The following is a 144,179-nucleotide window of genomic DNA, read 5'->3' as shown; positions in this document are numbered from 1 at the left end:
CCGTTATGCATTAACATATGAAACTTCAAATTTAAGTTGATAACCAATTGAATAGAAGCGATAGAATACTAATCAGAAAAAAATATTATTATTAAATAAAAATTAAAAATTTCTTTATATATTTATTTATGCATGCAAACAAAACAATAATATAAATATAAGTACACCAACATACAATATATATACAATTATAAAAATAAAAATAATATTTACGTAAAATAAAGACAAACATTTCTAACATTAATATGACTTGTCTTTTTCAATAAAATGGACACCAAAATTGACAAATATTTACGATTCTTTGTTAAATTCATATATTTTTCATCAAATAGCCATCTATTAATATTTTTGAATGTAATCTTGTATATAGGCTATATCAAGCAATTCGCTTCGAACACTATCTTTAATCATAATATTCCGTGTATTTGTTTCCAACATGTCATTATTAACATAAAGACTGCTATGATGCATCTGCTGTGCACAAACCAAAACACAACCCTCACATAATAAAACATAAATAGGCTTTCATTTTAAAATGCATTCTTTTATATAATTTTCACTGATAAATAATGATGAGCAAGTACAGTTACACTTACAATTTCTTTCTTTAAGTTGAACTGATACGTCATGAGGAAATTTTTGCGGGAGAAATATAAAATCCATGGGAACCACATTTGGTGATGATGTATTTGGTTCGTAATCGTCTATTTCTTCAAATAATTGAAGAATTTCTTCTTCTTCCTCTTCTTTGAATAAATTTTCAAATGGAGATGTTGCTTCTTCTTCTATTTCATCAGGGAATATTGGTAGTGGAGGAGTTAGTTCTGCTGCATCCTCAATAAATAAATCTGGAGATGATGCTATTGCTGATGGAGGTGTTATGTCTGATGCTTCATCAATGAATAACTCTGGAGATATTGATGGTGATGGTGATGGTGATGGTGGTGATGGTGGTTTTTCTGCTTCTGGTAATCTACACTTCATTGCAGGTATTTTTATTTAATTTGCTGTTATTACTTCTGAAACATTGGATGTTCCAATATGTGGTGCTGCTAATATTGATGGAGATCCCACTGGTCATTATGGAATTAAAACTGGTGATGATGAAACTGGTTCATTCCTTAGATCAATAATTTCGTGAGTTATAATGACATCTGGTGACTGAGAAGAATCGCGTGAAGACTTAAACTTCTTTTTCGGAGGTTCAATACTGTCAATTTTTTGTTGAACTTTAGTATGAAACGAAGCCATGATGGTTCTATGCACATTTTCTCTTCAAATTCCATATATATAAAGAAAATTTTACTGCATACGTCATACCACGTGAAACTTAAAATGGAATCATTTTAAATATGTTTTCGAAACAGCAACGTTTCACCGTCCTAAATTTCATAAATACATGTTGTAAGGTAGTCATGTAATCATATATTAATCACGTGATCACTTATTCTCTTAAAAGAACAACCATTTAACGTTATGTTGGTAAAATATGTTTCATCAATAATGTTGTTTACATCATCTTTCAGATGATCACATTGAAATGGATGAAATCTTAATTTTGCTAAACATATTCACATATGAAGTAAAAAGAACAATTAGTTTAACACTAGTATTCTATAATTTGTGCAACTTAACAGTTCGAGAAATGTCTCGAATCTCAGCTCAAATCGCGTTAGGATTCAGACATTGTTAGAAGCCAATAATAATAATGATTGTTTTGACTCCATTTTTTTGCAAAATAAAAAAGTTTTATTACTACCATTATATGAACTTTTTAATATATACATACAATATATATAAAATTAAATTGCAATACCTATATGCAGATCTAAGCGAATATTTCAACATGTTTCAAATGTATATACAGGTTTACGCTAAACTCTCATAAATAAACTTTACTAGTATTGAGAAAACCTTTATTTGATTTAATTTTGTGTAGAAAATAATGTGCTTCATATTATTCATCACAAAAAATATCCATAGTGCTAATAAATGTTAGTCGTACCACTTGTCGCTAATAATAATAATAATAATAATAATAATAATAATAATAATAATAATAAATGTATTTAATAAAATTTTTGAATAACTGCATAGAAATACAAAATGTCATCAATCAATTCATGAATAAACATTTAATGTATTTGTCTTTGGTGTAAAAGATCCGAATTTAATTCGTGATGGGAATTCATGTAAATTGTATTATTTCTAACAAATAACGTTATTTTTACAATTTAAAATATCTTTGCTGTTAAAAGAAAGGCTAAAATCAGCAATAGTTCAAGTTAATTTTAGTTAATTTTTTACCTATGTATAAAAGCTAGATTTAAATCCTAATTGCTTCATAGGATAGCATCCATGCATTTAACGTGAAAAACCAAATTTGATTCCCGGCAAAAGTTCATACTTCAAATTCCTTGTTAAACAATAGAACGAATATAAACAATGTATAATGTAAAATTCAATCCCTACCAAAAATGCATTAATATGTATGATATTTATATCTAATTCACAACAATAATAATTTAATTAGATTGCAATATATCCGTACAAAAATCATAAAATTTACATGCAATGTTAAACATTACGATAAAACTTAAAAATCCTACGAAAACTCCAATAAGATATTTTCAAACTGTGATTAAATAATAACTAAAGATTGAGTGAATTAATTACTTTCAAGCTATTAATATATATTAATAAAACAAATGCCAAGAAAATACAGGAAACACGCTACTAGTTGTTCCAGAAACTAAGTGCAGTAAAAAAAAACTTACTCAATCTTCAATAACACTTAATAAAACTGAATGTAACAAGAATATTGGTAGAATATTTTCACAGATCACTTAAATATTGTGTAAAGAATGTGTCAATGAATTACTTTCAGGTCTTACTTAAATAATAATAAAAAAATACTAAAAAAGGCATCAGACACACTAGTTGTTGTTCCATAAACTGAGTGCAGTTAAAAAGAAATCTTTCTCTGTCTTCAAAAACCCTTAATAAACTGAATGTAACAAGAAAATTGACAGAATATTTTCAAAGATCAGTTAAATATTGTGTAAAGAATGAGTCAATGAATTTGTTTCAGGTCTTACATAAAAAATAATCAAACAATTACCAGAAAAGACAGGAAACTCAGTAGTTAATGCTCAAGCATAACTCTAGTTCAGTTTTCAATAAAATCTATTCACTTAACATTAATACTGAATAAAACGGTACATGAAAAAGAGTAAAAACGAATGAGTTTCTTTTCTTCAAAAATCAATAATTATAAACTATATAATACCCACCTTTTTAATCCTTAGTTATTCAGTGATTAATGTTTAAAACAAGCAAATGCCGTGTCCACGTCAGTAGTTTTACACTTCAACAAATGGTTGTTTCTCCTGAAAAACAACCTTCCTTTTTTTGCTACTTCAAGCTTTTTTTAGTAAACTCCACCCGGGATTGATTCACTGTAATATAATAATAATAGATTTCAATAAAAACTCTTAAGTCTTTAGAAATCTATACTGGTAATTTTTATTTTATTTTAAAATAATTGATTAAATTAGATGTTTAAAGCTAAACGAAATTCCTATTCGATGTTTTATATGTAAAATAAAATGTTTTTAAAACATATAAATAACTAATATATATCATATATTAAAGCATCAAGTTTTTGCATATCTTTTGGTAGCTAGTGACATCTAGCGGGAAAATCTGGAACTAATTATTTCAGTATCAAGTATGAACTGCGTGGTTTTAGCGCAATCTGGTAGCAAAATTTCAAACTGTTCAGTTTTATCTGACATGTGGTATAAAGTAGCGGTATACCAATATTTCTTCCTGCTTTCTACACGTAAGTAACCTAATATATATCAGTAGTCTTCTAATAAGTTAATTCAAGTGGAAATTTGGGTTAATTAAGGTGGAGTTACTCCATAATCATAATATATATAATTAACCATACTTCCAAATAAGTTTCTTTGTTCAAAGTTTGCTTTCACAAGGAAATCTTATTTCCTTTCCTTTCAAAAATTCATAAATATACTGCAAATATGTAGAGCTTCCTATTTAAATGCAGACACGCACACAAAGTGTTTAATGCAAATGTTTTTTTTCTACAGACTATGTTCTCAATTCAAATCCTGGGGGACATCAGTTCATGCCTTAAAAATACAATATTTCGTTTGATATAACAAAATGCGTTTAATTCAAAAAATTCTAACTTCAAAAATTTGTATTATATACTAACATAGTATCACAAAATACATCTTGAATAAATTCCTTTCGTGTAAGCCGGTCCGGGTTCAAATCTTAATACTCCGTCCCACAAGTATGTATGTAGGGCTTACACTATTGTTAAAACCAATACAAATTTCACTATTACAAAAAAGTGTGAAACTATGTCTCATACAGTCATGGTGTTGAACAATAAATGAAATCTTATAAATCTTATAAGTTTTCTAACAGATACTTTCATTCTAGTATTTTTTTTAAATTGTGCTTTATTAGTGCCTACATTCGTCTTAAATGCATTTTCAAAAAATAGCCTTATGTAGTACAGTAACAACTGCCCGTAATTTTTTCCTAAAGCTTTCCCGTTTCCTTTTACATTCTCATTCCACTATTTGTTCAAGAACGTAAATTATTTTGAAATAAAAAGTTTTACAACTCAATAAATATAAAGATTTTCTATTCAACTTTATATTATAGATTATGTTTGTCATTATGTTTCTCCTCGCTTTTACCCACATTATCATTCTACTATTTCAATATTCTAAAAATCGTATTACTTTTCCTCGTAGAAAAATACAGTAAAATAATAAAATTAATTAATCAAGCAAAAGTTACTTACGTTTAATTTCTGATAAGTCGAACTTGAAAAATAATTTTGAAAATCTTCAAAAACCAAATCCAATCTCCAATATACACAGTAATATAAGGATTAGTTTTATGATACAATCTTATTTTATATACTTTATTTATTTAGGTTTAGTGGGTGGGCAAACATTCATAGGTCATTCTCTGCATATAGGTGAAAATACAATTTTATTTCATATATGAAAAAAGGGAACATCATACTTTTAACAACAAATCGGAAACTTCCATACATTTGTGTGTGTGTTAACGGCTTCTCATCTGATAATCATTAAAGTGTTTCTCTGCGTGCATAATTTTAGTAATTCCAACTGAAATCTACGTTTATGTATATGGGTTAAACTACGTGCTCAATACGCTTTTATCTATATTTCAACTATTCAATTAACTCTTTGTAGCAATACAAAGTTAGTCAGTTTCTTATAAATCCTTCCAGTATATACATAAAAGAAAACAAGTTGTCTTCTTTTACTAATTTACACAGCCAAATAAATGTATGTCGACACACATACTCAACCCTCAATTCCCACGAAATCTCCGTAAACAGCAAGGAGAGAAAGAGTAAAAAAATATAGGTTAAGAAACTCTAATGCTGATGGGTAGTTCTGACGTCACAAGCATCAGCTGGAAGGCCTGTCTCAAGTTAGACAGTTTTGCTGCTGAGTGTGAAGAGCACGCATGTATGTGTACTATGTTCCTGCAGTCTTCACGACATGCCTTCACGAATTTATTTTAATCAATCTCACAAGATTCAACAATTAAAAATGAAATGAAATCTTTGAGTTTTACGTCCCACGGTTATGCCGGTTAGGCTGAAGGAAACGGTGACGATGAGTAATGAATGAAATGGTGGAATGAAGAAAGTGGGAGGAAACGGAAGTATCCCGAGAAAACCCATGCACACGGTGTTTGTCCACCACAAAGTTCACTTGGCGGGGGCTGGGATCGAACCCGGGACCCCAAGCACCAGAGGTGAGCGCTCTACCACTGAGCCACCGCGGCCCGATTCAACAATTAAAAAAATGAAATAAATGAATTGAATGTTCTACCACTTTTCCCGACTATTTTTCCTGCAGTCCAACTCCCGTATTCGATTCCTGTTTCATTCTCTTTTCCTAATTTATAAAGTAAATAAACCAATAAAATATCCAATCCATATCTTAAATTTAATTCCTATATTCAAATCTCTTGTTCTACAATGCAGTTTCCCACCCCTCCTACTTCTTAGTACCCGGGAATAGTTCCCAGCACAGACATTCATATTTCATAGTTCACACATTTTTCAAGTAAATTGTTAGTGATCCAGGGTTCAGTTCCGGTGTAATTTTATTAAAATATTTTCAGAATATAATTCCTCTATATAAAAGGTCCATGAAACCATAAAATATAGGAATATCATAATCATAGATTGTTCAATATGTAATCACAGGCAATATTCTTAATAGTATTGCCATATAATTCATCTGTATAGAAGGGGCCGTGGGAGTGGTGATGAGAACCTGGTTGTAAACGTCAACACTGCGGTAACTATGGCTATGTGTACGTAAGGGGTCGTTCCACATTTTCATGAGACCTAGTTTTCACAAAAATATTGAGGCCTAGTTTCCACAAGAATACTTAGACCTACTTCCTACATCTGACATGTAGGACAACATCACACGTTTTCTCTCACTTTCTCCAGCTTCTAATATTAGAAAACTAATTAGAAAGTCATGTAATCAAAGCTTTTGACGATCTCCCGGCAACATTACTACTTAGGAAAAATTGTAATATGTGTATTATCCAGCAGAACTATGCAAATTTTAGCAAAACTATATATATTAATTGTATAAAATTATATAACAAATTACCAACAAAGTATAAGGACATTAACGAAAAACGGATATTCAGAAATACTCTGTCAGAATTATTGTTAGAAAAAAGCTATTACTCTGTGGAAACTTATCTTACTGATCCAGAGTATCACTATATCCCAAGCTGTAAAAATCGCCAACACCTAGTGGACCACTTGCCGGCAAATGTCGATTGTCGATATAGCGACACGTCGAAGGATTGCCTCTAGTGTACAACTGGCGGCAGAATTTCGTCGAGTCGATACAAATATCTATAGTCGGATTGTTGAAGTTACCACCCAGTAGCAACGAGGACTTCATTTTAAACCGCGCTCGTTCGATTCGTCGAGGAGAATCGCGAAGGTGTCAACACGAACTATCGCCAGACATATGCATGCTGTTATTGTTATATATTATTTTCTCCTGACGAATTTTTCTTAAAGTGACCTCCAGGGGTTAAGAGTAACCCTTACCTCTACATCATGAAGTGAAAAATCTTGAGATGAATTCGTATAATTCTATGAATTTACGGTAGATGACAACTGTCGCCGATCATTAGAAAGTGAATATATAGGAGAATCATGAAATAAAGTAAATAGACGCGCGTCATTTTGTTATAAAATTATGTGTAACGAAAGAAACACTGACGAAAGCTTTAACACACACTGTATTTTAAACTATTATGTGTGTATAACGGTTTCGGATATAAGGATGGTACCGAGACCGAGACGGACTTTTACATACGGAGACTAGACCGAGACGGATTTTATATAACCGAGACGAGACCGAGATCGAGTCAGACATCTATAAATCGAGACGAGACTTGATTCAGTCTCGGTCTGGTCTCGAATACTGATAGCTATTAAAATTGCCTTTACACAAAATTTGTTTCGTTAGTGTGTTAGATAAAGGTGAGAATGATTGACTGCTGTACAGTCACGTATTTAAGGGGTCTAAATAATTTAACAGGACAAGTAAAAGTAGTAGAAAATGACTGTTATTAGTGTCGAATTCATAGTTTTCGTAGTCGCTGAGATAAATGATGGAACTCTAATCACATTAACTTGCAAATTCACCACATTCGGCTGCGGGCCGGCAGACCCCAGGGAGGGGATACCGAAACATGTAAAAATAATTTAAAATGATCGATATTAGAATCAAATCCATAGTGTTCGCGGTCGCTGAGATAAATCGTGGCACTTCTATTAGCGATGACTTTCCAATTCAGCTACCATTGTAAGCGGGCCGGGGGTCACCTGCAGCGGGAGGGTTACAGAGACATGTAAAAGTAGTAGAAAATGACCGACATTAGTGTCGAATTAATAGTTTTTGCGGTATCTGAGATCAGTCGCATTAACTTCCAAGTTCACCCCATTCGACTATGGGCCGGCGTTAACATGCGACCAAGAGATACCGAGACATGTAAAAATAATCCAAAATGACCAATATTACTGTCAAATATATAGTTTTTGCGGTCGCTGAGATGAATGGTGATACTTCCACTAGGGATGATATCGAGACGAGACTTATAGTCTCGGTCTCGTCTCGGTTGATAAATATCGGTCTGAGTCTCGAGTCAAAAATCGCCGTCTTGGTCTTGGTCTTGTCTCGAAAGTCTCGAAAGAAATTGTGGAAAATTAAAATTGTAAAAGTATTATTATCGTATAGTATGTCGTTTCCGCTTCTTATTTCTTGCCTTCATTTTTGACTTTGAATTATGGTACGATGTGCCTCTTCGTAGCTAATTTGGTAGCGCTAATGCTTTCCATGCGTGTGTTCCAGGTTCAACATACCTAGTGGGTATAACATACCTAGGATAAAACCCTAATAGTAACCCATATTTCACTATCAGCAATAGACTTTTTCTCAAATAGCCTCAATACTGCCTATACAATTAAAGTCTATTAAATTAATTCCAGAGTAGTTAATTTCCTTCCTTTGGATTAGAATTGTTCAGTACCTCCTAACGGATAACGCAACACAGAATCACGAATATATTTAATCGCGCCGAAATTGAAATTTTACAATTTCTCAGTTATTATCCAATACATTCTGCTTTGACTGTCATTTTAAAAACAGAATATAATGTTTATTATCTTAACAAATAGGGAAAATTATTACTACAATATATTTTGTTTCTAATTGACCAAATGCTTTATTACCGTTTCACATATCAGTGTTTAATTGAGACTTTAAAACAGGGACTTTTTTATCCTTGTGGTTTGAGCTACGGCACTCATCATTGCTATCTGTGGTATAGGATTGGGCGATCAAACAACTTAAATTCAAAGTCCGATGTTTCGAATAGTTCGCGTCTCACTTTGAGTGCATTCTGTTTCTTATACAAGTTCATAAGGTCGTAATGTACTACATAAGCATATATCCAGTGCTGTAACATAGATTAAGCTTATTACTGAGCTTTCAGCGGTGCATGTGATCTTAATTCGAGAAACCTAATCGGGCATTCATTACGTTGAAATTTTATATTGATTGAAAATTACTTGCGAAACATTGATATATATTATATAAGTGTAAAGGTAATTCGAGCTAGCTGTATCTATTTTCTCTGTCCCGGCAAAGTGATTCTTAACCTTCTAGTTTTTATTTGTATTAATTTTCGTAGTTTTGCTGCAATATGAAGGATCAAAAATACGAGGGTCGGCTGATAAGTTCTCGGCCCGACCCCTTCCGAATGTACCACCCTCATGTAATTGATGTCATGTGAAATGTTGATCTTTTATATGTTTAAGTACCAAATTTCACGATTCTACCATGATGGTATTTATTTTACAGGTAATTGAATGAACCATGGTGGAGCCAGATGTCAAGTTCACCAAAGAGGAGTTGTGAGGTGTAATGAAGTTCTTCGTCCTGCAATAGAAGTCGCCCAAGAAAATCCATGGTTGCATGCTAGACACATTGGGTCGACAGTGCCCTTCATACTCCACTGTGAAGAAATGGTGTGCGAACTTTAAGCGTAGTGAATTTTCAACAGAAGATGGTGACAGGTGTGGCAGGCCAGTGTCAGTGTCAACTCCGGAAAAAGTGGACCAGATTCATGACCTGATTTTGAGCAACAGACGGATTTCGCTTCAGGAGATAGCTGACAAAGTGCACATATCCAAAAAACGTGTTGGGTCAATAATCCATGATCAGCTGGACATGCGCAAGCTTTCTGCGAAATGGATTCCGAAATGTTTGAACGCGAACGTGAGAGATCATCGCAGGTGATTTTACTGCATTTTGCGAACTTCAAGGACGATTTTTTTTAATCGGCTTGTTACCAAAGCTGAAACGTGGTTGCATTACTTTGATCCGGAAACCAAACAGCAGTCATGCGAGTGGCGCCACTCAGGGTCTCCAAAACCCAAAAAATTCAAACCACAAAAGTCCGCAGGCGAGGTGCTTGCCTCAATATTCTGGGATAAGGATGGTGTTTTGCTCTCAGACTACCTTCCAAAGGGCCAAACCATAAGTGCAGAGTATTAGTGCAGTCTGCTGGCTAAAGTAAAGGACGCTATTAAAGTAAAGCGCCCGGGAAAGTTGACGCGAGGTGTCTTGTTCTTGCAGGATAATGCTCCCTTCCACAAGGCTGGTAGAACAATGGATTTTCCGAGGGACCTAGGATTTCAGTGCATTTAGCACCCACCTTACTCGCCAGATCTTGATCCTTTTGATTATTATCTGTTTCCAAAACTCAAAACTGCACTGAAAGGACAGAAATTTCGCAGTGATGAAGAGGTGATAACAGCTGCGGAACAGTTTTTTGCATACTTTGAAAAATCTTTTTCTTTTGAAGAAGTTGCAATATCGAAGTGTCAAGTGTATTGACCTTCGAGGGGACTATGTTGAGAAGCCTCACACTTTCATGCCTCCAGCTCAAGTCCTTCTGAGTCGGGCCGAGAACTTATCAGCAAACCATGGCATTTTTTTTTTCGTTGTACGAATTTCGTTAAATTTTGGATCCGTTTTTACCCTACCTTACCTAGTAAAACTTATACATATATATGAACTTTAGAGTTAGACTATGCTAAGTCGTTTTTTGGTCAAAGTATTGAGTTAACAATATTTTTTAAGAGACTATGTTCTTTCTAGTGGTATAATAGTGTAAGTCTAAAAGCATCCTATTATTTTGTAACTACTTAGTATAATTTGAGAAACAGTACTATAGGTCTTAATTAAGGAAACGGTTTTACGCTTTTCCTGTAAAATTACGAAATTATGACTTTGTTTAGTTTACCTCTGAGGTCCAGATATAATAAAATCATAACCAAAATCATAATCAACCATTAGCAATCCACTGTTGGATCAAGGTCTTTCCAAGTTTTCTTCACAACTGTCTATCTTGAGGAATTCTTTTTTTAGGTTACTACCCAGTTGTTCTTGATTTCGTCAAACCTTCTTGTATTAGGACCTTTCCTAGGCTGTTTTTATCTCCTGGTATCCTGTATAGAATTGTTTTTGTTCATCGACCATAATTACTTGCAATATGTCCAGCTCATTCCGCAGCCCATATTTAAAAAAATCATTACTACCAGTCATTAGTTGCCAAATAATTCATTTCTACTGTATATATTTGGTTTACAAATAGTTCAAATCCGCTAGTTTTGGAGCATTGACACGCTAGTTTTTGATTTTCGAATCTGGCAACATTGATTCAATGATTTAAATTAACACAATGCGAAGACCTCCATTTGGTCTAGCTTCTAGCACGCTTGACTTCGGTTCACGTGGTCCCAAATTCGATTTCCGGTCGGTACAGTTGAACGACCGAAGTGGTTCGGATTCCATTATAATCATTAGCTCCACGTCTCCTTTAGGCGCCCTAGCATAATCGTGAGACGTTAAACTAAAACAAACCAAACCAAAAATGATCACAATGTCTATTACTAACTGTAAGTCCTTGAATAATTGCATATAGCTGTATGGTATGGAACGAGTTTGAGGTGGTCAGTGGTCAAAGTAAAACAAGTGAAATGTAATTAGAGTGTAATTAGAACTTTTAAATAAGCATGGATTTGTGTACATCAAGCCTAAGGATCAAGGGAACTAATAGTGTTACTGAAAAGTTATCAGTTACGTTTAATTTCACGTACAATTTGCATTTACATGTATTGCTGGAACCAAAACTTTGACATTAACATTAACATTATAAAGACTATGAAAAACATCGCCTTTTGAAAATATTCTTGCACCATAAAACAAATTACGAGCAATTTTAAAATATTTTGCAGTTTAGCTACGTTATTTGCAGTATATTTAGAATGATATTTAGAAATTTTTTTAAGTTGGCAACACTGTTTAAAATAATGGAACTGCGACTTGTAATTAAAAGCACCAAAAACTATTGTAATGTTATAAAAGCAAACGAAAGCAACAAGCATTACAAAAAATTAACACAAATGCGTTATTTTAAGCAGTATAACAATCACTATCCATGTGTTTGGTATGTCTGAAATGGTTTGAAATAACAATTGTTGTAAATGACATTATGATCACTTAAGTCTTTTGGAAGCATCTACATTTTGAGACGTTATATGTCAGCAGGTTTTCGAAATAAAGTCTTTAGAAAGAGTTAAATTTTCCATTTTTGGTAACTTTCTTCCTTCATTGGAAATACATTTTATCATAGTATTTGACGCTAAGATAGAAATGATGCGCGCTGCACCGTCTATGCCATTTGAGTTATGAGATCTCCAAAATGCTGATGTTACTGATACTGTATTGTCCTTTGTTACACTGAATAATGTATGTGGTATTATGGTTTTATTTAATATCTAAATTAGAAATAGGTAATACCTTACATAGTGCAATATGAGAAAATACAACTTTATTTTGCGTTGTCAACACTGCATGTTTATGTGCTGGTATTGCAAAGTATCTAGAAGAATTTTCCCTTCAATATTTCACACAACAAGGTACAAAATTTTAGCATTTTGAATTTATATATATATAGGCGTGGAACCAAGGGAAGCGCTATAGGGGCTGTATTTCCCTTAACGCTCAGGTATAGCTACACTGAATGAAATGAACTTCAACCCTACTTTACACTGGATAAAGAGGCAAAGTATGGTTTAGCTCTTCCCTTGATCATATTCTGGATCCGAGCCTGTATATATATATGTAGAGACAGAGAGAGAGAGAGAGAGAGAAGTTTATACGAAACAGCAATGGATTTAGTTTCCGGAGAGGCTTGAGGAACGAGTACAAAACATTTATGTTGTACGTGCAATGCAAAAATATTATCACAAATTTATTTTGGGAGAGCTTAAACCCGACACCTACCCCCTAAATACGCCTCTGTACATCATAAACCGTTCCCATATTATGTCACACACAAACGAAACAAATTTTGAGTAAAGACATAATAGCTATTAATATTCGAGACGAGATGGAGGTTTTCGAGACTGATCAAGGTCTCGTCTCGATTTATAGAGGTCTGTCTCGGTCTCGTCACGGTATATAAAAGTTCGTCTCGGTCTCGTCTCAATAATTCGAGACGAGACGATACAGAGACTAGTCTCGGCCTCGGTACCATCCCTAACTCCCACAGGCGTTGACTTCCAAAACAGCCCCCATCGGCTGGGAACTATGGGGGTCTCATGGGGCGTTTACCGGAACATGTAAAAGTAGTAGAAAATGACCGAAGTTTGTGTCGAATTCATAGCCTTGGCGGTCGCTCAGATGAATGGTGATACTCCGATCACATTAATTTCTGAATTCACCCCATATGACTATGGGCTGAGGGTCACCGGCGGGCATACCGAGACATTTGAAAATAATCCAAAATGACCAATGCTTGTGTCAAATGCATAGTTATCGCGGTCGCTGAGATCAATCGCATTAATTTCTAAATTCACCCTATTCGGTTGCGGGCTGCGGGTCACCGGGAGAGAGATACCGAAACATGTAAAAGTAATCAAAAATGACCGATATTAGTGTTAAATACATAGTTTTGTAGGGATGTGCACGAGTCGAGCTAAAACTCGATTCAACTCGAAACTCTACTCGAATTCGAGCCGAGTTTCGAGTCTAGTCAAAGGTAATTTTCTTGAGTCGATTTCCGAGCCGACTCACTGTGGTCATCATCATCATCATAGGTATTCTGCCTTTATTGGCAGGTCACTTGGCGCAGGTGTGGGGCTTCCATGCTCCACGGTCCTCCGTTAACTTCTTCGTCTTCGCGTTTTTATATCATCCATTAATTGTAGTCTCCTTCACCCCTCCCTCTCTTTCCCGCCACCATATCCTCTAGGACGTCCCTCATGATACAATCTCTTCTCAGGCAATGTCCCAAACAGTTTCTCTTCCTCTTCCTAATAATATCTGAAAGTATTCTCTTCTCACCCACCACTTCTAACACACACTCATTCGTTTTCCGCTCGACCCAACTAATTCTTTCCATTCTTCTCCACAACCACGTTTCGAAGGCTTCCAGTCGATTTTCATCACTTTTACGTAATGTCCACGCTTTTTGCCCCATACAGTACAACACTCCACACGAAGCATTTTATGAGTCTTTTTCTCAACTCTTTATTCAAGGTCCCACAAAACAGACTTTTGTTCCTCCTCAAGGCTTCGTTCGCCATTCCTATCCTTGCTTTTATTTCACGTTCGCACTTCATGTTATTACTAAGAATACTACCCAGATATCGAAAACTATTCACTTGTTCTATTTTCTCCCCTCCTACTTTTACATTTGACACAGCCCCCTTCGTTCCAATCACCATGGTGTTGTCTTTCTAACATTTATTTTCATCCCATATTCTTCAAAGCTTTTTCTCATGTTATCTAACATTTTATTGGTTTTCTTTTCAGATTCTGCAACAAGCGCCATATCGTCTGCAAATCTTATGCATCTAATCATTCTATCTCCTACCGAAATACCATCATTATCATATAGGATCTTTTTCACTATCTCGTCTAGATACACAATAAATAGGTTTGGCGAGAGGCAACATCCTTGTCGAACTCCCCTTCCAATTGCATTCTCTTCCGTCAGTTCTTCCCCTATCCTAACACTTACTTGTTGGTTCATGTATAAGTTCCTTATGAGTCTTCTATCTTTCCATTCCAACCCTATCTTCGTTAGAACTCCCAACAACAATTCCCAATTCACGCGGTCAAAAGCCTTTTCTAGATCAATAAATATAGCATACACATCTTTCCCTTTTTCTATAAATCTTTCACCGATCGCCCTTAATAATCCAATTGCACATCTTGTGCCCTTGCCTCTTCTGAACCCGAACTGCTCCTCCTCAACTTCTTTATTTGTTCTTTCATATAACCTTCTGTTCAGTATTCGGAGCAGAATTTTAGCTGCATGAGATATGAAACTAATATTGCTATAATCCTCACATCTCTTTGCGTTCGATTTCTTAGCCATCGGTACCATGTTCGTTTTCAGAAAGTCTTTTGGCCATTCTCCTGTTTCATATATTTCATTGCATAGTCGGAACAATTGTTTCTTTCCCTTGTCTCCTATATTTTTAATGAATTCGATTGGTATGTTATCTATTCCGGTTGCCTTTCCATTCCTAATCTCGGTTATAGCCTTTTCAAACTCATCCCTAAGAATACTAAATCCTTTATCATCCTCATCTACTTCATTTTCTACTTCCACATTTAGGCTACACGGTCTATCCCTACTCTCATGTAAGTTCTCGACGTATTCTTTCCACCTTCCTATGACCTCATTTCTCTCGCTAACTACCTTCCCATTCTTATTTTCTACTGCCATCATAATACCCCCTTGTTTCCTCCGAAATTCCATAGATTTCATCTCCTTGTACATTTATTTTGTACAACTCTTCCATCGCTCTGTCTGTTTCTCTTCGTAATTCATTATTTAACTTTCCGTACATCTTTCTGCCCTCTTCTGTATCAACCTGTTTACACATCTTCCTCTCTCTCATTTTCTGCAACATCTGCTCTGTAACCCATGGTTTCTTAGCAGTTTTGTGTTCACGGTAACCTACTGCTTCTTCTGCAGCTTGCTGTAAGCAACGTTTAATATGTTCCCACCGTGCGTTACAACCTGCGCCTATTTTTCCCTCGTTTGAACATTTTTCTTCGAATTTCAACGAAAAGATTTCTTATTTCCTCGGTTTTCAACTTTTCAGTATTCAACACTTTGTTACCTACTTTTCTTCTGCCTACATTTTTCAGTTGAGTATCTACTTCGGCCAGCACAAGATTATGATCGGAGAAAATATCAGCCCCGGGAAGGGTCTTCGCGTTCTTTAAGCTATTCCGATACCTCTCCTGAATCATAACATAGTCTATCTGACATCTTCCGCTGTCTATTGGTGATTTCCATGTATATCTTCTTCTCTTGTGCTGATTGAACCAAGTGTTCCCAATTACTAGTGAATTCTGTCTACAGAAATTCACCAGTCCCTCTCCCCTTTCATTTCTTTCGCCTTAACCATATTTGCCTGCGATACTACCTTCCTGTTTTTCTCCCACAACTGCATTGAAATCTCCCATTAGAATTATGCATGCACCCTTCTTTTCCCTATCTATAATTTCTTCTATTTTCTCATAATTTTCCTCTACTTCTTCAGTTGTATGCGAAGTCGTCGGTGCATATGTCTGTATCACCACTAGATTCTTCGTTTTCCCTTTAAGTCTTAACATCATAACTCTATCATCAATAAATTCTACTTTCACTACCTTCTCCTTTAAGCGCTTTCCAAGAATTATTCCTACGTCACTTTAACCGCCCTTTTCATTATCTGAGTAAAACCTGTTCCCTGTTCCTTCGCTGTTCAATAACCCATTACCTTCCCATTTAACTTCACAAACGCCTACTAAATCTAAATTATTTTGTTTCATTTCTTCTTTAAGATTTTCTAATTTTTCTCTCTGTAACATAGTACGTACGTTCCATCCTACCCTAAACCTTTTGCTCTTCCCTGTCTTTCTTTCTCTGTCTGTCTTCCCCCCATTATTACTTTCTCGTCCAATAGTCCTTCCCAAGCCATCCCCCTCTCGGAGATCCGAATGTGGGAATATTTTACCTCCGGAACTACATTTTGACCTGCGAAAGATCATTGCTCATATGTTCTCTTTTTTGCTGCCAGCAAACTAGGGAAAATAGGGTGGTTGTTTCCCGTTGCCTTCCACCCCGCAGTATCCTAGCCGTTAAAGTCACTCTGACCAAGTCTGGGACTAATGGCCAAGTTGCCGTACCAATCACTATGATTTCCGCCAACTTGGCTACTGGAGAGCTGCTACCTTCTCCCAGAACACTCTTCGTCTGGCTACTCCATTTAGACCAATTCGGTAGGGGTGGCCCTTCTGGTAGTGAACTACCACCGACACAGCTCTAAATTTCACTGTAGCACGCAATCCTCCTTACCCGACGCATAAGTGTCTTCATACAGATGGTGTTTATCGTGAAGGCTTTTTGAGGTTGAGTATGATAAATAGCTCGCTTGTTCAGCTCGTTTTAACTAGTTTTGGAAGCATGGCTTGATTACACTGGAAAACTTAAGCCATGAGAAATATAAGCAGTAATGTGGAGTACTTTAGTGTTGCTCACGAGAGGGGATACTGCTCGCATCTCGTCTTGTCTCGATAACAAGGCGACAATAGATTTTTATAACGAGACAGCCTCAAATGTCGTGAGCAAGAATATAAGTATATACTGCAGTTCTTACCATCAAGGAAGAAACTTGCACGGTCGAATTTTTGCACCAAGCAGCTCAACCTGGATAGTGATGTCAACCAACTCGGCTAGGATCAATTCAGTCAATGGCTCGAGCCGAATGTGTTGATTTACATCATTGAGTCAATGTTGCCAGATGAGAAGATCAAAAAGTAGCGTGTCTGTGGTCTAAAAGTTATGGATTTGAACTGCAGTAAAAACTCATCAATCCAAACGGCCTTTATTCCTCATCGGTACTTAGGTACTGTATTTTAGATCAAAAAGCAGGTCACAGAACGATTATAGACTTTTTCAAATTACTTTTTCTCACTTAAAGCTACTGTACTGTAGTATTTAAAGAACTGTAACATACAAAGCTCCATTTTGTAGTAGGTCTCTATTGTGTAATTTTTCAATTTATTGTACGTACGTACATATTGTCAATAAATTTATGTACGTATTTTAGGCTTGTTTCGGGCATATATTTAACATTCCTTAGTAGTACGAACTGCGAATTCTTTGATAATCCGAATAGCTCGAGCAAAAAAATATTTGGATTAACGAGGTTAAAATATATTTGTAGCTCAAATACAATATAAATAAAAAGATATATATATCAGGAACGCGCAGGTGGTGGATCCTGCGGGTCCAAACTTCCCTTCCCTTTAAATCCCAACCTTTCTGTAAATTTTACCTGATTTTGCGGGCGATTTTATACATTTTAATACAGTCTTCATGTTGAACATGGACTACCCCGAAATGTTTTGGACCCCCTCCCACTTAATAAATTTCTACTTCGTCTTTGGCTAACATCACTGAAAAAAGTGTCCCTTATTTTAGGTAATTTCGTGTTGCAATACGCACTTCCCCAGATGTATTCCATGTGACCGCAAAGACGCATTAGTGAAATAGCAGCTCTCTACGAGAACGTTAACCCTTGCTGACTTGACAACAAAATCATGAAATGACGTTTCCACATAATATAATTTAGAATTTCCAATCGTGATAATAAAGAAACTAAAAGAGACAGAGAAACGAAACTTCGCACAAAGCAACTAGAGAGATCGATGACATCTGCCCGTATATTGACGAACATCAACGAATGACAGTGTTGCCAACCCAGGAGAAAGTTATGTTTTTGTAAATAAAATGACCTAAACAGGATATCATCATTGGAGGCAATAATGAAAATAAGACAAGAGATGGTAAACGCAGATCAGTGTTGCAAACCTTTTCAAGAAATAACATGAAACGTGTTAAATGCAAACACTGTTGGCGCACTCACGGGGTGAGGTTCTAACGTATTCTACAGTTTAAATCAGATATTGAGAAGAACTGTTTACCGTGACTCTAAGTCTAGAAGGATTCGCTGAACAATGTTGCAATCAATAGAAAGGAAAAGTTGAGTTTGGGTAAGGTACAATAACTTGGAAATTAACACTTTAATGCTGTATCGTTTAAAACCTGTAATGCAAGGCGGTAAAACATGAGGAATAGTTCCGTGACTATGTGAGATCGATAAGTCCCGTACTAACCGAGATACACGGTATCTCGTAAAAGTTGACAAGGAAGGTGTGTAAGAGGTGGCTACGCTGCACACCGGGTTGGAATCCCAATAACCGGATTAAAATATGAAAACATTGTGCAATTTGCATGGGTTTATGTACTCGTCACTTTTTGAGGTCGCTGATGAGGCCGAGTAAAAAACCACCGCTGCGCAGCGTTGTCATGTTTTGCAAACCTTACTTCTCTGCTTTAACAAGAATACCGAATATCTCGGTCAGTGCGTGGCTTATTGGTCTCACATAGCTACGGAACTACTCCTCATGCTCTACTCTCTTGCATTACATGTGTTAAAATATACAGCATTAGTGACCTTTTCCGAGTTATTGTACCTCTTCCAAACTCAGCACTTCTCTTATATAGATGGCAACACTGTTCAGCGGGCTCTTCTAGACTTAGATTCTGTGTAAATAGTTCTTGTCACTATCTAATTTAAGATGTACATAACGTTGGTACCTCATTTTCTGTGTCCGCCAACGGTGTTTGCATTTAAACATGTTTCAAGTTATTTCTCGAAAAGTTTGCAACACTGATCTCCATTTACCACCTCTCTTGTCTTTACTTTCATTGTTGCTTCCAATGAAAGTGAAGACAAGAGTTCTTGTTCAGGTCATTCGATTTACAAAAACTACTTTCTCCTGGGTCGGCAACACTCTTAATCCGGTGGTGTTCAATATACGGACAAATGTCGTCCATTCTCTAGTTGCTTCGTGCAAAGTTTCGTTTTTCTATCTTTTTTAGTTTCTTTATTATCACGATTGGAAATTCTAAATTATATTTAATGTGGAAACGTCATATTATAACTGTCGTCAAGTCGACACGGGTTAATGTTCTCGTAGAAAGCTGCTATTTCACTAATGCGTCTTTGCGGTCACATAGAATACATTTGGGAGTGTGCGTATCGCAACACGAAATTACCCAATATAAGGGACACCCTTAAATATATACATACACTGTATCTATATAGTGTAGATATAGATATAGATAGATAGATAGATATACAGATGTTGTACAGTCTAAATTTGTCGAATTCTGATTTACCTAAAAATTTAGAATAATCCATGGCGCCAGGTCCGTAAGTGCTCGATGTGTTTCCCTTGGTTCCTAACAATAGCCCGACAGGTAATTTCCACTGTAATTGGCTTCTATGAAGAACTGGGAGGGGAATCTTGTCCCATTCCCTTTGCACAGCTTTCCAAAGTACATCCACATTTGCACACGCCGTTTTCTTAAAGCCCGCTTTAGCAATCCAAATCCACAATAGTGCATAAGACTTGCATCTGAAGATTTAACAGGTATCTCATTGAAATATATCACCTTTATACTACTTGCCTTCTCCATCTCCCTGTAGAATGCGAGGGATGATCGTGAGGCCCTGTCCATGTGAATGCGCACCAAATTGGCGTCTTTTCCAAACACTGTTGGAATCTCATGTTCGTAGATCGGCCGCATGATCTGCTCCTGAAAATACTGCGAATTTATTTTGCAGTTCTTCGCCACCCTACGAATCTTCAGCTTATCTCGGTAACAGTAGACAGTAACGACCATGAACCCTTTTGGGAAGGATTCTTCACAGACACGGACCCACCTTCTGAAGTTCTTGCCGCCTATCTCTCGGTACATGATGGCTAACGGTTTGCCGCAGTCGGAAAGGTAAATCCATGCTTCATCGAGCGTTAAGACATACATCGACCTTTGTTTTGCCACTTGCCGTTCGTACAATTTCCGGGCATTACACTTTCGTTCCTTTTGGTGGGCATCCGTGAGAAGATGACCGCGAACTTTCATGACTTTTTCCAGCTTCAGTTGATGGTGTAACCTCCGGCTCACAGTCCCCAAAGACACGTCAAGACGATTAGCCATACACCTTTGTGTTGCCGGATTTTTTGCATTGCGATTTTCGAAGTTTCCTCTGCATGGTTGAGGTGGCCTTGGTGCATTCCTGTTTCCTAGACAACTTCGTTGGTGATCCAAATGATGGAGTTTCGTTGCCCTTGTACTTTTTAATAACATTTTTTATTCCACTTAAACTGATGTTGCAACCATTCTTCTTCCAATCTTTTCTAATGACAGAAACACTAAAGTGGGCGTCATAAAGAGACGCAACATAGCCTTCCCAAAACCAGCTTAGTTTGGGCGGCCTTTTAGTCACAGAGCGGAAACCCAAACACTTGGAAGCATATTTTACACAACACTGACAACAATGGTCCTGTTTTATGCGTTATTGTCGTCCGCGTGGAAAAACAACTCCGTTCCCAGGAAGCCACGAACCAGGTCGGGTGAGTCAATTCTGCCCGGGAGGGGAAAGGAACGACATCGATCAAACCTAGGCTGAATAACCTCTATATATTTCAATTAACAAAAAGCATATTTCCTACCTAAATGCTTTGATAAATCACACTTGAAATTGATTATCTTGCCTCATTCATTTCACCACATACTGAAATCGTGGTCCAGTTAAAAAATTATTTCGCTGAGAAAGACTGTATTTCCAAATATGAAAATAAATATTAAACTTATCTGTTCCATATAATTTGCACAGAGATGTTTATAATTAAATAAATAAAACTTTCTGCATTACATAAGGTTAAAAATGAATATGGAATAATAACAACAATAATAATGAAGAAAATGTTTAATATAAATTTGAGTTCTATTAAATTTGTAAAAATATTTGAGTTTTATAACTTGAATAAGAAAACGATTAACCGTAGAAAAAGCGAAATTATACAGAAAAGATTATACCAACAGCTTCGTATATTAATGCATCACTAACAAGAAAGGTTCTGAAACATCACTTCGAATAAACAGGGATGGATCATTCAAAAATTATTTACTCAAATATTAATCCACTTTGAGAAAATTTTATCTTCTCCCATGCTTTGATATTATTTTTGATAATGTATAAAACGTATTGCTATCTTTTCAAAAGAAAACCTAAGTCCCAAAGTCTTTTCGGAAGACGACTTCATATCTCAAAAAATTAATAGGTGATGTCTTACTGTTACGAACTAGAATATTAAATTTGTGTCAAACTGCTAATAGTCAGAAAAGAGTACTTAATGATTATGCATAACTTAAACACTTATCCCTATGACCTTTTTCTCTGTTGGGGCAAAGATGTCTTTTCAATGTCGATTTATATTTGTATGATCTGTGACATTCCTCACACATATATGGCCTTGCTTCTGAATGGCTCACTAAATGGACATTCAGAAGAGTCTTAACAGCGAATGATTTACCGCAAACCTTACAGGGATACGGTCTTACGTCTTTATGCAGTAGCATATGCCACTTCAAGGTAGTTTTGCTTGATAGGATCTTCCCGCATTCCTTACATGTAAAATGCACTTTTTCGCCTCTTTCACATGAGTGGGTTAGTAAATGTTCGCTCAGAATATATTTCCGACTAAAGAATTTACCACACTCGTGACAACAATATTTTTCCTTAACAAAATGAGATCGGGAATGCCTATTCAAATAGGATCGTCTTATAAACAGTTTGCCACATTTATCACACAATAGTTCTTTGTTACCACCATGTTTTGCACTACATTGTAAATGTTTTATCAAGCCCGATTTCTCAGTATATTTCGTCCCGCAATCATCACAAATAAACCCAGGAAGTTCCTTATCTGAAAACAACTCTCTGTGTGTTCGCGTATGCCTGCTCAAGTTACTTTTCTCTACAAACGACTTCCCACATTTTTTGCATGAATACGGTTTTACATTCATTTGAGCTCTCATATGTGTTCGTAAATATTTTTTCTGTTTGTAGGATGTTCCACATTCCTCACAAAAGTAGGACCTGTTAACTGAGTGTATTGCTAAATGTTGTTTGCATGTACTTTTTAGTGTAAATGATTTTCCACACTCTTCACAATGATACAATGTCTGCAGTGAACGTGTTGTCAACCGCTTTCGTGAGTAAGGGGAACTCGAACATTCAGTACAATAATAATATTTTATTTCTCTGGAAGTCGAGACACTACGTGTTGAATTTAATTCGCTATTAAGTGATGTATCTTCAAACAAAGACGGTAATACACTATGAGTTGAAGACTGTCTTTCCAATTTACCGCATCTCTGACACACATATGATTTAATATTTCCACGTGCCAACGACTGAGTTTCTTCAAGATCTCCACTTGATGAATTACTACAAAGCTGATTATAACCTTCTTCAAATGTACCACAAAGTGTATGTTTTTTGCCCTCAAAGTTAGTCCTAATGGAAATAAAGAAGACAAATTATTGTAGAAACTTTAATAATATTGAAGAAGAAAGATGCTCACTTTCCTCCTAGATTAATGAAATTACGAATATCTAACAAAAATGGAGTCAATTTTACTTCTGTTGCTAAATTGAGTGCATTCTCCTTCAATTAACTATAAGATAATTAAGATCAAGTCAATGTATTCTTGTTAAAACCATGAAGCGATAATTTACTAATTATGGTACTAGCGTCGTAGTTTAAGATTTCGAGCATAAATCTATGGCGTTATAAATATTCTTGATGGCCAAACTTTTCATCATGATAATCAAACTTTTGTTCTTACGACCAAAAATACCCTACATATTTAACGGTTTAGAAACTCACAATGTACTCCAGCCCAACACTGCATCTTCCGAATCATTATTATTATTATTATTATTATTATTATTATTATTATTATTATTATTATTATTATTATTATTATTATTATTATTATTATTATTATTTGTTAAATATGTTTCATATGACAACAAAGGCCATAAAATATGAAAGGTTATATCCATCCATATTCCAACCTTAACACAATACTACTTTTGAGAGCGCTGCAGTTCAATTGGTGTCCTGTTACAGTAATGGAACACAAGCATTTACATAGACATACAAGTAAAAATATATTGACTGGAATTGATTGTACAAAAGTACTTCATGAATAAAATAAATACAAGACAGAGAAAGAAGTTCGGTTTGATGAATTTCTTAATTGTACATTGCTGCGTAGCCTATATTACCCATTCAGAGTACAAAGAAACTGCAACGGATATAGCTTTATATGAACGAAGTACTTCTGTTACAGACATAGGAAACAAACATATACCTACTTAAGATATTTGTATCACTGCCTCTTGATACGTAACATTTAAAGTTGTTGAGTTGGTTTCGAGTTTAACGTCCCGTTCAGCGGCGAGGCTACATGAGACGTAGAACTACTGATTAACGTGGAATCCGAACCACATTAGCTCCCGCCGGGAATCCAACCCGGGCCTCCCACGCCAAAGGCGCGTATACTAACTTCTTAGCTACGGGAGGCTCCCATTTAAAATTTTATAGTACAGATTTTGTTTTTAATTACAAGGAATGATGATGCTTCTACGTAAGTTTATCACCTTTCAAAAAGAAAATAATCAAAGAAATTGGAGATTGGAGAGGAATGAGAAATAGTTAAGAATACAGAATGATTAGAAGAAATGAGTATTGCTGATATGTGGCCAAAACTCTCTGCACAAGTTCATATAAATAGAACGAAAAGAAAATCAAAATGTGTATTACCTAAAGAACGAACATACTTAACAATATCAAACTAAAATTAATAAACATTGCGACAATAAGGAAACGAAACTTCTTTATTTATTCATTGCTTGGAAATTTATTTTGGTACGAAATATTTTCGTAGTGTTGAATTTTTCTTGTTAGCTTTGAAACATGCACAGAAATTTACACCTTCGTGTTTTGCTAATGCGGTGCACATCGCGATCACGTAATGATACTCATTATGATACTCTGTCACCATTTCAACACTGTAACAGAAGAAACATTGCGTTTTGTGAGCTTTGCAAAACCTCCCCCAAAAATATTTGATATGAAATATATATCTATATCTATCTATCTATATCTATCTATATCTATATCTATCTATCTATCTATCTATATATATATATATATATATATATATATATATATATATATAGATAGATAGATAGATAGATAGATAGATAGATAGATATACGAGAACAATTGCCTTCTTGGTTGCCATGATTTTAATTTCATAAGAGGTTGATTTCTAGCAGGAAATTTTGAAACATGATCAGCGGCTCTTCCAGGCAGAGTTGTCAGACAACGAAATAATTACCATTGTTATGAGTATTTTGAATAACTGGCGTCAATTTCATAGGATAATATCGCAACTCCTGGAATAGAAATGGAGATTTTTTGGAAACTAATAATGCAAGATTTGAAGGAATAGAAGTTGTATGGACATTTTGGCCGAACTTCTTACTGAAGGAGCAGAAACGGAGGAGAATGCACCATTACCAGGAAACTGGAGATCGCTGCTGAAAAGAAGCCATATTTGCCGTAGAACCTCATGGTTTCTTCAACGAGTTTGGAACACCAACCGGCAAAAATGCTTTATGAAAGGATTCTGATAAGCTTCAAAGATCAAAATTTTCCAACCAATATAAAACAAATTAAGACATTTGCCGTTATGCTTAAGATACCGTAGGTCAAATTGTTACTAGTCCCTTCTTTTTCTATTTTCTGAAAAATCTGCTGGTGATAATTTTACGAACCAGAAATGTATCTCTGAGTATATACTGATGAAAGCAGTTGCATAGAATTGAACGCAATGATTTTTGTAAACTTCAGATCAAAACATTGTTTTATGGGCCTCACATAGTTGCCAGATGTTCCATAGGATTATTTTATTTTCAATATATTGAAAGCACGATTGAAAAGTTCCCTTTTTGAAAATGTAGCAGTGATGGAGATCTTAAACAACAATACAATGCAGGATTTCTATAGGTCATTTTATGGCTTACTAGATTGTGTGAAGCTGCGTACAAATAATGAAGTTCTTATTATACATAAACTGAAAACGTTTGGTCAAACTTCTTTACTTTTTACAAACCTAGAATCGTTTCCCAATTTCCGCCTTGTGTAATTCTTTCCTTTTTTCACATTCCGGTTCTATTCAAATAAATCAATTGCCATTGGTACAGAAAATGAATACTTACCTTCTTTCACATGATTTATTTCCTTCTCTAACATTTGAGAATAATCCACATGGTGAAGACGATTCATTTTCACTAATGTTTATATCCAAGTCGTTTTCAGACCCAGATATTGTATCTGTTTTGATGTCCAGTTCTGTGCTCGTATCACGTGACTGTGCTTTTAATAGAGTTGAAGAAGTTATGGTGTCATACTCTTTCACAAGTTCTGTGACTACAGATGATGATTCTTCATGTTCCTCTTTCAACACCTGAATTTCTATTTTCTTCAGATTCAATGGCTCTAGCTTAACGTAACAGTTTCTGCAACCAAATTTAGAGCATAGTACACTTTCTGTGAAGGAGGTTTCTCTTTCTATTAGATATTTATATTCCATTTTTAACTTGTATATCTCGGCAGGTACTGTCTTCAGAAACTTTTTAAATACGTTATTGCATTACTTGTAATATTGTAATCCACTTTATTGAAAGCGGTTATTTAACTTGTATTTTGATTCCCTTCTTAAACAAATGAATATTTTTCCCAAGTTCCTGCGAAAGTTAAGTTCTCGTTTAGTTAATTATCAAAAAAACTATTGTAAGTTAAGATTGAAAATTAGAAATTTATTGAAAACCGTAAAACTTTACAGTTAAAGGTCGCTGTACAAAGTTTTCTAGTGGAAAAAAAAACAGAAAAACTACGGCAGGTTCGTCGATGTAGCCGCTTTGAAGTGCCAAAACTTCGATGAAATTGAATTCCTCTACTTGCTTTGAAAGCAATTAAGAATGATAATTTTATGGTGAATAGTTAAGAAGTACAGTAAAATATAAATGTAAGCTTATACAGAAAATATCCAAATCTTAAATAATAGAATTTGATTTGTTCCGGCAAATTCAATAGCAAAATAAAGAATAGATTTAATATGAGAACCTTCAGGAAATTTGATCTTTTTACCATTAGAATAAAATATAAATTTACACAGATTAACTGTTCCTATGCCGTTAGAGAACTGCTTGTACACTAACTTCGGAATATTCATTGATAATACGTATTAACGAAAATATAGTGTTTTGATATTCAAAGGATGTGAGATGTTATCTCAATCCATCAACTAACAATTTCTCTATGCGAAAACGTAAAATAAACTGAAGAAACCTAAACAAAAAAAAATAATAACATATATCGAACAAAGGAAGAAAATGTGCCGCACGGAATACGTTAATTAAATTTCTTCTTTTAATAAGAATCTTGTTGAGCTCGACTATTTTTTTTAAAAACTAGCAATTGAAATAAAGTTTAAGATATTTTCACGTGTATTGCTCGTAAACATTACGTGAAGAAAATATACTTCTTATTTTTTAAGAAAGTAAAAGACATTTCGCTAAGTCAGTATTAAAGGAATAGGTACTTCGAAATGTTGCGTTTGGAAATCAGTTTTGTATTCACTATGAGTTCGATCTAATTGATTTTTAATGATGCAATCAAGATAATTTTGAAAAAAAGCATATTATCATAGCATCACGATATTAGTTGGTTATTATTTCTTTACGTTAGGCAATAATTTAATCAAGTATAACTAATGTTGAATCTCACAAAAGTGAAGGTTGCATCTACTTTGATTCGCTAAAGTTAACCTGCGTTTTCTGATAGAAACTTGAAAGGAAAAACCATGCACGAAAGTCAAAGTATAAAACATCTGCATGAAAAGTGTGCTTGCGAGTTTTCAAGTTAAATTACTGATTGATGACTCTCTATAGCTTTTCTTTCTATCTGCTTTCAGGAATACACAGTGGTTTTAATTTTCTGCAAATTAACTTTGACTGAAAGAGTGGACACATATTGCATAGAATTTCTTGTTTCAGATACTGTTTCTTTAGATGTCTTAAAATCACACTGTACAATAATTTATATTATTTTTATTAAACATTGAAGCTCTTTACTAATATATGATACTTTCAATTAAAAACGTGATTTAAAAGGGAGTGTAAATGATATTGAGAGATACACATATCTGTCACAAAAAACAAACGAGGCATTAAAATTTGACGAGAAAACAGATTAAGGTATATTCTCTGCTGAAGAAGGTAACCGAGAGAATATTCAATGAAAGCTATATACTAATTAAAAATCATTATAATAGGAAATAGGTATTCGCTTTATGTTGATCTTACTTTACCATACTGTGTCGGAAGATAATTCTGTGCATTATTAAACTTCAACCTATTGTAACAAACTTCACTTCTTTACCTCATTATATGATCTACTCGAAAGAGTTTATAAGATTTTGTATTTCACGCAGAAAGGAATAAAAATTCTTCGACAATAATGAAGCTAATGTCCAAATTGATATTCCATAACCACTATATACCAAAAATCACAAATTTAACCACAAAAATACCATGGCATTGCTATATATACTAAGTGGCTATATATAGGCGCAAGTTTCGGGAAGTGATTGTACAAGAAAAGACAAGACAATTAGTCCTTATCAACGGAGGTCCGGCAATGCGTGGTCCAGAAGTTTCAGAATTCCGATATGACGGGATAATGAACTTTCGAGCTGAGTACTGCCGAAACATGTACCTTAGAAACAGATAACAGCAATATCAACAAACATTTGAGAAATACGCAATGGTTGTGCCTCTGATTTCGTCATTGGCAGAAAAAATCGTCGTTATGGAATGGAAACACACATATAAATGATAATAATTTCCCGTTTTACACCCAGTTCGTAGAAGTTACAGCAAACAAAAAGAAAAGAAAAATAACCAGAATATTGCACTTCTTTTTACATTGAGAATCAGATTCTTTTTGAAACACGCTACGCTTAAACAGATCACTAGTTTACGTTTTTAAACAAAATTTATATTTTTTTTAAATGTTAGTTTAACTTATTTATTAACAGCAACTTACTTTCAAAATCAAGTTAATTTAATTTAAATTTTTAGTGGAATGAATAAAAGTGTAAGACGTCATATTGGTACTAATTTCCGTTAAAATAATAGCTATATTACCATGTTTGGTATGTTAAAAGAAATGACCATATTTATTTTTTTATGTTTTCTATGTTGTTTCAAGACAACAGATTAAATAGATTTCTTTGATCGTAAACGAAAATTTAAAATTTAAAACATTCATACATTATCTGAGCTTTTAAAATTTATACTAGCTTAAATTTTTAATTAATTATATGTACTGTCAGATAATAGTGATGGAATCTTGCCAAACATAGGCGCCGACACGAGGTAAACATTGGAGGGCCTCAACCACCGTAAACAGGAACAAGGAATTTGTTAGATGTAGGGTTAGTTGGTTCAAAACCAACTGATTTTAATCAGTGATGGATTTAGGCACCTTACAACCTGAGCCCCCCTCCCCCCAATTCTGGTAAACAGCTTTCATTCGTTTTCTCCCCAGCGGCGCAAATCGAGGGACGGACAAAACATTCTGCTGTAGTCTATTTTTTTTTTATAAGCGATGTTCAAAGTGTTTATGAAGTTGGAAAACAATGCTGTGGAGAATCAGGGGAGCAGAGTTTTCTTCAATATTGGAAGGTGGGTAGATATGAGGCTTATTCTGGGGGCTGGAGGAGATGAAACTCATATTATGGTAGATGAATCTGATTTCTTAGGTGAACCTGTAGTAGAGTAAATGAGTATTAGGCGATGCAGAAGAAGTAGTGGTTCATATCAGTATTACTAATCAGTGCCGTAAACACATTTGAAATCTGATACATGTATATTTTCAATTGGTAAGTTTCTACTTAAGCAAAAAACACGTTTCAAATCGGATTATTGGGGGGACAGTCCCCCCAGTTCCAAGATTGGAGGAAACATGTCGCCACGAGCATCCCTGGATTATCACCAGTGTTTCTTCCTATTTACGTTCCTCGTTTCTGTGCGCCAACAATGAACTACTGACAGCTCGTCACAATGCAGTTGCAGCCCTACTTGCTGGTCTAGTGGATATCGCGTGTGCCTTTGGTACACAGAGTCCCGAGATCGATTCCCGGTGGGACAGCATTGAACGACAGTGGGTCGGATTTTACCTTAAATTGTAGGTCCACGTCTCATATAGCCACGCTGCTGTAAAGATACGCTGAATGATAATTAACTCAATTCAATAATATCGTTGCAACAATTCAGAAACGACAATTGCTAACAATCCATTATAACCAATAAACTGAAGAGGACTGAGCCCCCAGGTTCCGGCGCCTATGTTGCCAAATATAAATAATGTGAACATTAGCTGAAATTTTGGAATGTAAAAGGACAAAGAAACGGTAATTGTCGCCACAAAAGAAAGAAAAAAGAAGCCCATTACAATTTTACATAATGAATAAATAAAGACACAAGCAAGTGAGGTCTTCCCTTATTATTCCCATATTTATTCTTCTGACGGAGCGGTACTCTTCCTAACCACTAAAGCCAAAGTAAGGACCGCTACGGAAGCACCATGCAATCACTCACCCACCAGCTTGTATTTAGATCTTGTAAGTAGCGAAATGTGTCAAACAAGGCAACGCAGGAGAATGATGTTCTCTCATTGGGACGAAAACAAATGACCGCTATAGTCTTCTAGTCAAGACTTTGAAAGCGTTCCTTCTTTCTTCCATTCTAGCTACATGACCTGCCCACCTAAGCTTCCTAGACTTGACGACCCTAACAATGTTGGGCAAACCGTATACATTATGTAGTTCCTCGTTATGAAGTTCCCGCCATTCCCCTTCCTCTTGGGTCCAAGTATTCGACTCAGGATCTTGTTCTAAAATACAATCAGTCTATGTTCTTCCCTCAGAGTGAGCGACCATGTTTCGCAACCATACAGAACAGGCATGATTATCGTTTTGTATATTTTATGCTTCAAATTCCTCGACAGAATTCGCGACGACAAGAGATTTTGAACCGAAAAGTAACACGAACTCCCTGCTTTTAGTCGGCATTTAATTTCTCCGTGAATATGAATAGTACGGATAGATGTTGTTTCTGATAAAACTTTCGGTTTGTTTTCTGAAAATGATATATCTTCATCAAATCACAACGAAACTTAACTTGGATCTTCTTACTCCGACAGCAACTGAACGGATCTCTCACGAACAAGAAAGTTGATACACGAGCAAAACACTCGTCATCAGAGAGCTTAGACGATTATTCTCTTCACGACAGTGACAAAGGTTTAAATTGTTGGAAAAGGAGAAAGACAACATTCCAGAAGACATTCCAGATGATGACGAACTAGATGATGTTTTTCTAAAAGCTGGCGATTTTGCTGTGGTAAAGATTTATGGGAAGCTAAAATACTCAGTAAGACTATTCACTACCCAAGCGCGAAAATGTGAACATGTGGGATATGTGAGACTATTTTACAGTGTTGGTAAGTATCCTGTAAAAATGTATTGCGTTACAAGTTGCTTTACTTTCTCATAAAATGTAACGCCTTACTTGCCCAAAAAAAAAGACACTGTCACTTCGAAACTAATGCGTTACTTTTAGGTCCGAAACTTAGAATATGTGAAAGAAAGAGTTATTACTTCAAGTTTTCGTACTACTATTACTACCTCTATTATTATTATTATTATTATTATTATTATTATTATTATTATTATTATTATTATTATTATTATTATTATTATCATCATCTTTGCACGTTCTGAGTCGCTTTATGTAAATGAAAGGACAAATTTTTACTTGACAGCTTTATGAACATTTTCAAATAATGTAACATTGACTAAAATGCCATTCTACGATACTCGTAGGAATGGGCACGAGCGAGTTTTCTTTGAAACTCGAAAGACATCTTTGAGCTCGACCCGATAACTCGGCTCGAAAAAAATTCATCCAACTCGACTCAAATTACGGTCGAGTTTCAAGTCGAGTCGAGCAAAATCCGGCGTGTATTTTCGAGTACTCTCTTCAAGTATCTTACATAGACAATATAATTATCAATGATACTACTACTATCACTACTTATATTATTATTATTTATTAATTATTTAATTATAACAACACTGTATAAACATGAAAGATAGGTGGTTTCTATTTCAATATTGAAAAACTTTGATTGCAAACCTCGGTAGTCGTGAAGTCTAGGAGTGAAGGACATTGTTCTGTAGCTTCTGAATTTGGGTTGAGGGTCTAGGTTGAGTATTCGGGCACGAGCCAAACATTGTTAAAAGTTATAGAGCACTGGCCAATTATCTCCAAAGCTGCTCGTCCCGGGTTAAGAATTGTCAACGACTCGAGCATCTCGGCTCACAGCTCATTCACTATCGACCCGAACTAAGAAGTGAGCCGAGCCAAGAGCTCATCCAACCGACTCTGCTAGAGCCCTCGGCTCAGTTGAACCGAACCGAGCAGATGGCTCACCCGAACCAAGCCAGCGCTAACCGATGGTTCACCCCAAGCGAGCCATCGGCTCAATTGTGCCGAGCCGAGCTGAGCATGTTACAAAATATCTCTTGTGGTCTCGCTATTGAGACGAGACGAGATGCAAGCAGTGTTCCCTCTCGTAAGCAACACTAAAAGTATCCCATATTACTGCTTAGCTGACATTTCTCATGCCTTTCGCTTTCCAAGGTAATCAGTCCATGATTTCAAAACGAGCGAGCCATTTATCAAAACGAGCGAGCCATTTGGAGCCATCGACTCGACTCCAAAAACAGTGAATCGGCTCGGAACTCGACTCGAGAATATTACCCTTGACTCTACTCAAAACTCGACTTGAATTCGAGTCGAGTTTTAGCTTGACTCGTGCCCAACCCTATGCGTTAGAAAAAATGATTGCTTATTATTATTCTGCTAAACTAATTATATAACAATAATAAAAGTTATGTAAAATTAAAAAAAAATAGAATATAGAGAAGTATTAAACTACAACTAATAAAATTAGAACAGATGAACTGGGGTGAATCAAAACTTGCCAGTAACCCTAAAATTGATGCATTCTTTTAAAGCTAGTTGTTCCAAACTCTATAATCAACGGGACTTTAGGATACGCAAACTGATCTAAAAGCACTCTAATACTACATACCATTAACATTACATCAATAAAGTAGGCCTGCTCATCAGAACACATTTTATCCGTATTAACCCGTTACTGAATATCATTAATTACGGGACCTTAGTTGTTGGTAAATATTTCCCGCCGGGACACCACTTTACTTTTAAATTATGCTACCATCATCTTCACAATTTAAGCAAAAGTATTATTTCGAATGTTCAAACGATAAAATATTTTAGTTCTCCATCTTTATAAAAACAACACCAATCAAAGTAAAATAGACTACCGGTACCATTGCACTCGTAGTTCACTCACTGAATGTATTGATTTGGAGCTGTCAAAATCTACGACAAAATCGTCCAGGTGCTTGCAATCAGTACACGTGATTTCCCTGAGGCTGTCCTTAACTTGCAAAAACAGCAAGTGGCACTATGATCGTATCTGTTTCTTAGTGTGTCGGTGACTGACTGTCGGTCACTGACATACGTAGTTCATTTCCCATTGTTCCATTCTGAGAAATTTATTTACAGGGAAGAAACGTTTGTTTCCGAAAAAAATATACATATATTGTAGTTACTCATCCGAAATGTAATGTGCAAAAAGTAACGCAAAGTAGGTACGTTACTTGAAACTTTGTAACGCGTTACCATGACAGTTACTTTGACGAAAATGTAACGCGTTACTAGGAAACGTTACTTAACCCTGGAATACACAGGGGGTGCTGGAGCACCCCAGACGTTATACTCATCGCCATTGTGGCTCTGTTCTCAGGCACATTGGTTGGTGCTTCCGTGTATTCTCATTTTGGAGCTTGGCATTCACGGTGGTGGGTGTGAAGCAAATTGTCTCGTTTTAGAAGAGAATATATTCAAGGGATGGGGTCCTCCAGCCTGTGTATTTACGTATGTGAAATTCTATTTTTGACGAAATTCGTTTTAGATACTTTGCGTGCATATTTGTTTATTTGCATGATGGCGAAAGTGTGTACAGGTTCAAGCACGTTTACAGACTTTGTACTGAACACATTATAAGAAGATTATAATTATGTAGGTAATTTCAGTGAGTCTGATGGCAATATTGAAGTATAATCGGAAGTCGATGATGAAATTAGTGGAAGGGACACGATTGACACTGAGAGTAACATCGAAAATGATCAAGCTAAAGGGGAGCCTCTATATTAGGAAAAAACGGTCATAAATGGAATTCTCAACCATTTGTTAGGAGTTTCTAAAAAAAAAAAACTTGGGGTGCAGTTAGCTAGACCGTACATGCTGGAGCGCCTCAAGAAGAATCTGTCGACTAACTTGTCTATTGGTATCAGAAATACCCTTGGAATTCATAAAGAACTGTCACCTATAATTCATTTAACATCTAGCCTTCCAGAGCAAGCACGATGTCAAACGTGCCCTAGGAATAAAGACAGAAGAATTAAATCTTTTTGTTTCAGATGCAAAGAGGCTGTTTGCGCTGAGCACAAAAAGGAAGTCCGCATTTCGTGTAGTAAGGAATAGCTGTGTTTTTTAAAAATTACATACAAACTCCTATTGTGTCTTCTTGTAACTGATAAAATAAAATAAACATATTTAAGTTCGTGTATTTTAAATTTAGTAGCGTTTAATTATATGGGGTGAGCTGGCACTCCACCTGTGTATTCACGTAAGCTTTTTTTGTCTGTGTATTCCAGGGTTAAATCGTAACGCGTTACTTGTGTTACGTTACTTCCTAAGACTGCTATTTTATAAGAGAGCATTAAAAACAATGACATTTTCAGAAACTTCTGAATAATCTTTCTTACTACATCAGGATATTGTGACGAAACTGTCGGCTCCTATTAAACGTTCGCTTTAGGTATATAATAAATTTCCCTGGTGATTTCAGTGTTTTTAAGTCTTTTTCAAATATCATCAAAACTGTATGGTCGTTTGTACCTACTTTGTATATACATTGTATTGATTTATAAGTTTGTAACTTACGTAATACTGGTCTTATTGAACTTATATCTTGCAGGTATCAAATGAGTAGTTTGTTTCAACAAAAGTGCTGTTTCTTTTTACCTTTCCGATAGTATAAACAAGGTGACCAGACGTTCCGTTTTAGCCGGGACAGTCCCTTATTTTGAACCGCTGTCCCGTTTTTTTCTGATTCTCAAACGGGACGACTAAATGTCCCGTTTTTAAGCAGAAAAGGCCCAGGTGTCCCGTAATAATTATTCAAAATATAAATGGTCAATGCTAATTCTACACTCTTCCGTACCAACACTCATTGGGAAGGTTCAGCCATGCCTAGAACTTCTGAATATTCAAATGAAAATTGAGTGTTCTGTGGTTCAAAAGGGGAATAGAGTGTTCAAGTAGTTAAAAGTATTGTTGGGTAGTACTTAAGTTAGAAACGCTGTGTTATCATTCTTATTTGTGTATTTTGTAAATTGAAAACACTGCCGAGTCTCAAAATGCAATGTGGAAGTCACACCTACCCCCCTCCCCCCCCCCCGTCGCCGATTCGTATGCGTCCCGTTTTTTAAAGTAAAAGTTCTGGTCACCTTGAGTATAAAAGAAACAACAATGAAAATAAAGTCACTGTTTCTATTCACCCTTGCCCATGGGTTGAACAGAAAAGTCAAGCTGAAGAAAAGTGGTGTTGATAAATTAATATGACGTTTACTGAATTTCATCAGCAAATTAAGATCGTTTTTTTGGAATAATCCAATACGCGAAATCTTAATTACGACTAGACTTATACACTCATATAGCCAAAATGTGTTTCTATTTACCCCATTTGACGGTACATACACCTACATGATCTTACCTTTTACTTTGATCACCTTTTACAAGTTCACGAACAACATTTGCGAATCACTTGTTATATAGTATATATATTCTTAAACTTCATCAAACATTATGCCACAAAATAACCTTTCTTGTCTTGTCTTAGACCATTATCGATCAAAAAGGTAGGTGCACCATCCAGAGATTCATATGTGCTACAATAGCTAAATTGTCTTATATGTACCTCACACGAAAAATTTGTAATTCAGAAACAAAATTGAATAAAATACAGGACACAGTTAGGAAGAAAGGACACAATCCGGAAAAAGTTTAACATCAGTAAAAGGCCAAGATCGGGAAAGAAGTTCAGATAGTGAAAGAGAGCTGAAAGCCAAGTTGAACAGGGCAAAAATTTAGAGAAAAGCGGGAAGTGTAAAATGAAAAAAGAAATCTTATAAAAAAGGGGGATATATGCATATATAAATATAAGAGAAAATGTAAGTATAGTGTAGGAGTATAGGAAATCCCACTCCACTCTCTTCACAGCGCACGAGTCACTCGCCGTAACGGTCACTGTCGAACCCAAAATAAGCTTTCGTAAAACTGAAGAGCGGATAGTGCTCGTAGGTTTTCTTTAAAAAGTTTCCCTTGACTGGCTCAAAATTTTTTCTTTTCTTATCAAATCTTCCCAAGTTTGTTGAGTGCCCAATGGCAAGGTTCTAGAACACAGGTCCCACTTCCCCAATTCCTATGACAGAAGTTATGTAATAATATTAAGAATTGCTATATTAAAACAAATGCGAACCACATTTGTTTCGATCATTTGCTTTTTCTTTCTATTTATTTTTTCTTCATTTTTTTTACAAAGTATACACTCAAGCAACAACTGGTAAAAATTATGCTATCTTGAACAGACATAGGTCTACAAACACACTATTATTACTCTGTTGGTTTCTTTCTGAAGATCAAAGAAAAGTTTAAGCATTTATGTTAGTCAATCAGTCAGTCCAAGAATTTTTCTGGATTTTATGTTTTATCGGATAAAATCCCTATTTCCTAAATTTACCTTCAAATTCCCTCATACTCCAAACACTACTAACGGTATACAAAAGTTTGTGGAGCATGAGCAAAACATTCTTCCCAATAACTGTTTTGCCTCGAAAAAATCTCTTATTTCTGCAGCTTTTCCAGATACTTCAATAAATGCTAATCAGCTACAATTCTTATAGTTCTTATTTTATATCAACTTACATGATATTCTTTTATTTATTTCTCATTTTTGTATTATTCATTTCCATATTTTTTTGTCACGAAACTTTCTTCATATGCAAGGGAGCTCCGAGGATACTATTAAATCGACTTAAAGCTTTTCAACTGTGATAAAATGCTGTAGGTCTTAAGCAGAGTCGTTCTGACTCTTGATTGGTGCCATACTAAGGAGCTCGACTAACATATGTTTCGTACAATAGTCAGGTCTTTAGTTTGACGCTAAGCATACGTCAAGATGACTTTGAATAAGGCGGCTATAGTCTAACTGGCAGCAGTCTGGAGCAGATCGCTCGAATGATTTTCGACCAATGAGGAAGAATGTGGCTGCATGTGACACTGAATGAGATTGAGAATCTATTGAAATAGGATTGTCTTTTAAACAGTTTGCCACATTTATCACACATTAGTTCTTTTTTTTTTCACCTACTAAAATGTAAATGTTTCTTCAAAGTCCACTTCTCACCACCAGTTCAAATCCCCGGCAAGAACATTTTTTAATTGTTTTGTTAGTAATACATACAGCTCATGAGAGATGGTAAAAGGGGTCGTATTTAGTCTTTCGTAGCAATTATTATTGGTAATGTTTATTACTGATAATACTTTTTGCTTTGCGTATTGCTTTTATTCTTGTCTTCATTTCGAAAGAGAAGAATATCCGAACAAATGCCACTAAAATTCCTCTTGAATGTAAACGCCATTTGCAATTAGTAAAGAATAAAAACTGAACGTTCCAACGTAGCTGCAAAAAGCAAAAAAAAATGGAAGTAGAGGGGTTCGAAACCCATACTCATGGTTATTAAAAATACAATCACTATATGCCTTAAACCTCTTGACCATGTTTCTACGTTAACTACTAAGAGGCTTGTGTTTAGGTTAGGCTGGTCAATACGTTTTGCAAAGAGGCCCGGTTTAGCTCTGACGCAGCACAGGTGCGAGAAGGGTGCAAGACACTTTCTCTCTCCCCCTCTGTGTGTCTATCTATCTATCTTTCTGTATATATATATATATATATATATATATATATATATATATATATATATATATATATATATATATATATATATATATATATCGCTATTTGTGAATGCCATAACCACCGTAATTTTCAGCGGATTGAGACGAAACTTGACACAAACATTAATTGTTGAAATACTCGTATCTTGACTGAGTTCGTTAACCAGAATAATCAGATGAAAATGTTCAAAATGGCGTCCCTTCAAACTCTTAAAAAGTTCCAGGGAACCAAAATTTGCCCATAAATGGGTATTGACAAAGTTTGAGTAATTTTTCCTCTTTGACTGAAATATTTGTGTGCAGGGACTTATCCTCTTTTATTGAAATATTGGACCCTATTAATCACCTAAAGAAGGCTCACGCCATTTCGCTACGGTCCGGCATTTTCTTTTGCAGGGGGGATATTTTCCTATCGGAACAAGATGATTGTTAGTTAGGATATGAAGTTACACATTGAAAGTGAAGCAGCTTGTGAAACGTGTTATTTGAAAGAATAATATAATAAATGTGCTTTTCCCTAACATAGAGAACTGTAAATCATGTATTTCGAGTTCGGGAGCGTGAATGGCGAGGAGTGTTATTTGATTTGCTTTTTAGTAACACATTACATTGCTAATAGTGGTAGGCAACATTAGTGCTAAGTAAATTAATAATAATAATAATAATAATAATAATAATAATAATAATAATAATAATAATAATAATAATAATAATAATAATAATAATAGGTGTTGCTTGTGGCAAGGCAATATCTTCCTCAATTCTTCCTCAAACGTAATGATTGTAAAGCCATATCTCCCTTACAAACAAAATATTAGCAATTTATATCGAGAGAACGATAAACGGTAGAGTGATGGGAGCAACGTTGAATACTATGCACTCATAGTACTCAGAAAAATAAGCGATTTCAATGCAAAAAGAACGATGAGTGATTGTCATGGGGAGTCATGGGTCCACGGCAGAGACCTCTTTAGGCAAAATGTTGATAACTTATATCAAGACAACAGGAGGTGATAGTGGGATGGGACCAACGTCGGACACTGTGGACCCATAAGGCGCATCAAAAAAATTTCGGGGGGGTGCCAGCCAGCCTTACTTCTTTCCACATGATAATATAAATTTATATTGTGCGAAATACACACACGAGTTAACAAGTAATATTTCATATTATTATTGCTATTATTACAATTACTATTATTATTACTATTATTATTATTATTATTATTATTATTATTATTATTATTATTATTATTATTATTATTATTATTATTATTATTATTATTATTATTATTATCAACAGCGTCTTTTCATTACATGTGCATGTTTGACAGGAAACCAAAGAGAAGATCCATCATTCGTAGAAAGAATAAGAATAGCCAGTTATTTTAACTGTGAAGGACGGCGAAAAATACGAAAAGAGTAACCACCTGTAGCGAAATGAAACAATACTTTCTCTAAAATGGATAAAAAGTCAAGCCAAGATAGATTCGAACTTGCATAAACGGCGCGAAAAGCCAGTGCTTTGTCGACTCTTTATTTCTTAACTGACTCACCGAACGTGTTTCAGTAACTTACTTATTGCTAATTTTACTTTCTTCACTCGTTTACCTTGCTTTTTCTAATAACTTATAACGGCAGGGACACGAATGCAGAAACATCGAGGACAGTTAAAAATCATAAAGGTTCTCCCGCCAGGAATCGAACCTGGGACACCGTACACCAAAGGCGACGTGCTAGCCACTAGACCAGCGGGGAGGGCACCACTCACTCTCTATCGTTAGGGAAACGACCACTGTATTACCAGCTATCACTTCTGTGGGTTATATACTATGATCACATGTTCGTTCTTTGCTGGAAGAGTTAAACCTACATTCTATGTAATACATGAGGTATTTAGACCTACATGCTCTTCATACAATGTAATAAAAGGGTCATGTTGTGAATAAGAAAAAGATCATTCCTTGGACAAAACGGAAACTATTGGCATCAGAAATATTTATGCGCAGTAATATAATTCAGAATAGTTACTGTTTTGTTCAGTAAACGAAGAAAGGAGTGTAAAACCAACCATCTTGCGTCAACGAGATCGACCAGAGTTGAGAGAGGCGGAAGCGGATGTGTAGTAATGCAACAACTTGATTAAATTGATAATTCGTTCTGTATCCTGTAGTAGATCGTATCACAACTTTACGGGAGAGCAGAGAAAATCTTACTAACCCTATCATAGAAAGTTTTACTAACCCGATCATATAGATACAAATGATGGAACTGTGAATACTACAAGTTGGATTTAACGAAAGCCGTTTAGACGTTCAGTGGTTTGCAGGGTTGTATAAGACACGAAAAGACACAATACAATTCTTCATACCTCAACTTCCAGTAGCTAGATATATTCAATTTCTGATTGGATACATGACGTATTGCAGGATACAAAATGCTTTGCATCACTTCTTTGTTTGTAGACAGCTATTAGTTTAGTGTTCTGAAAGGTTGTGTGTAAACTAGGGATGGCCAATTCTGGAATTTTTACTTTCCGGACTCCCGAAAGTAAAACCGGACAAATTCCAGAATTCGGAAAACCCCGATTCTGGAAAAATTACGAAATTTAGGAATTTCTGATTTCGTAAACCTTCCAAAATTCGAAAAAATCCGGAATTTTCCGAATTCCTGAATTTTTCTGAATTTCGGAATTTTCTAATTTTCGGATTATTTCCGAGTTCCGAAATTTTTCTGAGTTTCGGAATTTTACGGAATTCCATATTCCGAAATCCGGAAAATGAATTTCTGTTGGTTAGTCTGTAACGTGCGGAGATAAGTCTTTGACCAGGCAAAGGCTACTGCTTTGAAACAAATGCAAAGCATGAGATTTAAATCTGTGTATCTGTAGTTTCGTGTGGAGAAAAAACAATCTTATTCACAAAAGAAATACGAAAGACCTTTCGAATCGAAAAAAATATAACATACAACTTTGCAAGCGGAGACAAGGAAACTTAACGTAACCAGACTAAAGACGAATCGTTTACCGCGTAGCGATCGCGGTTCATTGGTTAAGGTGCTTGTTCGAATCCACGTCGCACATTTTTTTTTTTTTTTTTTGCTTTAGAATTTTTGATGGCGATTGATCGGCGATGACATACGTTTTATTATATTCAGATATTTGAATACTCGGATGTTTCTATACTTGAACTATCAAATCTTTAGGAATAATAATAGTAATAATAATAATTATTATTATTATCTCGTAAAAGATTAAAAGCTAGGAGCTAATTATCGCTCAGATTATACCATTACAAGCAGAAACGTGACATTTGGAAAGAATATTTCGGTTTGGTTTAATGTTGCCCACAAGAAGAGGAATTTCTCATCTCGTTTCTAAAACAAACAAAATAACATGAGAATTAACATTTTACGTTCGAGATGGGACAAGGCTAACTCAAAATTTTAGTCTCGCTTTGGAGATGAGAATCGAGACTTGACGAAAAGTATCGTAAACATTTCCTGTCTTGTCTCGATTCTCGAAATAGTGTATGTCCATTCTTTAAGTAACAATTGCTCTGTAGACTGAATCTCATAGGCTATTTCATTACATTCTGTTTAATAGGATATGTCGTTACATTGTATATCAGAGCTCATTGAATTTTGGTCTGTGTAGTGTATAGGTTTTTTTGTAGCAACGCTTTTATATTTACCTCTGCATATCCTCAAGATTAGTTTATTATGTGCCTTACTGTTGCGTGATATTCAGTTATTTTTTATTACAGTTATTTTCCTTAAAACATACAGTAGAATACTTTTTACATGAAACTTCAGTCGAACGCTCTAGTTTAAAATTTTGGTAATTGCAGAGGTGTGTCTTAAAGGTACGGAACCCTTTCCCCGAAATCTCTACTTTTAAGTAAGTTTTGCCAAATTTTAGGGCAAGTTTAAAACTTTTAATGCCGTTATTATTATTATTATTATTATTATTATTATTATTATTATTATTATTATTATTATTATTATTATTATTATATCAACACCATGTATAATCTTTAAAATATATGCGGTTTGTATCTGAATAGTAAAAGCTAATTGAGTGTCGATCTCGGTCATCGAGAAGTCTTCAGGAGGCAAGGGCATCGGTCACATTCTGGGTTTGAGTTCGGAAGGGGCCAGTATTCGAACTCAAGCCAAAAATTGTTGAAACTTATAGGCTTCAGCCAAACATGTTCAAAACAGCTGGGACCAGGTTTAGGCTTTCAACGGCTCGAGCGGCTCGGCTTACAGCTACATTCATTACCGAACCTAACCGAGAAGTGAGCCGAGACAACAGCTTATCCAACCGAGCCGATTTGAGCCATCGGCTTAGTTGAGCTGAGTCGAACCGTGCCGGTGGACTATTTTCAACTTAGCTGGCTTGAACCGGTTCACATGAGCCAAGTAGATGACCCATTCCAACCGAGAAAGCTCGAGCCATCGTCTCAATTGAGCCGAGTCGATGGCTCGTTCCAACTGAGCCGGCTCAGGTCATCGGCTCAATTGGGCCGAGCGACGGCTCATCCCAACTGAGCCGACTCGAGCTGTTCGCTCAGTTGATACGAGCCGAGCCGGTTGATATCACTACCCGGGTTGGTCTTCTGCTTGGGCTCAAGAATTCGACCGTGCAGGTCTCAGCCTTGATTTTAAGAACTAGAGCATATACTTTTATTGGTGATTACGACATTTGAGGCTGTCTCGTAATAATAGAAAAAACTCTTGTCCTGTCGTTCTCTAGACGTGACGAGATACACTAAAATTGCCCCACGGGATGCACTAAAATTACGAGACGAGATGCACCCCTGTCGTGAGCAACACTAAAAGTATTCCACATTGCTGCTTACATTTCTCATGGCTTTCGCTTTCCAATCTAATCAGACCACTATTTCAAAACAAGCTGAACGAGCGAGCGAGCCATTATCAAACTCGACTCAACTCGGAACTGGACCTCGAAAACAACGACTTGGCTCGAAACTCAACTCAAGAAAATTACCTTTGACTTGACTCGAATTGAACTCGAGAGTCGAGTCGAATTTTGGCTCGACTCGTGCTCATCCCTATTCGTATTTGTATTTTATGTTTCCACTTCAACAATTTCTACTCTTTTTTCTCCGTTTACCTGCTGTTTCTGGATTTCTCTTTCGTTGTCGTCCTTTATTTACATCCGCTTTAATGTCTTATTCTGTTTAAACTTTTCACCTTACCTTGACTACACATGTGGTTGACTTAATTCTCACTTTCCGCGCAGGACCGATGAAAAATGTTAATAATAATATTAATAATTATTATTATTATTAATTTTATTATTATTATTATTATTATTATTATGCTATTGAACTTGCACGGCGAAGTTACTGTATAATACGATATCATATCTGTAATTTCACCCCATTGTATGTTATTTAGTTTATTAATGGGCACTAAATTGTCTCCAGATCATCGAATAAATTATCTTTTCTGCATGCACTTTGGTGGAAATATCATTACAGGAACATTACCAGTTCGTTCCAAACATCAGGGTTGAACTTAGCAATATTTAGCTTATGATGTTGCATGAGAAGATAATGTAGGGGTGAAGTGCTGGACTTGCGAGTAGTACAGCTAATCAATATGGCTTCAAATCCTTTTCAAGTTATTTTATTTTCAAAGCAATCGTAAAGAATCCTTTCCCGTTTTCCTAGACGAGACATGACAGGTCCTTGTCTGGGCTCGTCGCGTTTTAAATGTCTTCAAAGCATTCCTTAGCCCTCTCTTGTCCGATTATCAATTCTAACATGTAAACTTCGTTACATTTCGAAGCCGCATGGCTTCCAGTTTTACTTATATAATTATGAGGTTTACGAAAGATGATTAGACGAAACGAGACTAGATAACAATTTGTCTCGTTTCCGAAACACGAGATGACATCGAAATAATCACGAAACCAGTGGCGTATCTAGAAGGTAAAAACTGGGGGCTGTCTGAATTTAGACTATGATACGTATATCATGAGCTTACTATAAATTTTCAAAACTATATAAATAATAGCTTAAATTATTTTCGTGAACCTGAAAGTGGGGGACCTAGGCCCCCCGTCCCCGAGCTAGATCCGCCACTGCACAACACGAAACACAGACTTTTTCTCGCCTCTCTAAAAAGAGACATTTTCACATGACAAGACGAAATAGGCAACCATTGTGTGTCTAGCGCATCATAACCATTCCTTTTATAAAATTCTGTTTTCATCTCATTATCAAGTTATTTCTCGAAATCCGACCTCGGATCATCTTCTTGTTATTGACCGTCATTGTTTCCTTCACTAACTTGTGTTCATAATTGCATTTTTTTAAATATTCTTTTTTCTACGGTTTTCACTCTTCGGTCAGTCTACGGTTTTCATTCTACCACTTGTGAAGTGGAATTAACATATGATAGGTTATAATGAAGTTGTATATGTTTGTTATGTGTCTAATTGTTTGAAACCAGTGTATATTTAGATAATCGATATTATGTGGGATTAATTGCATTCATCTATTACTACTTAACTGTCTATGTATGTTATATCTATAAGTGCAGTGTTCTACGTTTCCCTTTGTAGAACAAAGTTGTTTGAAGGCTCTGAATTAAGTGTAATGGAATTGTATAATAGTCTAGGCATGTAACTTTGATGGGAAAATGGAAGTTAGAACTACAGCATGAAGTGTGGAAAGAGGGATCTTTCTTTTTTTCTCTTGAAATGTCTGTAATGCATTGTTTGTTCCGTTTATTGTATCGCTATCTGTTCTCGCTGCTTCCTTCAGGCGTTATTCAGCGTGCCTTGGTGGCTAACCTCTTCATAGCAAAACTCACGAGTGTAATATGCATGATTCACTCTGTAACGCAGTGTTGCAATAACTTCGCTTTGTCGTTAACAAATATAGTGCTTTTGTTGTCTTGAATATCAATAAAACTTGTGGAAAAAAATAACTGAATACGAATCTGCTAAAAGTATACTTATATAGTTTAATATTGTAGTCTCAATATGGTCCCTCACCCCAAACTTGTGATTGTTTTCACAGGACACATTTGGGGAGAGGGAGAGTTGTGTAAGTCACAATATTTTGGCATTCGGGATATTAGTGATATGTTGTTCGGATCTTGGAACCTTAGGTGATAACGCTTGCAATTATTACTTTGCTGTTTTATGGCTGTTTGTATTTGGCATTCTTATTATGTAAGCTTCTATTTGTCATCTTGTTGATTTGAATGGAAGCACCACACTCTCAGTTCCGGTCACCAACCTCTGATACAACCCCTGATTAAATATACTTGCTTCCTCATTTTGTCTCACTTCTCTAATAAATTTCAACGAAATTTTTAACTCGTTTTCACTTAACATATTAAACGGGTAATACGCTCTCTTTTACCACCTTTCATGTGCTGTATGCATTACTTAAAAAAATAAAAATATATTACTTGGAGCAGATTAGAACCGCCGTTCTTTGGTTAAGCGCCTTAACCACTACACCAAGATCGTTGCTTGGTAAACGCTTAGTTGTTAGCATATTTGTTGTATTTGCATTTTATGTTCCCACTTCGACAATTTTTACTCTTTTTTCTCCGTTTAGCAGCTGTTTCGGGCTTTCTTTTTCGGTGTCGCTCTTTCTTACACTATGGACTATTTGTATTCACAGTTTGCGCCCCTCTGCAATATCTTATTCAGATTAGACTTTTCTTCTTGCTCCTGAGTAAACATTTGATTGATTTAATTCTCATACTATCCATGGATGAAGCGCAGGAATGTCAGACTCAAGAAACAGGTGTACATTTACTTTCTTGACAGATAATACATAGATATACTGTAATTTTGGGTTATGTCTTGATGCTTTTTCCTACCACCACAGCTCAGTAGAACAGAGTCTCCGTGACGCTCTGCGAAGTATCAGAACCCTGGCCGTTTGCTCTTATACGTCCCGTGATCCGCGGCAATGCAGAGACTAGTGATGGGTAAATTCCCGGGAAGATATTTTTCGGAATATTCCCGGGAAGATTCCCAAAAATGGGAATTTTCCGGGAATTTATGTAAAATCACAAAGAAAATTGCATTCTATTACTATGTTTGATTTAAAGTTAAATTCGTTTTTTAAATCACAGTATAGTATTACTGTTGTCTCCAGGGGAGTCTTTAGAATGTATATTCTGAACGATGTTATGTTATTTTATTATATCTAGAGAGTACGCAAAATGGATATTTATTTACAATATGTCCCCTAAAGGTAAATATGTTTCAAAAATGCTTTTAAAGTCCACATACTTTTAAACCGCTAAACAGTTTAAATTTTCATGTTAGTGGATTTTCTAAACTTCTACTACTGATAAGATAAACATATTAAATTTTTAAATGTTATAAACAAATTAGGTTGGGTAACTGCCAGAACACACGTCCCGCCATTTTGTCAACACTTGCGCAAAAATATGTATGTTCACAATTTTTCCAAGATACTTTGCTGTCTTTATAATTTTGCATATAACATTGCCACACACGACTTTACTTCCTGCCTATTTCTCGAAATTCCATGCATTAATTCACATGTAAAAGAAGTTTGAGTAGTTCTTCAGAAATTCAAGTCAGAGAGAGGAGACAGACTGACGTCTATTAATAACGGTGATTCAGGGTTTATTAATAGTACTTCATTTCAATTACTACATAATTCTACATTACTTTAAAAAATGTATTCTTTCCACCATTTATAAATTAGTACTTTGCTACTTTTGGCGATTGTATAGCTTTGGCGCGTCAGATTTTCCACCTACTTTGTTGCGACATTATATTCCGATGCGGTTGTTTTATGGTTTCATACGTTAAATTACGTTACCAACATTAAATCTAGACAGCATTCCCAAGCGAGCGTTAGCGAGTGAAGGCGGGTTAGAGTCCCGCGCGGCACATTGTTTTTTTCTTCGTTACCAACAATTCACTTTCTTTTCTCACATAAATCACTTCTACTTACCTTTATGGTTTGTACAAAAACCCCTACTGCCCTAAAAAAATGTGTTCAATACTTTCTTGACTACTTGAACACTACTATCAACTCATTTCTTCGGTAAATCATTCTACTTTTTGCTAGTTTTGGAAATAGATGCTAAAAGCCCACAAATCTAATTCCAAATCCTAGTGACGGGCTAACATGGCCATAGATGCTGAAAGTTCACAAATGTAATTCCTAATCCTAATTCTACTGAAGGGCTAACATGGAAATAGATGCTGAATACTCAGAAATATATTTCCTAATCCTAATTCTATTGATGGGCTAACATGGCCATAGGTGCTGAAAGCTCACAAATGTAATTCCTAATCCTAATTGTAGTGACGGGCTAACATGGCCATAGATGCTGAAAGCTCACAAATGTAATTCCTAATCCTAGTGGAGGGCTAACATGGAAATAGATGCTAAAAGCCCACATATCTAATTCCTAATCCTAGTGATGGGCTAACATGGCCATAGATGCTGAAAGCTCACAAATGTAATTCCTAATCCTAATCCTATTGAAGGGCTAACATGGAAATAGATGCTGAAAGCACACGAATCTATTTCGTAATCCTAATTCTAGTGACGGGCTAACATGACCATAGATGCTGAAACTCACAAATGTAATTCCTAATCCTAATCCTAGTAAAGGGCTAACATGGAAATAGATGCTGAATCCCCAGAAATCTAACTCTTAGTCCTAATATTAGTGAAGGCCTAACATGGATGTTGAATGCCCACAAACGTAATTCCTAATCCTGATTCTAGTGAAGGGCTAACATGGAAATAAATGCTGAATACCCAGAAATCTATTTCCTAATCCTAATCCTAGTATGGCCATAGATGCTGAAGGCCTAGAAATCTAAGGATGCTTACCCCATTTCACATTTAAAATTGCTGTTACTCGACAAATATTTTAATGACATAAGAAAATATAATTAATACAACTTAACTTTTACAAATGATGGGCTAACATGGCCATAGGTGCTGAAAGCTCACAAATGTAATTCCTAATCCTAATTGTAGTGACGGGCTAACATGGCCATAGATGCTGAAAGCTCACAAATGTAATTCCTAATCCTAGTGGAGGGCTAACATGGAAATACAGTGAAACCTCTCTAAAGCGGACAGCCGTGGGGAATCAAAAATTGTCCGCTATAGAGAGGTGTCCGCCTTAGAGAGGTTTCAATATTTTCTTACGTAAATTAATAAACAAGGTAATATGCAATTAGAAAAAATATTTTTGCATGAATCACGTATTTATGAATATTACCAAAATGTTACTGTACCTGCATTATCTTGCGCCATCCAATTCGAGACACAGCATGGGAATAAGATATTATAGTTCTCTGCGCTTTACACTTATCGCTACTTACTACGTTTTCGGTGTGTTGCTTTAATTTGTGAGTTAATTGCAGTCCAGTAATGACTTTTTTTTAAGACAATATGCGCACCCGTGGTCAAAAATACAAAACTTGTCTTCTGCTTCGTTAGAGATTCCAGCGGGACAGTAGAATGATGTGTCATCCCAAACAGTGGGCAACTGTCAATCACTTTTGTTTCTGAAACAGGTTGGGTGGGAGTGGAATGCAAGCAAAGGATATAAGGGTGTTGTGAAACAGGGTACCTTCCTCTGAGTTGCTGAAGAGACAGTTGAGGAGGCAAAATGTTGTCACACCTTCATATTCTTCCTTGGTGACATACGTATGAATTACTATAGGTGTATTTTTTACTATACTTTTCAACTTGTTTCTAGAGAAAGTGTCCGTAATACGGAGGTAAATAATACCTATAAAAGACAAGAAAGACTGTCCGTGTCCGTACTAGAGAGTGTCCGCTTTAGAGAGGTTTACCAATATGTTTTTTCCTATTACAGTGTTTGGGGATTACAAAATATGTCCATTATGGGAGGTGTCCGCTTTATGGAGGTGTCCGTTAGTAGAGGTTTCACTGTATATATATATATAATTCTAAGCTAGTGACAGTGAGTAGTCTAACCAATCTCTTTTAGTAACCTAACCAATTATTTCTCTCAATTTAGGAACACCAACAGATACTAGAAAGTATTTCAACATTAGAGCGGCCATCGGATGTTGAGGAAACGATGAACAGGGATGAATTGTTTCAACCGCTAGAAAGAGATCAAATTTCTGGAAAATCAAGTAAATATTTTGAAAGAAATTTTCAAAACAAAAGATGCTGAGCTAAAACGTATGCAAGAAACAATTGACGAAGAAGTGAAGCAACAGCTAAAGAATCACTTTTCAGAAAATCAAGTAAATATTTTGTTGAGAAAGAAGCTCGTCGTGAAATGGACTGCAGAGAGCATTCACTCTAAGATACTACAGTAAAAAAAATGTATCATGCGGAATCAAATGAATTATCCTCTTCCCGGTAAGTATTATACCAATTACTGTAAATAAAATTGAGTTTATAGTTGTTTCTTATTATATTTTAAAACATACAGTACATGCCAGCCTAAAAAATGTAGGGGAGGGGGTCATCCAACCATATTATTATTCATCAAACAATAATATATTTTTTGTAAGCCTATCGTGAAAATTTAATGGCAAGAAAAAGTTTAGGGGGGTTCGCCCCCGTGGATACGAGACTGGTATATGCTACAAGCTTCCGATTTCAATTAGAAATGTATATTAATTATGTAGATAACACATAGTTCATACATTTGAATTCTCTGAAGTTAAATAATGTCGAATCACAGAGTAAATAACCGTAAATTTGGCGATAGCAGCCTAATTATTACAAAAGTCATTTAGATAAGAACGTAATGATCATACTGAGTTTTGGTCATTGATCAAAATTCCTAGATCGCATAAAATATTTTAAAACATTACTGAAATGTTCTATAAGGTATTTCACACACAGAAAAATATCATGTTGATGTTCTTCGAAAAATGTTTTTTTTAATGCGTCTTTCTAGAAATGTTTTCCTAATATTCTAAGAATGATGTCTTACAGACGTTTGTCCTTGATGTGAAACTAATAATTTGTAGGAAACATTTAAGTCTTAAAAAAAATCATTTTCTATTTTATCTTGTTTCTCGACATGTAAACCTGAGGGCATTCTCAATGACGTCCTCTATCTTATGAAGGCTGTAGGTTTCTCCTTGGATACTTTCCAAAAAATAACAGTGGTCGCTTTTGATTAAATGAGCGTAAATGCTACTAGGGAATACAATGAATAAACTGATGAAGTTTTTGGTCCCCATAACCACGGCAATGAGCACTTTCGGGCTCATTGCTAGTTTTGTATATATCTTCATATATTTTAAAGTATTATAATATTCATATTATTTTCTTTGGTTTTAATAATACATACATTATTAGTAGTCAGTACCAGCGCTGGTAAAAACATGATAAAATATGGCAAATATTTATTAATCTTTTATATAGATAAATATGTTTCCTGTTTCAACATTTTCTGTATTGTTGAATATATATATATATATATATATATATATATATATATATATATATATATATATATATATATATATATATATATATATATGTCTCTGTGTCTGTGTGTGTGTTTATCTGAAAATTATCTTTTACAGCTTTAGAGGAAATATTTCCAAGTTAGGCTAAAGTTTTCTTCTGGTAGCAATCTAGTTTAGTTTGAAACACTGTTAAGCAGAACGAAAGCTTCTCTCGTGTTGCGGAGAGAGTGAGGTTGTAAAAATCATATATAAGAGAGAAGGGGAAATAGGGCAGATTCTTCATTCTTTTCAAGTAGATGAGACGGAATTATTTTTCGGGAGGAGCCTCCGTGCTCCAGAGGTCTCGCTTTTTCTTCGCGATTATTTTTGGAAGTCAGTAACGAGGGTGCAGCCGAGGAGATGGCTGTGGCTTAGGACCAAGTTTTAGATTTTGTATTAGAGGAATACGAATCGTAATATTTAAATTCTGCTTGTATATCCTTGGAGTTTAGACTAAGGATAGGTGCGATACCGTGAAATGTATTTTAGTAGGGATCATTCTACTAAAATACTTTCATTCTACTTTCTCAAATTACTTTCTCTCACATAAAGCTACTGTATTGTAGTATTTAAAGAACAGTAACATACAAAATACCATTTTGTAGTAGGTGTCCATTGTGTAATTTCTTAATTTATTGTAAGCACGTACATATTGTCAATAAATTTATGTACGTATTTTAAGCTTGTTTCGGGCATATATTTAGCATTCCTTAGTAATCCCAACTGCGAAATCCTTCATAATCCGAAATGCTCGAGCAAACAAATATTCGGATTAACGAGGTTAAACTGTATTTGTAGCTCAAATACAATAGAAATGAAAAGATATATGACACCAGGAACGTGCAAGGGTGATTCCTGTGGGTCCAAACAACCCCTCCCTTGAAATCACAACTTTTCTGTAATTTTCACCTAATTTTATACATTTTAATACAGTCTTCATGTTGAATATGAACTACTCCGAAACGTTTTGGACCCGCTCCTCTTTAATAAATGTCTACTTCGTCTCTGCCTAACATCATTGAAATTCTATGATTAATCAGAGCTATATATATATATATATATATATATATATATATATATATATATATATATATATATATATATATATATATATATTCAACCGAAGCGCATTTTTTCCAATTTAAAAGGACATTGGAATAGACAGACTTTATTTCGAACTTTATTAAGCAACCCTCGTATATAGAGGAACAATCTCGAAGCCCTCCTTATCAGTTTGGTATTTTGTACATTTATGTTGGTAGGCCTCATCTTGATTCTGTGGCCATATATGGTCGAGAAGGAGGACCTTTGTTCACGTGATAGTGACTTTCATGGGATCATTTGGCTAGCTAAGATTCTATAAGGTATATTCTGTGTTAAATCGGTAAATGATTTCATCACATCACGTGTGTTTAGAAACTAAAGACAAGTAGCCATGATGACGTTGTCATGAATACTAACTCGAAGGATGATGTAAAATTGATGACTTTGCATTACCATGTTCTGACGTGTACTATTGCATCATGGAAAAACATTGTTGCTAGAAATTTGTTGCCGGTTCTTTAGTAATGAGTGTTAATCTTAAAAATTTGAAACCAAAATTTTCCAGAATTAACTTCAAACAAAAAAATACCAACAAATTTCAAACGAAAAAATTTTAAAAATAATTTTGAAATAAATATTACATACAAAAATTTTGAAACAAAAAAATTCAAAACAAAATCAGAAAAATTTCAAACAAAATTTTGAAACAAAAAATTTACAAAAATTTTCGTTTCAAACTAAATTTTGAAACAAAAAATTCAAACAAAAATTTGAAACAAAAATTTTCAATCACAAAGCTTTAAACGAAAAGAATTTTCAAACCAAAAATTTCAACTAAAATAATTTCACGTCTCACGGTTAAACGTCAAACAATATCCGGGTTTAACTATTCGATTAACAAATAAACGGTTTTGATTATATTTATCAGACAGTACAAAATGTGTTCAAACCAAGATTTTTAAATGTTTAACAAAACTTAAAATGAATGCAGCAAAGATTTGAAAATCATCAGCCAATCAGATTGCACGAAAGATAGTGATCAACCAATCAGATTGCATGATAGATAGTGATCAGCTAGTCAAGTTGCATCAACAATAACCTTGCCAGTGTCAGATTACATCACCTTGTGATTAAATTTCAAAGTGTTATAGCATGTATTGCCTTTCAACTATAAGCCATAATATTCAATAAGATACCTATCAAATTTCTGAAAACTCAAGGTTAATTCAACCACCACCAATGATCTTAGACTATGAGCTTAACTAAAGTTCAAAATATTGTTTCAAATTTCGTACCTCATACTAAAATTTTGTTTATCGCAATTCCCAAATTTAAAGAATGGTCCTACGTACCTCTCTCGATATACCTAAGTCTTAGAATTAATCGTATAATTACATGTTGTAGTTAGGTCTCAATTAGGTCAATTGTTTATCTTAGCAGAACCAACTGTTGTCTAGAAACGTGTTATTTGATAACTTCCACGAATTTTGAAAAGGAAATGAATCCCTGTACACTATTCAATCTCATAGCACATCGTGTTGCTTACGTTTATATTTGGCCCATAGGCGGTAATAATCAAAACCTATGACGTAATTTCATTTTGACAATTCTCAAATTATCCTACAAAGTTTAAATGTACCAATGTTCTGGACACCTAATCCCATCATAGGTCAACAGATCACGTGACCATACTCATATTTGACAATGATTTACGCACAGAAAGAGATACCACCCAATTCTAAGAACAATTACCAATTATTAATTTAACAATAAGAAATATACCCCACCCAAATTTTAAGATTGGTACATAAATAAATATGTGTCTTATGAAAAAGTAATAAATCCTGTACTCATTCAATAATAAAGTCATATCAAAAAAGATAAAATAGGTCAATAACCTTTAAAAGTTGAATAGTTGGCCATAAGAGGGGCACCCACATTTACAATGAGTCCTAGAAAACGTTTACCGAATTTTGTTATTTGATAATTCCCAAATTTAAAAGGGAACATAAACATATAAAGGTAATAAACCTCTGTACACATTCATTATTATCAAAGGGTGTCAATAACCTCCGAAATTTGATTTTTGTAGTTTTTTACCCATGAAAGGGAACGATGTGGGCCATCCAAATTTATAGTGGTACATATTGAAGTTCTGTATTTTGAAACAAATGCTTATATTAAACAATTTCTAAAACTGAGTGGTTAAGCCAAGATACCCCTCCCAAATTTTTAAAGAGTGCATCAATGTACCCATGTCTTATGATAGAAAATGAACCCATATACATGACCATATAACCATATAAGGTAATAAGACCACATCAAAGGGGATAAATTGGGCCAAAAACCAAACACGTGGTACAACATATTTCTTATGTTTATATTTTCGCAATTTTTTACCCATGAAAGGGAACAAGGTGTACCACCCAAATTTATCACGATACATATTAAAGTCCTGTGCTATGATACCGAATGCTTAAATTGGAACATTTCCAAAATTTAAGGATTTGACCCCCACCCAAAAATTTAAAGGGGTGCATCAATGTACCTATGTTTTATGATAGGGAATGGGCCCCTATATATGATCATACAACCATATAAGGTAATAGGACCTCATCCAAACAGGATAAATTAGGTCAAAACCAAACATGTGGTACAACTTATTGCTTACGTTTACATTTTGGCAATTTTTAATCCTAAAAGAGAACGAGGTGGACCACCCAAATTTCAGTTATCTATATTAGGATTCTATACTATAATACCAAATGTTCAAATTGGACAATTTCCAAAATTAAAGAGGTGGGAAAAGGTACCCCTCCCAAAAAAGGATGCATTAATATACCCTTGTCTTATGATAGGGAATGGACCAATATGTATGACCATATAACCATATAAGGTAATACGACCTCATCAAAGGAGATAAATTGGGCCAAAAAAACGTAGTTCTACTAAAATTTGGCAATTTTGTACCCCTAAAAGGGAACGAGGTGGACCATCCAAATTTATAATGATCTATATTAGGGTTCTATACTATAATACCAAATATATAAAAAGGGCAATTTCAAAATGAAGGGGTGGGCCAAGGTACCCTTCTCAAAAATTTAAAGGGGTGCACAAATGTATCTATGTCTTATGATAAGAAATGGACACCTATACATAACCTTATAACCATGTAAGGTAATAGGACCTCATTCAAGGGGATAAATTGGGTCAAAAACCAAACACGTGGTACAACGTATTGCTTACGTTTATATTTTGGCAATTTTGTACCCCTAAAAGGGAACGAGGTGGACCACCCATATATCAGTTATCTATATTAGGGTCCTATACTATAATACCAAATGTTTAAATTGGGCAATTTCCAAAATTTAAGGAGTGGGCCAATGTACCCCTCCCAAATTTTTAAAGGGTTGCACCAATATACCCATATCGTATGAAAGAGAATGGACCCCTGTATACACCCATATAACTATATAAGGGAATAAAACAACATGAAAAGGAATAAATTAGGTCAAAAAACCCGAAATTTAACTTTTTGGCAATTTTTTACCCATGAAAGGAAACGAGGTGAACTCCCAATACTAATAGATGTACATACCCTGGTCCTAGGCTACCATACCCAATTTTTAGATTTGGCAATTTCCAAAATTAGTGTGTGGTCCTAGGTACCCCTGCCAGAATTTAGTGGGTGGGCCAAGGTACCCCTGCCAAAATCTAGAGTGGTGGTCCTATGTTCCCCAGGATTATTGACTCCGGGCTTTGGGGCCCCTCATTGAGGATAATCAAAAACGCGATAGGATGACACCCTTACTACTGTGTGAAATCCATAACCATCAGAGAGCCAATGAATGAAGAAGGTAATGAGACACCAATTAAACAACGTTCTATGCGATTGGAAAATATGCATAAGTTGAATTATTTTCTGTACAAGACACGTGATTTGTACGTCACTGATTATTGTATGCGCTCACCAAGTGGACTAGCGAATGTCTTAAGGTCATTATGCCTAACTATTCCAATGGAGTCCAACTATGGCATTGAAAAAAAGGTTTTGAGAGAGGAGAAGTTGAGATAAATAGTAAAATGAAGTCGTTATTTTGTTGTTAGGCGAATGGACGAAATAAATCAAGATCATTGCTTATTTATTTAATTATTCCCATCGAATTTTGAAAGTTAGGAATTTCTTTTCAGCTTTGAAAGTGCCCACCGCCACCATGTAAAGGGTGTGTGGGGGAGGAAAAATGAAAGGAAACTCAACCTACACACAAGCCGTCAGAAGAACTAAAGTGGGAAATTTAGCTCGCAATACAGGTACTGGATTCGGACGGCTGTCCTTTGATGAAAATGATCATTGGGGATATTAGAGTAATTTACGAAGAAATTCTATGAAAAGAAGAGAGACAGGGTTTGGGATAGGATTATCAGTTAGGAAAGGTGTACCTTCATTATGACGTCCGGGCGTGCGTTGGTTCCCCTCTGGTCTCTAGGTGTCTCGCTCACTCTGGGCTCCAAATCTGTATTGCCACCGCCCGTCCAAAGAAACAACCAATAGTGATCTGCGGTCGGATACTTTGTTTAAATGTCATGTTTTATGGTTTTTATCCAGTTTTTGGGAACATTGTTTGGATTTTCAAAGCACAGGGAGAGCAGCATTAGAAATTTTGAACAGGTAACCAAATTAGAACGCGAATTCGGACTTTTGAAACTTTAATAATGCCCCTCCACTTTTGAAAAGTGTGGTTATCTCGTTTTGGGATACGGAATTTCTGTATCGAATTCTTGTTAGGATAATCGTGTTTTGTATGTTTTATTCCTTTGTAGCTGTTTCCAGTTTTGGAACCGGACTTCATTAATAAAATTATATTATCCAATCTTGTTTTGAGTTTTTATTTGTTCTCCTTCATTTTTATATGAAAACTTAGCTGTCCCTATGCAAGTATGCATTTAAGGAAATATTAGGCAATTAGAGATATTTGAAAATCTAATTAGAGAATTACTAATAGTTATTACAATTAATTATGAAATTTGAATTTGGGGTATTTAAAAAAATGTGTACCTTTCAGTCAATGAATCTTTTCACTCGATTTTGTTCTTGAGTAAGGGTAAAGGTATATTAAGTTTGTAATGCAAAATCGATTTGGCGTTGAAACGTTCTAAATTAAGACATAATTTAGTATAATGTTGAAAATCATTGACAATAATATTGGATTTGATAAATCTGCTTGCGAACATGTTAACATATGGTGTTTGCTATGCAAAGTCAACTTGCATTCGTCACGATGTTAATGAGATTTGAAATTTAGTTGAGTTTAGAAACAACTATATTATGAGTTAAGAAGATCTAAAAGTTAAATATAATTCCTCCCCTAGGAACATCACTACTTTCGTTACAAAATTAAAATGATGAAACTAGGGTAGCGTCTGGTTGGGTTCCAGCTAATGTGTAGAATTTGGCTGTTGACTACACATTTCAAAACACTGTTTAGGTTTTTAATGTTTACCAGTATAATAGTAATAAAAATTAATGATTTGATTTTAGATTTTGATATAATACTTAGTTTTGACTTGAAGTTGAAGTAAGTAAACTAAATGTTATTCTTTTTGATTTTGAAAATAACTCTTCTTTCCTTGTGCCGGGAATTAGAAACTGGTATCGAGAAAAAGAAAAGGAGAGACACCAGTTTATAATACCACGGTACCCCATTACTGCGATAAACACCGGATACAACTTTGTATCGATAGTATTGGATGCCTATGTCAAATAGGCAGTACATTGTAAAATTAAAACTATGTTAGGAAAACATATGAAGATCGTTATGTATGAATAGCCCATGAACACTATTACTGTTTAATGAACAAGTTAACATTATTGTTAGTTCATATTTCACGATTATGACAAATATTCCTGGATGTGATTTTATTCTCGATAATGATAAGTGCATTCTGCCAGTGAGGCCGCACATTTATGTATTCGCTAGCGCTCTTTGAAAGGTTATGTTTATAAACCTACTAATTTTCTAGATATGAGCGGGCCTTGAATAGTGATTAATAGTTAAATGATCGATAAATTGAAATGTAGGGCTGTAATATTAAATCTCCTCCCTAGGTAAACCTCTTTATCGTTCTTTTCATCGTATTTATGTTCTTAAGATGCCTCCTAAAAGCCTGAATGTTGACAGCTCAATTGAGGTTGGGAAATTAACCCGGACATGTCATAGCTGAATTCGTAAAGCATTCAGCTGGATGGTGCATAATATTTTAGTGTAGGAGCGAGTCGAATCGTCAGAGAGTTTGGCGACCCTGCACACTTCAGCCGTAGGAGATTGTAAGTCTGCGCCCGTTGGATTTCGGGAACAATCCATTATCCTATACTTTTTATTAATGACTTATAAGCTGTGCTGTCAATTAGCGATGTACAGAATGGCACTTCCAAAGGCTTAACCGCCGTTTAACTCACGTATATGTATTAAAATGTTTGAAAGTTTATTAGTTATGTTATATAGTGCAAGTATATAAATAGTATCACTTTATGTGTACTAATATAATACGTAGGAATGTTAGATAGTATATATATAAATTTTGCTCAATTTTGAATTTTACTAATTTAATGAATATATTTTGCATATTTAGTGGACAAAAAAAATAATTAGCATCTAAATTTTGTTCATATGTTGCACTACTTCTATATATTATGTCAGTACATTTTAATTATCTTTTCTAAAGATGTATATTTGAAATTGAAAAGTAGTTTTAATATGCAAAGCATATTTTTAAAAAGTTTCGTTTTCATAATTTTCTCACAAGTTTATCTATTGTGCAACGACTTGCACAAAGGGGAGAATACCTAACTTTTGTTTTCTTTTATCTCAAAAATTCATACAGGTGAAAAAATATGGTTAATTCACTTTATTAAAGTTTTTAGTAACTTCAACAAAAGGAAAGTATTATTTGGATCTTTCGCTACGCAATTCATTTCAATACAATAGTCATAACTAACGAATTACATTGTTGTTTAACTGATTGTTTATATGTTTGTAAATTTAAAAGGAGAGAAAATATTGTCTTAAAGTAGCACTTGTGAATAAACTCACTCAATAGTAATATTCTACGACGAAATTTAAATGGAATTTGGAAATTTTCAGATTTTAAAAGAATATTTTTTGATTCGTTGTGTAATCTAGTAACGTGTAGGCCCCATTGCTTATGTTATGTTGAATGAATCAGGCACAAATTTATTAGGCACGTGGATATTGATAATGGTCATCAAGCGAACAAAATGATTGCGTATACGGTATCTTTGGGTTGCATACTTTTCAGTGCAACTGAATGGAATTGAGCATTACAAATGATTTAGGGCTATGTTTAAGATACCAATAGGCTGTTGTACAGCGGCATCCTTACATTAAGTTATTGTTATGATGTATGCGTATTTTAACGTGACACCAAAGGCCATTAGAGGGCGGCTCATGTTCGGAGATTGTTACTGCTTGTTACTTCTCGAATGCTTAGCTTGTGGATGCTAGATGAGTAGGAAGTATTTATTGTAAATGTTTAATGCTTTTAGAGGTGGATTGTATGTCCCTCTTGTTATGTGTTTTGCGATTAATGCCCGTGAATGTATTAGAAGAGTTATACTTTGCCATTGCCAATAAGGAGTTTTGTTGAAGATAAGATTAAGTAATGATTGTATCAGCCAATGATCGTGCGTTCCATAATGTTATAAAGGTCCGTGCACTAGTGTTGATGCATACATACCTGTTATAATTGATTTGGTAAAAGTAAGTTTTGATATATTGGTTTTAATAACAAGTCAGATATGAATGATTATTTTGTGAGTTGATATGTGATTCTAAATTTACTTGGAAGATTTCAATGAATCTTTTGTTTTGTTGTTTGAGCAATATGATTATTGAAACTTAAGTTATTTTGTATTCTTTTAGTATTTTTTGATATTTAGTAAGTTGAAAATATAGTACTTTAAATAATTAGTATGTGATTAATGTTATAATTGTCTTACGAGATACTTGTTTTGAAAATCACTTTGTTTTATTAATGTTTTATGTGAATAAATATGAAAATTATTAAATATTATTTTCTTTGATACTATATTATGTATTTACATTTAGTAGTTGAATATTACCAATATTTTGAATAAGAAAGTTTAAGTATTGATTAAGTTTGTAATAAAAAGGTGCATAAGTATTGATTAAGTTTGTTGTAAAAAGTTGCATATAGACACATTACACTACATCAGATATACATATAAGGAATTTCGACCTTACCATTTACACCTTCGTCAGGCAACATTTTCGAAATCGATACACACATTTCTTGTTACTGTTTAGTAATTAAGTACGTTTGTATCAATGTCTATTTGTATATTCATTTGGATCAATATGTTTATTATGATTTAAAATACGTTATATGTTTAGTGCAAAAGATTGGAAAACGAATTGAAACCAAGATTCATGGTGAGAAACCAATAGTTCAAAAAATAAATAATAATTAATAAATAAATAATTAAAATATAAATAAAAAGAAAGAAAGAAAAGGAACTTGGAATTGTATAAGTAAATAAATGAAATAATAATGGACATTTCAGTAATGGTGGCAGAAAGGTGGCTTATTCAGAACTTGAAAGTGGCAGTATAAACATAATAAGCATAAGGTGGCATAAGCATAAGGTGGCTTATCGTGGCTTTAGCATAAGGTGGCTTATCGTCATACAGCTTAAACAACCTTATAGTTAACAAGTGAAGCGTGATATGTAGACTGAAACCCCAATATACCGATTCCGATAGTGAGTCCCCAGTGACATTTGATTTATATACAGGACGTTCCCCAATACAGTGATTTTCCAGTGACATTTTAATATGGACCATTAACACTCTGACGGGCAGGGTTCTCTTCGCAAATTGAATCAATTTGCTCGGTTAATTGTTCGAAACCAAAAGGATATCACCGACCCGAAGGTCATTTTTTCAAATTTAAAAGGACATTGGAAAAGACAGACTTTATTTTAAACTTTATTAACCAATCCTCGTATATAGAGGAACAATCTCGAAGCCTTCCTTATCAGTTTGGTATTTTGTACATTCGTGTTGGTAGGCCTCATTTTGATTCTGCGGCCATATATGGTCGAGAAGGAGGACCTTTGTTCATGTGATAGTGACATGCTTGGAGAGTTTTTGCTCCCTAACTTTCGGGACATTTGCATTACCACCTACGCACTGTGGCAAATGAGCGGTGATTGGTCGATGACTCTGCTCCTGAAGAAAAGCTAACAACATGTAAACCATGTTTCGGCAAGAGAAACTCCAATCATGCCAGAGTCTACGAGGACGTACCTTAAGCTAGCCACCCTTGGATGCAAACTGGGTGTGCTGTTTGAGTTGCACGCTTGCATTACCGAAAATTGGCTCCCCTCACTCTTTTTGGGTTGAGCGTAAAAAATGATTTCGTAAGCATATAACGGTGAGCTATAGTTGAACATCTTATTACTACTGAGGTAAAGTTCTTAGTTTTGTCAAACAAGTGAGTACTAGATCGCCAAAATCATAAAAGAATTACGCCAATGTGGATAATTATTGAGCCTCGCCAAGAAGAAGATTAAAGCGGATCTTTTGGGCCTAACTGACGCACCCCTAAGCCTATTCTGGCTCCAGTGCAGGGATTTTCTATGGACTTCTTTCACACCCAATTTCGAATCGACGTCGGGACCCGAGTGGTATCAGCAGTGAGTGAATCAACTGACCGGTCGAAGACTTATCGTAAGTGAAAGATTAATTATTGATCGAGCCCCCAGCAACTTTTTCATTGAGAGAAAGTAAAAGAAAAAATAAAATAAGAGGTTAAAACTTTTACATAAGATATTTAGAGAAAGTTGTATGCTCATTTGTGATCTTTGATGTCCTTTTAATTTGTGTAAACTATATTCAGCAACATTATATTTTTTTCACAGTTTAATTAGGTTTTGTGATTAATATTGTAGGATAATTTTTACTCGTTGATATTTGTGCTTAAACTAATCATCTACACACTTTCCATTTTTTTGAACAACCGCCTTTGCCCAGCTTTGGTTTTTCGACAAAATATAAGTGCGGATGGAATTGTGATTTGCCGTAGTAAAGCTGGAACGAAGACACAAAATTACATAACAAAGAGAAAGAGAAAAGGAGAGAGTTACGCTTAAGTTTATAAAACTCTAACAACGGCAAAACACGATTTCAATATATATATGTATATATTAGGGTGTTCCTTATTTTGGGCAATTTTTTGTTGCAAGACGCAGCCCCCAAATGTATTATATGTGACGGCAAAGACGCATTAGTGAAATAGCAGCTCTCTAAGAGAATATTAACCCGTGCTGACTTGACAACAAAATCATGAAATGACGTTTCCACATTATAATATAATTTAGAATTTCCAATCGTGATAACAAAGAAACTAAAAGTGACAGACAAACGAAGCTTCGCAAAAATCAACTAGAGAATGGACGACATCTGCCCGTATATTGACAAATATCAACGAATGAACAGTGTTGCCAACCCAGGAGAAAGTTAAGTTTTTCTTAATGAAATGACCTAAACAGGATATCACCATTGGAGGTCACAGTGAAAATAAAGACAAAAGACTTGGTAAACGCAGATCAGTGTTGCAAACTTTTTCAAGAAATAGCATGAAACGTGTTAAATGCAAGTACCATTGACGCACACACGGGGTGAGGTACTAACGTTCTCTACAGTTTAAATCTGAATTGTTTACTCTGACTCGAATTCTAGAAGGATTCGCTGAAGTGTTGCAAAAAATAGAAAGGAAAAGTTGAGTTTGGAAAAGGTACAATAAGTTGGTAAATAACACTACTGCTGTATCGTTTAAAACCTGTAATGCAATTGATTTTTTGGCTGCTGTCGACGTACGTCCTAATGCATCCTCAAGATATATTGCCTGGGATCACGGAATTAGTCAAACAAGTGTACTGCGTATACTGTGGAGGCATAAACGCCACCTGTATCATATCTCCGTGTATCAGGTGCTAACAGATGCCGACCGTAATAAGCGCCTCCAGTTTTGTAATTGGGCAAGTCAGAAATTGAGGACAAACCCAACGTTTTTCAGTATGTACGTGCTGTGTTCAGACGAAGCAATATTTACAAGTGATGGCCATGTCAACCTACACAATGTGCAATATTGGGCTGCGTAGAATCCGCATTGGACACTACAGATCGAACGACAAAGACGTTGGAGCATCAATGTGTGGGATGGTATCATTGCAACACATGTAATTGGGCCCTGGTTTATTGATGGAAGTTTAACGTCGCCTCTGTTCCATCAATTCTTGACAGAACATCTATCGCAACTGCTGGAAAACATCCCACTTCATGTGCGGCGTAATATATGGATGAAATTGGATGGTTGTCCAGCACATGCTGCTCGTATATGCAGAAGTACATTAAATAATTTATTTCCGCAGCGTTGGTTAGGAAGATGATCCAATACTCCTTTCCCTCCTTACCTGCATGGTCTGCCCTCCTCGTTGTGTGCATGGACTATTACTTCTGGGGTCGACTCAAGGAGCTTGTTTACACGAATAGACCAACTACACCAGAAGATATGAAGCAAAGTATAATGACCGCATTTCGAAGCATAGAAGAGGCAGAGATTGAAGCTGTGGGCTATAAATATTATCGGTGTCTGGACCGTTGTCTTTCCGTACATGGACGACAATTTCGGTAAAACATGCTGTGTGAAGTGCACATCTGTTAGATAACGGACAGCAGCCGTCTCCAAGGTAAATATGATATATCCTTTGTACGTTATGCGATGGTAAATTAATTCTTAGAACAACGTTAGACGTTTCAATATAATATGCTTACCTTTCCACCATAACGCTTCCATTTTCATACTGTGTATGTTACCAGTGTTTACTACGAGACGAGACAAGACAACACTTTTCAGTAGTGTCACGAAAGAGGACTGAACAGTCACTGTAGTATTGTTCCCGGAAAACGTATGTTACCAAGGAAATATACGGTAGCTGTTCAAAATGTTCAGGGTCTTCCCTCCAGCACAATCAAACAACTGCTAATTTGGAGGTGGACCCTGCCTGGATATCTAGAACTGGTTGCCGTGTTATGCTGTACTTTTGAAATAATGAGGCACTTGTTTTTCAGTTTTTACGTCTGGCTGCCTGTTTTAGATTTATAGGTGTGGCCATATTGTTTTCAATGCAACTTTTGATGACATTTTGACCCACCGCCATGTTGCATAGGGTGATCGTAGAGAATCGGGACTTGTTGTAGCTTCTTTCTTCTTACAAGAGCTTTCAAGTAATATACCACTTGACACCTCTTTCAAATTGAGAATTTTGAGTTGGACCCCGTCTGGGACCCTGCGGGGGACCCTGGGGCGAAACTTTTTACTTCGCTCTGTTGTCCTTTGCAACTAATGGAATACGTGTTTTTCAGTTTGTACATATCGCGACTGTTTTCGATTTAAAGGCCGGACTAACGGAATCACCTGATATATATGTAAGGGTGTCCCTTATTTTGGGTAATTTCCTGTTGCGATACGCACATCCCCAAATGTATTCTATGTGACCGCAAAGACGCATTAGTGAAATAGCAGTTCTCTACGAGAACATTAACCCGTGCCGACTTGACGACAGTCATGAAATGGCGTTTCCACATTATAGTATATTTTAGAATTTCCAATGGTGATAATAAAAAAACTAAAAGAGACAGAGAAACGAAACCTTGTACAAAGCTGCTAGAGAATGGACGACATCTGCCTGCATATATACGAACGTCACCAGATGAAGAGTGTTGCCAATCCAGGAGAAAGTTGTGTTTTTGTAAATCGAATGACCTGAACAGGATATCATCATTGGAAGCAATAATGAAAGTAAAGACAAGAGAGGTTGTAAATGGAGATCAGTGTTGCAAACTTTTCGAGAAATAACTTGAAACATGTTTCAATGCGAACACCGTTGGAGCGCACAGAAAATGAGGTACTAACGTTATGTACAATTTAAATTAAACATTGACAAAAAACTTTTTACACTGACTCTAAGTCTAGAAGAGCCCGCTGAGCAGTGTTGCCATCAATAGAAGAGAAAAGATCAGTTTGGAGGAAGTACAATAACTCGGAATAGGTCACTAATGCTGTATATCTTCAAACATGTAATGCAAGGGAGTAGAACATGAGGAATAGTTCCGTGGCTATGTGAGATCGATATGTCACGTACTGACCGAGATACACGGTATCTCGTAAAACTGACAAGGAAGGTTTGTACGAGGGTCATCCGGAAAGTGGTACCCGTTTGCGCCGCATGAAGCGCTGACGACTCGGGGAGCCACTGGGCAAGGTCAGACCGCGGGAGTGGCTTGTCTGCCTGCTCTGGGCGAGGTTGCTTCACGCTAGCAGTGCATGCGTTGTGTCTGTGCTCGTCTATAATGATTAAACGAATTGCGAACGCCGCCAGTTGTGAAGTGAAGGCCGTGATCAAATTTCTTAATGCACGAAACGTTCGACCTTGTGAAATTTATCGCCAATTAAAGAAGGTGTATGGAGACAATGTGATAGACGAGACGTCTGTTTGGCGCTGGTGTCGCAACTTCAACCTGGAGAGGGGGAGTACACACGACGAGGAGCGTTCAGGGAAACCATCTGTCATTACAGACGAACAGATGCGGTCAGTAGACGAATGCGTGAGGAATGATCGGCGCGTCACAATTGATGAACTCTGTGAACATGTTCCTACTGTGTCTCGAACAATTGTGGCGGGAAAACGATTTGACAGCGATGAAGAACTTAAACGAGGCGTGATTACGTATCTCAATACGCTGGCGGCGGAGGACTATGACGCTGGAATACAAAAACTCGGCACACAGTATGACAAATGCCTCAATTTGCTTGGTAATTAAGTGGAGAAGTAGTGTAAAGTATGCTCTTTCCAATAAAAATGTGTATATTTGTAAATATGTACTACTGTGTCTTTATTGCACAAACGGGTACCAATTTCCGGATGGCCCTCGTAAAAGGTGGCAACGCTGCACAGCGGGCTGGAATCCAAATCACCAGATTAAAATATGAGAACAGCGTGCAATTTGCATGGGTTTATGTACTCGTCGGCTTTTGAGGTCGCTGATGAAGTCAAGAGTAAGAAACCGCAGGTGTGCAGCGTTGCCATCTTTTACAAACCTTACTTCTATGCTTTAACAAAAATACCGAATATCTCGGTCAGTAAATGGCTTATCGATCTTACATAGCCACGGAACTACTACTCATGCTCTACTCCCTTGCATGTAGCCAACACTGCTCAGCGGGCTCTTCTAGACTTAGAGTCAGTGCAAACAGTTTTGTCACTGTTTAAATTAAGGTGTATATAACGTTAGTACCTCATTTTCTGTGCGCTCCAACGGTGTTTGCATTGAAACATATTTCAAGTTATTTCTCGAAAAGTTTGCAACACTGATCTCCGTTTACAACCTCTCTTGTCTTTACTTTCATTATTGCTTCGAATGATGATATCCTGTTCAGGTCATTCGATTTACAAAAACACAACTTTCTCCTGGATTGGCAACACTCTTCATCTGGTGACGTTCGTATATATGCAGGCAAATGTCGTCCATTCTCTAGCTGCTTTGTACAAAGTTTCGTTTCTCTGTCTCTTTTATTTTTTTATTATCACCATTGGAAATTCTAAAATATATTATATAATGCGGAAACGCCATTTCATGACTATCGTCGACACGGGTTAATGTTCTTGAAGAGAACTAATATTTCACTAATGCGTCTTTGTGGTCACATTTGGGGGTGTACGTATCGACCAGGAAATTACCCAAAATAAGGGACACGCTTATATATATATCGGGTGATTCCGTTAATACGTAACAGACTTTAAATCGAAAACAGTCCGCCATATGTACAAACTGAAAAACACGTATCCCATTGGTTGCAAAGGACAACAGAGCGAAGTAAAAAGTTTCGTCCCAGGGTCACAGACGGGGTTCTAAAATTGTCAAATGGTAAGAGGAGTCAAGTGGTATATCTCTTGAAAGCTCTTGTAGAAAGAAAGAAGCTATAAAAAGTCCCAATTCTCTATGATCACCCTATGCAAAATGGCGGCGGGTCAAAATGTCACCGAAGTTTGCATTGAAAACAATCTGGCCACACTTATAGGTCAGAAATGGGCAGCCAGATGGAAAAACAAGTGTCACATGATGTTCAAAGGACAAAAGATCGAAGTAAAAAGTTTCGCCCCAGGGTCTCCCGCGGGGTCTTAGACGGGGTCCAACTCAAAATTCTCAAATGGAAAGAGGTGTCAAGTGGTATATCGCTTGAAAGCTCTTGTAAGAAGAAAGAAGCTACAACAAGTCCCGATTCTCTACGATCACTCTATGCAACATGGCGGCGGGTCAAAATGTCATCAAAAGTTGCATTGAAAACAATATGGCCACACCTATAAATCTAAAACGGCCAGCTAGACGTAAAAACTGAAAAACAAGTGTCTCATTATTTCAAAAGTACAACATAACACGGTAACCAGTTCTAGATATCCAGGCAGGGTCCACCTCCAAATTAGCAGTTGTTTAATTCTGCTAGAGGGAAGACTCTGAACATTTTGAACAGCTATATTTCCTTGGTAACATACGTTTTCCGGATACATTACTACAGAAACTGTTCAGTCCTCTTTCGTGACACAACTGAAAAGTGTTGGGTGTCTCGTTTCATAGTCAACACTGGTAACATACACAGTATGAAAATGGAAGCGTTATGGTAGGCAGGTAAGCATATTATATTGAAAAGCCTAACGTTGATCTAAGAATTAATTTACCATCGCATAACGTACAAAGGATATATCATATTTACTTTGGAGACGGCTGCTGTCCCTTATGTAACAGATGTGCACTTCACACAGCACGTTTTACCGAAATTGTCGTTCATGTACAGCAAGACAACGGTCCAGACACCGATAATAATTATAGCCCATAGCTTCAAGCTCTGCCTCTTCTATGCTTCGAAATGCGGTCATTATACGTTGCCTCATATCTTCTGGTGTAGTTGGTCTATTCGTGTAAACAAGCTCCTTGAGTCAACCCCGGAAATAATAGTCCATGCACATGAGGAGGAGGGCAGACCATGCAGGTAAGGAGGGAAAGGAGTATTGGATCATCTTCCTAACCAACGGTGCGGAAATAAAGTATTTAATGCACCTAGCATATACGAGCAGCATGTGCTGGACAACCATCCAATTTCATCCACATATTACGCCGCACATGAAGTGGGATGTTTTCCAGCAGTTGCGATAGATGTTCTGTCAAGAATTGATGGAACAGAGCCGATGTTAAATTTCCATCAATAAACCAGGGCCCAATTACATGTGTTCCAATGATACCATCCCACACATTGATGCTCCAACGTCTTTGTCGTTCGATCTGTAGTGTCCAATGCGGATTCTACGCAGCCCTATAATTCGCGTTGTGTAGGTTGACATGGCCATCACTTGTAAATATTGCTTCGTCTGACCACAGCACGTACATACTGAAAAACGCTGGGTTTGTCCTCAATTTTTGACGGGACCAATTACAAAAGTGGAGGCACTTATTACGGTCGGCATCTGTTAGCACCTAATACAGGGATATATGATACGGGTGGCGTTTGTGATTTCACAGTATACGCAGTACACTTGTTTGACTAATTCCGTGATCCCGGGCAATATCTCTTGAGGATGCATTAGGACGTATGTCGACAGCAGCCAAAAAATCAATAACGACATCATTGTCATCTACAATTTGACCCCCATATTGAGGAGGTATGCGCCTTGTTTGTATCAGACGATTTGCTAACCGTCGAAGTACATTATGGGAAATTGATTGTCGCTGTGGGAATCTTGCGTTATAAATTCGGGCTGCACCTCTATACTTTCGCCTACGTTCCCCTAACACCATTAACATGTCAAATGCCTCCTCGTTCGTATATGGCGTTGTTCCAATACAATGCTATCTTTAGCCGAAACGGCACTAACACACGATATTAGGGTAGTACGTGCCACCTTCTACAATGAAATGGAAGCCTTCTGACACACACACACACACACAACTCAATTCGTAGCGTGTATTACTTTTGCACAGCACAAGTACTTCACTACAATTCGTACTAACGACCCTTCAGCAAAAGCCTGCTCAACTTACTGTGAAACAAACTGTGTTCCAGCGTACCTCACGTTCGTGTCTTTCATTTCAAGGTTGTCTGCGACTGTTTCTCTCGAAAGGCGTTTGTTTTGTACAACAAACATAAACCAGCAAACAGCACAATCCAGTTGCAGTAATCGTTATCAAAGATGTGTATCTTTATTCGTTTCGGTATTTCATTTGAAGTTATACGTTTCACGACATTAATGTCTCATGAATTTCACTTTTACACGGTGCATAGGGAAAAAAAGGCCGGTAAGGACAAAGCTTGAACCTTGCTTCAATCCCATTATTGCCTATTGCTACTGAGGAACACTGAGCTTAGGATAGGTATACAGACGAACCAGGCTATGACATCATTCAGACCTAGGTAGGGAATTGGGGGGAAATGCATTCTCGAACGGAAATAACACAATAACGCGGAGAGGGTCGCAACGTGACACTCGAGGCTTGGCAAGATATATACGTCGTTGGATAGCACACGGCAAGTCCAGAATACAGATCTATTTATACCGCCCTTTTGGGTTCTGGGCTGAATGCTGGCAAATGGTGTAAAACAACATGTCCCAGGGGAATGTTCCGTATAATTGCTGTACCCTGGAGAGTTATGGTGTGCATCCTGGAAACAAATCATAGCGTAGTGCACACAGCCGAAATATTTCGTCCGTTGCACTAGCCAGTCGGGAGGATACAGTGTTAAATTTCTTTCATCCCATAGTGTCGGAGGTCTGGGAGGGGAGAGGCCACCCTAAGAAAAAACAACTACCGACAAACGGCTTTCAAACACACATCCTGTGAGGACACCAAGGTCAAAATCTGGGCAGAGCCCCAGACCTCTTACAAAACAGATGCAGGAAACATTGGTAGAGCATGCTTGCCTCGTTCCACATCTCGAAGAATTCTGTGCAAGCAAAGTGAAAACAGTTGTTTTCTCCCGACCGACTAGTGTCATTGACTCAATCTTTCGGCTGTGTGCACCACTTGCTGATGTGTTTTTATGATGAGCATCACAACTCTCCAGGGCTACCGGACACTCTCCGGCAATTTTACCGCCAGTTCCACTGGAATATGTGTTTTTCACATTCATTTCAATGCAACTTGTGATGACATTTTGACCCGCAGCCATGTTGCATACGGTGATCGTAGAGAATCGGGACTTGTTGTAGCTTCTTTCTTTTTACAAGAGTTTTCAAGCGATATACCACTTTACTCCTCTTTCCATTTGACAATTTTGAGTTGGACCCCGTCTGGGACCCTGCGTGGGACCCTGGGACGAAACCTTTTACTTCGCTCTGTTGTCCTTTGCAACTAATGGGATACGTGTTTTTCAGTTTGTACACATCTCGGACAATTTCCGATTTAAAGGCCTGGTACGGACTAACGGAATCACCCGATTTATATATACACATATATAGATAGATAGATAGATAGATAGATATACAGAGGTTGTTCAGTCTACATTTGGCCAATTTGGACTTACCTAATTTAGATGAATACATGGCGCTAGGTCCGTAAGTGCTCGATGTGTTTCCCTTGGTTCCTAACAATAGCCCGACAGGTAATTTCCACTGTAATTGGCTTCCATGAAGAACTGGGAGGGAAATATTGCCCCTTTCCCTTTCCACAGCTTGCCAAAGTCCTTCCACAGTTTCACACGCCGTTTTCCCAAAGCCCGCTTCTGCAATCCAAATCCGAAATAGTCCATAGGACTTGCATCTGGGGATTTAATAGGTACCTCATTGAAAGATATCACCTGCATACCACTTGCCTCCTCCATCTCCCTGTAGAATGCGAGGGATGATCGTGAGGCCATTTCTATGTGAATGCGAACCAGATTGGCATCATTTCCGTACATTGTTGGAATCCCATGCTAGTAGATCGGCGGCATGATCTGCTCCTGAAAATACTGCGAATTTATTTTGCAGTTCTTCGCCATCCTACGAATCTTCAGTTTACCTCGGTAACAATAGCCAGTAACGACCATGAACCCTTTTGGGAAACATTCTTTATAGACACGGACCCACCTTTTGATATTCTTGGCGCCTATCTCTCGGTATATTTTAGCTCTCGGTTTGCCGCTGTCGGAAAAGTAAATCCATGATTCATCGAGCGTTACGACGTACATCCAACTTTGTTTTCCCAGATACTGTTCGTACAGCTTCCGGGCGTTACACTTTCGTTCCTTTTGGTGGGCATCCGCGAGAAGAAAGCCGCGAGCTTTCATGACCTTTTGCAGCTTGAGTTGATGGTGTATCGTCCCGCCCACAGTCCCCAAAGACACGCCAAGACGATTAGCCATACACTTTTGTGTTGACGGATTTTTTTGCACTGCCATTTTCGAAGATTCCTGTGCATGGTTGAGGTGGCTTTGGTGCACTTCCGATTCCTAGGGAACTTCGTTGGTGATCCAAATGGTGGAGCTTGGTTGCCCTTGTGCTTTTTAATAACATTTTTTATTCCACTTATACTGACGTTACAACCATTCTTCTTGCACTCTTTTCTAATGACAGAAACACTAAAGTGGGTGTCATGAAGAGCCGCAACATAGCCTCCCCTAAACCGAGATAGTTTGGGTGGCATTTTCGTCTCAGAGCGGAAACCTACAGTTAGAAACAAATTTAACACAGACTCAAAACAATGGTCCTGTTTTGTGCGTTGTCGTCCGCGCAGAAAAACAACTCCGTCCCCTGGAAGCCACTTCACATCACTGCAGGAAGCCACGAGCCAGGTCGGGTGAGTCCATTCTGCTCGGGAGGGGGGAGGAACGACATCGGCCAAACGTTGGCTGAGCAACCTCTATAAATTACAATTAACAAAAAGCATATCTCATATCTAAATGCTTTGATAAATCACACTTCAAATTGATTGTCTTGCCTCATACATTTCGCAACATACTGAAATCGTGGTCCAGTTAAAAAAAAAGAAAGTATTTCACTGAGAAAGACTGTATTTCCAAATATGAAAATAACTATTAAACTTAGCTATTTCATATAAACTGCACAGAGATGTTTATAATTAAATAAATAAAACTTTCTACATTGCATAAGGTTTAAAATGAATATGGAATAATAATAACAATAATAATGAACAAAATATTTAATATAAATTTAAGTTCTATTAAATTTGTAAAAATATTTGAGTTTTATAACTTGAATAAGAAAACGGTAACAGTAGAAAGAGTGAAATTATACAGAAAAGATCATACCAACAGCTTCGTATATTAATGCATCACTAACGAGAAATGTTCTGAAACATCACTTCGAATAAACAGGGATGGATCATTCAAAAATTATTTATTCAAATATTAATCCACTTTGAGAAAATTTTATCTTTTTCCATCCTTTGATATTTTTTTTGATAATGTATAAAACGTATTGCTATCTTCTCAAAATAAAACCTGAGTCCCAAAGTCTTTTCGGAACAGGACTTCATATCTCAATAAATTAATAGGTGATGTCTTACTGTTAGGAACTAGAGTATTAAATTTGTGTCAAACTGCTAATAGTCTGAAAAGTGTACTTAATGATTATGCATAACTTACACATTTATCCCTATGAGCCTTTTCTCTGTTGGGGCAAAGATGTCTTTTCAATGTCGATTTATATTTGTATGATCTGTGACATTTCTCACACATATATGGCCTTGCTTCTGAATGGCTCACTAAATGGACATTCAGAAAAGTCTTTTGAGCGAATGATTTACCGCAAACCTTACAGGGATACGGTCTTACGTCTTTATGCAGTAGCAGATGCCACTTCAAAGTAATTTTGCTTGATAGGATCTTCCCGCATTCCTTACATGTAAAATGTACTTTTTCGCCTCTTTCACATGAGTGAGTTAGTAAATGTTCGCTCAGAATATATTTCCGACTAAATGATTTACCACACTCGTGACAACAATATTTTTCCTTAACAAAATGAGATCGGGAATGCCGATTCAAATAGGATCGTCTTATAAACAGTTTGCCACATTTATCACATAATAGTTCTTTGTTACCACCATGTTTTACACTACATTTTAAATGTTTTATCAAGTCCGATTTCTCAGTATATTTCGTCCCGCAATCATCACAAATAAACCTGGGAAGTTCCTTATCTGAAAACAACTCTCTGTGTGTTCGCGTATGCCTGCTCAAGTTACTTTTCTCTACAAACGACTTCCCACATTTTTTGCATGAATACGGTTTTACATTCATATGAGCTCTCATATGTGATCGTAAATATTGTTTCTGTTTGTAGGATGTTCCACATTCCTCACAAAAGTAGGACCTGTTAACTGAGTGTATTGCTAAATGTTTTTTGCATGCACTTTTTAGTATAAATGATTTTCCACACTCTTCACAATAATACAACGCCTGCAGTGAACGTGTTGTCAATCGCTTTCGTGAGATACGGGAATTTGAACATTCAGTACAATAATAATATTTTATTTCTCTGGACGTTGAGACACTACCTGTTGAATTTAATTCGCTATTATGTGATTTATCTTCAAACAAAGACGGTAATACAATATGAGTTGAAGACTGTCTTTCCAATTTACCGCATTTCCTACATACATAAGATTTAATATTTCGACGTGCCAAAGACTGAGTTTCTTCAAGATCTCCATTTGATGAATTACAACAAAGCTGATTATAACCTTCTTCAAATGTACCACAAAATATATGTTCTTTGCCTTCAAAGGAAGTCCTAATGGATATAAAGAAGACAAATATTGTAGAAACTTTAATATTGAAAAAGAAAGATGCGCACTTTCCTCCTACATTAATTAAATTACGAATATATATATATATATATATATATATATATATATATATATATATATATATATATATATAAATATTGGAGTCAATTTTACTTCTGTTCCTAAACTGAATGCATTCTTTTTCAGGTAACTATAAGAAAATTAAGGTCAAGTCAATGTATTATTGTTAAAACCATGAAGCGATAATTTACTAATTATGGTACTAGCGCCGTACTTTAAGATTTCGGGGATAAATCTATGGCATTATAAATATTCTTGATGGCCGAACTTTTCATCATGATAATCAAACTTTTGTTCCTATGGCTAAAAATATCCTATACATTTAACGTTTTAGAAACTCACAATGTAATGCAGCCCAACACTGCAATTTCTGAAGTATTATTATTATTATTATTATTATTATTATTATTATATTATTATTACTATTATATTATTATTATTATTATTATTATTATTATTATTATTATTATTATTATTATTATTATTATTATTATTATTATTATTAGTTCAATATGACAACATAAATGCCATAAAATATGAAAGGTTATATCCATCCTTATTCTAACCTTCACACGATACTACTTTAGAGAGCGCTGCAGATCAATTGGTGTCCTGTCACAGTAATGGAACAGATGCATTTACGTAGACATACAAATAAAAATATATTGACAGGAATTGTCTTGTACAAAAGTACTTCATGAATAAAATAAATACAAGACCGAGAAAGGAGTTCGGTTTGATGAATTTCTTAATTGTACATTGCTGCGTAGCCTATATTACCCATTCAGAGTACAAAGAAACTGCAACGGATATAGCTATATATGAACGAAGTACTTCTGTTACAGACATACGAAATAAACATATACCTATTTAAGATATTTGATCACTGCCTCTTGATACAGAACATTTAAAATTGTTGAGTTGGTTTTAGTTTAACGTCCCGTTCAGCAGCGAGGCTACATAAGACGTGGATCTACTGATTAACGTGGAATCCGAACCACATGAGCTCCCGCCGGGAATCCAACCCGGGCCTCCCACGCCGAAAGCGCGTATGCTAACTTCTTAGCCACGGAGAGGTCCCATTTAAAATTTTAAAGTACAGATTTTTTTAAAAAAATACAAGAATTGATGATGCTTCTACGTAAGTTTGTTACCTTTCAAAAAGAAAATAATCAAACAAATTGGAGATTGGAGAGGAATGAGAAATAATTAAGAATACACAAGGATTAGAAAAAAATTATATTGCTGATAAGTGGCAAAAGCTATCTGTACAAGTTCATATAAATAGAACGAAAAGAAAATCAGAATTTGTATCACCTAAAGAACGAACATACTTAACAATATAAAACTAAAATTAATACACATTGTGACAATAAGGAAACGAAACTTGTTTAGTTATTCATTGCTTGGAATTTTATCTTGGTACGAAATATTTTCGTAGTGTTGAATTTTCCTCGTTAGCTTTGAAATATGCGCAGAAATTAACACCTTCGTGTTTTGCTAATGTGGCGCACGACGCGGTCACGTAATGATAGTCATTATGATACCCTGTCACCATTTCAATACTGTAACAAAGGAAACATTGCGTTCTGTGAGCTTTGCATAACCTCCCTCGAAAATACTTGATATGAAAAATAGATATATACGAGAACAATTGGTTACCATGATTTTAATCTCATAAGAGGTTGATTCCTAGCAGGAAATTATGGAACATGATCAGCGGCCCGTCGAGTCAGACAACGAAATAATTAACATTGTTATGAGTATTTTGAATAATTGATGTTAATTTCATAGGATAATATCGCAACTCCTGGAGTAGAAATTGAGATTTTTTGGAAACTAATAATGAAAGACTTGAAGGAATAGAAGTTGTACGGACATTTTGGCCGAACTTCTTACTGAAGGAGCAGAAACGGAGGAGAATGCAGCATTACCAGGAAACTGGGGATCACTGCTGAAAAGAAGCCATATTTGCTGTAGAACCTCATGGTTTCTTCAACGCGTTTCTAATACCAACCGGCAAAAATGCTTTATGAAAGGATTCTGATAAGCTTCAAAGATCAAACTTTTCCAACTAATATAAAACAAATTAAGACATTTGCCGTTATGCTTAAGATATCGTAGGTCAAATTGCTACTAGTCCCTTCTTTTTCTATTTTCTGAAAAAATCTGCTGGTGATAATTTTACGAACCAGAAATATATCTCTGAGTATCTACTGATGAAAGCAGTTGCATAGAATTGAACACAATGATTTTTGGAAGCTTCAAATCAAAACATGTGTCCTCGCATACTTGCCAGTTGTTCCATAGGATTATTTTATTTGCAATATATTGAAAGCACGATTGAAAAGTTACCTTTTTGAAAATGTAGCAGTGAGGATATTAAACAGCAATACAACGCAGGATTTCTATAGGTCATTAGATGGCTTACTAGATTGTGTGAAGCTGCGTACAAATAATGATGTTCTTACTATATATAAACTGAAAACATATGGTCAAACTTCTTTACGTTTTACATACCTAGAATCGTTTCCCAATTTCCGCGTTGTGTAATTCTTTCTTTTCTTTACTAGCCGGTTCTATTCAAATAAATCAATTGACATTGGTACAGAAAATGAATACTTACCTTCTTTTTTCACATGATTTATTTTCTTCTCTGACATTTGGAAATAATCCACATGGTGAAGACGATTCATTTTCACAAATGTTTATCTCCAAGTCATTTTCAGACCCAGATATTGTATCTGCTTTGATGTCCAGTTCTGTACTCGTATCACGTGACTGTGCCTTTAATAGAGTTGAAGAAGATTTGGTGTCATACTCTTTCACAAGTTCTGTGACTGCAGATGATGATTTTTCATGTTCCTCTATCAACACCTGAATTTCTATTTTCTTCAGATTCAATGGCTCTAGCTTAACGTAACAGTTTCTGCAACCAAATTTAGAGCATAGTACACCTTCTGTGAAGGAGGTTTCATTTTCCATTAGATATTTATATTCCATTTCTAACTTGTATATCTTGGCAGGTACAGTCTTCAGAAACTTTTTAAAATAACTTATTGCTTTACTTGTAATATTGAAATCCACTTTATTGGAAGCGGTTATTTAACTTGTATTTTGATTCCTCTTCTTAAATAAATGAATATTTTTTCGAAGTACCTGTGAAAGATAAGTTCTCGTTTAGTTAATTATAAAAAAAACTATTGTAAGTTAATATTGAAAATGAGAAATTTACTGAAAACCGTAAAACGTTACAGCTAAAATTCGCTATACAAAGTTTTCTAGTAAAAAAAAAAAAAAAACACGACGGCAGGTTCGTCGATGTAACCGCTTTGAAGTGCCCAAACTTCGATGAAGCTGAATTCCTCTACTTGCTTTGAAAGTAATTAAAAATTATTATTTTACGGTGAATGTTTAAGAAATACTGTAAAATATAAATTTAAGTTTATAAAAAAAATTCAAATCTTAAATAATAGAATTTTGTTTGTTCCGGCAAATTCAGTAGCAAAATAAAGAATTAATTTAATATGAGAACCTTCAGGAAATTTGGTATTTTTACTATTATAATATAAATATAAATTTACACAGATTAACTGCTCCTATGCCGATAGAGAACTGCTTCTACACTAACTTTGTTATATTCATTGATAATACGTAAACCGAATGTATTAACGAAAATATAGAGTTTTGATATTCAAAGGATGTCAGATGTTCTCTCAATCTATCAACTAACAATTTCTCTATGCGAAAACCTGAAATAAACTAAAGAAATCTAAACAGAAAAAATACTATTTATAGAACAAGGGAAGAAAATGTGCGGCACGGAATACGTTAATAAAACGAATCTTGTTGAGCTCGATTTTTTTTTAAAGCTAGCAATTGAAATTAGTTTAAGATATTTTACGTCTATTGCTCGTAAACCCTACGTGAAAATATATACTTCTTATCTAAAAAAAAAAAAAGTAAAACACATTCCGCTAAGTTAAGTCAGTATAAAAGGAATATGTACTTCATGTAGCAGACGGGTTATCTCAGAAATTGTCTGAGAGGTACAATGAAGGCATTAATCGATTAAGTAGAACTTAAGGAGTGTTTCAAAGTTGGTTTCATCACTTGCTGATGCGTAGTTGCCGACATATTTAAGATTAAAGTGTAAGGGCGGGATATGTCGGAAATTGTCTGAGAGGGACAACTAAGGCTTTAATCGATTTAGTAGGAACTAAGGAGTGTTTTAAAGTTGGTCTCACCACTTGTTGATGCGTAGTTGCCGACATATTTAAGATTAAAGTGTGAGGGCGGGATATGTCGGAAATTGTCTGAGAGGGACAATTAAGGTCTCGGTCGATTCAGTAGGGCTTGAGGAGTGTTTTAAAGTTTGTTTCGTCACTTGCTGATGTGTGGGTGCCGAGATATTGAAGATCTAAGTAAAGGCCAGGGCTCCATAGAAAAATTGTCTATCTGAACGTATTTTACTGTAATTTGTCTCTTGTTATAGAAAAAATACCTGTGAGATCTTTTCTTTTATTCATAAATGCTAAATTCTTCTTTATTGAGACTAATTTTCGACCTTATTCAGTTTTCATTGTTGAATAAAATTCTTTTGCTAGTAACTACTCCTTTCAGTAGAGGTGCTATTTTCAATTTAAAACCCCTTCCATCTCTTTTTTGGTATTGTGATTCTTTCACACTTCTTTAAAAAAAACATTTCTAAAGCTTTCATCTAACCAGAAAGGCTAAGTTGTTCTTTATTGATACTAATTTTCGACCTCATTTAATTTTCATTATTGAATAAAACTCTTTTGTTCTTTCCTTGCGATAGAAGTTGTTTCGATTTTAAAATCCTTTCTATTTATTTTTTTCAATTTGATCTTCAATAGTGTTTTAGCCAGTTACACTGAATAAGCTCGAAAATTAGTATCAATAAAGAACAGTAGTAATGGCATCACCTGAGGATAATTTGGACGTTGACCCCGACCTATATGACGTCATAGGTCAAAGGTTAGTGATGGGTAAATTGCCGGGAAGATATTTTTCGGAAATATTCCCTGGGAATATTCCCGGGAAGATTCCCAGAATGGGAATTTATCCGGGAATTTATGTACAATCAGAAAGAAAATTGCATTCTATTACTATATTATGACTTCAAAGTTAAATTAATTTTTATATCACAGCATATTATTACTGTTGTACACAGAGGATTCTTTAAAATGCATATTCTGAACGGTACTGTGTTACTTTATTAACACTTTATTATATTTAGAGAGTACGCATAAATGTATATTTATTTATAATATGCTCTATCAATTAAATATGTGTGAAAAAATTATATAGTAAATTATATAGTAACAATTTAAATTTATATGTAAGTGGATTTGCTCAACTTGACTCTATTACTGATACTATAAACACATTAAATTTATAAATGTTATAAACCAATTAGATTGGGTAAATGCTACCAGATACATGTCTCACCAATTTATCACCATTTGCGCATACATATTTATGTTCACAAAATTTGAAAGATACTTACTCATCTTTATATTTTAGCACTTAACATTGCCACACACGACCTTTCATTCTACCTATTTCTCGAAATTCCATACGTTAATTCACATGTAAAAGAAGTCCGAGTACTTCTTCAGAAATTCGAGTCAGAGAGAGGAGACAGACGGATATCTATTACTAATGATGGTTCAGGGTTTATTCATAGTACTTCATCTCTTTTTCTACATAATTCTAAATTACTTTACAAAATGGTTCCTTTTCATTCTTTGTAAATTAGTATTTTGCTAATTTTGGCTGTTCTTTAGCATTGGGGGCCAGCTTTTGCACCTACTTTTTTGCGATATTCTATTCCGATGCGGTTGTTTTACGATTTCATACGTTAAATTACGTAACCAACATCAAATTCAGACAGCATTGCAGAGCGAGCGTTAGCGAATGAAGGCGGGTTAGAGCCCTGCATGGCACGTTGTTTTCTATCTTCGTTACTAACAATTCATTTTCTTTTCTCACATAAATCACTTCGACTTACCTTTCCGTTTTGTATAAATCCCCTACTGCCATAAAAAAAAAATATGTTCGATACTTTCTTGACAACTTGAACATCACTATCAACTCATTTCTTCCGTAAATCATCCTACTTTTTGCTAGTTTTGGCCTCCAATACTAAACAATTACCCTACTTTTTAGTGCAAATGGAAATGAAACTTTAGAAAATCATATTATTAATTATATAAAGTACCGTCAAAAAATTTTAAATTTTTTAACCTCCAAATTCTTTAAAACCTAGAGTAAATCATAATATATTAAAATAAAGCAATTAGTCATATGGTTCTTACAATTTGGAAGATAAAGTAAAGAAATGGAATTAAATTCCTTCCCGGGATTTTATAGGCCAGGGAAAAAACCCGGGAATATTCCCATTTTTAAATTTCTTCCCACCGGGAATATTCCCACTGCCCATCACTATCAAAGGTCAATGACCTTGGCCCGGGGTCAATGACCTAGGGGTACTTAGGACCACCCCTCTAAATTTTGGCAGGGGCACGTTGGCCCACCCTCTAAATTTTGGCAGGAGTACATAGGACCACACCCCTTAAATTTTGGAAATTGCCAAATCTAAAAATTTGGTATGGTAGCCTAGGACCATAGTATGTACCTCTATCAGAATTGGGTGTCTATGTCGTTCCCTTTCATGGGTAAAAATTGCCAAAAATTCAAATTTCGGGGATTTTGACCTAATTTATCCCCTTTCATGAGGTATTATTACCGTATATGGTTATATGGGCGTATACAGGGGTCCATTCTCTTTCATAAGACATGGGTATATTCATGCAACCCCTTAAAAATTTGGGAGGGGTATCTTGGCCCACCCCTTAAATTTTGGAAATTGACCAATTTAAACATTTGGTATTATAGTACAGTACCCTAATATGTATTATGATGAATTTGGGTGGTCCACCTCGTTCCCTTCTAGGGGTACAAAATTGCCAAAATATAAACGTAAGCAATACGTTATACCACGTGTTTGGTTTTTGGTCGATTTTATCCCCTTTGATGAGGTGTTATTACCCTATAAAGTTATATGGTCATGTATAGGGGTCCATTCCCTTTCAAAAGATATGGGTATATTTGTGCACCCCTTTAAAAATTTGGGAGGGGTACCTTGGCCCACCCCTTAAATTTTAGAAATTGACCAATTTAAACATTTGGTATTAAAGTACTGGACCCTAACATGTATTATGATAAATTTGGATGGTCCACCTCATTCCGTTTTAGGAGTACAAAATTGCCAAAATATAAACGTAAGCAATACGTTGTACCACTTGTTTGTTCTTTTGGCCCAATTTATCCTCTTGGATGAGGTCTTATTACCTTATATGGCTATATGGTCATGTATAGGGGTCTATTCCCTATCATAAGACATGAGTACATTTGTGCACCCCTTTAAAAATTTGGGAGGGGTACCTTGGCCCACCCCTTAAATTTTAGAAATTGCCCATTTTACACATTTGGTATAATATTATAGGACCCTAATATATATTACTATAAATTTGGGTGGTCCACCTCGTTCCCTTTCATGGGTACGAAATTGCCAAATTTTAGTACAACCATGTGTTTCGTTTTTGACCTAATTTATTCCCTTGGATGAGGTGCTATTATCTTATATGGTTACATGGTCATGTATGGGGTCTATTACCTATCATAAGACATAGGTACATTTGTGCACCCCTTTAAATTTTTGGGAGAGGTACCTTGACCCACCCCTTTAATTTTGGAAATTACCCATGTTATATATTTGGTATTATAGTATAGGACCCTAATAGAGATTACTATAAATTTAGTTGCTTCACCTCGTTCCCTTTCATGAGTACGAAATTGAGAAATTTTAATACAATCACATGTTTGGTTTTTGGCTCAATTTATCCCCTTGGATGAGGTCCTATTACCTTATATGGTTATATCGTCATGTATACTGGTCCATTTCCTATTATAAGACATGGGTATATTGATGCACCCCTTTAAATTTCGATATAAGCATTCGGTATTATAATACAGGACCTCAACACGTATTATGATAAATTTGGGTGGTCCACATAGTTCACTTTCATGGGTAAAAAAAATTGCAAAAATATAAACTTAAGCTCTATGTTGTACCACGTGTTTTTTTGGCCCAATTTCTCCCCTTTGATGAGGTTTTATTACCTTATATGATTATATGGTCATGTATATGGGTTCATTTCCTATCATAAGACATGGGTACATTGCTGCACCCTTTAAAAATTTGGAAGAGGTATCTTGGCTCATCCACTCCGTTTTAGAAATTGTTTAATATAAGCATTTGGTATCTCCGTACAGGTCTTCAATATGTACCACTATAAATTTGGATGGTCCACCTCGTTCCCTTTCATCGGTAAAAAACTACCAAAAATCAAATTTCGGAGGTTATTGACCCCTTTGATAAGTATTTAACACGTTATATGTGTATGTACACAGGTTTATTAGCTTCATATGTTTCTGTGCCCTTTTAAATTTGGGAATTATCAAATTTCCTCTTATAGCAAAATACTCAAATTTTGAAGGTTATTGACATATTTTTTGATACGGCTTTAATATAGAATAAGTACAGGATTTATTACTTTTTCGTAAGACACAGGCGTATTTGTGTACCAATCTTAAATATTGGGAGGGGTACATTTCTTATTGTCATATCAATAATTGGTAATTGTTCTTGGAATTGGGTGGTATCTCTTTCTTTGGGTAAATCATTGTAAAATATTAGTATGATCACGTGATCCGTTATTGACCTATGATGAGATTAGGAGTCCAGGACATTGGTACATTTAACCTTTGTAGGATAATTTGAGAATTGTCAAATGAAATTGCGTCATTGGTTTTGATTATTCCAGCCTATGGACCAAATATAAACGTAAGCAATACGATGTACCACGTGATTGACCTTGATGAGGTAGTGTACTGGGATTCATTTCCTTTGTTGTGGTACTTTTTAAGTTTGAGTACACACTTAAACAGTTGGTTCTACTCACGTAAACAAATGACGGACATTATTGACCTTAATCAACATATAATGATATGATTAATTCTAAGACTTAGGTATATCGAGAGAAGTATTCTTTAAATTTGGGAATTGTAATAAACAGAACTTTAACATAAGGAGCGAAATTTGAAACAATACTTTGAACTTTAGTCACAGCTCATAGTCTAAAATCATTTGTGGTGATTGATTTGACCTTGAGCTTTAGAAATCTGATAGCTAACCTTATTGAATCTTATGACTCAGTCTTAAGGGAATACATGCTACAACACTGAAATTTAGTCACAAGGTGATGTAATCTGACACTGGCAAAGTTATTGTTGATGTAATTTGATTGGTTGATCACTATCTTTCGTGCAATCTGATTGGCTGATCACTATCTTTCGTGCAATATGATTAGTTGATGAGTTTCAAATCTTTGATGCATTGATTTGTTTTAACATTTAAAATGTTTCTGAATTTTTTGTTTGAAAATTTTTTGTTTGAAACTTTGGTTTGACATCTTTCGTTTGATATTTTTAGTTTAAAAATTTTTGTTTCGAAATTTTTGTTTGAAAATTTTTTTGTTTCAAAATTTTTGTTTGAAAGTTTTTCGTTTGAAATTTTGTTTGAAAATTTTTGTTTCGAAATTTTTGTTTGAAAAATTTTTGTTTGCAATTTTTGTTTCAAAACTTGTTTGAAAATTTTGTTCGAAATTTTTTTTGTAAATTTTTTGTTTCAAAATTTTTGAAATTTTTTCCTTTGAAATTTTTAAAAATTTTTTCGTTTCAAAACTGAAATTTTTTGTTTGAAATTTTAGTTTAAAAAATGTTCGATTTTTTTTGTTTAAAAATTTTTGTTTTAACATTTTTGTTTGGAAAATGTTGGTTTCAAATTTTTGTTTGTGCACTCTAGTAAAGAACGGGAACTGTTTAGAAGAAAATTTGGTTTGAAATTTTTTTGTTTGAAAATTTTTGTTTCGAAATTTTTTTTTAATTTTTGTTTCAAAATTTTGGTTTGATATTTTTTTTAAGTTTGTGCACTCATGAGTAAAGAACCGGAACTGTTTAGAGAAAAAGCATCTCGCAACATTGTTTATCATGGTGCAATAGTACACGTCAGAACATGGGGTTGTACTTGAAATGAAAAAACACAATTCATTGAAATGGATCATTTTATTACACTCCACATACATCCATATTAGATATAGGGTCTGGATATTGTCGATACAATGTATTTTGAACTTCTTGCACTAGTTTGTCTTTAGCATATAATTTTAATTCCAGTTGAAGTCTTTTAAGGTCTATTGCAATATCAATTGGTGGAAACTCAATGTCCATTTGATCACAAATAAACTGTTTATCAATACAGGTATGCACCCATGAACGATGTTGACAACCGTCATACATGTTGTACAATATGCATGACACATTTTTCAAAATAGTACTTTTTCTTGAATATACTTGTTTTGTTCCACACTTCCACTGCATGTTTTACACACTGGAATACGTTGATGAATATGTTCCATTCCGTTTGCGTTAAATACACCATGTTGCGAGGGACATGCAATGTACTCTTTTTACGTAACAGCACCATCTTCTCTTCAAGGACTGTACGCAGCACCTCTTCATGATTTGAGCCTAATTATTTGATTATGGTCACATTTAGCTCATCATGAAAATAATCATTCATTTGGTCGATTCGTGAACATAATATTTGCCATTTTTCACAGGTCAGTTGTACACCAAATTTTTCTGCTTTCCCCAATCGAATCACAGGTTCAAATGTTCTAGCACTTATTCCAATCATCACATGTTTTGTTTGAAATATATTTCTTGGATAATAGCTTGCGAAGAGGAATTGTTTATTGTAAGAAGTACACATCTTTCCTTCTGAAACGCATTTGCTCAAATGATTTCTTGGGCTGACACTGTACTTGCTGATTTATAGAACTACGGCTGACGTCATTGGAAAGGAATGTGCTGACGTTTGAATGCATGGTTTCATCACAGTTGCTGACGTCATGCTGACCAACATAATTCATAGATCGCATTCTGCATACAGGTACGTCTGACGTCAAAGGAATATGCTAACGTTTGAATTCATGATCTCATCACAATTGCTGACGAAACCGGCTGTGTACTAAATTCAAATTGATGACTTCGACCCAAGAATCCTTTGTAACATAAAGATACAGATCCAGTATTTAAGAAACCCAGCAATTCTTGTTTTGATGCTTCTATGGGTAAATATCTTGCTGGTAAAATTATATTCTTATCATTCTTAAGCTTCACTACGATTCTTAATCCAAATTTTCTAGGGCATTTTTGGCTAGCTAAGATTCTATAAGGTACATTCTGTTGTAAATCAGTAAACGTGGTAAATTATTTCATCACATCACGTGTGTTTAGAAACTGCAAACAAATAGCCATGATGACGTTATCATGAATACTAACGCGAACGATACTTACATATGATGCAAAACTGATGACGATGCATTATCATGTTCTGACGTGTACTATTGCACCATGATAAACAATGATGCCAGATATTTTTGTTCTAAACAGTTCCGGTTCTTAACTAGTGAGTGCACAAACTTAAAAAAATATCAAACCAAAACTTTGAAGCAAAAATTTCCAACAAAAAAAATATCAAACAAAAATTTTCAAACAAAAAAATTTCAAACCAAATTTTCTTCTAAACAGTTCCGGTTCTTTACTAGAGTGCACAAACTTAAAAATTTGAAACCAAAATTTTCCAAACAAAAATGTTCAAACAAAAATTTTTAAACAAAAAAATTCGATCTTTTTAAACTAAAATTTCAAACAAAAAAATTTCAGTTTTGAAGAAAAAATTTAAAGAAAAAATTTCAAACATAAAGTTTCAAAAATTTTGAAACAAAAAATTTACAAACAAAAAATTTCAAACAAAAAATTTACAGAAAAATTTGAAACAAAAATTTGAAACAAAAATTTTTCAAACAAAAATTTTCGAACTAAAAATTTCAAACGAAAAACTTTCAAACAAAATATTTTGAAACAAAAAATTTTCAAACAAAAATTTCGAAACAAAAATTTTTTAAACTAAAAATATCAAACGAAAAATGTCAAACCAAAGTTTCAAACAAAAAAAATTCAAACAAAAATTTCAAAAACTTTCTAAATGTTAAAACAAAACTGAATGCATCAAATATTTGAAACTCATCAACCAATCAGATTGCACGAAAGATAGTGATCAGCCAATCAGGTTGCACGAAAGATAGTGATCAACCAATTAAATGGCATCAACAATAAATTTGCCAGTGTCAGATTACATCACTTTGTGACTAAATTTCAGTGACATGTATTCCCTTAAGACTATGAGTCATAAGATTCAATAAGGTTAGCTATCAGATTTTTTAATCTCAAGGTCAAATCAATCACCACAAATGATTTTAGACTATGAGCTGTGACTTAAGTTCAAAGTATTCTTTCAAATTTCGCGCCTTATGTTAAAGTTTTGTTCATCACAATTCCCAAACTTAAAGAATACTTCTCTCGATATACCTAAGTCTTAGAATTAATCATATCATTATATGTTCAATAAGGTCAATAATGTCCGTCAATTGTTTACGTGAGTAGAACCAACTGTTTAAGTGTGTACTCGAACTTAAAAAGTACCACATCAAAGGAAATGAATCCCTGTACACTACCTCATCAAGGTCAATCACGTGGTACATCGTATTGCTTACGTTTATATTTGGTCCATAGACTGGAATAATCAAAACCAGTGACGCAATTTCATTTGACAATTCTCAAATTATCCTACAAAGGTTAAATGTACCAATGTCCTGGACTCCTAATCCCATCATAGGTCAATAACTGATCACGTGATCATACTAATATTTGACAATGATTTACCCAAAGAAAGATATAACACCAGTGGCGGCCGGTGGATTGTGGTTTCGGGTGTTGCAGTACGAGCGATAAGAGACAGAAGATATAAAGTTGACTCATTGACTAATCAGCATACTTTAGATGCAAATGCTATGTGACATGTTAAATAAAATTCTTTTTTTAAAAAATAAAAAACAGAATAATTTATGCGATTAATCACTTTAATTAATTAGTAAGTTCATTCTCCTCTCTTTGATTGGAGCAAATCTGTCTAATACGTGCTGGTTGAACTCTGGTATTCTTATTGTCAGGTCTTTTTCGATGGAAAGCATAACCAATGGTGATAACCTTTCTTGAGACATTCAATTCCTTGAAAGTGTCAATTCTTTCTCATGTGGGAAAAAAACATTTCGTCTTTTGCTGACGCCATAGGTACTATTAATATTAATTTCAAAGCTTTGTAGGCTTACTAAATATTTTTTCTAGATTATTGCGAACGATTCATTCTAGCAAACTCAGTCCTTGACAGTGATCCGAATTCCTCTTCAGCGTTGACTGAAGAGAGTTCGTAGCAGAGATTAGTGTTATAAAAAAATGTACATTGAACACACTTTATTCTCAGTTTATCCAGGAAAATTTAAAATAAATTGAGGAAATGTATCTGGTGCAAACAACACTACTGCATAAGATATCCTATAAATTTAAACTGGATTTTTTTCGAACACTCTCCTGAATTGCCCTTTGCTTGTTTTGTCTAAGCCTTAATTGCAAATTTTTCCTCGGTTGAAAGCTGGTCATTGTTTTTTGTAAGTTATTTACAGAAGTCATGGTATACAATTCATTCAGAATTTGTAGGTTATTTACAGAATTAAAGCACACACAATAAAATTAAACCTAATAATTAAAAACAAAATAGCGGATACAAAATAGGTACTGGTATATGAATTTCGAATGTTACATATTCATACATCAACACACACATGTGCGTAAAAGAAAAAAAACTACATTCCAAATCATCCGTCTTGCTTGTTACGCAATGCACGATGAACACAATATACTTCCACATGAGGCGAAACAATGCCTACCAATGTGATATGTTCTGGAAAGGAAACCTCGAAACCCGCCAGATGAAGGATCAGCATGTAACAGAAGCCAAAAAAATCAAAGAGCATCAAAACAAACAGCACTGCCAGTTCTACACCCAGAAATGTCAACTGGGAGGGGTCCAAAGTATTTGAGGGAGGTCCAATACGTCTACATAATATGGAATCTGTCTTATACTGCGCCCGAAAAGACGATAAGTAATTATTACTTACTGTCACCTATATTTTTAGGAAAAAAAGAGTACACGATGAGGAGTAAAATAAAATATTTAGCCTACATCAATCGTTTCTGTATTAGAAAAGTATAGTTTATTAAGAACGTCTACAAATGTTAGTCAAGTTTCGAAATTTTTGGGAGGTCCGGACCCGGTGGACCCCCTCGTCGCTACGCCCCTGAGCATTGTTAATTAGTCCCAAATTCAATGTGGCGTTCCCCATCATACAGTTTTATGTGGAAATTACCAAGAGTATAAAATATACTTATTTTATAAAAGAAATATCTTTATACTAAAATACTATCCACAGAGGGGGGGGCAGCGATTCTACATACTGACTTATTAATATTTGATTCACAAATTACTGTAGAAGAAGCCGTCATTATCAATATAAGCTAAGAATTAACTTGTAAATGTGGGTCTACTTTCATTTGTTTTCTCCTCTACTAGATATTTTCTTTCTTATTTTGTAATTTTGCTGTCACTTTTTTATATTGTCATTGTATTGATTTGCTTCAGTATGGTCCCGTAATTTAAAAATTTGAATGCATAAAAACAAATTCCATTTGTTAATTACTAGTGAAAGAAAATTCAGAAAGCTTTTTAGCGCGAAAAACCTTCTCGTTCACTGGAAATCGTGCTGTGTTGCAGAAGCACTGCAACGACCAGTCCCTTTAACTTCTGAGATAGGGGAAAGGAGACTTAACATTTGCTCCAATTGCCGCGCTGAAGGAATCTGGTCGTTGCATGCTCGCTGCAACACAATGTATATTAGAGACTCTGTGACGGATTATTTTTCGCTTTTTAAAATGGATAAACGGAACGTACAGTTACAGAAGTAAAAAATATGTTATTTAAAGCGTATATATGCAAGTATTAAAAAGTGTCTTTTCTGTTCTTTACTACTATTGATAATAATATTTTTTTCTAGAAATACTTTGGTCGTTGCGCAACGCTGCAACACTAACATTAGCCGCCACTGGATACCACCCAATTCTAAGAACAATTACCAATTATTGATATGACAATAAGAAATGCACCCCTCCCAAAATTTAAGATTGTTACACAAATACACAATAGGAATAGACCCCTATACATCACCATATAGCCATATAAGGTAATAGGACCTCATCCAAGAGGATAAATTGGGCCAAGAGAACAAACACGTGGTACAACGTATTGCTTACGTTTATATTTGGGCAATTTTGTACCCCTAAAAATGAACGAGGTGGACCACCCAAATTTATCATAATACATGTTAGGGTGCAGTACTATAATACCCAATGCTTAAATTGGTCAATTTCCAAAATTTAAGGGGTGGGCCAAGGTACCCTCCCAAATTTTTTAAAGGTTGCTTTAATATACCCATGTCTTATGAAAGGTAGTGGACCCCTGTATACGCCCATATAACCATATAGGGTAATAACACCTCATCAGAGGAATAAATTAGGTCAAAAACCCCCAAAATTTGAATTTTTGGCAATTTTTACCCATGAAAGGGAACGACATAGACACCCAATTCTGATAGAAGTACATACTATGGTCCTAGGCTACCATACCAAATTTTTAGATTTGGCAATTATTAAAATTTAAGGGGGGTGGTCCTATGTATCCCTGCCAAAATTTAGAGGGTGGGCCAACGTACCCCTACCAAAATTTAGAGGGGGTGGTCATAAGTACCCCTAGGTCATTGACCTCGAGCCAAGGTCATTGACCTTTGGCCTAAGATGTCATAAAGGTCGGGGTCAAAGTCCAAATTATCCTCAGGTGACGCCATTACTACTAGAACAATTTTGCCTTTATAGATAGGAGAAAAGATCTCAGAGGTATTTTTCTATAACAAGAAAAAGAATTACAGTAAAATACGTTCAGATAGAATTTTTTTCTATAGCACCCTCCACTTATATTTTGATATTAAATATCTCGGCAAGCACACATCAGCAAGTGATGAGACGAACTGTAAAACACTCCTTAGGTTCTGCTGAATAGATTGACATCTTAACTGTCCCTCTCAGACAATTTCCGACATAACACGCCCTTACACTCTAATCTTAAATATGTCGGCAACTATGCATCTGCAAGTGATGATACCAACTTTAAAACACTCCTTAAGCTTTACTGAATCGACTGAGACCTTAGCTGTCCCTCTCAGACAATTTCCGACATATCCCGCCCTTACACTTTAATCTTAAATATGTTGGCATCTCCGCATCCACAAGTGATGAGACCAACTTTAAAACACTCCTTAAACCCTACTGAATCGATCGACACGTTAATTGTCCCTACCAGACAATTTCGGACATAACTCGTCTGCTACCGGTACTTCGAAATGTTGCGTTTGGAAATCAGTTTTGTATTCTCTATGAGTTTGATCTAATTGATTTTTAATGATGCAATTAAGATAACTCTCAACAAAGGCTTGTTATCATACCATCACGATGTTAGTCGATTATTATTTCTTTACGTTAGGCAATAATTTAATCAAGTATAACTAATGTTGAATCTCACAAAAGTGAAGGTTGCATCTACTTTGATTCGCTAAGGTTAACCTGCGTTTTCTGATAGAAACTTGAAAGGAAAAACCATGCACGAAAGTCAAAGTATAAAACATCTGCATGAAAAGTGTGCTTGCGAGTTTTCAAGTTGAATTACTGATTGATGACTCTCTGTAGCTTTTCTTTCTATCTGCTTTCAGGAATACACAGTGGTTTTAATTTTCTGCAAATTAACTTTGACTGAAAGAGTGGACACATATTGCATAGAATTTCTTGTTTCAGATACTGTTTCTTTAGATGTCTTAAAATCACGCTGTACAATAATTTACATTATTTTTATTAAACATTGAAGCTCTTTACTAATATATGATACTTTCAATTAAAAACGTGATTTAAAAGGGAGTGTAAATGATATTGAGAGATACACATATCTGTCACAAAAAACAAACGAGGCATTAAAATTTGACGAGAAAACAGATTAAGGTATATTCTCTGCTGAAGAAGGTAACCGAGAGAATATTCAATGAAAGCAATATACTAATTAAAAATCATTATAATAGGAAATAAGTATTCGCTTTATGTTGATCTCACTTTACCATATTGTGTCGAAAGATAATTCTGCTCATTATTAAACTTCAATCTATTGTAACAAACTGTAATTTTTTACCTCATTTTCTCATATACTGGAAAGGGTTTAAAAGATTTTGTTTCGCAGAGAAAGGAATAAAAATTCTTCGACAATAAAGAACCTAATGTCCAAATTGATATTTCATAACCACTATATACCAAAAATCACAAATTTAACGACAAAAATACGATGGCATTGCAATATATATATATATATATATACTAATTGGCTATATATGGGCGCAAGTTTTGGGAAGTGATTGTACAAGTAATATAAGACAATTAGTCCTTATCAACCGATGTCCGGCAATGCGTGGTACAGAAGTTTCAGAATTCCGATATGACGGGATAATGAACTTTCGAGCTGAGTACTGCCAAAACATGTACCTCACACACAGACAACAGTAATATCAACATACATTTGAGAAATACGCAATGGTTGTGCCTCTGATTTTGTCATTGGGAGAAAAAAAATCGTCGTTATGGAATGAAAACACACATCTAAATGATAATAATTTCATGTTTTACACCCAGTAAGTTGCAGCTAAGAAAAAGAAAAAAATAACCAGAATATTGCTCTTCTTTTTACATTGAGTATCAGATTTATTTTGAAACACGCTACGATTAAATAGATCACTAGTTTACTTTTTTAAACAAAATTTACATATATTATTTTAATGTTTAACTTACATGTATTTATTAACAGCAACTTATTTTAGCAAAATCTTATTAATTTAATTTAAATTCTTAATGGAATGAATAAAAGTGTAAGACGTTATATTGGCACTAATTTCGTTCAAATAATAGCTATATTTACTTGTTTGCTATGTTAAAAGAAATGACCATATTTATTATTTTTTTTTACATTTTTTATGCTGTTTTAAGACAACACATTAAATAGATTTCTTTAATCGTAAACGAAAATTCAAAATTTAAAATATTCATATATTATCTGAGCTTTTAAAATTTATATTGGCTTAAATTTTTAATTAATTATATGTACTGTCAGATAATAGTGATGGAATCTTTGCCAAACATAGGCGCCGACACGAAAAAAATATTAAGGGGGGGGCTCAACCACCATAAACAGGAACAAAGAATTTGTTAGATGTAGGGTTAGTTGGTTGAAAACCAGCTGATTTTAATCAGTGACGGATTTAGGCATCTTACAACCTAAGCCACGTTCCCCCCAATTCTGGTAAACAGCTTTTATTCGTTTTCTCTCCAGCGGCGCAAATCGAGGGACGGACAAAATATTCTGCTGTAGTCTTTTTTATAAGCGATGTTCAAAGTATTTATGAAGTTGAAAAACAATGCTCTGGAGAATCAGGGGAGCAAAGTTCTCTTCAATATTGGGAGGTAGGTAGATTTGGGACTTATTCTGGGGGATTGAGGAGATGAAACTCATATTGCGGTACATGAATCTGATTTCTTAGGTGAACCTGTGGTAGAGTAAACATGTATTAAGCGATGTAGATGAAGTAGTGGTTCATATCAGTATTACAAATCAGTGCCGTGAACACATTCTGAAATCTGATACATGCATATTTATAATTGGTATGATTCTATTTAAGCAAAACACATTTCAAATCGGAGTATTGGGGGGACAGTTTCCCCCAGTTCCAAGATTGGAGGAAACATGTCCCCCTCAGCATCGCGGGATTTGCGCCAGTGTTTCTCCCAATTTACATTCCTCGTTTCTCTGCGCCAACGAGAACTGACAGCTCGTCACAATACAGTTGCAGCTCTCCTTGTTGGTCTAGTGGATATCGCGTGTGCCTTTGGTGCACAGTCCCGAGTTCGATTCCCAGTTGGACAGTGGGTCGGATTTCACCTTAAATTGTAAGCCACGTCTCATATAGCCGCGCTGCTGTAAAGATACGCTGAATGATAATCAACTCAATTCAATAATATAGTTGCAACAATTCAGAAACGACAATGGCTAATAATTCATTATAACCAATAAACTGTTTAGCCTTTTATCGCATAATAGGTTTAGTTAATTTCTCATCAGACATGGATGGAACATCACTATTTGCCCTTAAATGAGAAGTGTCCGTAAAAGAAAGTGTTTTCTCCCACAACACACATATTTTTGCAGGGAGGGACAAAAAAAAGTTTGTCCACATTATGGGGCTGTCCGTTAAGAGATGTTTAACTGTATAAACATTGCCAATATTTGAATGCTACAATACGGCTTTCTCCTCCTATATTTACTTGTAAAATAGATGTAATATTAAGATATGACTATCAAATTTTAAATTTCTCATTAAATTCTAATATTACACTCACTTGTGTTTAATTGACACTTTCTTCCATCCAGATGCAGGTTTGTAGGCAGGAAACGGAAAATTACTTCTTTAACATAGCAAAGATTTGTCTGCGGATTTCGATGCGCATTATAAATTCGTCTGCAATCAGATAAGATCGAGTCCTGCAGAAAGTTCTTGATGACAATTTAAAATTGCTAACGCGTTGAGCAGTTTTTGTTCTATAATAGATCGTAGATAGGACTTTAGTCGTCATAAGGAAGAAAAGGATCTCTCCGCTGTGCAAGTGGTGGATGGTGCCGTCAAAAAAAAAAAAAAAAAAAACGATGGAATATGTATCCCTATTGTCAATGTCTAATATAGAAGATTCATTCTGCTCTTTTTTCGTTCTCACTACAAAACGATCCATTTTTTTTTCAAATTTTCAATTAACACTATTTACCGGTAAATAGTGAATAAATAAATGAATAAATAAGATTAAAACATTTCACTAAAACTCACGTTCCTCTTCTTCCAGAAAACGAACGATAACAAGTCACCAGAATAACGTTTTCTTTTTTCTATCAACACCAGCGATAAACTAAAATACGACACGACACGAAATCTTTGTAACAAGAAACAAGGGATGTATACGTTACTGTCTGCGTTTTCTCCACAAAATGATCAAAACCCAATGTGCGAAAAGTATAGAAAAAAAGAAAATCAGAAGAAAGGGACGGAGGCATATTTGATTTTGTGCAACCAAGGGTCATACACCCCTATTTCTGCAAACAGGGGTCATAAACCCCTATATAAAATACCAAGTGTATTAAGGTCTAGCAGGGGAAAGTTCAGTGGACTTCCAGAATTCCTAGAAAAAGAGGCCCACAATACTTGTCCTTACATCATATACTAATAAAACGACGGTAATTCTTTTACTCTCTGTGTTTGCTTTGATACTCCAGGACGACAATGTTCATCAGTCAAGTCACCAGTAAACAACTAAAGCTAGGAGCGGCAGGAAGAAACGTAAGAACCGTATAATCTCTAGGGGTGTTCGGAATTCGATTTCGTATTCCGGAATTCGGAATTCATCTAATTCCGGAACGTTTCGAAATTCCGGAATGTTTCGAAATTCCGGAACGTTTTAAAGTTCCGGAATGTTCCGCAAATTCCGTAATATTCCAAAAGTTTGGAATTGTGAAATGCTCAAAAGTATGAATTTCGGAACTGTTTTCAAGACTGAAATTTTGAAGCTCACTGTTGATTCTGGAATCGTAATATTAATATTAGTTCGAAGTTTGAATATAAAAGTTCGAAACAGTCCTGAGGCAATGGTTCTCAAACATTATTACAAGGCGTTAATCCCTCAAATTTACTCGCAAATACTTTTTCGTTTTCACTTTGGTATCTATGGAATATAGTAGCAACATGTCTTAAACAGTTATGCATTATCGTATTTACAATTATTGGAATAAAGTACAGCATTTTATCTTTATCTTTTACATTTTTTTTAATCATTGCCATTTTGTATTTTGAAGTACCAACAAGGAAACAATTTACATGTTTGGCATTTTAATTCCAAAATATTTGTTTTACTATTAAGCAAACAATACAAGAGCACACGAAACATTTGTAGTCATGTCATTTGGAATTATATTAATGAACTTTTAATCTAAAGTACAAGGAGTACGCATGAGTAATACATAATTGTGAAAATTTCGACAACTGAAACCCTGAAATGGTATAACTGATGCTACCTGAGACGTCATCAAATAATGCAACAAAAATGTAAATGTAAATTACTATTGAAAGAAAAAGCAAAATTTCTGTGCTACAACATATAACTGTTAGAGAACAATGATGTGGATAAAATATTATAAGAGCATGTATTAAATGTCAATTTTCATATAAATGCCTAGATGATTTTTTTAAAAATTAGGGGAAAGTAGACTTTAGACGATATTAGACAAGGCAAATTATGTATGCAAAATTAGGAGACATGCATTCAAATTATTTCCTGTAATAAAAATTAGAATTCAACTTTCCATGGTAGATTGCACATGTTCTATCTCCGAACAAGGTGAAATACGTGCAATTTACTATGGAAAGTTGAATGTTAATTATTATTATACGAAATAATTTGAAAGCATGACTCTTAGCATGCAAGATTGCATAGAAAATTGCATCGCATAAAATGGGCTTTAGGGACTTTTAGCTTAACAAACTTCTTTTATCTCATTGATCTCTTTTATCTGATTTATTTGAGAAATCAGGAGAAAGAAAGTTTTCGCCAACTTTTCTACTCAAGGAAAGTAAAACATCAATTTTTGTAAAGATCAATTTACGCGAAGTACGAATAGTTTTTGAAACAAATTAATTATTTCGTAAGAGCGAAATATGAACATTAGGCTAATACTTTTAATGTGAATATTAACATTTACGAAATGATTTCTTTCATTTTTAACTTTTACCATCGCTACTCACAATTTCGGGTATACTAATTGAACATTTACCTTTCTTGTTGTTAGTTAGTCATTAGTGCAGACCCTTTCCTCTGAATGCATAACTACCCTTCATATTGCAGCTTTGTATGAAAATGTACATTTTCTGTTGGCTTGTATCAATGCAATTGTTTAAAGAAAGTAACATGCTTTTACATCAGAATTTCACAACATTGATAATATATTGGTGATTAATACAATTTCTCAACAAACCAATTTGAAATGTTTTTCACTCACACAATTCATTTATCACCTTGCATAAAATTTTGATTAGTAGAGTTAGAACTAATCTTCATACGTAGGTTCCAATGCTTAGTATTTAACTGATAGACACCTTTATTTAGTTAGTTCTTCAAATAAGTGTCGCAGGACAAGAAAAGAGTAGCGCGTACATGTGAATAATTATAAGATATTATGTAAAGTTTGCACCTCTATTCGATTTACTCTCGTTGTACATTTTGAAAAGTTATGCAAATAATGCTTGATAAAGCTTTCATTAAAAAAAAAACAGCAGTAGCATCATGATTATAGAAGTTACAAAAAACATTAAACAGTAATCCCTTGTTCTAAGTAATTTTTTGCTGTTTGCAGCATGCAGTATACTAAATACAATACAAGCGATGCATTAATAATTTTAGCTTTGCGTGATTTGAACCTGAAATATGAAATACTGATTCTAGTTTCCAAAAAGTTTATGTAACATCAATAATGCATATTTTTACATAATACGGACAGCAGCATAATAATTGTACATTTTTATTTCAGACTATCCTATCCCTTTAATTACTGAAAATCGTATTTTCTTTTAAATGATTCTCTGCCCCTCCTTCAGGTACTTATACTTAACAATGGCCATATATCAAAAGATATGCAGTTCAATTTCTTGTTAGGGTTGCCTCGTATAAATGGAAAAGGTACAGTCGGTATTCATTTAAAAAAGAATATACAAAGTGGTTTATAAAAAAGGTGTTTCTCGGAAGATAAACTAAACTAAAGGGAAGAACTAGCTCGAATTTCTATGTTCCGATTTCTGCAACAAAATCACGGAATTTACACTGAATCACTTATGATTGAGACTTTATGGATAACCAGACAAAGTTTCAAATCTTACGCGCAATCTTTCACAGTGAACGGATCTAGAGAATGAAACAAACCAGTTACCGTGGACCACAACTCCTTCCTTCAGCACAGCGGAATCAATATCCAGTTTCAAAGCTAAGCTTTGCGCACACCTCTCAGTTCGGGGTAACAGCAAAAATTATTTTTTCAATAAGAAGTTCCGGAATGTTTCGAAATTCCGGAATGTTCCGAAATTCCGGAATGTTTCGAAATTCCGGAATGTTCCGAAATTCCGGAATTCCGAAACGTCTTGAAACTGTGTTCCGATTCCGGAATTGTTATTTTTTCGTTCCGAAAAATTCCGGAATTCCGGAATTAGGAACAGCCCTAATCTCTTTCCTCTTTTCAATAAAAATTCTGAACTAAATATTATGTCCTGAAAATGAAGATGAACCTTAGTAGTCAGTTTTCAAAAAACACAGTCTAGAAAAAGTATTTTGAAGAAATAAAAATACGAAAAGAGAACTGAAACATTGGGGGTGCCTCAGCCCCTTCATCGGTAACATTGGGGGGCCTGAAGGGGACTGAACCCTCAGGTTCCGGCGCCTATGTTGCCAAATATAAATAATGCGAACATTAGCTGAAATTTTGGAATGTAAAAGGACAAAGAAACAGTTATTGTCGCCGTTAAAGAAAGAAAAAGAAGCCCATTACAATTTTACATAATGAATAAATGAACAGACACAAGCAAGTGAGGTTTTCCCTTATTATTCCCAAATTTATTCTTCTGAATAAGGACTCCAACTATCGAAGGAAAACCAATGTGGGTTGGAGTTAATTAGAAAATAAAAAAATAAATAAATACGAATAAACACTACGGGTTGACGTACTGCGGTTGGATGAGCACACTCGAAGCAATACAACATGGAGATAAAGCCTTCCAATGTCTGAATTGATAAGCAATATTTGTATAAAAACATGGCAAAACAATTACTAACTTTCCTCAGTAAAAGTACAATATTTAAATTTCATATGTTAAAAGAAAGCTTAATCAAAACCTAGTAATTTTAAATGCAAAAGGATTTTACATTTACAGTTATTTCGTTTCTATTTCGAAGGTCACAATATTTGGTGAATACAGCTTATAAAAATTGGTGCTGCTGGTGCATTTCGGTGCATCACATTTTGGAGGATTTACAGGTAAAATTCAATACTTAGAATGAAGTGACTTCTTTATAGAGAACAAATTTCTGCAGACGACAGAAATAAATATAAAGTAATACAGCTGTATTTCATGTTTACAAGTTTAGGGTTACTGGTATAAAATCATCACAATTACCTGATGACTTGTAGCATGTAAACACTTGTAGCATGTGACTATCTCACAGTAATATCTGATGTTTGATCAATTAGAGCAATTCTGAAGATTTGCTTACAAGGGTGCCCATCAGGGGGGGCAAGGTGCGGCGCTTGCACCCCCATAGAAAAATTGTACTTCAGAATATAAAATCCAATAGAATTTTTACATTAGTTACAGTAAAATTTGAAACTATTTTTGAAACATCGCTTATACCTGCCCCACCTTGAAAACCACAACATGGGCGCCCTTGTTTGCTTAAGTTACACGAGTTCAGGGTGTCGAAATAAGAACTTCTTTTGCTATTGCAAAATGTCGCAAAACGTTTTACAAAAGTGGTTAAAGCGGGTAAAAAAGGTAATTATGTTAATTTCAGTGAGAAAAATGTGCAAAGAATCCAAAAATCAACGGAGAAAAATCTAAACAAGATATTAAGTCAGAGGAAGAGTCGCAAAACGTTTTAGAAAAACGCTTAGAACGAAAAATTGATAGTAGTGGTGTGCAAGAACAGCAACTGAGAAGCAATGAAGAAATATCTAGAGAAGTCAGCACTTCAGAAGAAGATATAGTTATAATAATAGTAATAATAATACTAATAATTATTATTATTATTATTATTATTAAAATAACATTCTGACGCAACAAACGCATATATATAACACTAAGGCCCCCCAAACAACAATCCTGGCTATGCTACTGCTTTGTCGAGACCAAGTACTGAGGATACATCCAAAAAGAGACACTGAACGAAAAGGAACAGAACAGCAAAAAGCCGCGCAGCCTGTAGACCGTTTCCTTATGGACCTTCTCAAGAGCATGCGAGAAGATGAAAAAATTAAACAACGGAAGAAGAGAGTACGAACAACTAACTAACTCTGTCGCCTATGGAACTCGGAGGTTCAATGCCGCGTTCACAAAAGCTCTCCACTGACTTCTATTCTTAGCCAATTGGATCCAGTTTCTAATTTGTATTTCTATCTCTCCGAGATCCATCTTAATATTGTCCTCCCATCTTCGCCTAGGTCTTCCTAATGGTCGTTTTCTGATTGGTCTTCCAGTCAAGACTGAAAGCGTTTCTACTTCCTTCCATTCTAGCTACATGACCTGCCTACCTAAGCTTCCTAGACTTGACCCTAAGAATGATGGTTAAACCGTATACATTATTTAGTTCTTCGTTATGAAGTATCCGCCATTCCCCATTCTCTTGGGTCCGAATATTCGTCTCAGGATCTTGTTCTAAAATAATTTCAGTCTATGTTCTTCTCTCAGAGTAAGCGACCATGTTTCAGAAACCATACAGAACAACAGGCATGGTTATCGTTTTGTATATTTTAAGCTTCAAATTCCTCGACAGAATTTGAGACAACAAGAGATTTTGAACCGAAAAGTAACACGAATTCCCTGCTTTTAATCGACATTTAATTTCTTCGTCAATACGAAGAGAGTACGAATAGATGTTGTTTCTGGTAAGAGTTTCGGTTTGTTTTCTGGAAATGATACATCTTTATCAAATCACAACGAAACTGAACTTGGACCCTCTTTCTCCGGCAGCAACGGAACGGATCTCTCACGAACAAGAAAACTGATACACGTGCAACACTCGTCATCAGAGAGCTTAGAAAATTATTCTCTTGACGACAGTGACAAAGATTTCAGTTTAATCCGTATATTGTCGGAAAAGGAGAAAGACGACACTTCAGAAGACATTCCAGATAATGACGAACTAGATGATGGTTTTCTAAAAAGCTAGCGATTTTGCTGTGGTAAAGGTTTATGGGAAGCCAAGATACTCGGTAAGACTATTCAGTACCCAAGTGCGAAAATGTGAACATGGTAAATATGTGGGACTATTTCATAAAAGAACATTAAAAACAATGACATTTTCAGAAACTTCTAAAGAATCATTCTTAATACATGAGGATATTGTGACAAAACTGTCGGCTCCTATTAGTAGTTCGTCAGCACGCTTTAAGTATATAATATGTTTCCCTTGTGATTTCAGTGTCTTTAAGTCTTTTACAAATATCTTCAAAACTGTTTGGTCGTTTGTACCTCTTGGTCTTATTGAACTTATATCTTGCAGCTATCAAATAAATAGTACGTTTCAACAAATACGCTGTTTCTTTTTACCTTTCCGATAGTATGAAAGAAACAACAATGAAAATAAAGTCATTGTTTATATTCACCCCTACCCATGATTTGAATAGAAACATAAAGAATAATCAAGCTAAAGAAAATTGGTGTTGATAAATTAATATGTCGTTTACTGAATTTCATCAGGAAATTAAGATCGGTGTTTTGGAATAATCCAATAAGAAAAATCTTAATTATGACTAGACTTATATAGCCAAAATGTGTTTCTATTCACCCCATTTGACGGTACATCTACACGTTCTTACCTTTTATTTTGATCACCTTTTACGAGTTCACGAACAACAGTTGCAAATCACTTGTTATATTGTATACATTTTCTTACACTTCATCAAACACTATTCCACAAAATAACATTCCTTGTCTTGTGTTAGATCATTATCGATCAGAAACGTAGGTGCACCATCAAGAAATTCATGTGCGCTACAATAGCGAAATTGTCTTATATGTACCTCACAGAAAGGATTTGTAATTCAGAAACAAAATTGAATAAAAGACAGGACACAATTGGGAAGGAAGGACACAATCGGAAAACGGTCAACATCAGGAAAAGGTCAAAATCGGGAAAGAAGTTCAGATAGTGAAAGAGAGCTGAAAGCCAAGGTGAACAGGGCAAAAATTTAGACAAAAGCGGGAAGTGTAAAATGAAAAAAGAAATGTATTAAAAAGAAGGGTATATATGTACATGTAAATATAAAAGAAAATGTAAGTGTAGTGTAGGTGTATAGGAAATCCTACTACACTTTCTTCATCCCAGCACACGAGTCACTCGCCTTAAGGGTCACTGTCGAACTCAAAATAACCTTTCTAAGACTGAAGAGCGGACAGTGCTCGTAGGTTTTCTTTAAAAAGTTTCCCTCGACTGGCTCAAAATTTTCTCTTTGCTTATCAAATCTTTCCAAGTTTGTTGAGTGCCCTATGGCAAGGTTCTAGAACACAGATCCCACTTCCCCAATTTCTATGACAGAAGTTATGTAATAAGATTAAGAATTGCTATATCAAACCAAATGCCAACCACATTTGTTTCGATCTTTTGCTTTTTGCTTCTATTTCTTTTTCCTTCATTTTTTTTACAAAGTATACACACAAATACAGTCAAGCAACAACGGGTAAAAGTTATGCTACCTTGAACAGACATAGGCCTACATACACATACCATTAGTACTGTGTTGGTTTCTTTCTAAAGAACAAAGAAAAGTTTAAGCATTTTATGTTAGTCAATCAGTCAGTAAAAGAAGTTTTCTGGATTTTATGTTTTATCGGATAAAATCCCTATTTCTTAATTTACCTTCAAATTCCCTCATACTCCGGGAACACTACTAACGGAATACACAAGTTTGTGAAGGACGAGCAAAACATTCTTCCCAGTATCTGTTTTGCTTCCTTGAAAAAATCTCTAATTTCTACAGCTTTTCCAGATACTTCAATAAACACTAATCAGCTAGAATTTTTGTAGTTCCTATTTTATATCAACTTACATTATATTCCTTTATTTATTTCTCTTTTTTGTATTATTTATTTCCATATTATTTTGTCACGAAACTTTATTCATATGCAAGGGAGCTGCGAGGATACTAGTAGATCGGCTACAGCTTTTCAACTGTGATAAAATCATGTGGGTCTTAAGCAGAGTCGTTCTGATGCTTGATTGGAGCTATACTAAAGAGCTCGACTAACATATGTGTTTCGTACAGTAGTCAGATATTTAGTATGACGCTAATCACACGTCAAAATGACTTTGCATACGGCGGTTATAGTCTCTATATGACAGCAGTCTGGAGCAGATTGCTCGAATGAATTTCGACCAATTGGAAATGATGTGGCTGCATGTGACACTGAATGAGATTGAGAATCTCTATTGAAATAGGATCGTCTTATAAACAGTTTGCCATATTTACCACACATTAAGTCTTTGTTTTCAACATGTTTCCTACTAAATTGTAAATGTCTTCAAAGTCCACTTCTCAATATATTTTACCCCGCAATCATCACAACTAAACCTGGGAACTTCCATATCTCTTAACAATTTTCTGTATGTTCGTGTTTGTCTGTTCAAGTTAACTTCTCTGTACAAACGACTTTCCACATTATTTGCATGAATACGGATTTACATTCAAATGAGGTGTAATAGAATGTACGTGCTTTTAGATTCACATTCTATTTCAGGGATTATCCACATCCCTCACAAATGTAGGCCCTGTTATCAGAGTGCTTTGCAAATGAACGTTTAATTTACTTTCTAATTTTATTGATTTTGGATCTGTAAATCAAATTCATATATGTTTATTGTAACGTGAAAATTTGTAAAAGGAACACAAGAATAAAGATTTCGAAACCGATTATAAATAAATTATAATACCTTTTAAGCTCATTCTTAGTACCATGTCAGACAGAAAGAAAGCAAGCGATAGAGCGATGTTCTAGATTACTTGCTATTTTTGAAGCTTCAAATATTTTCACTGAAAAAAATATAAATCCGCGTAGTTTTATTTGTTTTAATGTGTTATCTGTAATGACATAAATGCAAATATATAATGACATGTTTTATATATTTTTGTATTATTGTTTTTCTACTGAACTCATATCCTAAAAATTATTTGTCGCTCTGTGGCATGCTCCAGACCTTTAGTGTGGCATAGTCCTCACTTTGTCAATCACGCGCTTGCTCGTTTTGTCTGACATTCGCCTTAGTCCTACGATTTAGTTTCGTGCTCCATTTACATGGCGGAACAGATCTATAAAGAGAAGAAAAGAATGGGTGATTTTCTGTTTACTCTTACTATTAATTTGCAATGAACATATAATTACAAAAAGCATGCACATTAGGATAACCACATGGATCCGGATTTGAAGTAAGGATCCACAGATTAGAATTTTAGTTACGAAACAAGCTCCTGATTTTAACTTCGGAGTTCGGAACGGTTCGATGTTGGTAGCGATCCACGAATTTGAAGCATATTCAAAAAAATATTTATGTAAATTCTAACGTATTTCTTTGTTTTAATTACTTACATCTCGTCGCGCAGCCTGAATACTACTTCACTTCTAACAATCCCTTGTTGTTATATTTAGTCCGAATTAAATTCATCGAAACTATAAAAGAAATCAGTATGTTAGATATTTCTTGAGTATTTCTACCTAATTTTCTTGTGCAGAATCTGAATTTGTCTTGTGTACATCGAGGGACACTTCTGGATGGTACAGCCATATGGAGATTTACGGCTAAAGTGCTCCACCAGTTAAGTCCGAAGCATTTGCCGGGAAGTATTGCAACCGAATTAACTTTAAAAGAAGGCGGGTGGCATAATCGCCAGGCACTGAAAATTTCCGTACACTTGGGCGAAATTTCCGGTATCGTCTACAGCATCATTTCTCCAAATGAAATGAATCTTAAACGTATACTTCTTATGGAAAACATATTACTTGATATTTGTCTTATTTGAGGAGATAAATTAAAATAAAAAATAAAAGTCCAATCCTGTTGGTGTTGGAATTAACACTCTTTCTGTCGTTTGATCTGAAATGACTTTGCAGAGTCTAAAGAAATATTCTGTCACTTCAGAAAGGTAGGAAGAGCGGATACCCCCCTTCTTCAGTGTGAAAACACATACATTTAATTAAATGCTTAGTGAGCCCATTGGTACGGCACTTTTATGATTTCAAGTTTTGCTCCCAAGCCATCTCATGCCACAGCTGATGACATTGGAGAACGAGAGATGCAAATAGGATGAAAGAGAGATACAGTCACATGCGCAAATTTAGAATTTGAGATAAAATGATCGGATAGCATCCATATTTTGTCGAAAATTTTGATTTGGTAAGTAGACATGTAAAAGTTAGCCCGAACCTGAGAGCATCCCACTACCAATTGTTGAATTCAAGTGAAGAACTCAGTTGAGAGCACCAGATTATTACGGAGAGGGGGGAACATCTCCAGATATGGGAAACAAATAATGAAAAAATTGGACTGCTCTGAGCAGTACTCGAACCATGGAACTTATCATTACTAAGCAACGACTCTACTCATTCATCCACGGAGCCACACTGAACGCTAGGCAGTCATACGTCAGACACAGAAGGTTTGTTACTTACAAAACGTTTTTGTAAGGGGGAAAGCTAAGGAAATTCCCCATCTCTAGTTTTTCTTTCCCTGGCACTAACTTAATTACTGTTTTCCCAGCATGGGAAGAATATTTTCCACCCAGTGAAGGCTGGGTGTAGTGATGGCTGCGCTTATGAAACTCTATCCCTATCGATTCAACAGATATTCATTACACATGTGATCACTGTCAGCTTCAAGGTTAGGTGTTCTTATTCTTCCTTGTAAGTGTAGAATATGATGTTTTTTAAATATCTTTCGTTTCCGTTGGTATCCGCCAATATTCGAAATATGAGAAATGTAGCGATGTGTATTGTTATTTGTCTGTTTTACTGTTTTTGCATTTGTGTCGATATCTTTGTTTTGTCAGTGAAATTTACATTCCAAATCATATTTCAGGCTTATTTTGGATCAATTTTACATCTTATTACCAATAAGCAGCTCAATGTGCTAAAATGTCTGGGGCCTCCCTTTTTCCCCTAAGAATGTGAACTAATATTCATATGTTTAACTCGCAATATTTACTTTCGGAAAATGCTTTGCACTCTTCAGTTAGGTACTAATTTCTACAAAACAAAATGTTGGGTGCCATTAAACTCCCCACCTGAAATTATGGGAGGCAGTGCCCCCTTACATTCCCCTTCCGACTTGTTAGCCACTACGAGTTTTGTAATTCCTCATGCAGGCCTGACCATGTTTTCAAAGCTTTTTGTATCCCTTCACCACATGCTGCCACTATGGAAGAGATAATTAATCCCGAATACAGGACAATAATGCGGTCAGAGCTGCAGCATTCACTTGTTCTACTCTAGAATCTAATTTATAAAATATCGTTACTTCCTTCTCCAGCAATTCTACCTGATTTGTTGTATCTATGGGACATCACTGTTAAATCAAAGTAGAATATGCTGTTTTTTTTCTCGCTACAAATGAATGCTGCAACAGATCAACGGAAGATACAAAATTCGTACGAAGAATCTACCCGAAATCAATAGGTTCCGTTAAGAAACAATGACACAGTAAAATATAGACGTTATCAATATGGTTGTGTAGCATGCGGTAAAAACATTTTAGATATCAATTCATAAGCCTGCCACACGTCCCGTGAGAAATGGGAGTCCCGATTTTCGGACCGAGTGTCCCGCGTTCCCGTAAAAGTACTCGGGACAGGCAAATGTACCGTATCTTAATCCTGTCTCATTTCTGCTATCAATATCAGCTTATTCGAAAAGTGAAATGTCAAAAATTCTGTCATTGACTGGGAATCTTGTAATTAGTGAATGAACAACAAGCTGTAACATATAACAGCTTCGAGCAAGTTATCAGACCACTCTCTCCTACTTGATAGCGAGTGAGCCAATAGGCTCGCAGTTCAGAGTTGCTCTTGTCAATTAGCAGTCAAACGGATCTGCAATCTTTGATAAAGTGCACGAGCTGAGCTGTTGTTGATAATACATTACAAATGAAGCGTTCCTATTTTGTATCAACAAGAATGCTTAAGTGCACGTATTTTTTCAATTTGAAGGAGAAGTGCCCATTTCTGAAAGCAATGAAGGTAAACTATAAGGTTGACTGCAATATTTCCGATGTTACTTTTCCAAGTGCACCTGCTGGAAACTCGGACAACCTGCAACACGGAAAACAAGCAAACATGAGATGGCTTCAAGTGCTTCTACATTACAAGCACAGGAAAGATGAATGACTTTTTTTTTTCAGGAAGGCATTAGATAAGTTAAGAATTATAAATTATCGTTTTGAGAGACTAGGGACGCAGAATTGTGCTTTGATGTAGGGCTTAGAAATATATAAATCCAACGCTCACAATTACACAGGACGCAGATTGAACTGATAAATCTAATTTTAGCAAATAGAGCCATGTAAATAAATATTGCTAAACATGCAAAAAATATTGAAGTGAGATTGTATCACTGATATAAATAAAAGCAGATTGTTGGCATACTGTTTTGCCATAAAGCATTTTTACAAGACGTCATCTTGAGTTCTTAAGGCGATTGTTTCGTAGTTGGGTTGTAAATATCTTCACTCTGTACACTTAATTGCAGGGAACGAAGAGAGGAAAGCAGTTGCAGCTTAAGGAACTTTCGCATATCATACTGTTGTCCATAACCAGAGCTATAGTTCATTGAATTGTATTGGAAAGTTTGGGAAGGGATCGAAGGTGTCCCATATTCTCATGAAATATATATATATATATATGGCAGGCTTAATATCCAGTTAGGGGCGTGCAATGTAGGAATTGCAATCAATAGAACCGTTTTGCACAGTATGTCCAAGAGAGGATACGATTAGGTAGAAAAGAAGAATTAGTGAGTTCCTTGACGAATGAGACATTCAAATGAAAGACAACAAAACCTTTATTCTTATTGAATCACGACAAGCATTAGATGACATAAAAGCGAATACGAATGTAGAAGGTGAACAAAACTTTAATTCAATGGAAATTTTGAGCTCGCTCGTGGCTAAGCGGTTAGCATACGCACCTTTGGCGTGCGAGACTCGGGTTCGATTCCCGGCGGGAGCTCATGTGGTTCGGATTCCACGTTAATCAGTAGGTCCACGTCTCATATAGCCTCGCTGCTGAAAGGGACGCTAAACTAAAATCAACTCAACTCAACTCAATGGAAATTTTATTCCATTCATATAGTCAATGCAGAGAAGAAAATGTGTCCATGGGTAATTAATTGAATTCCGTTAGTAAATAGAAATTCAGAGGTAAAACCAGAGAATCTTGAACTGCCACATCGACAAACCGGTAGAAGAAACGAGACAATATGAGTCACGGAATCCAAAGAAGGGCATCCATAATAGAAAAGGAGAGAATAGAAATAATAGATGGAGTCCAGAGCAAATATGGTAAAGAGATGAGCGTAAAAAATAAAGTAACGAAAAAACAAAGAAGGAAAAAATTGCAGAAAACTAGATAGTAGAACAATAAAGATTTATAAAGATAAAACAGAAGGTGAAAAGAGAGAAGAATTAGTAAAGGAAGAAAAAAAGGTAGAGGTTGAATTGAAAGGAAAACATACAGGTAGGAGGAAATATGTCTGAAGAATAAAAACAAACGGTTGAGGCACAGGGTGAAAAGGGGTTCAAGAAGATGAAGGAAAACAAGTTGTAAAAAAGATTTAAAAAAGGAGAATTTTTTGTACGATTGTTGTTAGTGGCGAAAAAGATACATTCATTGGTGTCATATGACGAAGTGGAAAAAAGAAACGAAAGAATTCCGATATAAACCAGTTGAATATATCCTGAGTGTAGCTAAGAAATAAGCAGTTGAATGTTAATTGACTTGTTCCTATTGCCTATTATTGCGTGTGCTACAGGGAACCAATACAGTGTTTTCGAATATCGAAGCTTTTGACATGTTAATGGTGTTGGGTGAATGTCGACAGAATTTTTCCAAGGCTACACGGCTGTATAACGAACGGTTTCCCGATTGTGCTTCGCAGTCGAGAAAAGTATTTCTTGGGCACTTCGTATGCCATTCTTACCACAACAGTATTTCAAGGGTACGTCCATCCTCATCGCAACAAACGTCAACAGAATATGGGCCGTGTTCAGGATAAACGGTCTTCCGACATCCTTGCTGCAGTCCATATGGATCCCCAAATCTCGACAAGATGATTAGCCAGAGATGGTGCTATGAGCTACATGAAAGTTTGGTGGATTTTACCATGTTCATTTGCATCAGGATGTCCCAGAACAAAATTTCCACAACCGTCTGGAGTTTTGTCAATGAATGAGCGCTATAAACCCATGTTTCCGCAGAACATTCTGTGGACGGATGAGGCGACCTTCAAGAGTAATGGCGATGTCAACGTACACAACGCTCACTACTGGTCCAACGAGAATGCTCACTGGGTACACAAAGTTGTCAATCAACATATCTTTAGCCTAAATATCTGGTGTGGTATAGTTCAGGCCAAATAATTGGCCCCATTTCTTCGAAGGTACTATAACAGGAGTAGGGTACGCAAATTTTTTGTCAAATGTTCTTTGTGATCTCTTGGAAGACGTCCTACTAACAACTTGCGAATTAATGTTGATTGAACAAAACGGTTGTCCTGAACATTTTGCGAGAGATGCCGATCATTTATTCCCGAAGAAGTAGATCGGAAGAGGAGGCCCGGTTTCCTGGCCAGATCGTTCTGCGGGCCTGACTCCGCTCGATCTTCTCTTTTGGGAGCTGATTTACCAACAACGTCCTACTACAAGGGAGGATATGATAGAGAGGATCTGTAGTGTCTGCCATAGATAAGGTTAACAGCAGTCAACAATGTTTGGGTACAAATTCGTATGTGCATCGCAGGTGTAGGACGATACTTTGAACATTTACTGTGAGGTTTTTCTAGTCCATATAGAGCCTACTATATATTGGCAGAATGTTCAGAACTTGAAGTTAACGTTATTTTATTTATCACCTTCAGTTTTATTTATTTATTTGTTTATTTGTGTTATTCTTAAGCAATTATTTATGCAATGTGTATCGAAAAGTGATTTCTGTTAAAATGTTTATACAAGTAGCCTGTTGAGAATCCCGGAAGAATAGCAATGATTTCATAACTTCGAAATTTTAATTTTTTAAAAATGTTTTATTGCTGGGACTTCACATCCAAAATTGTTTCTTACGTTGTTTTACTTAAAAGTAAAGAGTGTTTTTCCCTGTTTTAAATTGGTTCCGACCCCACAATTTAAACTACGTACTGTGGTGAAATAATATTCTCGTTTCTAGATACGTGCACGAGATATGTCGTAACGTTTCATACTCAATGGTGTAAAGAGTTTTGACGAGATATGTCGCAACGTTTGACTCTATTTGGTGTAGAGTTCTCAACAGTACTATTTGCTGGAACATGTGTTATCTGGTGTTCTCGTGGAATCGTTGCCAACGAAAACTGTTGTTCTGTAGCTTAATTCAAGACATAACAGACATAGATGCAAACCGAAAAAATTAACGAAAACGTTTTCGTGTAAACGTTGTTTCTTTTTGAATTATGTTTCCGAAGAAATTAAAATTGATAGCACTTTGCATTTGAAATTTTGGAGTTGAACCCCGTAGAAGTATTCCCGTTACGCTACGAAACATCACCACTTGATTCCTCACGTACGACTTGACATTCTGTTCCTTGTTTGAAGTGTGTACATTCACTACGAGCCGAGAAAATTACGTGGAACGGGTGGTCTGATAGTAACAACTCAACAACAAATAACAGATTTAGATTGCAAACCGTAGAATTTAACGAAAAGGTTTTTACTATAAAAGTTATTTCTTTTTCAATAATACTTCTAAAAAATCGAAATACGTACCACTTTCCATTTGAAATTTTGGAGTTGATCCAACGTGGAGGTATTCCCGCTAAGCCATTGGATATAAAAGCATCACCTTTAGATTGCTCACACACGATTTATTCATTCAACTTTTTGTATGAAATGTCTACTTGCATTATGAGTCGAGAAAAATGCCCGGGACGTGTGGTCTGATACTCCCTGTATATGAAAGATGGAGTTCTAACTAACAGGCCATATTGGGACACTCATTTCAGTCACATCGAAGGTTAACCGATATGGGAACGCGGTATGAGAGAGTGCGTTTCGTTCAGATCATTGCTCTTAATTTATTATCTGTATATTTGTGCCCTTCTGATTTAAGAAGTTCCAAATGTGGCGAAGGAGCTGTTGATCAAATCATTAGATCGACAAATGTTCAGCAATGGGTTGGTTACAGTGATAACCATACAGTGGTCTGAATGGAGAGCACTGACTGCAGGAATGAGAGAGTGTTTTGCTGTTCTGGGAAGCGGAGTTCGCTTCGGCATGGTATGCCGGAGATCCCGGGTTCGAGTCTCGGTCTCCAATCAAGTCACTTTTCACTCTTTGTAAGTTATGGTCTTTTATGTTTACTATAAGCTAAAAATTCTATTCTATAAGAAATATATTAAAATCAAAATTGCATTTACAGAATAGGTACTTATTCTTTATTTTTCTTTTTAATCAATAATTATGTATAACTAATGTCGTCTTGGGAAGCATTTTAATGTAATTTGTATTTTAAATTTGTTTTTGAACATTACCAATTTTAATCATAACTATGAACAATTTTATTAGTTTTTCTGAAACAAAGGAACTAAAACTTTCCGATCTCTTGCATTATTGATCTTCCCAAGGTATGAAAATTCATTTGTGATATATTTGGATTCATTTTCAAGAGCCAGCCAAAACATGTGTCGATACCTATCAGGTTTACATGCCATGTACTGGAGAAACCAAGAGCGAGCTTTACTTTCTAATAATTGTTCATTTATTACAATCCATTAACCGGGGGTGTAGCATGTCTGACAAACAAATCTGTACCGCATTTTAGCAAATTTGTGTTTTCGACCGTTCATTTCTTGTAAACTTGAATCTTAAAATCTTCTATATTTCAGTAAAAGGGCTACAGAACATTAGTTTGTCATACAAAGGAAATTTTCCCTTCTTTAACTAAAAGTACTTCGAGGACAACCCCTTTGTACCAGTGGTTCCAGAATGTGACATATTCCCAAAATGCATCCAATTCTTTTAACGAAATGGAGCAGTTCCCATCAGCAAGTTAACTCTTGCTTCTAATTCAGTTTTACTACAAACACACACACACACATATATATATATATATATATATATATATATATATATATATATATATATATACAGAGAGTTGATTAATTCGTGTGTCAATTTCATTTGTTCACTGTGCAAAAGTGGAGAAGGTAAAGCTGTGCAATTTGGTGTAACTTTAGACGAAGGACATAAGTTTTGTTTCGCCATAGAAGCATGTCATTTGTACTAAAGATTGAAGAGATATAGGGTCAAAGGTCAAATTTCGATTTTTTCCTTATGGGACTGCAATGGTAAATTCTGAAAGAGACTATGAAAAACGTAAATCGAAGTGATAACAAAGAAAATGCTATATGGTATGATTCTACGTCGCAGGCCGACAAAATATGCGTCAATCAAATGTCAAGGTCAGGGGTCACGGTCAGATCAAGGTCACAGGCCACCTTGAGAACCCATTTGAATACACTGAGAACAACGTAATGTCTGTATTAAATCATGTTATACATCAAAATGAAGCAGCGGAACAAGCAAGGAACACTCAGTATGAGATCAAAGGTCACAGGCAAACACAAGGTCAAAGGTCAGCCACAATAATCGATAGTCGCTGAGAAAACAGAATTTGTTATAATAAAAGGGGATGTTGAAGGACGAAAGAAAACAGCTGAACAATCTAGAAACAATCCGCACTACGCTGAGGTCAAAGGTCACAGGCAATTACAAGGGCAAAGGTGAACAACAAATATCAAATTTATTTCTAAACGAGACGTGAGCATAATGTGGGTGTGCTTAACACTGCGTTATTTATGCTCTCGGAAATGCACTGGGTTTATTTAGCATGAGCGTCAACGATCCATCTTGAGGATTTAATGTTACTTGGCTAAACAGTATTTCACTTATTCTACATGTCCGCCACCGTGAATCAGCTATCCCCCACAGTATTTCTGTGAATCAGCTGCTTAGTGAACAGTTTCTGAAGCATGATACGAGTGATGTACTCAGGACTACGTTCGATTTCTTGCCTTAGTTGTTCAACAGATGTGAGTCTGTTTCTATACACCACTTGTTTCAAAAAAACGCAAAGAAAGTCACACGGCGACAAGTCGGGACTTCTTGTGGGCCATTGCACCTCACTTCCCATAGAGAGCACACACTGTCCAGACCGTTCCCTCAGAACAGTCATAGTTGCATTCGTACGATGCACACCATCTTGTTGATACCAAATTTCATCATTCTCGTTCATGTTCATACAATCCAACTCCGGGAAAAGAAACTCACGTAAAATCCGCTAATAATATGCTTGCGTCATTTGCGTCGAAGAAGAAGGGACCAATTATTCGCGTTGCTGTGATATCCATCCACACAATTACACTAGTCTGATCAATGGAACGTTCACTGCGAACACGTGGTTGAGAACGATCCCAACTTCGAGCATGAGTAGACGAAACGGAACCATTAACAAAAAAGTTTGCTTCATCTGTCACAAGTAATTGGAATAAGAACATGGGGTTTTCATTCAACTTATCAATGAACCAATTACAAAAGAACACACGCTCACCGTAGTCTTTTTCGCAGTTCCTGAATTTCCCAGATGATCTATGGTTTTAATTCCATTCTTTTTAACAGTTTACTTAACGTTGACTTATAAAGACCAACTGCAAGACTACGACGGGTCAGAGACTTTTGAGGGGATTGAAGAATAGATACAGCTATTGCGTGTATGGAAACAGTTACTGCGAAACTATTTATAGAGACGATATATCTGGGTGTTCCTTATGACAACGTTCAATTCTGCATGAGCTCTTCGTCGTGTAGCTGAAGCAGATTTACCACAATGCCACTCCACCAAGACCAATAAATCTCCTCTTTGTTCTACCGATAAAGAAGTCATTGTGCATACGCACGCTTGTCAGAGTTACGACCAAACCAATTAATAAACCGATGCACTTCGAGTGTAGACACAAAATGTCTCTCTCGTGTTTTGTCCTTATTCGACTTCAAATGCACTTGACTGATTAATATTAACAGGAGTGGCGTCTCTAACAGTAAGACTATGTACAAATGGTGTTCTCTATCAGCGGCTGAGGCTGCCACTCCTACTATTGTCAAGGTACCTCGTGGTGCCATCCTGCTTGTAGCTCGTCCATCACACTTGCAACTTTATCGTACGACAAACGGAGGTGTTGGACTTGGTTGTTCAGCTGTTTTCTTTCGTCCTTCAACATCCCCTTTTATTATAACAACTGCTGTTTTCCCAACGACTATTGATTTATGTGGTTGACCTTTGACCTTGTATTTGCTGTGACCTTTGACCTCATACTAATATGAGTGTTTCTTGCTTGTTCCGCTACTTCATTTTGATGTTTAACATGATTTGATACGGACATTGCTTTGTTTTCAGTGTATTCAAATGGGTTCTCAAGGTGACCTGTGACCTTGATCTGACAGTGACCTCTGACCTTGACACTTGATTGACGCATATTTTGTCCGTTTCCGACGTAGAATCATACCAAACAGCTTTTTCTTTGTTATCACTTCGATTTACGTTTCTTTCAGACACTTTCAGAATTTACCATTGCAGTAAAAGATAAGAAGAAGAAAAAATCGAAATTTAACCTTTGACCCTACATCCCTTCAATCTTTAGTACAAGTGACATGCTTATATGGCGAAACAAAACTTATGTCGTTCGTCTAAAGTTACATCAAACTGCACAGTTTTACCTTCTAGCACTTTTGCACAGTGAACAAATGAAATTGACACACGAATTACTCAACCCTCTGTGTATATATATATAACCTGTTGTCCTTGTAGAACCCTTATATTTACGTTTAATGCGGCATTCACCCTTTTATGATGATCGTATACGGTTGTCATATTATTTTCCATGCTTTTTCTACTCTTCAGACTTCAGCCACCACCTGTCTACAGTAAACTTATACGGTTGTCAATTTAAATATTATTCCTCATATTCAAAATAACAAAGAAAAACTAGCTTGAAGAAAGTGAACTGGTAGCCATAAAACATACGAAATATGAAAAACGTATAAATTTTTAGTTCGCGTAAATTCCGCGTGTAGCGTTTTGATCGGAGACTGTATACGTAAACACAATTATATATATATATATATATATATATATATATATATATATATATATATATATATATATATATATATGTATGTATATATATATATATGTAATGTTTCACAATGACATCGACAATGTTTGACAGGTGATTCCTGATACCAAGATAAGACAAAAATTATAGACAAACAAATGCTTCCTTTAGGATACTTGAAATAATGAAATTCAACGGTTTATAGCTCCAAAAGTATGGGAACAACCACAGTGTGATCAAGACTCCACTTAGGAACTAATATTTGCCCTATCCAAAAATCCACTTTACAGAATCCTAAAGTCCTCACGCAACGATTCCTACAGAGGTAGTTCGGCTACGGGGATATAATTTGAAGTACTCACAAAACTACGTTTATAAGAACTGTTGTGGAAGTAACGCAGGATTCTGAAACATGGTTATTTGGATAGGGAACATATTAGTTCCTTAGTAAAGTCCTGATCCGACTCCGGTGGATTACATAGTTTTGAGTTCATAAATTTCACTTTTTCATGTTCTCGGTAGCCTATAGCTCCGAAACGAAGCATTTGTGCATCAGGTTGGTCTATACTTTTTGTATTACTTTGGTGTGTCAGGAATCACTTTCCAATGTTTGTCGGTGTTGTTTCTAAACACCCTATATATATATATATATATATATATATATATATATATATATATATATATATATATATATATATATATGCATTTGTCAATTATCAGTCTCCATGGACTTGCGGGTGACGCATAAACAATATTTGGCTTAGCATGTAAGATTGAACTTGGCTTTTCTTTTAAGAGATTTCACTATCCTCATCTACCGACATTTGGATTCGCATATGTGCAAATAACCATTCTGTGCAATTTGCTACAGTAACAGCGGAATTTTAATTGATAATTCGTGAGGTGGCCTTCAGAAGGGAATCCGCTCTCATTGACCTGTATTCACAACGTATTGCACGTAAGATGCTTGTGTTTTGTCCACATCCGCATATCTCTTCCTATACTTATGAGTTTGAGTTCATTTCACTGACATTTCTAAATGATATATAATTTACTGCTTCATCATTATCAGTAATATTTAGAATAATTTTGAACAAAAAACGTTTTCAAATTCAACATAATGGACATTTTTATTGATTTGACCTTCCTTGTGGCTAAACACTTAGCGGATGCGCTTTTGGTGTGGGAGACCCGGGTTCGGTTTCAACATGAGTTCTGGCAGAAACTCATGGTTCGGATCCCATGTTAGCTGCAACTTCACCAGTCATATAGCCTCTTTGCTGCAAGGGCGCTGAAATAAAAATCAGTTATTTTTTATTAATGTTTGGGTACATTTTCACTCTCAAAAGCACTCACTTGGAGTTAATTCTTTGAGTTTCTGAAGTGTACGAAGTATACCTTCTGGTCACATAATATTCGTCTTGGTCACTATTTAATGTTCACTCAAAAGGAGGAGTAAGAGAAACCCACATCACTAATTGACAAGCTAGAAAAAATTATTTTGTTAAGCAATACGTTTGTCAGATTTCAGTTGTTGCTATTGCTGCCAATAAAGATATATAGTTAATATTCCATGATAAAAAAAAATACCTTAATTTGTCACACATGTCAATTGAAACAAAAGAGTATCTGATGAAGGACAGGTTAGATGTCTGAAATCGTAACACATTATAGTTTAGAGTACAGTGTGTTTTGAAGCTTTGGTCAGTGTTTCGTTGTTATAATATCCAATCCAAAACCATGGATAGTGTTGCTATGTGAATTGACGAAGTGATTCCTATCTCTAACTAGATTTTGTAAACTATAATAACGAATAGGAACCTAAGATGGTAATCATGATAATTAATCTTCTATCCTTAGGCAGCTCGTTGACCGAAGAAAACAACTACGAAATCAGGGTGAGAAACGAACTCAAAATTTATAAATAGTCAATCTTTTTATGGTGTAGGACAGTTGTGACAAGGAGATGGTGATGATGAGAAAGGAATAAAATGGTGGAATAAAGAAAGGAGGAGGAAACGGAAGATTTCCACGAAAACAATGCATACGATAATTGTTCACCACAAAACCCACTTACCGCGATGTCAGAGAAATGATTACGCTGTTTAAGCAAGACAGTTCGCTTTCCAACGCGATAATTTATAATTCCTCTATAGTTATCAGTCATGAGAAATAAGAAGAAAAATGTAGTTTGTGAGAAATTCTGGAGCCCTGTAGATAATACATGAGAACCAATATCTAGAGAGACAAGAATGAGAGAACCATTGACTAATGCATGCACGACATACGTAATATATGAAGTTCTGTCCTTCATCTTTTTTTTTTTTTTTTTTTTTTGAAATCACCGTTTCATCAATAAGGAACTATGTACGAATGTAAGAGAATTATAAATTGTGTTCGGCTATGAAATATATGTAATACGAATACATTTATTATATTAACTAAATTGACACTTCTCCATTATACAAGCAAAGTTTCCAAAATATATTTGGAGGCCGCGGTGGCTCACTCGTTGAGCGTTCCGAGGGGTCCCTGTTTCGATCCCCGCTCGCGTCAAGTTAACCTTGTGGGGGACAAGCACCCTGTGCGTGGGTTTCCTCGGGGTTCTCCCGTTTCCTCCCGCTTTCTTCATTCTACCATTTCATTCATTTCTCATCATCATCGTCTCCTTTAGCCTAACTGACATTTCGTGGAACGTAAAACCCAAAGATTTAATTTCAAGATTTCGTAAATGCATTTAAATATGTGTTTCACGTCTTCCATACATTCTCTGTGCATTGTAAAAATGCAGATCAGCATAATAGCCACAATTTCTTCGGCAAGTGCTGTAGCGTTCACCTGCTTTTAATAAACTACAACATTGTATTCATTGTAGCATAGTCTTTGAGTCAATGTTTTCGATTTTTTCCACTAGTGCAGTTCGAATTATTTAACGGTTGATTCTGTGAATATTGTAGTAATTGGATTTATTATTAATATTACTACTACATGCTCGTGTTATTTATGTGTAATATTATTATTATGCAAAAATAAAAGGAAGTCCATTTTGAATCAAATTGCTTCAGAGCAACGGGAAATTTTCTCTTCCGATGCGAAACTACCTATATGTTACAGAGACAAACTTCCTCTGTACATCGGCAAAATTGTATTTCCTTTGAGAGACATAGAAAATTAACCTGTCTCAACTAGAGCATGACTAAAGTTCCTAGTTAGAGACAAAAGGAAAGAATATGTAATATATTTATAAAAATAATTGTCTTCAAATTTCTTTCGTAAGTACTGCACATTGAGCAGAAAATTATATTGAATAAGTGTTTCTCCGAACCTGAAAAACTTTGTAATAATAACAGACTTCGAAAACTTGAAAACTTTTAATCGGTTTTTGAGAGAGTGTCCTCACCTTCCGAATAATAGCTTATAGCCCATCCCTTCAAGATGTTTTATTTTCAACGTCGTTAGTTCTTCTCGGTATGCCCGAAGGTCTCTTTCGTGGGCCATAAGAGGTCACTACATATTACATGGGACTTATGATGCCTTGCATATAACTTGTTGTTGTTGTAGTGTTTCGCGTTGCTGTATGAATTCATTAACGAGCTTTCTTTCAGAAAAAATCTCTCACTGCAAAATAATGGAAGATTTGGAGCATTTAATCATTTCCCCTGAATTCATGTATATATTCCGAACCATCTTTGCTTCGTTTTGTGCGATCTCTCTTCTCAAACATCAACTCACATATAATATAAAACCTTAATTTAAAGAAAATAAGAGATTCGGTTGAAAATAAATATGGAAAATATAAAAGAATGTTCAAGAATGTTTGCAAGGTATTCTGGAACTGATGTGAAAAACAGAGTTGGAAAAGACGATGTAATTAGAAAAAATGTATACCTAAATCTCTCTTATAAAACTCATGAATGGTGACATTAAAGAAGCAGTTAATAGTCGCATTAAATAAGGCGAGAATCCAATACGAAAGCCAGAGTTTTATTTTGAAAATTCAAATCCTTTTGTGTCTAAAGTGTAAAATTTCACTAAGTATAATTTATCCGTTTGAACATGTGGAGAGATATATGTTATGTATTATCCTAAACGATAGGAAAAGGATTACATGGAACATAAAGATTACTGGAAAGTCAGATATCGACAAGTAACGACCTAGTGTACTGTCTTCATTTTAGGTGTTGTGAGGAAATCTAAGCACTGCAGAACTACCAGCAAAAGAATTACCGAAGATGTGTTGTTATGGAGTAAGCAGGAGAGATTTTTGCCTAGCGGTGAATTGACAATATTTGACTGTCATACGTAAAAGTTTTACAGATGCAGAAAGTAAAAAGGATAATTAATTTGAACTTTTTGAAAAAAAATACTTCGTAAACGGTTTCCTAAAGAAAACAATCTGTAAACAAAGTAACCTTAGAAATTTAATCATGGTCATCATACTGAGCAGACTTCAGACGTTAGTTTGTGGGAGAATTCAATATTAATGTAGATGGAAAGTGGAATATCTTTGTTACGCTAGGGTTGTCATATATAGAAAACAAGAGGTTTAACATTATTGTCCTTCAGTTAAGAAAATGCAGAGCTGCGACTCATATATGTCTTGAAGAAAGTTAACTAGTAAACGATACGCCATGATTGCCTAGAGATAAAAACAACTTTATGCATAGTCTATAGCCAGGCATTTCTTAAATTACGGAACATCGCTTTCAAACAAAAGTAGTGGAACATTTCTTTCAAACACTTTGTAATCAACTGAAATCTGTTTTAATATAATTCGCTTCTTTGTAGTAATGTATTGTGGTCTATTGGCATTGAAACATCCCAACGAAAATCACCTGTCAATAATATTTATAAAATGCATTAAATCGCATACTATCAAGGAGAAGGAGAGAAGTAGAAGCAAAAAAGAAAAAAATATGAAGAAAGAAAATAAGACATCAAATAAAACGGTTCAACTCTAAAGCATACATATAAGAATTAAACACACTAACTGATAAATATAACAAACTTGAAATTGTATAACAAAAGATTTGTTTACTCTGACAAGAACGTTCGAACTATACATTTATTTCTTCGTTTATATATTTGCCAGTTACCTGGTAGAATATCTTGTTATAAAACTCCCTAATGCAACTCAAAACCTTCATCAATTTTTAACTACAATTTTGTAAAATAAAACTTATATTCTGTACTTTTCGTTCTACCGCCAGAAAAGTTTCTTTTCACAAAGATTTCGCACCAAATACATATGCGAGTTTCCAAATAATCTAACATTAACAAAGAATACGCACGCATGAGTGTAAAGTATCACAAGATATATCAAGTTTATATAATGTTTTTTTCAGCACATTAAATTGAATAAACAAAATTTAGTCTCTCTTTCTATATAAGTTGTAGTCTTCAACAAATATCAATTTTAAAATGCTCGTTGTTCGCAAGGGAAGAATACATTTACAGGAAGTATTTTAAAGGTGTATTTGATCTTTTTACGCTGTATATTTAAATCTAAATGAAACTATAAGACAAATTTATCCTCATGTTAACTATGCATCGATACACATTTCGCAAGATTAAAGTATTTTCCCATAATTACGATACATAGCAAATCAATATCATATTTATATTCGAGGAAGTATTATTGAACTGACTCATTCTCCTCCGGCCATAGAAGCGGATCGTTTTAAATGCTTGGAATGTTTACTTACGTTTAATAACGTAGTTATATTACAAGTTCTTCCTGTTAACTTCGCCATCGTTATGCATTTTTGGTATACATTTCTTACCCTATTGCCCTCCATTCAAGATTTTCATTTCAATAAAAGTGACATTACAGAATTTCATACCCTGCCCAGTTGTAAACATGTCCAAAAATTCATTTTAAACGATTTAGTCTCATTCCCATTATGATAGTCAGCGTCTATTTGAATGTGAAGATTAAATATAAAAAATATTCCTTTCTCCTTTGTGGAATATAGCATATTTTTCCAATCCTTCCAAATCGTTTCTACTTCGTGGGCTTAAAATCAGTTTCAAGGAATTTAGAACTTCTCTTTTCCCAGATTTTTATTTCGAAAAATGCTCAGAAATTTTCACATCCTATCACACAGATGGCTGGCAAGGAATCTAGGAAGCATAATGCCGTGTACAGTAGTTTCGTATCTCAAATCATTTTGCAGATGTCATGAACATTGTTAAATTAGTAAGTCGTCTTATTATTATATATTTGCGATAACTACTTGTATTTAAAGCTACTAAAATCTTGTTGTTCCAAATGTTGTAGACGAAACTCAAAAATTTCCACAACTACGTCGTTTCCAGTACTATAGGTCTACATACGTTTTTTTTTTTTTTTCAAACTCTGGGATGGTTTCAGGTATTAAACTGTGTAAAGGTCAGTAAGATTTTATGATAATATAAAACTATTTAAACACACACACATATATATATATATATATATATATATATATATATATTATTTAGATAACTTGTACTTTTTCTTTATTTTAGGAATACTTCAGAAAAAGAAGTACGAACGATTATGAGTACAGTTGTGAATGTTTCTAACAACCAACAAAATGTTGAGGGATCAATTGAAGACAGCGGTATACAAAACGAATTAACTAGGAAGAATATCATATCATTTGTGTGTGACAAATGTAATAAGGTGTTTAATTCAAAAAAAAATTTAGGATCCCATATGGTAACACATGTTTATGGAAAACCGTTTTCTTGTGAAAAATGCGGAAAATTATTTAAATTAAAAATATGTTTGAAAAGGCATTTAATATTACATTCAGCTCAAAGACTGTATTCTTGTGAGAAATGTTCTAAGTCATTTACAACTAATCTTTACTTAAAGCAACATTTAATGACACATAACACCTTGAGGTTGTATTCTTGTAAGGAATGTGGAAAATCATATAAATCAAAGGCTGTGTTACTATGTCATTTAGTAGTACATTCAAGTGACAGACCGTATTCGTGCGAGAGATGTTCAAAGACATTTAAAACCAAATGGTCACTAAAGGAACATATATTATCACACGAAAATGTGTACCCGTATTCTTGTGAGATGTGTGAAAAGTCGTATAAGTCCAAATACAATCTAAAAGCTCACATACTATCTACACACGCAGAAAAACATCCGTATTGTTGTAAGCAATGTGGAAAAAGCTTCAGTACGAAGTGGACGTTAAAAGATCATCGATTATCTCATTTGAATGTTAAATTATATCGTTGTGCGGAATGCAAAAAGAGATTTGTGGACCTGTTTAGTTTGCAGAAACATATTTTAAAGCACAGAAATACACTAGAAGACGCAGAAGTCGCCAAGTATTATTGCGATATTTGTGGGAAAGTATTTACTGATAAGAAGCTACTAAGGCGACATATTTTATATACGAAAAGTCATGGTAATCATTGTTCGTATGTATGCGATAAATGTGGTAAATCATTCATTCGACAAAAGTCCTTGAATTCTCATCTAAAGACTCATTTGGAAGTAAAACCCTATCCCTGCACGGAGTGCGAAGCTTCATTTATTTTACACCATCAGTTAAAACACCACTTACTAATTCATTCAGGTGAACCCCGTTACTCATGTAAAGAATGTGGAAAAGCATTTCTTACTAAGTCAAACCTCCAATCGCATTTACTGATACACAAGAACATAAAACCGTATTCTTGTGAAATATGCAGTAGATCATTCCGTCAGTTGCAAGGTTTAAAGTATCATGTATTAAGTCATAACAATGAGAAGAACTATTCCTGTAAAGAATGTGGAAAATTATTAAAAAGTAGAGAAACACTTAGAACTCACATGTTGAATCATACATGTGTAAAGTGTTTTATTTGTGAAATATGTGGAAAAGCATTTCTTTTCAAGGGTAGGTTGGAATTGCATTTAATGACTCATAAGAATTTCAGACCACATTCTTGTAATATTTGTAGTAAATCGTTTCGCCAAATATCAAAGTTGATTCGCCACATTGCAACTCATAGAGTTACGAGAGAATATATTTGTAGTGAGTGTTCCAAATCCTTTAAACATTTAGGATATCTTAAAAACCATATGTTAATTCACACAGGTGAAAAATGATATATTAGAGAGGAATGTGATTAGCCGCTTTTTTCAATGATTCACTTAAAGATTTTCCACGAACATATATATGTTTTGAAATTTATGGTAAATAATTTACATTACAATGTAATTAAGATAGCCTAGTGATGGGTAAATTCCCGGGAAGGTATTTTTCGGGAATTTTCCCTGGGAATTTTCCGGGAATTTATGTACAATCACAAAGAAAATTGCATTCTATTACTATATTATAATTTCAAAGTTAAATTAGTTTTTATATCACAGTATAAATATTACTTTTGTCCCTAGAGGAGTCTTTAAAATGTATATTCTGAACGATGTTATTTTATTAATATTTTATTATATTTACAGAGTACGCATAAATGAATATTTATTTTTAATGTCCTATAAAAGTCAATCTGTTTCAAAAATGGTATAGTAAGTCCACATACTTTTATACCACTAAACAGTTTAAATTTATATGTAAGTGGATTTTCTAAACTTGAATCTAATACTGATATCATAAACATATTAAATTTTTAAATATTATAAACAAATTAGGTTGGGTAACTGCCAGATGACTCATGTCCCACCATTTTGTCAACATTTGAACATAAATATGTATGTTCACAATATTTGCAAGATACTTTCCTATCTTCATAATTTTGCATGTAACTTTGCAACACGCGACCTTTCTTCCTGCCCATTTCTCGAAATTTCATGCGTTAATTCACATGTAAAAGAAGTCCGAGTACCTTTCAGAAATTCGAGTCAGAGAGGGGAGACAGACCGACGTCTATTACAAACGGTGGTTCAGGGTTTATTAATAGCAGTTCATCTCTATTTTTGCATAATTCTAGATTCTTTTACAAAATGGATCCTTTTCATCATTTGTAAATTAACACTTTGTTACTTTTGGCTATTGTTTAGCTTTGCGGGGCCAGATTTTGCAGCTACTTTTTTTTGCGATATTCTATTCCCATGCGGTTGTTTTATGGTTTCATACGTTAAATTATGTTAGCAACATTAAGTTCAGACAGCATTGCAGAGCGAGCGTAAGCCAGTGAAGGCGGGTTAAGCTACGCATGGGAATTGCTTGCTTGTTTGAGGTATATTTGTTGATTCAGCAATTCAAATTATATGTGAAGCTACCCCATCAGGATCCTACCACCTACAGCCGAACAATTTGTCCATGCCGACCAGTTGCCGCGATCGGATTGCCGTCGCTGAGACTGGCGTTCTTCCGCGCAATTTTCGAACACGACAAGCAAAAACAGAGTCGTTCACCAAAAGAAAACAGAGGTAGAAGGTAATTTGTTGCTTTAAAATACGAATTAGGGCTTATATTTTTCTCGTATAAAGCTTTCTCGAAACAGTCGGACGACGACTGCCAAAAGACACAACCGGCAATTTCTTGAAAAACGACGTCGGCGAAAGTTTCAATATCGCGTACCAGCGGCAACGAGTCGAATTTTGGAAAATGAATAGAGCCTTCATCTTTAATGATGAAGTAAAAATTGAAACTGTCCAGAGGTTTTTCTTCTGGGTGGACACTAATTCCATTAAATAGTCATGTGGAAACGTACTCGGCATACAGTGGACGGAACGACCTCGACAAATGATAGTTGGGAAGACGTCGAAACTCTGACGGCGTGCCGATCATAAAAAAGTAAATGTAGTAAAGAGACTGCACGTAAAGGGTGTATGAGAAGTACATATTTAAAATAAAATTACAACTACGAGAGGATCCTTGACAAACATTTTGGAAGAAGACGGCAAACAGTAGACGGACCGACCGGGACAAATGTTGTCGGAAAGACGCCGAAACGCTGGCGGCATGCCGACAATTAAAGGAGCCGAAAGAAGGTAGGCAAACAGCGGACGGACCGACCTTGGCAAAGATGCTCGGACAGGCGCCGAGCCACCTTTGGCGCTGAAAAGCCTGATTGAAGAAAGCATCGTCTGGTCGCGCTTCCTGTACGGTTCGTGTTCTTCATTTGTCACATAGTGATGCAGTGTGGTTGGCCTGCTTCAAACAAAGTTTGTTGATTCTTATAGTCAAGTGAAGGTGAGTTTATAAGTGAGAAAGGGTTTTTGTGTGCAGAAATCTTCATTCATTGACAACTGTACCAAGTTGCTGGTTAAGCAGATATGACGAAAACATGATGTGTAGCTGCCCCTTATGAAAAAGACAACGAATAAACTATATATTAACCGGCTAATAGTATTCCATGTGTAACCTGGGGAATCGTGGCCTGAGTATGAAGTGGAAGAGCTATATACATGTGGTGAGTTAATTTAAATTATCCATGTACATTTCAAATTGTCATAAAGGTTATATATTGTTTCACATATGTTAATTGTTGCTGCACATGAAAAAGATTTGGTTATAGTATGTTCCCGCGCACTGGCGTCTCTGGCATGTAAAATTTGGGGGGATATCAAAGAAAGTGGTTTAAAAGGTACTACCTAGCCCAACATGTTTATTAACTTCGATTCTATTTCTTACATTTCTGCTTAACTTCACGGACACCTGAATGTATATCAAGAACACAATTACAATCGTAGGGGCCGCGGTGGCTCTGAGTTCGAGCGTTCACCTCTGGTGCTTGTGGTCAATTTACCGGGTCAATTGGAGAATTTGTATGTTTGTCAGGAAGAATGAGTGAAAGTCAGGTAATGGGAATAGTAAAAAATAAATAGGTTGTTTTCGATGTAAGCTTCACTGTAGGTGGAGGCGGATAGACTTTTGAGCGGAGAGGTACACTTGCTACGATATATTGGCGCAAAAGGCAGAGTGGAAATGGTGCGTATATGTCAAGGGCATGAAATATCATTGTGAGTTATATAGAACTATTAAAAATAGGGGGCCCGGTGGCTCAGTGGTAGAGCGTTCACTTCCGGTTTGAGGTTCCTGGTTCGATCCCACCTTGCGCCGTGTGGACTTTGTGGTGCAGAAACTGTGCTCGTGGGTTTTCTCGGGGTTTTCCCGTTTCCTCCCACTTTCTTCATTCCACTATTTCATTCATTTCTCATCATCACCGTCTCCTGTAACCTAACCGGCATAAACGTAGGACGTAAAACTTAATTTTTTATTTTTAAAAAACGAGTGACAGTTAAGAAACTGTAAAACACGATTTTCTTCTTGAAATTGCAAAAGTTTACAAGACTTAGTTTTGAAGGTAAGTGACTTCTAACTCAACGGCAATGTATTTCTGCACAGCGTACTAAAGCTGTATTTTCTTTACACCTGAAACGTTACTTATATGAAACCATAACAAGTGGTATTGAAATATGTATCATTACCGAAGCCCATATGTTTTCACTACCCTCGCTTACGCGTATACCCACCGTCCCTTCAGACACCCCCGCGCTACCGCGTGGGCCCACCAGCATCGCGCTGTTCTGACTGTCATATGGAATTCGTGCTTTTTAGTGGCCAACTAACACCAGGGGCGATCGGGGCAATCGACCTCCCAAAAAAGACGAAACTTTCTGATTTTATATATAAACAAAACCCATTCCAGAGTATGAAATTCTTAAAAGTAAAAAACAATTATAACCGATTGGAGTACGTTTTGGTAGGGCCCTACATTTTTTTTTTTCGATTTTCAAATTGGTCCTGCGATACAGAAATAATTCCCTAAAGTTAGGTTAGGTTATTTTGTATCATTTTTAGATTAAGAGCTCTGGCTTACTGCTAGAGGTGATAACTTGATTTTAACCTTTCGTAAATAGTTGTTACATAATAGAGTGAGAAAGTGTTCCAAAACCTTTTATTATGGCAGAAATACTTAATAAAGCAAGGCGGTATACAGTCTGCGCCCCTATAATACAATCAAAAAAACGTTATTTCCAAGCAGAAATCCGTACTCCAGGGGAAGAACGTCAGCGCGGTGACTGGTAAGCCCGGTTTTTATCTCTCCGCCACCATACACATTTTATTGCAATATTCTTATTTATAATTTTTACTTCATTCATTATTATTTAAATGTCATTTTCCAGAGGGAGTGAGACCCTTGTAGTTTAAAAAATTTAGAAAATCATTGACGTTTAAAATCCTTTTTAAAATAGTTGATGGCAAAACGACAGCCTGAAAAGTCCGTATTGCGACGGATTGCTGAGGCTTTTTTATTTCCCCGAAGAAAGCGTTTGCAACGAACAAATTTTGAATGCATTTGGACAGTGTTGTTCCTAGTGTTCCTGATAGTGAAAAATGTGCTTTCAGGGGGAAAATGTACTGACTGTTAAAAGTTTTTCATATTAGGCCCACAGACGCGTTCATTGAATTATTCTTAACGGGCATTATTAGCTGTTCACTTGTTAATTTTATGTCGCTTTCAAGCATTGTAAGTCATTCCGAGATACTTTCCATCTATATGGCATTTAAATCGTCTTGAGAATTTTAGAAATGTACCGAGTGCAACATTACTAGTGGGAATCCGCCATGATTTTCATTGCATTGCTACGCACTTTTTCTGCTGTTTGCCGACTGCTCGAAAAGGTTACTTTCCTGCAGCGGTGCATTTTATGCGCTACTCTTAATGTTTGCCGAGTGCTCGAAAGGAACTCTTTTAGATGTCAGGGGCCGCGGTGGCTCAGTGGTAGAGCGTTCACCTCTGGTGCTAGGGGTCTCGGGTTGAAACCCTGCTCCCGCCAAGTGAACTTTGTGGTTCTCCCGTTTCCTCCCACTTTCTTCATTCCATCATTTCATTCATTACTCGTTATCACCGTCTCCTTTAGCCTAACCGGCATAACCGTGGGACGTAAAACTCAAAATTTCATTTCATTTCATTTTCTTTTAGATGTCAGCTTCCCGATTCTCCCACAGGCGGCATCTGACCTATTGCCGCCATCGAAAAGTGGCCCTTTGCCGACTGGAAATCAACCATTCAGAAGGCAAAAGTTTCACAAACTTTTACAGTAGTTTTGCCTAAGTGTCAATCCGTGCTATGATTTCTCGGCAAGGGCACAATTGTTAATTCTAAAAGTATATAATACTTGTATATCACATTCAATTTCTTCTTTTATGGATTAGAGTGATGCAAAAAAGCAAAAAGTAAGAAATTTTATACTAGGACACACATAAAAAATGCAAGAATTATACTTCAAGAACTTGCAAGGGTGCTCCTTGTTGAAGCATGGGGGAAGAGTTGGGCAAGACTAATGTAAAAGATGATGAAAATTTTGCCTTCCAGAAAGGTTGGTTTCAAGTCGGCAAAGGACCAATTTTCAACGGCGGCAAAAGGTAGGATGCCGCCTGTTGGAGAATCGGGAAGCCGACATTGAAAAGAGGTCCTTTCGAGCAGTCGGCAAACGGCCGGAAAGGTGCATAAAATACGCCGACGACGCCGCTGGAAAGTAACCTTTTCGAGCAGTCGGCAAACAGCCAGAAAGGAGCATTAAATACGCCGGCGCCGCCGTCGAAAAGAGGCCTTGCCGAGCAGTCGGCAAACAGCCGTACAGGATCAGTAAATGCGCCGGCGCCGCCGTCGAAAAGAGACCGGCATAAGGGGTCGGAAAGAGGCCTTTCCGATAATTTTGCCAATTCTGACGATCGGCAACAGTCGGTAAAGGGTATTTTTTTTAAGATTTTCGACCGCTTGCCGCTTCGACAAAAGATCGTCAAATTTGAACAGGCAGATCGTCGTGCCGCCGCGGGCGGGTGCCGGCGGCCTGCCGCCGTCGACGGCAGCAATCTGTCTTGACGACCGTGACTTCCTGATGGGGTAGTTAGACTTGCTTTTATTTTAAATTGAGAACTGTTTAACTGTTATGAGTTAATGAAAATTGTTATGCTGAGAAAATATTGTACTTCTGCTTTCCAGCTAAAGGTTACAGCCTTTATCGTATCGATTGCCTTATTGGTTGTGAACGAAACAAAAATATTTAGAATAGTTAGTGAAACTTTCGTTGGAACTATATGTTTCCGTTATTTTTCTATAGGCCTAATATGGATTCCTGCATTGGTCGAAAATTTCAATTCTTATAACTTCTTGTAATGTGTGTATCGCAGTATTCAAAGTGTAGCTCGAAATAGTGTGGATGGGAATTCTTATTTCCTGGAATGGAAGTGATGTAGAAAATTTAAATCAAGCAATAATTATAAATTCTACAAAGTTGGTGAATAATTGAATATTCGCGTGATGTTTTTTTTTTTTTGTAAACCATAAAACCTAAAAACATTTCACTAAAATAAGGGGCTTACTTAAGTCAAACTTTATAAGTGTGGTCTTAGAATGGAAGTTTCCATTAGATTCGATTGGATTTGAATGTATCGTCCTGTATAGCAGCGAAGCATTATGAGACATTGATTTGGATAGTGCACCATGATAATATGCCAGCTCTTATCCCCTCGTCATCCGCAGTTTTCACGAAACACCAGATTTCTGTTGTGCCCTATCCATCCTATTCTCCTGACCAAGCCCCAGTATACAGTTTGCTATTTCCCAAACTTAAAACCAATTCGAACGAACGCCGGTTGAAACCATAGAGGAAATTCAGAACAATGCGACAAGAGACCTCCGCTCCATGAAAGTGTTCCAGGAAGCTTCTCCAAAATGGAAGAAACATTGAGAACTAAGGTATTGCTATTAGGAGGTAGTGCTTCAAGGGGAAGCGCTTAAAATATTGTAAAAATGCATTACAGATTTTTATAGCAAAGGATTCGGTCTTTTATGAACAGATCTCACATGTTTAAAGTCTTTAAAATTTCAAATTTGTTGGTAGAAAAAATGTGGGAATTCCCTTTATAACAGAAATTTCCAAGAAGAAATTGATACTGTTATTTATGGAATTTCTGAAAACGTATTCCTAATTTATCTCCAAACTATTGAAATATGGTATACCACTATGTTGTTCCGAACACTGCATATATATAATAATGAACCTGATGGAATATAAGGACACAGAACAATGACGCCAGAGACATGTACCTTATTCTGTGAGGGGAACTTAGAACATTTCGAATCCTTTTTCCAGCAATGCTTTAATGTTGGTGAGATGAAAACTGATGGAACAACTTGCTGACTGGAGTGAAGAGTGTGTATCCGTTTCATGTATGTCCTTTTAAAAATAAGTAAGTACTAGAGAACAAAATACCTGTTTGGTATTTTGTATTAGTTACCATAAGTTCTATTCAATTAATGCATTGATTCGTAGTTGATTACGAAAATTGTAGGTGATTACTTTTTCCTTTATGAGAATATGTCGTAAACGTTCCTTTATTATAATATGCTTTTCTAATATATCTCCTTTTCTTTATAGATGTCAGCTTCTGTTATTACATACGTCGCAATCTTAATCAAGTTTGTGGGTTCTGTACCTCAAAGTTCATCAGGAACTCCTAAATCTGGTGTAAATTCCTCTTTCCATGAAACAAATAATTAAACAACTAGAGTCCTACTTTAGTTATGGCTCCTTAAACTTTAAAGAAACGGAAAATATTCATGTTTGTATCAAAAATGGTAAATAAATTGTATTAAGTAGTTTCAAATCTTATTATAAGTGAATATTCTGCTGAAGTTGTAATATATTTAATATTTCCAACTACTATACTACGAACTTTATACCTTATAGATATAATGTTTACCTACTTCCAAATTTGGTTAACGTACTTTATACAACTTATATCTAACTATTTAAAGAAAATCTCCAAGTCACTATCGTGCACCCGAAATTGGAAAATGTTCCCTTCTTCCGTTGAGCTTGTTATTCAAATTTCATATCTTCCAAAATCATTTTTCCCAATATCAACATTAAATTCTCTTCTTTCTATCTCAAATTTTAGTTAAATCGAACTCTTATAAGTATTAACATTCTATACATCAAAGTAAAGTATGTTACAATAATCACGAAAGGATTGGAACTGTGAACGTTTTTAATAATTAGTTTCTATTGATATTCCATACACTTAAATGCCAAGGATGAGAGATCGTTTACACTGTTATGTGGAATATAATTTCAAACAGGTGTTCACCATTTTGGGCTTCAGAAAAATGGGTCCTGTGTAGTACATGATTCATGACTGCGGTCAACATTTGTGGTCCTGGTGCCCGTATTTCTTCACGAATATTGCTTATGTCTATCTGAAGTACAAACTGTTAATGAACAAACCAGAAACAATACAGCACCTAAAGTGCAATATTTGTAGCAATGCTGGCACTCAGACTAGAAGTATTGAGCCCTGTCATGAATCATGTGCTACACAGAGCCCATATCTGTGATGCTCATAAGGGTGAACAACTATCTGAGATTATATTCCCCACAAAAGTGCAAACAATCACCTTTTCTTGGTCTCCAAATCTGTGAAATACCAATAGAAATTAATGATTAAAAAAGTTATTCAGAGTTACAATCTCTTCGTGACTTTTGGCCCACCCTGTATATTATACATATTTAGTGACTGTATGCTAAGTATTTCAACTAGAAATTGGTAGGGACAATGGAGAACCTTTATATCAACCTAATGTCACTCGCAGAAAAATTATTTTGTCCCATACTCTGCTTATTAAATTGGGAAATATCTTTAAAACATTCCAACTTTCTAGAATAAGAAAGCTTTTAACCTCTATTTCATTCTCTTAGTTGTTAAATTTCAGAAAATTTTGTCAAGATCTAACTCTAAAGTTGGAACAAGTGTCAATTACCTACATGCTAAAGTTCCGAAGATATATTAAACAGCACAGGATAGACCAAAACCATTTTCTCTCTTAATCGCATGTAGTAAAACTCCATTGTACCCTCAAGTTAGGTTTGAATGAGAACATTTACTCCAAATCTATACTTCAGTACACCTTCTAAAGTTTGAAGCATGTTTCAAGCTCTAGCCTATGTTATCAGCTCGGGGCTCAAAAAGAGCATTTGTACAAAATTTAAGGTTGAAGGTCTACCACTGTTGACGGTTTTCGTGAACAACGAAAAATCCTTCACACTTTGTGTGTTTCTTTTTTGCTTGGTTTTGTAAAACTCGGTGTTTATTGGAAATATTTGTTCCTCAACATACGCTGAAAGATGGAAACAAACATTATCTCCCTTGCCCTTAAGCCATTGCTAAGTATAATAAGATTACGGGAAGTGTGGGTCTATCCGACCAGAAATTAGACTATGCTCTTGATAAGAAACCAACGAAATGGTAAAAGCATGTATTCTCTAAACTTCTCGCAAGGTCAATTATGTATGCTTGGATTATATTTCAAGACTTACATCATAAAAATGTCATTGACTCATTTCCTTACCCACTTTTGAACAAATGATTGAATTTATAAAGAAAGACTAGATTGTCTTACGGAAGAGAGTTCCAAGACGCTCAAGTACTACTTACAAATCAACAGTGAATGTTAGGGACCATCAACCAACTGATAGTGAAACAAAAAGAAAATGTGCAAGATGTGCTAAAAAGTAAAATGAATTTAGAACAAAGGCCTTGCATGTCATATATCGAATTGCTTAGTGCAAATAGTTTCACCTGTATGTCAAGTAGCAGGATCGATGTAACTCATATGAAACGATTGAATTTGCATGTAATGATGAAGAGCTTATAATTTGGAATAAGCTACTGAAACTTCAAACAAGTGTAAACATAAATACGCTCTAGGGCCTTTTTCTAACAATACATAGGTAAAAGCACGAAATGATTAGTTATTTCATTACCACTGGGACATATGTAGGTATCACGTAAAAATCCGACACACACACGTGTCCTACCTCTCCCCACCTTGTCCCCTCCACGGCGGGACTGTTTCTTTTATATTACCCTTGTTTACGACTTTAATTAAAATAACCATCCAATAATACCTATCGGTCCGAAAGATTGAAAGTTGTTTTCTACTTTGATTACAGAAAAAAAAAATATATATATATATATATATATATATATATATATATATATATATATATATATATATATATATATATATCATGACGATTGAAATAAAAATCTAGAAGAAAACAAGACCTCAGGGATAAATTTTGATTACGAATACTATCTGTATACAAATTAAAATATTCACGTAGCACAACACTGCAAACTTTACTGTTTTTAACAGCATGTTCAATACACGGTAATATTTCCAAGAAATAAAGCCAATCACTTGAAGTTAAGTACACAGTGTTTCGAGGAGCATGAAGTGTTCCTTTCTTCCCTAACATTACTAATTTTTCAACCATTGGTTTCCTCACCACCAGTTCGTTATTCCATCCAAGAGAATTTATAAATGTAATTTAACTTGAGAATTTAAGTAGTCCGAAACAAACAGGATCAAATGTACAGGTGTTTCCCACTCTGCCAAATTTAACCATGTCCCAGTGTCATCCATGGTTATAAAGCAAAATTCTCTTCTTATTGCCCATCAACACTCTCATATAATAAATCAATCATTTCTGACAGGAACTTTTTCTACGCGGCTTAAGTTAACTAGAGTTACACCTATGTATAAAAAGGGAAGTAAATTGGAGTTAAATAATTATCGTCCTATTTCGTTTTTGTCGTGCTTTTCTAAAATATTTGAGTTAGCAATGAGAACGCGACTAAATAACTTTTCCTTTTAAATAACATAATATCCACAAGTCAACACGGGTTTCAAAGCCAGAAGTCAACCAACACTGCAATTTTTAATTTAATCTCTGATGTAGCAATGGATATAAATAAAGGAAAGCATGTAATTGGTATTTTTGTTGATTTATCTAAGGCGTTCGATTCCATAGACCATGGTATTTTGCTAGAAAGATTGTATTGTTATGGCATAAGAGGTGTGGCAAACAATTGGATAAAGTCGTATTTATCTGAACGTAGTCAAACTGTTGGCATCTGTAAAGAGGTAAATGGCAGCAGAAAATGTTTAAATCATCCATAATGAAAGTAGCAAAAGGAGTACCACAGGAACCAATATTGGATTCTCTTTTGTTTGTTGTACATATTAATGATTTAGTTTACAGTCTAAGCTGTGTGAAGTCAACATTGTATGCTGATGACATAAGTGTTCTTGTCAGTGAAGACTCAGTAAATGAAGCAGAAAGGCTTATTACAAAGACGATAACAAAATTATTAGTTGGTTAAACTTAAATAATATAACTATGAATTTAAAGGAAAACTAACGTTGTCAATTTCGATTCCCGGGCCAAAGAAATGAACTTGTACCAATAACTGTCGACGCTGCAGAATTATGTTAAACAATATCTATTAAATTTCTAGGAGTATATGTTAACGAAGATTTAACATGGAATAATCATATTGAATACATTAACTCTAAACTCAGTTCACTCTACTTTGCATTCCGTAGGTTGCAAGGTAGTTTGTGCAAGGAAGCTGTCATGTCCTTATAGCACAGTTTTTTCAATAATAAACTATGGTGTTATATTTTGGGGGAATTCGAGAATAAGTGCTAGTACATTCCGAATACAGAAAAAAATTATTAAAATAATGTTTAGTATGCCTGAATGATCCTCATGTAAAAATGTTTTTTTAAATATACATTATTGACATTACCTAGTTTATATATATAGGGTGGTTCAGTAATGTTGGACAGCTCTAAATAAATCGAAAACTAGAAGAGATATTAGCAAGATTGTGGTGGATCCAGATACTTGTGGAAGGGGGACATCTATTGAGGTACCCTTACTTAATGTTACCAGGTCAACAGTGTTGCCAGCACAGTACAAAGTTGTATTTTTTAAATGGAACATATAAGAGTTTATGCCATCAAAAGAATTAGTACAGAATGTGAATACCAACAAGTGAAACCGCACCTGTCAGTGTTGCCAAATAAGGAAGTTATAAAGCTTCAAAGATCAAGAAATTAAAGTGTCCGTAGAGCAAAACTAGCAAAAGGGCAAGAAAAATAATACTACGGAATGAAAAAGGAGTAACCGAAAGAGTAAACCAGAGAACGTATAGCATCCAGTGAGTAACAGGCTTCCCACAGCAAAGGGTGAAAAAAATGAAAATTTTGCAGTTGCCATAGGAGGAAAAGTGCCCATATGACGTAATGCTGGAAACACTATAGAAAGTCTATGTAAGATTCAGGAATCCTAATAGCGTCGATCCCGAGATACACCAAAGGTGTGCGGGGTTTGCAACACTGCATAATAATTCCCTCGCCCTCCAAACTACAGGAACGAATAATGAAAATGACACGCCCAACAAAATGTAAGAACTACACGGGTCTAATCGTCAAATAGAAGGCAATGATACCTTTCTGTTTACAAGAACATATGATGAAGTGTGGGATTTTCCCCGTAACTCTTATGGAACGCGGAGACATCATTGTCATGCAACGTCCGTGACAATATACACATTATGGTATACTAATACTATACTCTCTCCTTTAGATCCCGTAAAGATTAAAAATATTCACTTTTGGCAAAAATAAAAAATTCCAACTTTAGAGTGGTTTTATAGGGAACTGAAAAGTCTTTCCCATGTTATTTATATGGAACACCTTTTACACATCCAAATTATTGAGCATTCCTGAGGGCTACAATGATTAAATTTAGCATGATTGTAGCTTTCCGGAGCTAACCCACAGCAAAATTGCCAAAAGTGAATATTTTTAATTTTTAGGGGTCTGAAGAGGGGATGAAAATTTCCCCATGGTCCTTTTTTGGACCTATAATTTCATGTTTTACGTACTTAGAATTGAAACAAAAACTTGAAATTCGGTATGCTTGTACGCTTTCATTAGCTCTACCTAAGTAAATCAGTAAAAATAAAAAATCTAACTTTAGAATGGTTTTATGGGAAACTGAAAAATATTCCCCATGTTATTTACATGGGACATCTTCTACACCCCAAAATTTTTAGAGACTTCCGGCAGGACTAGAATGATGGAATTTCGTAAGAGTGTAGCCTTCCTGGACTAACGTACAGGAAAATTGCCAAAAGTGAATATTTTTAGTTTATAAGGGGTCTTAAGGGGGGCTGAAGAAATTTCCATGTTATTTAAATGGGCGTTTTCTTAGGATAAAAATTCTTATCTTTTAAATAGTTGAAATAGGAAAAAAACTTGAGATTTGGTAGAGTGGTGGATTTAAGAGGTGCGAAGCCGTAGTCCGAGTAAACGTGAGGATCTAGAGGCGAAGCCCCAGCAGTGCCAAATTCAGGAAATGTGATTCAAGAGCAAATGCAGAAAATTCACTCTTCGTGCAAAGGCTGATACCTAAGAGATGGAGGCCGTAGGCCGAGCAAACGCGGGGACCTGGGGCGTATACTAATACAAAATCATTACATAAATTTCATCTTTTCGACAAAATAGACTCTAAGTACGCTTAAAAATGGTGTTTTATAAGCGTAGTTGCAATCCTTGGTGTAAAACTTATCTCTACTTTAGAAATTCCATCGTTTTCTGGTTAAAGTACAACTCAATTTGCATTTAGAGGAAAACTATATCGTTTCTATGGTAATAGTTTCTCAGAAAACGGCAGTTAAACGTTATACATTTATTTATAACTAGATGTCTCTACAGTGCAGATTAAGGATACGTGTACAAATACAAAATCATTATCTAGATAGATAGGAAAAGCACATTTTTAGTACGTTCAAAAATGTAATTTTGTAAGGGAAGTTGCAATTCTTGGAGCAACTTTACTTTAGGGACTTAAATATCATGGCCAACATTCCAGCGTTTTCTGGGCAAAATTCGACTCAAACTGCATTTAGGGGTAACTAAAACTACTTTTATGGAAAAATTTTCTCAGCAAATGACAGATATATTATACATTTATGTATAACTAGATGTCTCAAAGATGCAAATTAAGAATAAGAATACAAATACAAAACCATTACACAAATCCGATCTCTTTAACCAAACGGACTTAGTTCCTTCAAGCGTGGTATTTTGTCAAGTTGTATTATCGTGCAGGTATTTGTTGTGTTCCCCAGTGCATGTATTTTGTAAGTTGAATATCTTAGTGCAACTCTTTAGATGGCATAATCATTATGACTAAAATTGTGAACCAAAGACGGCTACGTTAAATGAAAACTATCATCAACTTTCACTAGGTTGCTTACTTACACAGACAGACTTGTTCCACAATCCAGGCGGAATGAGGAATCTGAGATAGGGCTTTATACAGGGTTGTTTTAACGTATGATTAGCGTCATATAAAAGGTCTGACTACTGCAGGAAACATGTTAGTCGAACTCTTTAGTAATCACGCGTCAAAATGATTCGGCATAAGTTCTCGCAGCGAGTAAAACTATGCGTTTAGCACGGGTGTTAGGGTGCCGAAGGCACTATTTGAGCTTTTCTGGTTTAATATTCCATGGTTATAGTCCGAATCTAAAAGGAGCAGTGATGATGATTATCAAAATGGTGGTGTAAGGAAGTGGGAAAACACCGACAAAATCCAAGCACAGTATGGGTCCTACAGAAAGTCTTCCTGGCGAAACGTGGGATCGAAACAGCGATCTCGTGCCCTAGAAGTGATCTATCTACTGAGCTATTTACAGCTAATTTTATTAAAATCTGCTAGTATATTTAACCTACTTCAATTCTCCAAGTGTTTTGCAAGAACTCGCTTTTGCACCATGATTGCTGTACTTCATTTATCACATGATATTCAACAATAACAAGCTCAAGTATAAATTCTCTAATTCTTGTTTATAGTGGCATATATTCAAAACAATTTCACGCTATCTTTCAAAACTGGTTCATACTTGATACTATGCACACCTGAAGATAATAACAGTTCCGAATAAGAACACTTCTATCCAGAAACAATCGCAGGATTTTTCCAAAGTCGGGAAAGGGACAAAAGACCGACATACATTGATGCACATAACGCATAATGCAAAACAATTATTATTGAGGCTTATTGCATAACTTAGTGGACTAATTAAATAGGTCTATATTAAATATTCTATTAGTTGTAACCAAATATAATGTCCTTTCACGTGTATTTCTGGATAAAAGCGTTTTGAAACAACCAAACACCTTTCGAAAATGCAAGGTAACGCGATTCCCCCTTGCCTCCGCTGCGGACGCTCATAGCCTTATCGTTGACAAATCATATTGCTTTGTTTAACGGTGTCATTCGCCTAGTTCGCCCGATCCGGTTATTAAAATTTCTCAGGTTCTTGGAACCACTTCCATATCCGGTAGTTACGGAACCTACTATTTTCTAATGTTACGAGGTGTCAAAAAAACCTTTAAAACTTAAAAAAAAAGTGAGTGAGTATGGAACCAGGCCGGTAGCCAGCCCAAAAACACCGTCTTCCACAATGAATACCATCATGTCCATGGGTTTTCTCGAGGTATTCCTGTTTCCTCCCTTCTTCTCAGCCACCTCCATTCACTTACCTTAATCATCGTCTTCCTTAGCCTAAAGGGTATAATCATCGGATGTTAAACTGAAATATTTCATTTTTTCCACAATGCACAGAGCCCTAGTGGGATGTGAGTCCCGTTGAAGTTAGTTCCGCAGCTAAGCGTTTTGGAGACAACTGTCATTGTTTAATGTTTAGGTGGCCACACGGAAAAATGACACTTGAATGGCAATACAGTTGCTTTCAAATAAATTTCATTAGCCTATTTACTCAATGTGCCAAAGAGGATGCAATTTGCAAGTTGGAAGACGTGTATCGAACATTGTGCCGAGGATTGTTTGACACCTACCTTAATTCAATTCAAAACAAATAATCAATGATTAAGTTTAGCCAAACTATCTTTTGACACGGTTCTGATATCTGGCATAAAAAAGGAATCCCTCAAATAATGCAGGCTTCAAATCTCCCAATCGAAAATGCAAGGTTTTTAATATTGAATTCAATCGAAAATGTTACAGCTACTAGATATTATTTTAAATAAAAGAAAATGTTCAATTTGCTTTTTATTACAATTAATTAAATATTAAGAAAAAATACAAACTAACAACAACAATTGAAATTCTATGAATGAATTGCTTACTATGAAAAATTGAAAACGTGATTAAATGTAATTGAATAAGGTGAATATTGCTTGAATAATAGTAGTTAAATACACTTTGTTTAAATAAATAATTCCAAACAAGAACAATTCAAAACATATTAACAATTTCAATAGTTAATAAAAAAATTTTAAACGGGAATAGAAAGTGTCAAAACTTAGTCAAAAGCGACCACGACTAGACCAACAATTTAAATACAATATAACGCGAAAACTACAAAACTACTTAAATTCGCAAAGCAAGAAACAAGAAAAGTAATTCGACGTCGAAAAATCAATATCTCAACAGAAATCTCAAAAGGACTATAATGGGACGCTAAATGCAATTTTCTTTCGGCATTAAATTACGAACGTATTTCGTACCAAGTCTTAAATCTAGTAATTAATAGTCTAATAACTACTTCTACTTGCGTTAACAGGAAGAAACGTGTTAGTCAAAATATTAGTTAATTATTCAAACCAAGGTTATCAGGGTTTTAGGTTCTAGAAACTACAACTAGGTTTGTACTTACCAATTTCCAAACTGCTCTATTCTGCCATAGGAATCGTCTGTCCTCAATCACCTCTACTCGATTCTACCTTTCCCAATTAGTGCAGCTAATAGAAAAAAGCTTGGTAGGAAATCTGATGTTTCTAGAGAACGCAAAACCGATAACTTATAATTACTTCGTATTCTTCCGATCCGGTATAATTCAAACGAAGAGAAAAAATCAACTTCCAACTTTCTGTTCCTTTAGACTCCGTTTAACATTCTACCAGAAGAGCACAAACAGACAGGTACTACCAGATGGACGTTCGACGCAGCAACTACCCGGCTCACGGCTTTCGCACACGAGCGAGGCAGCTGCCCACGCGCAAACCACAAGACACTACGTCATACTCTATAACCTTGAGTTTGTTGCAAACAAACTCGCTTCTACAACATTCGCTCTTCTTCTCATTATTTAAAAGATTTTACTCTTTTCTTATTTTTTTTAAAAAAAAGGCAAACACAATAAATTCTCTCAATCGAGGAAATACATAAATGGTAATAATTTTACAACCAGAGATTATACATTTTTCATTCTTTTCTTTCAATTCTTGTCATTAGTCCATATTTTCATTTCACATCCAGAGACCAGCATATACAGGGTGTTCCAAAATTCAGGCAGCTCCAACTCAATGTAGCTGAGCATGCTACATTTCTCCCCCTCCAAAGAAAAAAATCTCAGAAGGTATTTTTGTATGGCTACCAGAAATCATCCACATCATTACTTTCTTCGCTGGGAAACTCCAAAAAATTCATAACAAAAATAGGCATTAATAAAATGAAAAACTCATACAATTACATTCAAACACTTCACAAATCACAATTTCAATTTATTTCAAAAATAAGCCATTCTCAAATTTTACTTATTTCAAATTATTATTTAATTTAATATCTCAAATTTTAAAATTCTTTCCAAAAATTTTAACTTTGAATCTCATTAAAATTTACACACATTTAGATCATGATCTTTTTGAGAAACTAAAAATTCATTTCACACATTAAAATTTATACAAACTTTTATACAAATTATATCAAATTATAACAAATTAAACATATATTATTTGAACTAAGACATCTTACTCCCTTTACATTTATTCTTACCCTTACACTCTAATTCATTTTCCAGAAAGCGACGAGAAAAATCTTCTGACTGAATTTTCGGAAATTGTATTTAAACATTTCTTCTTGGGAAAAATTTCTTTACATGCCACACATGAACTCTCTTATATGAGTCTCGAGAATTATCAGTATCAGAAATCAAAAGGGTGTTAGGGGTCAAAAACCTCCGAATAATAAAAGGTCCATCCCACTTAAAACTCAATGATGTCGCTACCCTGTCGGCAAGAAAGGACTTAACATGAGATTTTACCAATACTTGGTCATTTACTGAAACCACAACTGGACCACTAATTTTGGATAATGAAGATTCCCTCTTTAACCATGCTTTTTCCATATTCTCTAGAGCATTGTGCCATAAATCAGCATTCTTATGCTTGAACAATTCTTGGTCACAAATCTTCCATTTCAATTCTAATGGGGTGTTCAAGGGACGTCCAAAATATAATTCGTATGAATCGATTTGAGACCAGAATACTCGCATATATTTAAAGTATATTGTAACACAGGTATAAAATTAGACCTTTGTTGTTGTTTTTCAGCACAATAAGCTCTTAATGACGATTTCAAATTTTTATGAATCTTTCCGCTAAGTTAGCCTCAGTATGGTATGGACTGATTCTAATGTGTTCTATTCCTAGTCCAAATAAAAAAGATCGAAAATAGGCAGATATAAAGACTAATGCATTGTCAGTAGACAAGGATTCCGGAATTCCTAGCCTACTAAAAACATCCATTAACCTATTACAAATGACAGTAGAATTCAAAGTTCTTAATTTTTCGAGAAAAATAAATCTCGAAGTATTATCCACCCCAATTAATATGAATTTGAAAGAATTAGAGGTCGGCAAAGGCCCTATTATATCGGCCATTACATTCTGTCCAACTCTTGTTGAAAATTTCGAAATTAATGGACCCATTTTCTTTTTATTTTCTTTGATTAGTTGACAGGTTTTACAAGTTTTAACATTCCTTAACGTCATTTACTACTGAGTCCCACGTGTAGCGTCGCATTATTTTCTTTAATGTACAAAAAGTTCCGGTATGACCACCTGTCAATTCATGATCGTGAAAGAACTCAATCACTAATTTGTGCAAATTCTTCGGAATTACAATTTTAAATGGAAGGTTTAAGGCTTTACTCTTTTTCATTAATATGCCATTATTTAAAACATAATTTCGAATGTTTTCACTATTTTCCAACCTTTCCATAATATTTCTCAACTCGGGATCTTCTTTTTGCAACTCCGACAAGGGCTCTTTCACCATAAGCAATTGCCAGGAATTTGCCATTTTTAAATTATTTTTCATAATTGCCATACCAACAGGTCCGTCCACTTGAACAAATTCAAATGGATCATACATCCTTGTCAGAAAATCTGCAACTAAGCTATTTTGGGACCTAACATGTTGGATAGTAAATGAGAATTGACATATTCTCAACTAAAGGTCCATATTTTAACAATCTCTTTGAATTTCCCAAAATCCAGGATAGCGTCTTATTGTCAGTAAAGACAACAAACTCATTAATCAAATAGTGGCGGAACCTATAAATTGCTTTAACGAGACTGATGAACTCGATCTCATATATGCTCCTGTGTCGATCAGCTTCCGTCAATTTTTTACTAAAGTACGAAGCAGGAATAAGATTATTATTCTCATCCATTTGACTTAAACAAGCTCCAATCGCTTTTCCTCCCCCGTCAACATGGATGAAAAACTTTTTGCACATATCAGGAGTCCTTAATATAATATTATCTAATACCACTTGCTTTAACTTATTTAAAGTTTTCTGATGTTCGACGGTCCATTCAAATTTTCTTTTTCTTGATTTTAATTCGCTTAATGGACCCATCAACTCCTGAAGACCACTACAAAATCGAGCATAATACGAGAAAAGTCCACAAATTTTTTGTACTCCGCGCCAATTTCTAGGTGGAGGGATTTTCTTTATAGCTTCAACACTTGATGAATCAACTTCTATGGTATCCCCATCAGTTACAAATCCTAAGTACTTAACGTTTTTATAAAAGAAAGCACTCTTATCCGGAGAAACCGTAATTCCATATTTTCTCAATCTTTCGAGAATCATTTTCAAAACTTCCTTATGCGATTCTAAATCAGAAGTGCATATTAGAATGTCATCAAAATAAGTTTTTACGCCTAGGTCCTTCATGTCACCAAAAATTTTATCAATTACCCTCGCTAAAATGCAACTTCCAGTCTTTATACCTACTGGCACCCTCGTATGTTGAAAGCTGCCACGTGGGGTAACAATAGTGTTTATTTCGCGTGATCCCTTTTCCAGTTGCAACTGGAAATAAGCTTTGGTAAGATCTAGGCTCGTAAAGAATTTCTTTCCCGCTAAACTCGTTAAACACTCTTCTAGATTAGGTGCAGGATAAACGTCATCCTTAATTAAGGAATTCGCCTTACAGAAGTTGCCTACAATGCGATGAGAACCATTTTTATTACGTACCAAGAAGCAACTACTTCCATAATCCGAGTGGTCTACCTCATTCAAAATACCCTGAGACACAAGGTCATCAATACAATCATAAATTTTTTTTCTTTTTTTTAGGTATCGGAAATGGATGCTCCTTAAATGATTTTTCTTCCTTTAAATAGAGTTTAGCTTCAAATCCTTGACAACATCCTATTTTTTCTGTTATAACATCAGAAAATTCACTACGAAGACCATCAATGAATTCCAAACTATCTTTATCTTTATATTGAAAATCCGGACCCGAATCTCTAATATTATCCTTACTATTATCTTTCGAAAACGTCTCCGATTGCAAATTATCTTCAGGATCTATTAATTGTTTTTTATTTTTTTTCACTAAATCATAAAATTAATTGGATTGCTCTAAATCCATATCCGAAGCTGCTGAATCACTGTCACAAAAGTTCATATGAACCGCCGCAACACAGTCTTTTTCTATTTCCTTTCCTCCCACACATCGTTCCACTGATTTTTGTTCAAGTTCAGAAGAGGTAGAATTGTTAATCACTACTCGGCGATGCTTCATTTTTCTCTTCCTTCTCTTCTTTTTCTTCTTCACATCAATCTCCGATGTATCTTCCTTTCCATTATTGAACTCAAGTCCAATCTTCTTTATCTCCCGGACGCAAAGATAAGGAGGAAACGATCTCGAATTCGCATCTCCATCAGATCCTTTTTCCAAAAACTGAAGATAATCGGGTCTACGATAGCTATTTCTCAAATCATGTAGAAAACCATTATTCTGAGCTGATCCAGTTAAATTAACAAAATTGGAATCCACAGAGTGTCTAATTAAAGTATCTCTGTTCGGGTTGATTCAGTCCGAAAACACGATGAATTTCCTGAAGTTGTGTTGGAGTAGGTAACTCCAATAATTGCCGCTCAATAGTTGACAGTTCAATATCACATTGAACCCCAACGTCCAATAATCCTCTACCATGAAGAACTGACGGACTCCTTTCCAAATTCCTATAAGATCTTAATTGGCCAACTGAGTATCCTGATCTAAGTTCCTTTCTCAGTGACGAATTTTCACGAAAAAACAACGAAGTCGACTTCTTATGTTTAAGTTCATTCCAACCTACATTTCCTCCATGATGGTCAACACGATCAACTGACTTAAATCCTGAGTCGGATTCCGAAAGGATAATGTATCGTCTCTAAAATACAGGATAACTCATTTGCGATTATGCAAATTTAATCTTCCACGAACAAAGTCCACACTGAGAGGTACTTTTCAAAAATGGAGTTCCCAGAAGGCAATCACACGGCAAGTCATTAACAGCTAGAAAACTAACTCGTTCGAACCAACCAGAAAAATTTAGAGTAAGTTTGATCTCCTTACTGGATTCGTAAAATGATCCCAAAGGTGCACGAATTACAATTGGAGTGGTTTCCTCAAGAAAATGCGCAACCCCACAACTTTCAACAACCGATAACGTAAGTAAATTATAAGACGACCCGCTGTCTAAAGAAGCGCGAATTAATTCATTATTAATGCAAACATTAACAAAGGTAGCTACTGTTCCATCTAATTGAGAAGGTACAATATTCTGTTTTTCCGAACCCGTATTAAAATTCATTGATCGTCGTAAATTTTTTGATTGACTTTTACCAAAATCACTAGATTCAACTTTTTCTCTATTAACATTCAATTCTTTAGAACGGTACTCTCTGTCATTTTTATTTACCAAAGCAATAGAATTACTAGTTGACTTATAACCTATCTTTTTATTACATTCAACCTGATCTCGAAAGATTTTTGAAAATTCTTCTAAGTTCTTCTAAATTTCTTGGAATAGAAAGACCAAACATCTTAAATCTCACCGCGGGATTCATGCCATCAAGCATGATACGCATCAATTGTTCTTCATCATCATAACAATCCAAGATTAAAGCAGTATAACAAATATCATTAATATATTGATCAACAGTTTCAGTTAACCTTTGCTTCCTAAATAGCCTTTCCGATATTAACACATGCCTAATTGTACTCGTGATAAATTTCTCAAAAATCAGCTTCTTGAATCGTGGCCAAGAAATATTCAAATAAATAGCACGCTGAATTTCCTCCAGAAATTCT

General features: G+C 35.4%; 2 protein-coding genes across 4 annotated transcripts; one reads left to right on the top strand and one right to left on the bottom strand.

The window, feature by feature from the left end:
• Nucleotides 1-25,922: 25,922 nt before the first annotated feature.
• Nucleotides 25,923-100,477, bottom strand: LOC145684386 (uncharacterized). 2 transcript variants are annotated; one of them, XM_081756644.1, is made up of 3 exons: nt 100,367-100,477; nt 76,073-76,605; nt 25,923-26,445 (listed from the first exon to the last, which is right to left on the bottom strand). In XM_081756644.1, exons 2-3 carry the CDS (start codon nt 76,447-76,449, stop codon nt 26,376-26,378), a joined length of 447 nt encoding a protein of 148 aa, XP_081612770.1. In that variant the 5' UTR covers nt 76,450-76,605; nt 100,367-100,477; the 3' UTR covers nt 25,923-26,375. The 2 variants fall into 2 exon arrangements, with proteins under 2 accessions (XP_081612770.1, XP_081612768.1); XM_081756642.1 differs by lacking the exon at nt 25,923-26,445 and adding an exon at nt 71,770-73,370.
• Nucleotides 100,478-109,966: 9,489 nt separating this feature from the next.
• LOC145684383 (uncharacterized) lies at nt 109,967-129,504 on the top strand. Of its 2 annotated transcripts, XM_081756632.1 has the most exons (3): nt 109,967-110,114; nt 120,456-121,834; nt 129,292-129,504. In XM_081756632.1, the coding sequence occupies exons 1-3, from the start codon at nt 110,008-110,010 to the stop codon at nt 129,372-129,374; spliced, it is 1,569 nt and encodes a 522-aa protein (XP_081612758.1). In that variant the 5' UTR covers nt 109,967-110,007; the 3' UTR covers nt 129,375-129,504. The 2 variants fall into 2 exon arrangements, with proteins under 2 accessions (XP_081612758.1, XP_081612757.1); XM_081756631.1 differs by lacking the exon at nt 129,292-129,504 and having other exon boundaries at nt 109,968-110,114; nt 120,456-125,377.
• Nucleotides 129,505-144,179: the final 14,675 nt, after the last annotated feature.

The sequence above is a fragment of the Thermobia domestica genome, chromosome 4 (assembly GCF_964235325.1).
Source record: "Thermobia domestica chromosome 4, izTheDome1.hap1.1, whole genome shotgun sequence".
NCBI classification, from domain to species: Eukaryota; Metazoa; Arthropoda; class Insecta; order Zygentoma; family Lepismatidae; genus Thermobia; species Thermobia domestica.
This window is presented reverse-complemented; position numbering and strand designations above follow the sequence as displayed.

Bases quoted from the DNA above. Each gene is read 5' to 3' on its own strand.
- LOC145684386 (XM_081756642.1), bottom strand. From the start codon at position 76,449: ATGGAATATAAATATCTAATGGAAAATGAAACCTCCTTCACAGAAGGT. The intron at 73,371-76,072 runs GTAAGTATTCAT...TATATCCATTAG, and splicing joins AAATCATGTGAAAAAAGAAG to GACTTCCTTTGAAGGCAAAG.
- LOC145684383 (XM_081756631.1), top strand. From the start codon at position 110,008: ATGAGAGAGTGTTTTGCTGTTCTGGGAAGCGGAGTTCGCTTCGGCATG. The intron at 110,115-120,455 runs GTAAGTTATGGT...TCTTTATTTTAG, and splicing joins CAAGTCACTTTTCACTCTTT to GAATACTTCAGAAAAAGAAG.